The sequence below is a fragment of the Anopheles nili genome, chromosome 2 (genome assembly GCF_943737925.1).
Source record: "Anopheles nili chromosome 2, idAnoNiliSN_F5_01, whole genome shotgun sequence".
NCBI lineage: Eukaryota > Metazoa > Arthropoda > Insecta > Diptera > Culicidae > Anopheles > Anopheles nili.
Window position 1 is genome coordinate 4,331,614 of NC_071291.1, and position 144,179 is coordinate 4,475,792.

General features: G+C 47.2%; 1 protein-coding gene and 2 non-coding genes across 3 annotated transcripts; 2 read left to right on the forward strand and 1 right to left on the reverse strand.

Annotated features, from left to right (window-relative positions):
- The first annotated feature begins 16,717 nt into the window (after positions 1-16,717).
- On the forward strand, positions 16,718-16,790 carry Trnaf-gaa (transfer RNA phenylalanine (anticodon GAA)). Its single transcript has one exon. It is a non-coding gene; the product is annotated as a tRNA-Phe (tRNA).
- Positions 16,791-22,203: 5,413 nt separating this feature from the next.
- On the forward strand, positions 22,204-22,276 carry Trnaf-gaa (transfer RNA phenylalanine (anticodon GAA)). The gene has a single exon. It is a non-coding gene; the product is annotated as a tRNA-Phe (tRNA).
- An 11,339-nt stretch (positions 22,277-33,615) lies between these two features.
- LOC128721428 (hemicentin-2) lies at positions 33,616-112,779 on the reverse strand. Its single transcript, XM_053815180.1, has 19 exons — positions 112,524-112,779; positions 104,722-105,289; positions 62,654-62,795; positions 56,732-56,878; positions 52,019-52,080; positions 51,438-51,682; positions 48,085-48,157; positions 43,050-43,201; positions 42,454-42,601; positions 42,159-42,289; positions 41,456-41,609; positions 39,406-39,497; positions 38,937-39,315; positions 38,723-38,835; positions 36,300-36,401; positions 36,065-36,149; positions 34,750-34,868; positions 34,173-34,448; positions 33,616-34,092 (listed from the first exon to the last, which is right to left on the reverse strand). The coding sequence occupies exons 2-19, from the start codon at positions 104,891-104,893 to the stop codon at positions 33,616-33,618; spliced, it is 3,069 nt and encodes a 1,022-aa protein (XP_053671155.1). The 5' UTR covers positions 104,894-105,289; positions 112,524-112,779.
- Between the last annotated feature and the right edge of the window lie 31,400 nt (positions 112,780-144,179).

The following is a 144,179-nucleotide window of genomic DNA, read 5'->3' on the forward strand; positions in this document are numbered from 1 at the left end:
GACGAATGCATGTAGCCTACATTTAGGCGCTCCGATATTTATGACGCCAGGGTTGGAAAATAGTTCCTCTTTCTCGTTACCAGATTCAATTATGTAGCAGGTAATCCACCGATCAAGGCATCATATGGGGCTTATCGCCCACAAATGCCAGCCGCCCACGTGGCTTTCCCGGAGGAAGATTGATTACAGGCCTTAGCGCTGGTGGTGCGTCGAAAATTTCACCAATATCCTGACACTGTTTGTTTACGCCCCGAGAGGTGGCACCGTGGCCGTGTGCGTGTGTGCACCTACCGGGACGATTAATTCCGGGACGCTGGATGTGTCTCTATTTCCTTTCATGTAGCCGAGGGTGAAAGGTTAAGAAATTTGGAGGCCAACGCGCGTGGGCCTCAGTGTGCCGTAAACGCAACCGGGAACCGGAGTTGAGCTGTTTGTTCTGCTGCTTTTAGGAAAACCCCCGCTTGGGGCATAATCCTACCGTGTGCTGTGTGTGTGTGTGCGGTTTGCTGTGAGAGGCACCGGCGGTTAGGTGCGAAATTACACTCGACACAAACAGTGGAGCCACGAGGATCGGTAGGGGATCAGTAGGTTATTTGTAGTGGCAGTGGGGCTCAAGGAAGGAGCTCTTTGAAGGTGTAAAACAACTGATAATTTTGTCTCTCGTTTCACTGGCTCTAAACAAAAACAAAAAAAAAAGAAGTCAATCGGAGTGAGCTTAACGTTTTATTGAACGGATTTACTGTGGACTCGTCAGTCCACGGGAAGGACTAACGTCTCGCAGGCTTCCTTCGGTTCCACCGAGCAACTTCATTGTTTTGATCGGTAAAATAAACAGGACAGCTGGTGCAAATTTAATCAAACAAACCGTTCCCGAACGCCTTCTCGGTACAACGAGACTCGGGCTGTTTTGCATATGGCGCATGAGAGCTGGGACGCTGGCCCACTCGAGCTGGTTCCATGTGCATGGGCACAGCGCAGCAGGACGAAGGAAAATGTGTTCCATTATTTATTCACCAGAAAGTCCGGTGCCCCGGTTAGGTAAGTGTGGGGCGAAAAATGCAGGACAATCCTGCTTGCCCGTGGAAGCAGTTTCCCCACCGGGAGCAACACAGGGTGACAGGATGTATTTTTCTCGCCCGACGGGCTTTGGAGCGCGCGCACCAGGACACCGAAGACACGGATGCCGGTGGTGCTGCTGACCATCAAAACATCCACAGCCAAGCTCATCAGCAGGACGGACAGGCTGATGCAGCAGCATCAACATCGTCGCCATCATCATCATCATCCAGAACATCATCGTGCCCATCAGGAGCCGTCCGGATGCGGAAGCAGACACTTGCCGGTTCTGATGCAATGGGATCCAACGTGGAGCCGGCTCTGGACCGTAACCACAAACCTGACACCCTGCAACCCGGTTCCGGATGAGCACCACACTGGGGTGGCGTGCAAGAGACGAATGGACGGAAAAGGACGCCCGAGTACAGATTGGTAAGATTTATGCACTGGACATAATGCCTAACATGTGTCGTTTTGTGGCGCGAGAACCGGGTGTCGTACGAAGACTCCGAGGCTGTCGGGAGACCGCGGTAACAAACGAACTCACCCCGATCGGGAGGAAAATGTGTGTTCCCTTTAACAAGCTCGGTTGGTGCTCGGTTTTGGTTTGATCTTGGAAGAAACCACGCGGTGACGCGGTTCCTAGGAATCGAATTGATATTTGCAGGCAAAACTCTTCACTCTCCATCACGCCGATGCGGTATGAATAAATCAGTATGTAAGCTGCTTCTCTTCTGAGAGCTTGATTCTTGGCCGATGTGTGGGGCACTGGTCGGAAAAGTCGCTACTTCCGGGCCTTCGGAATCGCTTATTGGGCTATTGAATTTTTGAAACCCTCATCCCCGGTACGCTGTGTGGATTTGAGTGACAGTTTTCTCACTCCCTCTTGTTCTCTCTTTGACTCAAGGATTCTCTCTCTCTCTGTCTCTCTGCGATTTAGGTTCTTTATTTGTTATTTTTTTGCCTTCGTGAGCCCATTTCCACCCACTGGTGACCTGTGGCCTTTCGCTTGCTCTGTTGCTACGCGAGGCAAAGAAAACCGCTACTGGTCGCAGTTGGCGTTGGACGGCTGTTTGATTTATTTCATGTCGTGTCCTGTCGTAAGTTTGGAATTCAATTTCCCTTCTCGCTGCTTCCTTCGCCAGCGGGCGAATAGGGAAAGGTCGCACGGGAGGTCACCGGGAGTCGAACAAATTGCTAAATGGAATTCTGAAGGATGCAACGAATTGATTTGCAACAGCACTCTAAATCACGGCCGTACCGGACCCGGGCACTGAAGGAGCAAATGGGCGGTGCCAGATGGCAGCATGCTCTCGTCTGGCACGATGCGGTGACGGCTGTCAGGTTCAGCGTCGATCGAAGGAAATGTCATTCATCGCAATCGACACGATCGTGAAAGTTTGTTTCCTCGTGGAAGCAGGTTGTCGATGCCGGAGAGGCCGTCCCTGCAGTCGAGTAACAGCTGCAAATCGAGCCGGTGCTCGAGAAACCGTAATTAATCTTCAAACTGCGCCATACCAATGACAGTGAACGGTGGTGCTGCATGGATAAAAATGTGCAATTGCACTTTTGTTTCTATTTATGGGACTCTGCATCTTAGCAGAGAGAGAGTGTGTTGTAATCCCTACGAACGGTATGCGACCTATATAACAAGGCTGGAATTGATCAAAACTCCTGCCATTTTCGTTCTTAGAGCAGTTGAAACAAAGGTTTCATGTTATGCATGTATTGTTTCCACAAACCAGCGAACATGGAAACATTTTTCTTAGAAATAACAAAAAAAAATGCTATAATTGAAATAAATTTTTTGATTAGTGCAAGGAAGCTATCGCAGCGATGGCGCGTTACATAGCCGTCAGATCGATAAGTATCTTTCTACTAACAAATTGATGACAGCCGGCCGACACTGCCATGCCATGTCACTTTCATGCCACTTTTGACAATTGCCATGGCGCTGCAAAAAAATAGAAGGGAAAACTTTTGACACCATGAATCGCAGCAGGCTGCTAATGGCGGTTCGGTGGCGTAGAAAAGCGTATCTCGCTTTGAACGAATTCTAGCAAACGCGATACCAAAATAGAAGCCATCGCCGAAACGGTCGAAATTAAGCTCGCTGCCTTAGCGCATCCCCGGAAACGCTTATCACGGTAAGCGTTCGGTGTAGCCGTACATTAAATTTCCGCTCCAGGTTTACTCAACCGGCGGGGTTGGGTGGACTTTGATGCTAGCGAGATAGCGATCGAATCGTTGGAAAAGTTTCATTCATTGGCTCGTTAAGCTGGCCGGATCTGCGAGGGTGGCACCGAAAGATGGTAAACATTCTACAATAAATATAGAAATTCGATCACGACCACCCTAGGCAGGTGTAGGTACACGTTTTTCTGCGCCATTTCGGCTACGTTTTAAATAATTGCGCACGAAGGGCGAAGTTTCTTTTTTTCGCCCATCAGCCCACCCAATGTCACGTTCTCCCGCAACGGCATGCTCATCGGTACGAAAAATCGAAAGGTAACAAATGGTACCGGCGGATGTTCTGTTATTATTTCTGCCGTCTGCTGTTACCAACATTGTTCGAATTTTCATCCTCCCAAGTGCTGCTTCTCCATCTTCCGCTCGCATGCTTTCGCGTGTTTTTCTTTCCACACTTTCAACATCATTATCGCAGATTACTGGAAATTTGACGGCTGCCATTCACGGAGCTGGTGCGTTGGGTGCTGGCGGGACTTCCTGGCGCTACTTATGGAATTTCGCAGCCGTGTCCACCGTTGTTGATTGGTTGCGTTTCTGATCTAACGAGCCTTTGACATCCGTTCGCGAAGTTGCGTCAAAATTTACTCCCACTCGCTGCCTGGCTACGTCTGCCCGTTCCGCGTGCCTGGCTCAAAATTTCAATCACCCAGCGCAGGTCGGTGTGGTGCCGGGTTTTCTCATTAAAATGATTCATTGGGTCGGAAAGATTGTGTTGGCGCGTTGTGTTGCGTCTGGAATTGTTGAAAAGTTTCGCTCCACGACTCAGCTGGTCGTGTCCTCATTTGCCACTTTTAACTTCTCCCGCTACTGTGCCGCTGCAACAACACGTAACCGAACAAGCAGCATCCAGTCGGTAATGTTTTTCGACCGTAAAATTTCTGGCCAACACTCCTCTCGATGGGGTAGCCTCCCGTCCCGGAACCGGGTGGGTCGTGTTTTAAAAATTAAAATCAACCACATTGGTTCACTAACTGTCCGACAGGCTGAGTGGGGTTCCAATTCACATTCCTCGTTGCAAGGCAGCTCTAAAAGCAGCCCTTTTGCAGGAACGTTCGCGTTTTTTTTATCAGCATTTCGGTGAGCGCCACCCCGATGCACACTTACGCCCGGAAGTTGGACAAAAATCACTGACAATTGCGAAAACTTTTCATCGTTATCTCGTGATTCAATTTTCCTATCTTCATGCCCCCTTTCGGCCACCCTTTTGCTCCCGGTGTCCGGTTGTTGCATCGAATGGCAGGACTTTTATCGTTTTCGGTGTGGTTGAGGCGGGTGGTTGCAAAGTGCAGTGCGAATTTCATCCTCTAATTGCTGCACATTTACTATTTTCGGGTTTGCCTCCGCCGCTCTCTTGCCGGTGGTTTTTGCTCGGAATGCTGGGAGTCATAATTATTTCTCTGTGGGTTAAGTAAAAAGTAAACTAGTAACGAAACGCATTGCCCAGCAGCAGCAGCTGCTGCTGCTGCTGCTAGTGCACTGGATGGTTTATTTTCTCGCCATCTCTAATCTCACTTCCACGGGGCGATGTGATCGTGAAAATGGGCGGAAATTGAGCGTAAACTATTTTGGCGAAAATTCTTTTCACTCGGGGGAAAAAAATTAAAAGTGAATTTTGGCCAAAACTGACCAACTTTACGGGCGGAAGAAAAAAACATCATCTGTTCTCTGGTCCTGCATCCTGCTGGAAGCTGTCAATTAGGCAGGATAAACTCTTGCTGTTGAATTAAGTGATCGTTACCGTGAAACATTGAGGGAAAATTAGACGCGAGGTGCTTATTAGCTTTGGCAGCGTATTTATGGAGGGGCAAATTGCGGCAATCTCATCAAAATTAACATTTTACCATGGCCTATTGAGTGCTGCACTGTCGTTTAGTGGAGTTTTATTGGATTTCAACTTGAAATAAAACAAAATTCAAGCTGAAACCTACCAAAAATAGCACAACATTTCTACTTTGATTCAAAATTTCGCGAGGAAACCGCTTAAGTACGCAACATTTTCCACCATTGCGTACGGAGCTGCAGATAAAGCCATTTAGCAGCACGTAAACGTAAGGACAAACTACATTGTTGCAAATGACGAGCAACTCGATCCGTTGAAAACGAAAAGTAAAACAAAAAAAAAACCGTTGATTAATTATACTCGTTTGTTTTTTTTCTCTCTCTCATCAGAGCCCCACTGATGAGGGGACGCTATCGTGAAGAAAAATATCAGCTTACGTGCTTCAGCGGCGTTCAGGGAGCCTTACGTTCGAGCACACGTCCTGGCAAATGTTTGCAACTCTGTTTAACGAGCTCGTGGTTCGTTTTGTTCGAACAGTGGAAGAAAAAAAAAGTGAACCCAAGCGAACTTACGAACGAGATTGCAGTGCTTTGGCGGCGAGTTTCAAACAAACTCCTTCACTCTCCAGCGTCTGTAGCTTTCCGCGAAAGCTTTCCATTCGCAAAACTGGTTTGATTTGGTTCAAGTTTTGGGTTGACTGACGTTGCGTGTGGTTCGGTTAGATTGAAACGGAAATTCCCTGTGGCAGACATACGACGATTGGATGCTGTCAGCTGTACTCTGGACGGTGCGTGGTGACATCTTTGTAGCTTGTTTCGGAACGCCGCAAGCAAATTGAATCCAGTCGCCCATGAAGTCTCAATTCCTGGTTTATCTTTCGAAACAGATAACGGCACGGTACGGTTTATAGAAATTACTCACGCAGGGGATATGCACAGAAAGGAGAAGGACGAATCTATTTAATGGGCCACACAGTCAAATTCATTCGTCAATTCGGCAGCTTTATTGCTAGTACCGATCGCAACGTCTTTGTCCTGCGTCTCGATTCATTCAACATCGTTTACTGATGTGGACAAAAGGCGTCCCCTGAAACTTGGGTTGACTGTTGACGTCTTCACTGCACTCTGTGAACGTTCGCTCGAATAACACGGACCTGAACGTCCCTGGCACAACTCAAATGCATCCCATCGACTGGCTCTTGTGCTTGAGCTCTGTCCATCGGTCCATCAGGACGTTTTTTCCACTCGATGCACTTTCGCCAGCTTACAAGTTTCTCCATCTCACAATCGCCCTTCGACGGCATCCCTCGGGGAAAGCAGATAAACTGTCCGTTCTCGCACCGCCGAATGGGTGATAAATGTAATTTAATTTGTCCGAACCATTCAATTACGAAGGGTGGCTTGGGAAGAGCGCTCCATGCCATCGATATGACGTGCAGCCACCGAAGACGCCACTCGACCGGATCGTGAAAGAAAAACGATAACGTAAATTGGCCTCTGGACACTCGAGCGGACCCGAAGCTGGCTAGACAGCTTCCACGCTCGATTACCACGCGGGATTCCACGAGGACGAGAGTTTTTTACAAGCTTTGGCGGTGTTTTGATGGCAGGACGATTCTCCCGCAGGGTTGAAGATCGCGTTTGTGTTGATTTGTGAGTCGGACCCATTAGAGAGCCAAGTTGAATGTGGCCGCGGAGGAACAGATGCAGATGTACATCGAGACCAGGTAAGCGAAAGTGCTATAGCTCATTTAGTGCAGAAGGCACCATTATCGGTGCGCATGCACGATGGTGAGGTGGTTTACGAAGGTAATTTCAGCATATTTTCGAGCGGATTTGCAAGCAGCACGGGACAGCACCCTGGATGCGCTTTTATTTTCAATTACGGTACACTTAAGCGCACTTAAACTGTGCACTTCTATGCGCTGATTGGCTGTGTGCCTGTCTGATAGGGGAGTAATGATATTACAACACCACCCCCCCCGACGATAGGATCGTGAGGGAAAGCTCGTTAGCATTGAAACGAGCGATATCATTTTCACCACAGGGAGATCTCGCGAGAGATACTGAATGACGTCGAAATGGAAAAGCCGTGATTCTCCGAATGCGCTTAGTTTAAGGTTATTGGTGTAGAAGAATTTACGCAACAATTACATGCAATTACGCAATGCAAAGTATATTGCGGCAATATATGGCGCTGCTATCATAGAGAATGTTATCTCTCACAACCCTTCGGGTCTGTTTTTCAGAATTGGGAGTATTTCAGTATGTTTCATCGAATTATTGCGAGCTGTGGTAATGATGTGCCACTAATTAAACAGCGTTTCTGTGTATGCGCCTGACGTCAATTTGCACCTCGATCATGGAAAGCTCTTTCCGTTACACGGCACAAATAGGAAAACGACAAAACCCTAAGCCGTGGGAGGGGTTTTATGTGTGCCGCCGTCAAGTGGAGGAATAAATTAGCTCAGGACGCAATGGAAAATTAGCGGTACTGCGAAAGCACAGAAATTGGTCTAATAATAAGCATTAATTACCTCGCGTTCAAACGATGACAATGCGCACCCATCATAAAGCTGACACAAAAAGCCTGCCCACAAAGACGGGAAGACCCAATTTGCCAAAGGATGCACACTTGAAAAGCAGCACACGTGTCCTTACGTCCTTCAGCACAGCGATGGGTGGCTTCCCTTCGAGGCATCCGTCCTGACGCTCACACCGAAGTAGGTTTAATGGGCCTAAGTTGCATTGTTTGCGACACGTAGCGGCTTTGGTGACAAAGTGTCTCGGGTAGAATAAAAATAGTTGGCAAAAGTCCGTCTCTCCGTCTGTTTCAGGAGGCCAAATTACAGCCTCTCATGTACCGGCTGCAGACTGTGTGGTGTTGTGTCGGTGGCACCATTCCGTTTCGCTGCCAAACAACGGCGATAATAAATGTCTTAAAATAATACTTTTCCTTCTACACACACACCGAGGAGGTTCTCCAAACACCCGAGGCACTATGCAAATGGTGCCATGTCCCAAACATGGCCCGCTAGTTGAACTTTTCGTCGACTCCATTTTGCCGGGCCGAAAAGTTTCTCCCAACGGCCGGCGATTAACTACGCGGGCGAAACCCACGAGACGGTGCCGGCAACTTATTGTTGACATGATTTTTACTCTTAATTATGCGCCCCCAGTCATCCCCTCGGGCGAGGATTGCGAATCCTCGGCATCGGGCCCATATGCATCCGCCCAAAAGCAGGGCTGCATTAATGCTTGGCGTCCGAGCGACGGCGACGAGATCAAACCGGAGTACGAGGTTTGCGCGCTGGGGCTTTCGGACCCGTGGTTCGGTCGGGCGCATGGGCACCGAAAAACGTCGCACAATGAATAAATTTAATTAAAACTTTTCAAATTATACCACACCCGGGCGGCCTCGGGTACTCGCTCGCCCGGTAGCGGCCCGATCGGCATCGATGCGTAGCGTACCCGCGCGTCAGGATACGGCGTCTCCGAGCAGCAATGCCGATCCAGCTGGCTGAAAAACGTATATTTTTGCTCTCGAGAACCGTGGGATGGCAAAAAGGGAACCCAGTGGGGGTACGTGAGGATGGGTGGTAATTTTTCAAACAGTAATTAAAATTGATTGAAATTGTGGCCGCAAACGTGTGCCGCTAACGGGGTGATGGTTCCGGGCGATCAAAAATGACCGGTAGATTATTGTTTTGACGGAAAAAGCACGCGAAAAAGAGAGAGAGAGAAAGAGAGAGAGAGAGAGAGAGAGAGAGAGAGAGACATTTACGCACGAGAGAAAGAGAGCTCCGTGTGGGAAAGTATTTGAACCAACTATGGGCTGTGTTGGGAAAATTTGGGAAATCTCACTCCCAAACACACCCACACACGCACATAGCCATGCGGGAAAAAGCGGTGAGTTATAGCCCCATCTCGTTCCAATTGTTTATGGTGCGTTGTTTATGGCCACGTGAAGGCAGGATTCGATGTGCGCGTCCATAATGGCGCTCCGGAACGACACGGGAAGTAAATAACTCAATTACGGGGTGGCTCTTTTTTTTTTCGCTCATTTTGTTTATTCCATCCCCACGCCATTGGATGGCCGGCGTCAAAGCTCTCACCACAGCGCAATATTGCCGAAATTTCCGTACGCCGTGTGTTCGATGCAGTCGGTAATGTTGGCAAGTGCGCCAGCATAATACGACCTCGTAAAGCATCCTCGGTCGAGGAAAACTTTCCTCCTCACCGAGAGACGAAGCGTGGAGCTTCCTTGGCAGACCGATAGCAAACCAAAAAAAAAAAAAAACAAATCCTGAGAATGCCGCGTGCCACTCACTTCTGTTAAAGTTGCGCAATTAAGGAAACTTATATTCACCGGACCGGACCGAAAAGTCGGGCGCTAAACTATCTGCCGAACTGTGGCCTACCAGAAGGCGGAGAAATAAGAGGATTCGGAAAATGCCTCCCATACTCCCCGGGTTCGGTATGCTGAGGCGAAGGCTGTCGAGAGTTGTTTTGACTGTACGGAAAAGGATCTGGCTGAGACGAGCCCCGTGGCTAGCAAAATTCACTCTATCCCTTGATTAACGCTATGAAGAGGCAGAAGAGTTGCAGTCACAAACCATTAACATTCTGGGTGATTTTTTTTTTCGCAGAAGCTCTGGATAGTTGGAAAACAGATTAATTTCATGGGTGTGCAGTTTCATCGCAGCACGAAATTCCAAAGCAGCATGTTTATTCCGTCTTTTGCACTCATTCACCACCGACCGCCGCCTATGCGACGGACGTTTTCCAAAGACATAATGGGCGAGAAAAAGAGGCTATTCAAAAGTGTGCGATAGTTTTATAACTATGCCACTACAGCGGTCCTCGTAATGCTCTCAAACCCCACCAGCCAGCATTTAAATTGCCCCCAAAGCTCTCCCACCGGTACGAGCTTACGGATAGTTTGTTGTAAAATGGCGCACTTCATTTTTAGGTGTTTCTTTTCTTTTTTTTTGTTCACTGGCCTTTTGAACCTTTCCCCCCTCCCCCCACGCCCCCTTCTTCTCACTCTACGGTTTCAAGCACCCAAAGTGTTTGACCCATTAATATGGTATGAAATGGAAAATTGAATTTGCATTACATGAATATGGAAGGAGGAACGGCGCTGAATAAACTCCATTATCGGTTGTTTCAGTTCGCTTATCATTGGCACGCTTTGCTTTGTCGGAAAATAGCGCACAGCCCCGCGCACAAAGCTCATCATCGGTTGTCGGTGGGTGGGGAACTAGAAATAAAAAATGCATTAAAATGGCGCCATTATCGCGCGCGCCAGCTAACTAGATTTCGTGTTTGCATTTGTGTGGACCGCATGGTGAGCAGCAACACGGCTGCGTTCAAAAACGCTACACAGTAGGCGCGGAAAAATTTCCCCATTTGCCCAACATAAAGAGCGGCGTGTAAAATGTTGCTTTTCATGTGCAGAACTCGAATGTGAACCACTTAAATGGGTTTTTTTTGTCGTTTTTCAATCCGATGGAAAGGATCTTTGCTCTTTCCCTACACGCGGCTGCAATTATGTCTTAGTCGTGGTTTGAAATTGTACAGCACCCGAGCGTTCCAGCGACTTTCAAATTAATTGATTTGCATCGGTTGTTCGCGCATTTAGGGTGCTTTTTAAATTCTCCCCCAAATTACCACCGAATGAAATGGTCAGCCACAGACCGGTTGCATACTCCCCCCCGCAACGGGAGGTTTGGCTTTTCAAATGTCCTTCGTATCAACCTGGTTCTTGAAATGGTGCAAACCAGCGGACAATCTAATAACCGGGTCCCGGTGGCAATTTTTGGGACCAAGCCATCTCCACGGATGCGACCCGTTCGTATCGCTGTAAGTGGCGATGAATAATGCAGCAGGCCGGCGATGCAGCAAAGGTGCCGGACTTTCCCCCAAGGGAAGCCCAGTGTTAGCAAGATGACGCCCGTGCGAAAAGTGTTGAAAGTGTAAGTATTGATTGCATCGGCATCGGCACCAGCACCGGCAACGTGGCTCAAGCCTTCGGGGTCCTCTCCAGCACACCATTTATCACTCTCGACCGCTGGTGGAAACCCACCCGAGACCGACGGTGCTGACACGGAGGTTGACCAGGGCAACCGTTAACAATCGAACATCGGGCAAGGACGAACCATCTGTGGGTAGGTGGCTGGGTTGAGCGAAAATGAGCGAAAGAAAATGCGCCCCAACCGCCAGTGGCTGTGGCCGTGCGGTCTAATTTGATCGTGATGCTGGATAAACGCCATCCTGCACGACACACCGAGGGTCTACCGAGCGCCACCGGTGAGCGTGTTTTATTGTTCCCTCGGGACCACCGAGACTTTGTACGGTTCGCTTTCGGTGATGGTGGTGTGTGCTCATAGGACGACAAGATGGCGCCCGTTGCGAGGGGCACACGGTCTTTAGAGTTTATTTAAGCGCAGCACCACCAGCCAAGAAGGTCAGACCGTCATCCGGATCGGTCGGCACGGGGGCCCAGCGTTCGATGGTAACTTCCGTTTGCGAGACCCGTTTGCTCAAGCAGCCCTTGACGTTGGGGGCGCTCGAGTAAGTTTGTAGGTCAAAACATTGGCTCTAGTGGTACGTCAGGGGTTGTGCCTGTGCCCGGAATGTCCTAAAGCGCAGGATTCGCTTTCCCCCGGCCGGTGTTCCCTGCTTTATCTCGCTTCCGAGCCACCGCTTTTGGGGCCAGCACAGCTCGAGCGGTGGGGCCATTTGTGGTACTTGTCACCTGCTACGCAGTGTCTCGCGTGTCATCTCCGGGTCCTGTCCCAGGCTGCCATCAGCCATCAGCCCTCGGCATGGGTACAGCTCTCCGTTTTTTGACGTGTGTGTCGTGCGAGTTTTTCGGGGGGCGTATGTTCCGTTTCAGGACAATATTAGTACGCTCGCCTGCGAACGGTCAACATTTGTCTTTCATTTACGTTCGAGAGGCGAACCGACGCGCCCAACCGAGGGGTGACCATGTGCTTCCACCCTTTTGGAACCGATCGGTTTGTTTGCTCTATCTCTCTCTCTCTCTCCCTTTCTCTCTCGCTTCCCGTATCTGGAGGTGTTCATGGGGATACGAGATCACACGGAAAAAGGGTTCACCCCCAGGTACGGTTGGAAAATTCCATCCAGTTCCCCTTGGAGCTTTGGAGTGCCGAAAATTCATCATGCGGTTCGTAATTGTTTAAAGAGCTGTGGTCCTGGCGTGGAGTCAAACATTTTCGCCATCCACCATGTGGATCCAACGGTGCAAGTTTACACCGTGTGTGTGTGTGTGTTTTAAAGCGATGTGATGCTTTTACATCGCTTAGAGTTACTGGAGCTTTTTTTTTCTTGAAGCCCAACAAGATTGACTGGTGAATTTTGTGCACGAATCTCGCTCAAAAGTTCACTTTTTGTGATGAAGAGGCACCGAAATACAACCATCTCATAATGCTTCCCCGAACTCGAGGTGTGATGTGTGCGATTTCACCCGTTGAGCCGTGGCGAAGGATGACGCGAAATAATAACACATCCCCAAAACCCCCCCGCCCGAACGGGTGGAAATCAACGCCACCACGACGTGTACATTTCCCGTCCGATAATCCGTTCGCAAAGCGCGAACGAACAAACATTGCAGTAAACCACAAATGACGCGTTGCTTTTAGTCCTTTGCTCGGGCTTTTTTTTTTTTGGGGGGATGCTCAACCACCCCATCAGGCGTCATGATAATATCGTGACGCGAGTTTGCAGCTCACGGTATGGCCTCCCCGGAGGTTCGGTGAATCCTTCCTTCTTCAGCTTGTTTGATCGCTCACCTGCTCACCTGCGCGATCCGGGCGTTTGTTTTTCGTGGAATCTACCGGGATGAAACGCGTCGCATTTTCGTGCGATTTTCACCCTACGCTTCGCATCAGCGGAAGTAAAATTTTTCCGGGTAAACTTTCTTTTCTTTGGTGTTTTGTTTGCGAAGCGGATTTCCCAGCACCATCGCGGCTGAAACGAGCTTCATCCATTCGCTTAAGGGGGCACGAGAAAAAAAAAACGGGGCCCCATCTGGGTCAGGTGGCATCGGCTGCGAAAGGGGTTTTGAAAAGTCGATTTCTTGACGTCTTTTCGATATGCCTTCGGGCTTCGGTTTTCGGTGTTCGCTTGCAGCGATTTGGTTTTCCACACTTTCTTTTGCGGAAAGTCGTTCATTTTGCGCGGAAAGTTTTGCGCACAATTTCATACCGGCGTTTCATACTTTTCCACGTGGCTTCCGGTCGCCAAAAAGGGGAGTTGGGTTTTGAAAACTCCATCCGTGTCGTCGTTTTCTTTCACTCACCCTGGGTTTTTACTGCCTTAAGAGAGTGAATTGTTTTACGCTTTTGGCGAGGCCTCAGCTTTAGCGCGTAATGAAATGCCTAGCTACAAAAGCTTTTTTTCGCTTTTTTTGCGGCCTTTCCCCGAGCAAAGGGGCAATAGTTTGTCACGTTCAAACGGTTTAATGCAAAGCAGCCGCAATGGCCCTACGGCGCAAAGAGCGACGATCTAAAACGTGCATGAATGAACAAGGACACAAGGACAGCGAAAAAGGCAACGAACGCCTCCAGCTCGACGGATCATCGTCACGCCGTCGAAAGCGTTGATGAGCTCGCCGTCGCCGCATGAGGCGATAATGAACTTTTATTTAGTGTTTATTAGAACATCGAACGGAATTTCTGATTAGGTAGGCGACCGCGATAGAATACCTTCGGGGCTTCGTGTGTGTGTGTGTGTGTGTGTGTGTGCGTGTGTCACACGGTTGTGTATGGCAAAACAAAATTTGTAACCAACGGCGCCTCCATCGTCCTGGTAAGTGGTGGATTATTTCAATCAACATCACAGACGCGCCATCTAGCGTGTAGCGGTGGAAGCATGTCTGCTACTAAACGTCAAAAAAAAAAAAGAACAGTGACATCCGAGACTTCCCGAGCACGGGTTGGGAACGTCGGTTTGTGAGTCTGCTGTTTAGTGTCGATTTTCATCAACGGCACCAACTGGAGGGCTGGGATCAATATATTGGCCGCATCGCTCGATCGAGATGGTGCTATTTTTTCGTTGCGGCCGTCACATGAACATCACGTGGGTGAAACGCACATCGTACAAAGCTGACTTCGGTGGTTCGTCTGCCGATGTAGTAAGTAGGTAATTTTTCACGCTTTCCTCGCTTCGAAGGAAACACGTGCAGGTGGTGGCGGCAAAACAACGCACCCGATGCCGGGAACAGATCACGTAATTTATCTTGTCTCTGAGAGCGCGGCTGTGCTGTGGGTTCCGTGCGTCAAGGACGCCGGTAGTGCGCGCGAACCGAAGCCGGCGGGATATTGGAAAGATATTCCATTTTTGTTCCATCTTCTCCGCGATGTACGGCCAGGATACCGGGGCCAGATTAGAATCTATCGCTGAAAGTGCCGGCACCAAAGCGAACGCGTAGATGAGCTTTTCGTTCGCGCGATGAAGTCGCTACGTCTGATCAGAAGTTCAAGCTGAGTGGTGCGAAGAAACCAAACGTCTGGTCGCCTCTTGGCTCGGGTATTCATAAATCTGCCACACGTGCCCGTTGCCGTTGTCTTCCATTATCTTTCCCTCGCTCCTTGCCAAGTGGGTGTGTGGATGTGGAATGACTCCTGTCGCCATATTGGTTTCCCCGGGCAATGGCACACCGTTCAATGTCGGTTTTCATTGTTGTTTTTTTTTCTTTTGGGTACTGCATCGTGTCGGGAGCGTGGTATTTCGGTATTCCTCCTCCCAACGGTTGGTAATATTCACACGTCATCATCGGATACCGGCGTGTTTACGTCGAACGCACACGAGAAACACTACCGGTCTGACCTTGGGTTCGGGTTCGGGCAGAATCCGGATAGGGCTGGATGAAGGGAGCACGGTCGCGAGGCGCCTTTTGCAGGCCACGTTTTCGCCGAATCCAAGCTCTAGCTTTTCCGATGTCACAGCCAGTGGATGTGGGTACATGCATACATATTGAATTTCAAAGATAATATATGAATGTATTCACAAGCACCCACGCCAGAAGAAGGACACACTGCCTAAGTGGTGTGTGGCTAGGGTTCTCCCGGGAATGGAGCAAGGAAACTCCGGCAAACGGGGTGTAGGAAAAATCAAATCAAAGTGCCACTTTAGCGCCGCGCTTTTGTGCGATCGTGCGATTGCACGAATCGACATTCGGAATGTGAATATTATTTGCGCGCAAAAATCACTCGCTTATTTCGGGCTGGCTGGCGGGTGTGAAAGTGATCAGGATCGGTTGCGTGGGCTTCTTCATGATGGGTGCGAATGCAGTTTTTTTGGGGCAAATTTTCATCGCAATACAAACACGTCCTACTGTTCGGGAAGCATCTATTTCGTGGAAAATGTATATTATTTGTTTTTGACGGTTGAATGTTCAATTAAACGACAGTGGATTGAGAAGAGCCGTATCGCATTTCAGATGATATTTTTGTCGTGTGCAGGGTGTGTTTATTTGCTGAAGAGTATTACTTATTTGATGAAGAGCTACATAGAAGTTGAGCCGATTTTATCGACCTATGCGTATGCGGCTATTTTGTCAGCTATTCTCTTCCAAGAAATCGTTGCCTTTTCCGATAGTGATTTCCATCCATCTTCCGGCATACAACGAACTTCTCACTAAAGAATTCTGTGGGCTTTCCTTAACGCAAGCTTGTTGGGTTTGATCAAATATCGCCAATTTTAAGTGGCATGAAAAAGACATGTTTTCAGCCTACTACGACCGTGGTAACTATTGCAACCAGGAAGCCGAACACCGGCGTATCCAGGACGATGACAATTGCTAAACGAACCACGCGGTGCGTAACCACCGAAGCTCGCGCGTTTCGTAATGATTGTATCGATGCGCCCGGTCTACCATGGCCGAGTGTCCTCGTTGACAATCAACACCCCGACAACGCAACCTGTTGGCAACATTGTTGCCGATGGCACGTGCGGGATTTTGGGGTGGAAAAACGCACCCTTTCCAACCCAAACACACGTGTCTCTGAGCGCGTGCAATTGGGGGGTGTTGTTACTAAATAAGTAAAAAAAAAATCTTCTGCCTGCACGGCAATTTTCCGAAGCCAAGCAAAAGCAAAAAGGGTCGCAGATAAGAGCGAAAAATAGATGGCGAGCGCGATGTCGAAATCGATTAACGAACGATATCACCGAACGCGCCGAAATCCAATTGCAGTTGTTATCGGTTGGCATAACCATCGGGTGGTTCGTGCCAAGTACGCGCTGGCGCTTCTAATGTAGTCAAGCGAGTAAAGAGACCAACAAAACAACCACCTACCAACGCTTATTACAGTCCGTTGCACGAAATGATTGGCCCGGCAGTATACATCTCGCTCGGGAATATGCCATCGATAGCGCGAACGAAATGAAATGCCAATTATTATTTCACTGCACCACGGGTGACTGCACCGGGATGAACTTTCGATCGACGGCACTGAAACTGAAGGCTGAGGAAGGCACGTGTGGTGTGGGATTTAATTTTTGCTCCGCCACCGTATGCTCACTGATAAGACCTTATCACAGGCGCACCGGCGGGCAGAAGCATGCAACGTGAACGGCTGACTTTGAAGCACCTGTTGTATCATGTGCCGAAATAGCTCAGTTGGGAGAGCGTTAGACTGAAGATCTAAAGGTCCCCGGTTCAATCCCGGGTTTCGGCAAACGGACGTGGAAGGAAGAAACTTTCCTTCTATTTTTACACCACCACAATTCAAGCAAAGCCGTCTGCTGTGGTGAAATTCGGAAATATATTAAGAAAAAAAGTGCACAATAATAATAATGAGACGTGGTGTGTAATATTGCAATATGTATAGTCATATGCTTTCGAGAGACGGATTACGGACGGAACTATTTACCTACCCAATAAACTGCATCTTGTGTAGAGGAATTCTTTGATTTTTTTCTGTTGTCATTATCCCGAATACGAAGATAATAATTTCTCTATTCAACTGTTACAAACGCAAGTCGATGAATGATGATATGTGCGCGGTATGCAAAATGGATGCGAAACCGGAACTCAATCGCCAAGCAGGCATCCATAGAGACAAGCGGCTTAATTTGCACGTCCAGCAGCTCGTTCGGAGCATTCCATCCATAGAATTCCATTTCCAGACCACTAGCTCCTGTTCGGACGGTCGAATCGGTTCAAGCCTCTCAGAGACACGGATCGGAAATGATTTTTGGGGCGGTTTGGAACGGTGACGCGGTGCAACCCCCAATCGGTACGGGATAAGGGCAATTTTCGACATATGTCCATCTTAGCCGAACCGGAACGACCTGATCCCAGCCGGACCAGGCTATCGAACCGGGCGGGTGGGGTGAGTCCGTTAATATCCGAACAGCCGGAAGAACGAACCGGCAGGAAGCAGAAGCAATCGCACCCGGTAGGCTCGGCCCCAGGGCCACCCCGGAATTGTGCCGAATCCGGCGTATGATTGGCAGTTATCCAAAAGTGAATTCCGACGTTCTAGCTCGTCGACCAAATGACGCTCAACGGAACCGACTGGTCGGTGTGGTGTGTGTAAGAGAGAGAGAGAGAGAGAAAGGCCAGTGTATGGCCCCCGGGAGGAACGCCATTGCTATTGCTCGTTTGTCATAATGCGCCGCTCTGGAATGGAAATGGATTCCCTCAGCCAGTGCCCCGTGGGCACACATGTGTACCTGCGACTGGTTTACCCACGAAAAGCCGTCGATGGGATTCTTTTTTTCCTGGTTCTACTTGCTTCCTAAAATTGCTTCCCGAGTATTGCAAAGCTTGCGACGGATGGGAACCCGGTGCGTTTTATCGTTTACCACCGGTAGATGGCGTGCCCAGTGCCGGAAGGACACGAACGAACGGGCTTAAATCATGTGCGTATTACGGCCAATGAGCTTTTGCTGAGACTGTTGCGAATAAGCGAGCCATCGTCTTACTGTGGCTGCTCCATGTCACAAAGCGTCCGAGTACAATTTCTCCATTTTCGCATGGTGCCGAACGGAAAAAGAGCAACAGAACTGCACACAAACACACAAGCACACGGACAACGAGCGTGTCCTGATGGCAAATGGTGTGCCCGGTATGGAGATAATTCTGGCTCAAGTTTAAAATGTATATCTAAATCGCGTGCATAAAACCGTACGATGACATAATCTTCCGCCCATGGCCTGCTTGCATAGCAACCGTCTAACGGGGGTAAGAAATCAAAGAAGTTTACTTAGTTTCAAATTTCCATTTCGGTTTAAATGTATCCGTTCCCGTCTCGTCCTGGGGCACTCGCGTTTTTTTTTCGTCCTTTCCCTACGAGTTTCGTATTTTCGGACGCGCGCGTCGGCACGAAGCCCGCTGACATTGGCCCGGGTCAGGGGCTGGCGCAATATTGAGGTTGGAAAAAGTTTTCCCGACCATTTCCCGGCCTCCATTTTACCATGCACCTTTGGCGCGTCGCGTTCACGCGGTGAACAAAACGATCGCGCCGAACTTTGGCCATGGGAAGCTGTTTCTGCTCCACTTTTTTGTTGTTGTCGCTAGCGCTGTTGTTAGCGTTTGTTGCTTGCGCCTTCATAATCGACCCGGTTTGGAAAAGCGCTACCCCGACGCCGACAAAGTGCGCCGTTTGCGTTCGCACGGGACACACTCGCGAGAAGGTTCTTCACGCCGGATCTGGTTCGGTTGCAGCTTTTTTTGTTGTTGCTTTCTTCGCCAACGTTGTTCGCTTCGCCAACGCCGCCTCTCGAGCAGGGGAGCAAATAAAATGTTGCCATTTAGACGGAAATTCAAATACGGAAAACTTACATGCGGGAAGCGCAGAGGTCACGCGACCACGCGGTGCGTGGAGAATTATGAAAGGGAAAATCGTTTGGGGTGTGCCCGAAGTTGCTGCCAAGAAATAACTGCGTTGTTGTGATGATGATGGCGGTTATCTCGTTCACTCTTGGTCTCTCTCTCTCTCTCTCTTTGTTCATTGAATCGCTTACCCGGCTTCGTTCGGAATGAAAATTGAGACCAAACCGATGCGGGTGGTGGCCGGGAAAATGTGTTTGAATTAAAAGTTTTCCACCCAACAGGGCCGGGTGGCAACAAACTGGGAGGGAGTTTTCTCCTTTTTTTCTCTCTTGTGGTCTGGTTTGGAAGGAAAAATGGAAACAATCAAACATTTTACTTCCCAACGACTGGAAACGACGCACGAGATGGAGGCGAGTGAATGAAGTGGAGTGAACAATTGTAGCAATATTATCGGCGCTGCGATAAAGTACGCAATTTTGCGCTTCTCGAGCGGTTCATTTTGTGTCCCTCCATTCACCTTCACAAACTGACTACGTCTAATGGCGCGTGCTCCTTCTGGGAGTGGTAATGCACAATCGGGAAACGCGCGCTTGGAGCGGTTCCAATCATGGAAATTAGCTTTTCCAATCCTCCACGCTGTGCCAAGGCAGCGTGGATGAGCGAAAAAGTCCACACCTAGCTGTGCCACCGTTGCCCAGGCAACGGTTTGTCGTTGCTTCTGAGGTGTGCAGCGGCCTGCTTTTCGGCCTGGCACACTTCGCAAAAGACGAACTTTCGGCGCGTTTCGGCGGGAAGTGTGTAATGCGTTAAATGACAATTAATGTACCATCGAGCAAATTAATTTCACGGCGGGTGTTGAGCGTAAAATATCCTTTTACAAATTGGGAGTCCCAAATGGTACACGCCTTGCGACAACGCCGCTGGGAACGAAGAGGAAACGAAAGGGTAGGCGAACAACAAACAAAAAAATGGAACTCCCACGAAAGACACGCAAAAGTTGAAGCCCAGAGATGTGGGAGGCACTTTTAATTGAATTACTTCGCGTCGTCAAAACTTTTACCGTGCTGATGAGCAGTGGGAGCCACACACACACACACACTCACGCAAACGGTTGCAAAAAGTTGAGTTATACAGCTTCCCTGCGAAAAACAAAACACAAAAAAAAAACCTCAAAAGAAAAAGCATCGTTTAAAAGCTCGCGAGGAAGTACTTCCTGTGTTTTTTTTTCGTTGTTGTTCTGTTGGTGAGAAGCGTTGACTGGCAATTTTTAAAGCAGCTGCCGTCGTACCACCGTCCGGACGGATGGTCGGCATTGCCGAAAATTTCCCAGGAAGCATCCGCCAGGAGCAGGAAAGTGTGGCGTCCGTACACGGACAGAGAAAACCCACCGTGCAGCGGAATGTAACGCGAGCGCGAAAGCGTTCTTCGAAACCTCACCCCACACGTGGCAGTGGGTTAGGTTGAGCTGGTGGACGCAGGAAGGATTAACTGGTGGTAAAATTTATGACTTTTGCAATTCGCTTACCAAACGCGTGAAGGTGTCGTGTGAGAAGGGAACCTCGGGTGGCACGGGTGGAAAACGAGCCAAACTGGCAGCAAATTTGGTGAAAGCTGCCTTAGCTCGTTATCAGCGTTGGCGAAACGCATAGTTTACCCGTTATGGGGGATGGTTGTTTATTTTTATTTTCATTCCATTTTGCATGTGCGTTTTGCATCACGAGATTGCTGGGGCTGGGGAAGTTTCTTTGGTGGTACGGAAAGATTCGGTTCCCCGAATGAAGCCGCTTCTTGCGTGCTTGGAAGGGAGCGTTCTATTAGCCGCATCACGTTGCACTATTTATTGTGGGAGAGTATGCAGGTCTTTTCATGAAAGTAGTTAAAACTCATGATTGCATTCAATGAAACAGACGCATAGTTTTACCATTTCACGCTAAGCATATCGCTTTAACTTGTAACGAAAAAGGAACGTTTCTTGGTCTCCCTTTTCATGAGTAGAATGCCACCTACTTTCTCTCCTGTAACTCGATCCGTCGTTCGCGCCTTCAACCATTTGATGTGAAAACTGATACGGACGGAATTCGTTCGCCCTGCTACTAGCCTGGTTCTCGCGTGCCACAGAGCCACGGAACGTGCAAAATATTTACAACGCAACACTAACCCCGTAGTGATAAATTTTGATCTCCCCTGCCAAGGTCGCTTGCGAAAAGCAAAAAAAAAAAATAAGAGAAAACCCAGCGTGTGGAAGTCGCAAAACCGAGTTTCAGAGAAGGCCACAATCGTGTGCCGTTTTCCGGTCCAACTTTCGCACCGTTTTCCAACCCGTCCCGATACTGGAGTTTGTAGGAATGAGAGTTCTTCAGGGCGTGCAGAAAAAAAACGACGGATCCACATGCACCAAGCCGCAGGTCGGAAATTGAAGGCACTTCCGGCAAGGATTGGAATTTTGGGATCTCTCGCAGAATCCCGCAAATTCATGAGCGAAACTGCACCACGCACCGTCGGTTTTGGTCGTAACTGAGAGCCGGAGCCGGCTTTTAGCGAAATTGAACCGTGCACCGTGAAAATATGATGATCCGCAAAACTACTTGCCCAAGTCATAACGTCTTCTGGGCGCATGTAAACAGCGCATAAATCCCGTTCTCGTTGGCTTCATCATCCTTCCCGATCGGTCGCAGGAAATGTAAGCGAGCTGGATTGTGCGTGGAAAATTTTCACGGCTCGTAAAGTCATGGAACCATCAGCAGGATGGAGGTTTAGCCGATTTTAGAGAAGCTTATTGGTCCCCTTCCCGATTAAGCGTGGTCGCACCTGAGACACTTCGGTGTTTGTGCTGGAGATTAGGAAGACCCCGTGGGATCGTTGTTTAGTGGCTGGTTCATTAGGCATATAAGCCCTTGCTTCCCCATATGGCACCGTTTCGTAACGCATGTGTTATTTGTATAAGCACACAATCACTACGGCCGATTATTGCCATCTTGCTGAGTTCCATCGGAGACGTTCACTCTCGTGACGTTCGCTGTTATGCTTAATTACGAGCTTATACAGCCTTTCGCTTCCGTTCAACGATTGTTTGTACCCGATTAGCTCACGCAAGCTGAGCTTGGATTGATTGTTAACCGCTCGCATGCTGACGGTTTGCGGTCATTTGGTGGAGATTAATTGGGTGTATCAGCATCCACCTTCCCCGAGTAGCAGTAGTATTGATAAGGATGTTGCTTTAAACTGTTAAACAGAATCGAGGCAGTTTCGAGGGAAAATGCAAGTTTGTTCCCGCCAAATCGGACAACAAGGAACGATCAGGCGTTACAACAGCCGAAATAGCTCAGTTGGGAGAGCGTTAGACTGAAGATCTAAAGGTCCCCGGTTCAATCCCGGGTTTCGGCAGACGATAATATGCGATACAATTTCCTTGCATTGTTTTTTGATGCCAGAAAATGCCGCTTCGAACGTAGCTTTAATATGTGTGGTGCAATTCAATTAAAAGCTTTTTTGAACGGTCTTGGGTGCATTTAAATACGCATCTGCACCACAGTTGAAGTGGCGTTTTAAGTCAGCATGGAGCAATTAAATCGACGTTATCAACCAGCGTTCGACGTAATGGCAATTTAATCATATTGAACACATCAAACGCTCTCGGGGACCGATGCTGTACTGCCGTGTGCTAAACATGAGTCGTTTTAGCCAGAAGCCAGAAAATAGTGGCTTCTAAGCTTGTTTTTGCGAATCCACACTCGTCGATACACCGGCAGCTAACGTTTGACGGTGCACCGACGGTGGCGTACGATAGGAGCGTTCTCGATCGGTGAAATTTGCAGCAATAAATGTGTCCATTTGCAAGCGAAACAAGCGTGCCAGTGGCGCACGAGTTCGTAGTACGGTTGGTAGCGATTTGACAAATGAAAATTAAATTGTCATCAGACGAACGAACGTGTGTTTCGGGACGAGAGCCGTTCCAACCGGCTGAGGTTTTTGATGTTAGCTTTCGGTTTGCGGTTGTCGACGCTGTCACTTGTTGGGGTCAGCATTTCGGCCTCATCGGGTCGTGCAGTTGCGTTGATTTGTGTTTAATGCACGTCCTGTGTGGATAGCGCTTGTTTCGCAGCATAATGGCCTAGTATCAGGCGTCAATCTCTACGAGCCGGTATCGCAAGTTACAAAGTGCGCCAGACACATCCGGGATGCGTTAGGGCGCGTGATGAGCTACTGAAGCTGAAACCCTGTTGATACGGTTGTATCATGCCCACATTTTTACACGCGTTTTTCCCCCGCCACCAAAGCAATTTCACAAGGCTCGAATCGGGTGGCCGAGAAGCCAACGGAAATTGCCATTCAACCATTTTCCGGAACAAACGTGCTGGTTCTTTCTTTTTGTTCCATCTTGTCTCCCAGTTTGCGCTATTCACTGGTGTGGGTTGAGAAAAAAAAACACTTCCCCACCACGCTCGATTGGGTTTGGTTGGTTTGATTGGAAATTCCCATTCCATGCTCCAGGTTCCGGCGAACTAGCCCGTTCTATAAACATCAAGATTGAGCTGGAAATTGATGCATCCGGCCGGTACCCCGAGGCCACGCTGGTGTATGAGTGCGATTTTCCAATAATTTCCATTCCACAGGCATGCACGGTTAGGCCAAAAAAAAAGCAGAGCTCTTCAAACAGACGGTTGTTCCGCGAGACCTTCCGTAGGCCTTTGACTCGCCATATGCAAAGGGTTTCGTTCGCATTCTGTTTGTTTACCAGGAATGTGCTGAACTTTTGCTAGATATCACCCATTTTCGATGACTTTGATGTTGCGAACTCAGTCCGATCTCCGATTGGATCTACAGTTGAAAGGTGTTAAACAGATCAAACCACAGGTTTTGTGGTTTCAATCAAGAAATCATGAAAGCTTTTCAAATGAGCCTCCTGAGTGCCGGGTTTAGTTATTCGGAATATTCAGCAGAGTGTAACAGAAACAGGTTAATTAAGTGGGAAAGAGGCTTACCATCGGATAAGGCTCTGTGTTTAATATCAGTTTACTATTTTTACAAAATTTGTAGTCTCATATTCATGAAAAGGAGGATTCAAACAGCAGACTTTAAACAGAGTAAAATCATACTTCTATAAATTTCTTCATTGTGAAACTACCTCTAGTAAGGGACCTTTAAATTATTGACTTGATTGTGAAGCTTGCCAATTTGCTGGTCCACAAGTTTTTATGCGATAAATCGTGTATTAACTGTTCTGCGCAAAGCAGTGGCTAAATAAATGACGAAAAAAAAAATACAAGCCAACCCTTAGCCACTGGCATCGATAACGAGCTCGTAAGCAATCAACTTCGATACATGACCAATGATGACGGTGCTGATATTTAGGCTTAACGTGCACGCGAGGCTTGCAGAAGAGCAAATTAAATGTCTTTCCGCAAAGGCTTTCACCATCTGGGGCTGCTCGGAAGGGACGATGATGATATCTGCAGCTGACACGAGTAGTGACTTATTTGACCGACCCAAGGGGTGTGTGTGCTTTTCGTCTTTTTTGTCCTGTCACCTGGCTGTGAGCTGGCCTCCAGTGTCGTGTGACCGTACACTGCAAGGGAGCTTTTATTGCTCTTGTGGTGATAAAAAATTTAAAGCGCTAATCGAAATGTCGAGCACGTTCATTCATCAGCATGCACACCCATGAGTGTTGGTGAAGGTTGTGCTTCTTTGTTCTTTTCGCTGCTTTCACTCGGGATTGTTACCACACGTGTGATGGAGAAGCGCTTCGTTCGTGTCCATCCAGCACAGAACCGTGTTGATTGGGGGGCTTGCACAGGCAAAAGCGCTTCATCATCGGAAAGTGTGGCAATATGGTGAATTTTTTGTTTGTTTTATTTCCACATCAAACAGAAGCTATCGTGGAAATATTTGCTGATAGATAATCAGCCTCGGTTCTGTGCTGATTGGCAAAATATGATTTAGTGATGATGGTATGTTTGATTACAAAAGAGTCCGTTTCGCGTTCAAAATCAAAATGGGTTTTTATGAAAGGATAGCAACGGAGGGAACCGAGTAACATCTTGAATCTTTTTCCCATGAGCTGAAAATATTCCACATAATACATTTGTTTCTGCTTTAGAAAATAAAAAAAAAACTATTGTATAGCTCCATGTGTATTACTTTCTATCTCACACCAGAACCTGTACAACCGTGATTTAATGGCATAAGCGTGCAAATCCAACGAAAAACGGCATATGTGTAGTTACACTGAGTTTCAAACCAATACTGTAAATGACAATTTGAACGAGATGTGAACAAGAAACACAGTTCTTTCGTTAAAGGTACCCCTTCCGAAAGGTACGGTTGTTTCAATAAACGATTTTCTGAAAACAACGCACAACCAAAGAAAGTCCACATCCTTTTATTCTTGCTCTAGAGTGACGATGAATGCTTTTCGAACCGGTGATGACTTAATCTGATTGGCTCACAGGCTCACAGACTCGTCCTAGTGGTTCGTTTGACGACACGTGAAAGTACAACCGTCCGATCCGAAATCCTGCACACTTGAGGATTCGCACGAAACTGCAACGACCCATGGGTCCTATACCAAACGCACATAAGGTACTCCACGGTCACCTCTCCTCGGGGCCATAATGGTTCAATATTTGAGTGCATTCTTCTAGCGAAAATACTTCAAACTAGAACAGATTGGTTTAAAGAACGGTGCGTTTTTTCGGTGGAAATCACACTGAGGCACACCATTCTGACGCTTTTCATCAGTAGGTTGTAGGTCAAAAGCATCGATTGGAGTTGGAGTTGTTTTTTTTTAAACGGCGTGGGGTTTTCCTATTTCCAAAATTCATCGACTGTGCAAAAGCAACCAAAAAGCAATTGCCTTTGGTAGCGTGTTAGAGATCGCTCGACTTCTCGATGGCACTGTAAAAGCATATGCGTTACAGAAAAGAGGGAGCCCATCCAGCTCATGGTTTGCAACGAATCGTATGTTTGCGTAACAAATTCTCTGGTAGTACGTTGGAAAATTTCATTCCGTTCCTGCCGGTTCAGTGGAGCGTAGAACGGTTATTTTTTACTGTAACGATTGTCGTAGCCAAAGCTGATGGACAACAACTGAACAGCCGTAGCTGAAGTGATTAAAAGTCGGCCAAAGTGCGGTTAAGTGAAATCGAATAACTGTAGATTGAACATCGGCACGGAATCTGATTTTTCATCAAAACTGCTCTAACTGTGTTACAAACAATATTACATTGTTGACTATCGGGGGCTGTTATTCCAGACTGTTTGCAACGTAAGGTCATCCAAACGTCGTTTTAGAAAAAGTCACACCATCGGAAAATAACACCGTTCCACGAAGTACTGGGCGCCTCCATGTAAACTATTCGTGGGCTAACGAAACCCACCAGTCGTCTCCATTATGCTGCTGAAACCAGCGCTCCGGTGAACGTAATAGCACCCACGACCAGCACGACCATTTGCACGAATTTTAATAAAATTGTAAGTCAAAACATTTCTCTGCAGCAGGAATGCCTTCCACGCGGCGCTTCGTGCAAAATTCAACAATATCAAATGCATTCCCTCTTCTCTCCGGGTCACCCGCTTCAACACCGACGGAATGCGGACGGACGGTGAATAAAAAAGCGAATTTGTTAAAACGATCAGCATTGCAGCATTGAATTCAATACCACCGCAGCCTCGCGACTGTCGCGTGTGTCGAGAGAACACAGCCACAAGCAACCTGCGAAATAGATCATCATCGTGTATTCTTCTTCTATCGGTGGAGCCTCGAAAATGATGCCTTCCCTGGGGCGCAAGGAGCACGCGTTTTGCGCTGTACACGTGCCTCGTACAACCGCTACATTATTCTGGCCACGTCAGGTGTGCGCGAGTGGCGAGATGGAAACGGGAACATAACTCGCATCGGGTTTGCAATGAAAATGCAAAAGTTTCGCACCACTATTCGCCCCCGTCAGCGGGGGTCGAAGGACCTTTCGCTGCGGTGGCGTGAACCCACGTGGGGTCCCGGGGTCAGACAGCGGGATGTTGCGTACAAAATTGGTCATGGCATGTGAAAACGAGCGCACCAACCGACGTTGGATGCGGTACTTTCATGCATCTCTGCATACCGTTCGGTTCATTGTTTGTTGAATAAATTAAACCAAATAGCGGCCATTCGCACAGAGGTAGAAACGAGCCACCCCCAACGGGGGTTGAGCGATACCGGTACCGATTTTAAATAATATCCATTCAGTGGTGTACAATGCAGAGCGGTCTGAGAATCCAATTTTCAATGGTAAACTTTCGGTAGTTTTAATCACAAATTGCTGCCCTCCTATTATGGAACGGTTTGATCGCCATCGAAAAGTGAAACAAAGAGTAGCCACAAGGACTCCAACAAGCAAGGGTTCTCGTGAAGACGGAATCGGTTGCAGTACGGGGCGTTAGTTAGGTACGTGTCAAAGAAACTCCTCCTTTTTTTTGTTTTCTTCTTCTACCTAAAGCTACCTTTTTGCGAAATCATCGATAAATGATTAGAATCGTGAGACTGTGTGGGGAAAATGGCTGGGGATTGTTTTTACCTTCCGATCCGCAGCAGGCTGTGAAATAGAACCAGCACACCCTCTCTCGGCATCGCGGTCTGCTTTTTGGTGGGATGCGTTTTTAATACGTGCTTGAAGGGTCGAGAGTGATACTGCGAATTCTCAACTTCGAAAGAATGTTGTTTATTTTTGTGAAGGAAAAATCGAACAAACGTTTCTCGGAACGGGCTATAAAAAGCTGACTACCAGAGAAAGAATGTAGAAAGATAAATAATCCTTTGAATGGAATAAAATGTTCGTTTCTGACCACTGCCTGCCAAGGGGTCGATCCCGCATTGTGGAAACTAGTGCAAAAAATAAAGAAAAAAGAAAAGCCCTCAATCGTTAAATATTTTGAAACGCAAAAAAATAATATATATAAAGAGCACGCACTCGGAAATCCTTTCGGAAGAAACGAAACAAAAACGCTACCGGGGCATTAAAATAATATTGAAGCGAGAAAGGATTTTGCTCGTACTTACTCTTCCAACCGTGCGGGATAGACTTTGCGGCAAAGCACTTCCTGGTCCGGATGCCGGACCTGAAGAGGAGTTAAGCCCTGCGGGCAGTAAATAGTGGGGCCCTTCATCGAAACGTTTTCTTTCGTCCGACGGTGGCACCGAACGGGGGCTGCGAGCTGAGAGTAAAAAATATAGAGAACCCGGATCGGAACTTTATAACCGCCCGGACACCGACGGACAATTCTTCCTGTTCCGGCGGCAGTCGCACGAACCCTTTCCAGTTTTTTTTCTCTTTTTCTCTCTCGCTCTCTCTAACCCTGTTTGCGCAACCCCTCCCAGTGGGCCGGGAACTGTGGCCGACTTTCGAGAAAATGAGAAAACTTTCCAACGTTCCGACGTTTCCAAAACTAGTTTTCCGCAAAAATGGCGAAAAATTATGAGTGCCTCTCGCTTCGGCATCCGTGTGACGAGCCAGCCGAGACCAGCTGTGGTGTGGCTGGCGAGTAGTATTTTGGCGAGTGATTTTCGGTAATCGCTTCGAACACCCGGACGGTGCATTTGACTTATTAAACCGTCGGATGGGTGGGCGATGGTAAGTGAAAAATTCGCCGTTAAGAGCCCTGTGAGCACTTGTGTTTTGAGTGAAGCGTTCGGGCTCGCTTGAGGTTGGGTCGTTTTTTCCATTTGTGTGTTTTTCGGTGGCCGTTTTTGTGAGGGAACGTTTTAAAGTTTTCCACCGAACACACTTGTTAGCATCGTTCGACCATTCGGCAGCAAGTGGTACTGGTGTGGAAGGGCACAATTTATGTTGCATCTGATTAGATTCTTTGTCCAAGTTTAGAGGCACTTTAGCGAGCTCTCTCTCTCTCTCTCTCTGGTAAGACCGTATTCATCATGTGCGGTACATTACACGGGTGGTATTTTTATTGTGACCGCTTTTCCGTAAACATTAAGCGTTCATTTAAATGCTGTAAATTACTCATGGGCCTTACGAACGAGATCACACCGCTCAGAGTAGCTGCTCTGATTCTGTTCAAATTCACGGCAGGACGATCTTTTCGCCCAACCCTTGGAAAATTTCATTTCGTGTCATAACTTTCGCGATTAACTATTTGTCCGGAAGTTCCAGCAGAAGTGGAGTGAAAGTTGAAAGAAGGAAAAAAAAGGAAGTCAACAACCAACAGGCCAGCAATAAACTTTAGGAAGCCATTAATTCCTGCTCATAGGCCATCTCCCCACCTCAAAGCGAGTTGTCTGTTGCCAGCTGGTTCAGACGGGCGTGCGCGTGTCCTGTGACCCCCGCGGGCTGTGGCAGGATATCGTCAACACCATCGTGCGGCTGCCAGGCTGCTATTATCTTGTTGGGAACGCAATTAACGGGCGCTATACGCTTCATTTAATCGGTGAGTGTGTGCGCCGGGTTGGAAACTTCTTTTCCTGGTATTTTTGGCAGAAGGTGACGGGTCGCAGGATCTGAGTGACAGCGCGAGCGATCGAAGGAAAATGGCTCCATCGGGTGGTGGTACACTTTTTCTTTTTCAATTATAATCAAATGGCAAATTGTGCTGTAATCGATCAACCAACTCGGCTGGTTAGCGCCCGACGGGGCAAGGAACGGTGCTTAGTCGATTACTCCTCAATCGAGTTACGGTGAGGTATTTTAATAGACCGTTGCTAAGCAAGACCAGACCATAGCAACGTTTGAAGTAGAGGCGCTCTGCATCAAATTAGCACTGATTACGCTAAATGGAGTTTATTGGAAAGAAAAATGAAGCACGAGCTTAGATAGGTTATCAAATCGATTAGTAGAAATTACTCCAGCAACGCAAGTCCTGCACCGCGTTTAATGTGCCAATTGGTGTGAAATTTCAATATCAATTATACAACCCATAGCAATTGACACAATAAGTTGCTAGCTGATGATTTTTTTACACCCATGTGTCAGCCAAGCTATCATCAAGATTGATAGGCGAGAGCTTGCTTGATTACAGGCATTAGTACGCTTGCTGTAGCACTTTTAAGCTCATGACATTAGTAGACAATAAAAAAAAGGTATGTGTAGATCGGAGAACTAAACCTTAGTGCTGTTACGCCTCGCATGGTGTTGTTTTTTTTGTTCTGTCCAGTCCTGTTCAATTACGTTCACCCACGCCGCGTAGAACCATCGAATGTTTCCGTTTGTGTCCCCCCGGGACGTATCGATTTTGAAATCAAGCTAATGTGCAAGTCCGATAGAGTGCCTCGAGTGCTAATTAAATTGCAATTAGCCCGCCAACTTTCGGTCCTCGGTACCGCATCGTCCAAAACGTCTGACCGAAGTGCCACGTTGGGGCTTCCTCTTTCACTCGTATGTGTTTCGCTCGTTTTCTATTGTTCGAGCACGGAAACGCAACGCAGGTATTGCTGTAATGAATGAAGGCTGCCGTTGGAACGACTGGGCGCTTAAAGTGCTTCCGTGTGCCTTCTAAGATCCACACCCAACCCGGTTCCTTTTTTGGCCACACGCGCCCCATCTTCTTTAAGGACGCGTTCGAAAATGACAGCTCCGGAAGTTGTCGCTCGGAAAAAGCAAACCGTGGTTATCGCAACAATAACGGTGGATACTAATGAACATTTGAGCAAAATTTCACCGTCGGTTATTTGCTGTTTTGTTTCGTTTTCTGCCCAATTCCGGTCCGCGTTTGTATGCCGGCGCCTTTGTGTTTGCTGCTGTTGCTGGTGCAAATGAAAAAATAATGACACCTCCGAGGGAATGCCGACTCCCGGGTGGATTCACCAGATCCTGCGGCAAACAAGACGACATTGTGTCCTCGAGGCTTGTGCAGGGTTGCAGGCAACAAATACCCCGACCGCATTTCGGACGACCAGCAAACGATATCTCGCCACTGTGGGCAGCGTGGAACCGCAACCGGCAGGCGAAAAGGACCTTCCCAATTCCTCCCGGTGAGAGGTGAGAAAAATAAAATAAAAAATATAGCAAGAGCACACAAACTTGTTGAAAATCCAGTTCGTGCTTCCGATCTTCCGTTCGGTCGTTAGTTGTGCTCCACTAGTAGCGCATTTTCTTTGCCTGAGTGCAAGCACGATCCCATGTTTGCTGGTGGAATAGGACCAGCGTAGGGCAGCAAGGATATGTTTATCGTCCGTGGTCGGGTCAAGTGCAAACTTTAGGAACACCGAAGCCACTATCGAAGCTGCTAACCGGCTGAAGCTGGCACTGCGAAGCGTAACGAAAGCGTCCCAAAAAGCGGCACCGTCACTGGGAAATTGATTTTCGGCTCCTCGGCTCCTGTTCCTTCAACGGCATGCCAGAGCGGTTCGAACGAGCGGCACGCTAGAAATTCTGAAACAAAAAAAACCTGAAACTCCACCATCAGACAAACAAACGAGCCCAACGAGGTGGACCTTACGATTGCTGGGAAATTAACGACCGGACTATCGCTCGGAGCGCCCGGAGGTGGGTGTCTTGTTTTTTTTTTCTTCGAGAATGATTCGGACGTTTACCCGAGCAGTAAGGGGTCAGTGACTCAGCTCGTCGAAGTGGGGGCCACAAAATCGAACAGCATTCGGGGAAAGAATTTGCGTATTTTCCGTTTCGTCATTGGCGAGCTATTTTCGGAGCACGCTGGCACTAATAACAACGCGCGCGTGGAAGCTGTTTGGCAGTATTTTGGCGACCGTGGTTACGGGGTCGTTCCGGTTTTTCGATCCTAAAACAAATAAAGCCAACCGGTGAAGCATTTAGAACTAAACCCACCCCAAAGGGGCAGTGAAACGCAGGCACATTGAAGGTATTTTTTGATTTTCATTTTTACTTCATCGTTTTATTCGTTCAGTATCAAAAAATGGAAACGAACTTTTCATAACGAGTTTTTCCTCTTTCATCCCTGCACAATGGTATTTTTTTTGTTACACTTTCGTCCCAACCTGTCCTGTCTTGATCGCGCTCATACAAAAAAATAAAATAAAGTTACTCTCCATTTCTCTCCTGTCGCTGCTTGTTTACAGTTTTGTTGGCTTTTCCCATTGTTTTCGCTGCTGATCTCCACCGGAGCATTAGCTTTGCATTTATCCATTAGTTCACTCAAAATACATCGATACATTTACGAGAGAAGGAATTCGTAAATCCTTGCTGCTTCCAGTGGTCGCGTAGCCTGCTTCGTGTTGTGTCCTGTCGCCTGACAGCGCAGTGTTGTGAACTGTCATTTAACTTGCACTTCCGCTGCTTATTGTACGGCTTACTTTGACCAAATTTAAACACCCACCTTTTGATTCTTTATCGTTCCCCTGTTTCAATGCCACCACCACTCACTCACTTTCGTATGCGTTCTATCACTTTGTTCAATAATTGAAAATAATTTTCATAACCTACATCTTTCTTACAATTAGCTACATATATATATATGAGTACGCTCCTCTTTTGTTCTCTCTTCGTATCATACCTGTTGGATCCTCGGTTTTCTTTTTCAATTCTTTTTCCTACCATCCGACGCATTCATTAGTCTATCGGCAGATATGTACAATGGGGGGGAAGGAGATGTTATTTACATGTACGCATCTTCCTCAGCTGCACTCTTACGGTACTTACGCTTAACGATACACGTCGTATCTGATGGGCGCTAGGTTTTATTGTCCCTTAAATCCACCTAACGACACCTACGCTCACTCTCACCATCTTTCGGCATCGCGCCCTCAACTCATCGATACGCTAGTGTTTCAGTTTAAATAAACTCTGAACGGGTAGGGTAAAATGTAACTAAATAATATAATACTTCTTCTACTGCCGCTGCGTCTTCTTCTTCTTCTGTTCAAGTAGAAAATAATTCAACAGCACCCGGACGGGGCATGTGTGTACGCTCTAGTAGCGCATACTCGTCGGAGGCACCAAGGGTGGCATTAACAAACCGATGGAAGGAAGCGGCAGCGCGATGGCTCGGTTAAAAGCAGCCCCGGAACCAATCATGATTCCACTTCCGCTAACACATTGCAACGGATGCAACGAAGGAGTAAACACAGTTTTAGATGATCTCTTGTCTACACGTGTGCACCTCAGGGTCCTTCCAAGAACGACCCCAAGCGGTGCTTCCGTAAATTGTAATCTTCCTTCAGGCCATCGGGAACGGGTTGTGTAAAAGAAAAACACACACACACACACTCGATAAGTTGTCATCTTTCCGTTGCTGTTCCACGACCCGGACGCTATCCGGTGATGATTGAAGCAATTTTCACGCCAATCACTCAAACACATCACCGCCTAATGGGCTTTCCGTGTCGTGCGGAATATCAATAATTTCCGTCGTTTTTGTTCGCCTCCAGATTCCAGGTGCGCGTGATCGACAAACAGCTGGAATAGTATCTCGAGCGTTGGTGGGGAACAAATTGTGCTAAAGGTAGATGCGCAAGCGAATGATTTAGCGCCACCGCGACACAAACGCTCCAATCCGGCGTTATAAACTCAACTCAATCTCAAATAATGCTTGCAAGGCGCTGGAACGATCGGCACGAGCGTTCGAAATGGCACATCGTAGTTTACGGTAATAATAATCCTTCCACCGTGAAGGTTTCAATCCTCGAAACCGACGCCCAAAAACCTAAACACTCGAACACTCGAACACTTTGAAAAAAAGAAAACCGCGGTGAGTGTTTTAAGGATCCTCGCTCACTCACCGGTTGCACGAAAGGACTCCTAGCTAGCTACACCGTGACGCCATCAACACTTGTCCACCTGACCGAGCCCAAGCCCGGCAGATCCCGTGCCATCGAGAGCGGTGTAGTTCGTCGTCAGCAGTGGCATCTTGGCGGTGTAGATCTGCGCCGAACCGTAGCCCCCATTCGACGAGGACGAGCACGACGTCGTCTGCGAGGTGCTGAGCATGCTATCGTAGCTGTTCGGCGTAAAGTCTCGCAGCGGCAGTCTTGTGTAGATGTTGGGTGATGTACGCGTCGGCAGGGACGTGATCGCACCCGGACCGGACGTCAGGAGCAAGCCTGTTCCGGTTGGAACTCCGGTTCCGGTTGTGACCGGCACCGCCGTCGCCGCCGTCGTTGTCGTCGTGCCCTGGACACCTGGACCCGTCGAGAGGAGCAGCGAACCGAGTTGTTGACTTGGACTCGGTTTCCCGTAGCTACGCACCGGTGAGCTGTATATCGCGTAACCCGGATTCGTCGTCAAGGATAGCTCACCGAACTGCTGCGAAATGTGAACCAAACCCAAGGTGGGGTTAGTTGGCCATCTTGGCGATCTTGGCCAGTGGGTCTTTTTCTTACCTTCTTGAAACCGTTCCCCGTGGGTGACATCAGGTGGTGATGGGTGGGTGAATAGGCTCCCGCACCCACCACTGAGGTCGTGTGGCTACCGAACTTTAGCCCGTCCGCGGTAAGCGCTAACCGCTCGAACTGCTTCTCATCGTCGTCCTCGCTGTTCTCGTGCGGTATCACGTCCGGGTTCTTGTCGTCGATGCTCGAGTGGCTGCCGATGTTGCGACTGAGCGGTTCCGCACTGCCCTTGTCCTGCTCGGTGTTCGCCGTCTGGTGGTGCTTTTTCTGTAAAGATGACCCGAGTGAGTCGGGTGAGCAAATGGTTGTATTTTTTTTATTCTTCCTTTGCGTGAACGCTCCCATTCCCCATAAATCGAGCCTTTAAAACACACCGGAGTTCTATATTCCCATTGCCCATTGGACCAGGGAGAACGCAAGTTCCACGAACAGTTTCTCACGGCGGTGTTGGCGCAAGCCCCCATAAGTGTGTCTTCTGTCCTGTTTTTCCTTTGCCCACCCCCCTAGGGACCACTTTTATGTGCTAAAACCAAGAATTCGGATGCTGCGGCGGAGGGACGGAACTTACCTTCGTTTTGAACTTCACGAAAACGATGATGCAAAGTGCGACCAGGCAGAGTGTCACGGCCGCGCCGACGAGGGCTCCCAGCAGGGGCGTTAGCTGCACGAGCACTGCCTTCGATGGAGCTATCGTGGGTGGGAAGAAAAAAACAAAGAAGAAGAAGAAGAAGAAGACGTGAAACTGAGTGCATGAAAGCGACGTAAAAATGGGGCATAATTTACGAAACGAACGCGAAAAAAAAGAGAACACCACAAGATGAAGTAAAGTGAGTGTCCCTCGGGCTTCCCAGCGCTGTTAAAGTCGCCATCGCCAGTAATGGCCGCCTTCACCTGGGGGAGCGTGTTTTTCTCGCATTTCTTACCCTCGCGGGTACGGCTGCCGGGGCCATTTTCTTACGATGCCGCCCGCTTGTGGCGCTCCACACACACACACCCACACATACACTCGTTATCGAAAATGGGCCAGTGCTGGGGAAAGGACTCCACTTTAGGACGGCCGTGCGTTCAGCTCGCGAAAGGAACACCACGGTGCGCCGTTTCCCAAATGGTTCCGAAATTTGTTTTTCCCGCTCGCAGCAGAAACACCTGCCGGTGCTGTGGTTGCTCGGCACGGCAAGCGAAAATACGAAGGAAACCCGCTTGATAGCGCAGAATTTGATTCCCTTACGCACCTTGGCTATCGCGATCGTGGGTGGTTTTTTTCTTTTGGTTGATGATAGACACAAGCCAGGTTACAAGCAGCTCACGGATTACTGTCCTAAGCGGTCTTTATGGGCGCGAATAAGTGTTGTTCATCGAGCCGATTGGGAGCAAGTACAATTAGGGACACTTTAGCCGAGAGCTGGATGGTGAGCACGCTTCTCGTTCCACACCCCAAAAGGTACTCAAGCTGTACAGAGTTTAAGTGCCCCTTTAAAGAGGGATATCAAGATGGTCAACCAATGTCAGGTGTAAAATGATGCACTTATCGGTGGCAAGTGCACAGAATCAATACAAGAGCTGTGGCAAAATAAAAAAGAGGCTCAATAAACGATGCTCAAAATCTAATAACGACCCAATAAGCGGCCGGATAATTGCTCGCTTGGCCAACCAATTCTCCGTTGTCGGAAGCTTCTCCATCTTTCACCATCAAAGCGAATTCATTAATCCGCATCCAGATCGCCCCAATTAGTTGCATATTTTTAGCGTTCGTCTGTTTTTTTTTCGCCTCTCCCACAGCTCGTTCGACTTTGGCGACTCGTTCAAGGTTTTTCGCCTCATAATTTTCCCCGACACACCACGAGACGGTCCTACGTTATTTTTTTTTGCTCTTTTCTTCTCACCTGTCCTCAGCAGTGGCGCCGGAAGCGTTTGTGCCTTCACCCGGTAGCTCGTTGGGGCCGTTCCCTGCAGGTTGTACGGTGTGATCTGAAGCGAAAGCGTGAGCATATATATTTTTTTCTTATAATGAGAATGCACCAGAAATGAAGGAATAATTGACAGGACACGATTCATCCCTTGGTTGGGGCAGCAAAGCAGGCGAAAAAAAAAACCGACAACGACGGTGGCATTCCTTACCTTGATGATGAACTTGGTGTCACTTGGCAGCTTCTTCAGCAGCATCTCGGGACTCGTGTAGCTGATGCTCTGCAGCAGCTTCCGTTTCGATTCCTCAAACACCTGATACAGGGAGAGAAAGATAGAGAGAGGCACAGAAAAAAAAAAGCATTAAACTAAATGTACAACGTTCTCGAGCGTGCGAGCACAAAAAAAAAGTGTAGAGGGTTGAGAATTCGTCCGTGCCGTGCATTGCCAGTCCCACTAACGAACGAGAATCCAAAACGGGAAGTGCCCGACGGAAGGAAAAACCAAATGTACAACAATGTATTGTCTGCCTGCGTTCTTGATGCGGATGCGGATCTCCAACTCAGGTTTGCATATCGATGGCGACGTAAAAAGGGGGAAATGGAAAAGGGATACCGCATCAAAAGCACCAGGAAGCCATAACACCGATTAATCCCTTTGGAGCGTTCCTTCGAGACGAAGCAGAAGCTCACCGGCACAGAAGTGCATCATTTGCAACGGGATTGTTATTTCCCGCTTAGCTTTCAGGGGTGTTTTTTTTCAATCAACGCTTCTCGAGTGGTAACAGTATGCATTCTCTGCTTTCTTTTATCTCTCTCTCTCTTGCATTGGTTCATGGTCCTTCTCGGGCAGACGTTTGATGGACGCCGTTTCGTTTGTTGTATCCAAAAATTTAATTTCCACAGTTTTCCTTGCAGCACGAGTCTGTGTGGAAAAGTAAGTAGAAAAAAAAGCGCACATCCACACCTACACACCGAATCGTAAAGAGCTTCGAAACCGTTTCGCCTTCGCTAACAGATGCGATCCTATTTTTTCTTTCGCCCGTTCCGTTTCCCATTTCGGATCGTTCGGAGCGAGTTGAAGTGGAACGTAGCGTTTTGGGTAACGATGCAACTTTTTAATAAGCGCAAATACACGGGATCCGCCCTACGGACGCACCTGTGCGCGGCACAAATCGCCAAGGGATTAGGGTACGGTTGCATTCGTCCGGCACTGGTGGACAGCTTTCACCGAAGGAATGAGCAGCCGGATAATGGCTCGAGCGAAGTGATTATGCATCCCCGTCGGTTCAGAGAGCTTCGTTTGAGCTTCGTTTTCTCGGCAGGACGAGAAGTGATGATGCTAGAGCAAAGTGGCACACGAGCGCGCGAGTCATACCTGCGCCGTTTAGCTTAGTTTTTTCAGCGTCTTTTTTGTTTCGTTCTCGCAAACTCATTTGCACGGTTTGAAGGCTTGTAATTGCACTGACTATTTGCTAAGCTCGTTCGTGCGCGACGATGATCATGATGATGCAATGTTTCGCATCATCCATTGCTTTTTGCAATCCTCGGAGGATTTCTGATTCCTGGAAGCGTCTTAAGTCTCTGGCGTGTTGCGCAAGGGTTGATCGGAGTTGGCCATGAGAGGAGCTGGTCACTAAGCAATCATTGTGTTGGTGAATGCTGATAGAGCAACTCTATATATATATTCGTTGTTCAAATGTTAAAAAAACCAGCATCGATTTGGGAGGACATCGGCTGTGGGGAAAAAAACTGTAGGCAATCTAGTTTTTTTTAAATAAAACATTCCCGTGCATACGGCATAAAATGATAGCGATTAATGAACCATCAAAACATTGAAAATTTGACCGATATTTTCATTTCATTGAAAAGGTATATATCGAAGGACTAGCTTTATGCTATTTTTGACTCCAAACCGCCGTCTCACTGCTTCGTCAATCACCCGTTAGCTCGCTATTCATTATCTAACTGACGGTAACGTTTTTCAGTGACATTTTCAGTGCTAAAAATATTTTCCTTCCCCCAACGGTCGCTTTCTAAACGCACTTGTGCGAAAAAATGTCCCCCAATCCGATGGCTTGACCTTCGTTCGTCGTTTTTCTTCCGCTACACCGGTGGCAAATTGAGAGACAAAACGGACAGCTTCAGGCCGAACGATCTGTCACGTTTTGACTTCTTGTCAGGTGGCTTCGGGTTTCCACCGAAGGACGACATCGCACCGTGGCAAATAAAGAACATCAATCATTTACGGGCTCGGGGAAGACCGCGACCGGTTCGCCGACGGGCTTAGGGAAGGATTGTAAAATGACACTGCAGTCAACAACGGAGAGTTGCAAAGGTTAACAGGAATTTGATAAAACTTTCCCATTCGCTGGTGGGCACCAGCCCTATTCTCAGAGGAACAACATTCGCCCTCGCTCAGCTTAATGAAGATGAACGAAGTTGATTAACGTACAAGCCGCTACGTTCGCCGAATAAATTGAATTGTAATGTTTTGCTGCACAATGCCTTGTTGTCTCACCATTCAAGCGTTTCCCTTGTTCGTGTGTATGTGTGTGTATGCGGACGACGGGATCACCCAATTTCCCCCACGCCCTCAATGTGAACAAGCAAATTCACCCGCCCCGTACTACTCACGTCGATGTGGAACTGCTGCGGAATCCCACCGTCCTTGCCGGCGATGCAGGATATATGCACCGTGTACGCCGTCACATTCGAGACGGTACAGCTCTTGATGGGATCGGGAACGTCTGCACGCGGAATGGAACGAAACGGAAACAGGTCAGGCACGGTGACAGAAGTTAATCCCACCGAACACGTGGCACGATGTGGGCAGCAAGCAAGTACTCACCAGCAACGAGGATGTGATAGGCGCATTGGCCACTCTGCCCGTACGAGTTTGTCGCGGTGCAGATGATCGTACCGAAGCTGTTGAACGTGTCCACCCGGTACATGTACAGCTGGCCGTCGACCAGCGCTGCGAGTTCCTCCTTGTACGAGCCAGCGTGCAGCAGGTGATGATGGAGCTTCTGTTGCTGGCGCACGGAGTGTTCGAGCCGTTCCAAATTCTTGCGCACCTTCTCCTCCAGGCTTGGGCCCATGTGGTTCGTCTCGAGGTCGATCTCTTCCAGCGCGAGGTTGGCGGCTTCCGACTCGACGTTCGTGTACGGTGGCAACTCGAGCATGCTCTCGAGCGAGTTGTTGAACTGCCACCGGAACAGCAGATTTGGCTGTTTGGTGGGTGCATGCGGGCGAAAGGGTGATTCAATTGGATTAATAAAACAACGCCAACGCGCGAGAATGGGCGAAAGGTAAATTACCATCGGGTTCGCGTCGATATCGCAGGTGATGTTCACGGTTTGCTTGACGGCGGCGCGGATTATTTGTGCTTCCGATTTGCACGCCGGTGGATCTGCGTGTGAGTGAGAGAAACAGGAGAAAATTAGGACATGGTTGCATGGGTGATAGCGTGTTCAACACTTTGTGCGCTAGATAAACGCGCATATAGCAACCAGCGGCGGTAATTTTATGTCAGGAACTAGCACATCCTTGAATTTTATGTCCCTAATCCTTTGACTGATGTCGATGACAGGTGCGAGCGGATTGCATACATTCGGGCGCATTTTGCCATCAGTCTGAAAATTACGAATTCCAGAATCCTCTTATGCAGAAAACGTCGTTCTACATCCCGAACGTACGCGGCATTAATAATTGTATTAATTCACAAGCTACTAAAGCCTGAGCGTTGAATGAATGGATTTCGCTTCCATTTCGTGCACCAATCCAACGATTAAACTCTTCTTTCTGAAAATGTATGCACCTAGATAACAGAGCCGCCGTGGCTAGAGTAAACAAAAAAGAAACAGGTCCTACTTATTCGATGCAGGTATTCGATGAATGCATTTAATTCCTGTCATCAGATTAGAACTTCAAATGGACACCTCTCGGTGGTGCCGTTCAGTTCAGCGGGCACACGCGAATCGTTGAGGTAAATAGCATTTCCGCTGACTTCTCCAATCCACCTGTGGTTTCGATCGATCACAGCAAAATGTGGCAAGTGCCGGTGACATGCTGATAATGAGCCTCGACGGTAATGTCTAGTGGTTTATTGCGTATGCATGCGATTGCACGCGGTGCGGGTTGCACAGGCACCGGGAAATGGAGTAGTTTCGATGGTTTAAATCGTCGTTAAATATTTAAGCCATTCGGCCCGGCAACGTTCGAATATTCGGTATGCATTCTGCATCCCGCTGGAAGCTCACACTACCCTTCAATAATCGGAACTGTGCCACCTAAAACTGTGGGACGAAAACCCGGGGTTGTTACAACAAAACCCACATACGTGGTTTTACGATGAGGCGGGTGCACTTTGGCTTAACGCCGTGTTTTAGAAGCTGAAACAATTATTGCCGTCGGTCGTTTGGTTGATATTTTATTTGCGCTGGTTGATTGGTAGGAACATTAGTGGGATAAAACGGCCCAGCAAATGCGTACGATTTTAGCGTGCTTTAGATGCAATTTTCATCGATTGCATCGATTTTCGAATCAGCAATGATTTCCGATATTCGGTTAGCAAAACTAACCTCGTACGGAGCACGTGTGAACATAAAATAATAAATATCAAAAACGTCTGTAATAAGCTTTGCAGGCTCATGCATTTTTTTCTGGTAGCATACAATACGTAGTAGCGCTTCACCGGCAAGAATTTGAAACATTTTAAGCTTCTTAAGTCGCATTGAGTTTGAGCAGAATTCAACACCCATTGTTCTCTTTGCCTAGCCAATAAATTTACAGACGCAAATTTATGTATCGATGCGTGGATTATTTATACTTCAATAAGACTCCCCGCTTCAAACAACCACCGACGTGGTGTGTCCAAAAAAGTAATAAAAATACCATCGAACATTAATTTCCGCTGTTCATTAATGCTTTTTGGTGACAAAAAACACACACACACCAGCACACAAAGCCCGAACCGATAGCATGTATCTTTCTTTCACTGTCCATGAATCAGTGGGTGGGTGGTTTCATTGCAATAGGATGACAGCGGATAAAAAAAAGCATCTCGCTGTATGCAAATGCGTGCGATACGCGTAAGAGAAGCAGCGTGTAAATCCAATCATGAAATACGAGTTTGATGAGTATGGTTGAAGAGAAACAAAGAGAAACAGGTGACGATCGGATTGACCTCGAGAACTGCAATCTCAATCAGCATAAAATGATTGCACACACGATCGTAAAACAACAACAAAAAAAGCACCTCAAATTACGCATCGAATCGAGTGCGCCGAGCTTGCGCTTGGCAGAGGAAACCAATCGAAATGCTGGTTGCTGGTATTATCGTGGTTTGGTGAAAACGATATTAATTACATTTGATGTCCAGATAGAGCTGGTTGCTGTTGACGGTGCCCTCGCTGTTCGCCGCCCGGCACATGTACTCGCCGTGGGTGGACTTTGTGATGCTCTGCAGAACGAGCGTCTGGTTGGAGACGATGATGCCGCGGGCCGATTGAAGCAGTTTGTTCTGTTCGAAAAAAAAAGAGACCGTTGAAGAGAAACGGATAAATCAATAGCAGGGGCGTTGGGTAATGGAGTGTTATTGTTTTGTGACCGAGAAACATGTGAAAATGGGGGACGTGTTCGATGCAAGCTTATGGAACTAAGTTACAAGGGATCTAATTACATCGAACGATACAATAGAGCGTGTAAATCGATGAATAACAGCATCTAGGGGACAGTAATCACGTGTCGGCTGATTATTTAGCAACACGTGATAAATGTTGTAATGCTCGTAACAATTCAAACTAATTTTTAAACTGATTTAGTCTATGCTAGTAAGGTGATTCAACTGAGTAATTCCGTAATGATTTATGAGTAAGTAATGTTAAAAATGCTCCATCAAAAGGATCACATTGTCTAGAGGGATATCAGAAACAATTGAGAGAAACGTATGAATATTAAAAATAGAGAAAATAGAATTCTCCATTCCGTGTCGCAATCGGAAGAAGTCAGGCACAATGTAATTTGGTTTTTGGTCCTTTCGGCACTCATTTACCGATGCAGCACTACTTACGTTGTGAAACCATTCGATTTTCTTCACCGGCGGGTTCGCCTTGATGTCACACTCCAGGTACACGTCCGAGCCCTCCATCAGGTTCTGCGAGTTGAGTGGTGCTCCGAGCGCGAGTGATATCACCGGCACGTCTGAAATCGAGTGAAACACGTGCGAACGAGTGAAGCCTTCGTCTTCGAAAGGTGGACCGGGTGAATTGGCGCAGGTAACTTTGACTAATTTACGCTTTAGAACGCCGCACGCCCCCCTTAACAGACGTCCTGGCAGGCAACCCCCAAGGACGAAGGATACTCACGTTTCACGTTCAGCACGCGGACATCCTTCAGCGACACCGTCGGACCGTCGCCTTCGCTGTTAATTGAGCATGTAATTGATTTTTCATTATCCTCCGGTCCGGGCACGAACACCAACTCCGAGACGGTGACATTCCCATCGTTGGACGTCTGCGAAGGGGGAACAAAAAAGGAAGCACAGTGTAATGTAGCCGACTTTACGACATCGCATCAGGATAATTCGAAAACCCGCTCAACCCCAAACTGGGATGAACATAAGAGAAAGAGAGAGAGAGTGAGCGACAGTGCGAAAATCGACAGGACAAACTTTTGGCTAGTATGTGTGTGTGTTTGTGACCGATTCCTTCGCATTCGGCAGTAGGAAACCACCACGGTGATCTCTGGGTGATGGAGCGAAACTAGCTGGATTAATTAATTTCGGATTTTTCCAAACAGCTCGACGTGCCAGAGCCAGAGCCACGAAACGCGTAGAATTCGTTCACGACAGGAGATCTTGACGTGCGGGTGGTGGGTGGAATCCTGCTGATGAAAACCAGCCCGAGATCGATACACCGGCAAGTTGAGCAAGGATCTCCCAGCGAGTCTCCCGAGAACGTACCGTTTGTGATGAGCCACGGATGACGGATGATCCTTTCTCCCAGACAACGCTCGGTGCCGGTCGACTTCCAGCCGTGGTGCAGGATACTTGCGTCTTGACGCCCGCCGTCAGCGATTCCCGTAGGCCCTGCATCCGCACGAACAGGGCTGGCACTGTGAAGTGGGCGAGAGAGAGAGAGAGAAAGACAAAATAAAAAGAAAACGATCGTAAGGTCAGTCGGGCAAACATCAACTTCGAGCCGCTAGCAGCAGAAGGGGCTTGGGACGTTTTTGCTTCGATAAAGTGGGAGGCTCCCTCTCTCCTCCTCCCCCACCCGCCCACCCTCTTTTCCCACTACCGATGGGGTTGCGATGGGGAAATGAATGTTGTTTTGTAACTAATTGGATCGAAACTGACAGTGATTGAAGCGATGTTTTTGTGCGTAGCGCGTTTTCGGGGGGAAGAGAGTGCGCCCCGGGTGGAAGGTTGAACGGAAAAGCCGACCCACTTGAGCCTTTTTCCCGTGCCATTGGTGCTTTCCCTTGAAGATGGTGCCCAAATGATCGACAGAACAGCGGGCTCCTTTGGAAGGAGGCAGGCCAACGTTTGACGGAACCCGGTCGATAATGTTTTGCGATGGAGGGAAATGAGGCTGTGAACTGCGGGAGAGGGAGGAGTGCCAAAATCTAATTTTTCAAGCCGTTCGATCTTCGATGCCGTACCGAAAGATTCAGGATTCAGTGGGGTTTTGTTATGATGCTCCGATGTTCGAACAAGTCGGGCGATGAAAAATGAAGCCATAGTTAATTATGCCGCGCTCTGGTTGCGACCTCTCGTTTCGTTTCAAATTATCCTAATAAACACCGACCAGGCGGTGGGTTTTTAAGGAGGGACGTTTAATCAGTGCCGCCCCCGGGGAAGGATGTTTAAACAGAGCTCAATCAACGAATGTAACGAATGACGCACGTTTGGTACGTCAACGCGCACCAGCAGTCGGGCGATGTTTGAAAGCTGCAACATCAAATACCACCAACGTCAACGTGTCCCTGGGGGTGTTTTTGACGATAAACCGGCCGGAATTATTAGCACACAGCACACTCTCTCACCTTAAGCAGCTTTTTTACCTTTTTTCGCTGCCTCTTTCGTCACATTCCTTCACAGAAGCAAGGCTTGGTGCGAGTTGTAACGTTCACTCAGCAATTAACCGCAAGCGAAACCAATTAGGCTGATGTCGTTTGTGTTTCAACCGGCCCCACATATCCCAGCAAAGGGCATCGTTAAGTGCTGATATCGTCCTGAAAGGTTTACGCCGCGCGTTCAACATAGATAAACGAACTCGAGTTCGCTCGTAGCGAGTGCACCGCCGGTTGCCGCCATTCAGGCGCAACGTCTTCTCGAGTGCTAATAAATATTTCATTAGCCTTGCCGAATGTTTACCATTGCCTCCGACCACGATTAGCGTTAACACGTCGTTCGGGTTGGGGGTCTCGTTCGGGAAAGGGTAAATAAAATTGTGAAATCCTTACGCACCCGCCCTATCGAAGGGTGGCTCGGGAAACGCGATGTCAGCAGCAGTAAACGGGTTCGCTCGCAGGGCGGATATCTAAATAGATCCACATTGAAACCGCACCCGTGATGCACGGTGTCACGGTGTCGAACAGCAGCGTGTGCGGTGGTTTGTTTGCATTTTCGGGAATGTCGAAGCCGTTTATGCTGCAACCGGACACCGTGTTCCGGACGTTGTCGATCCCGCGGTCGATCGGTCGGTCGTTCGGTCGGTCTGTCGTCAAACAAATATAGATTAGGGTCCGGGCGTGAGTTATGACACCGGGTCCCGGTTCGGTTGGATCGCCCCCCCAAAAGGGACCATCCGCGAAGGGCACGTTCACTGGGAAGGGGCGTAAAGACGGCAATCATAAATTCTTCTATCGCCATCCCATAAAAACCCAACCTCGGGGCGATCACAACCGATGGGGTGAGGTCTGCACGATTCAATTATGATGCGCTTCTCAGTTCGAGTCCACCCCACCGGGTTTTGAGAGGGCGTTTTATCGTCACGTTCACGAAGGGCTTCCAAAGCGTTCCCATTAGCGTTCGTTTCGAGCGGGATGCTCGTGGCGTCGTAAACACGAAACCCTCGGGGGTAAGCCGCGGGTGCATCGAGATGCCCTACTACCGGTTCTTCCGCGGGGGTGATGTTGAGATGGTTGCCCTTTTTTTTTTGTTAAAGCCACCCACCCACCACCTCACGACGCCAAGTGCAACGGGTTGTGTGATCGTAAAATGACATCATTATCCGGGGAACGACGGGATGGCGTCTTCGATCCGCTATGCGCACGGTACGTCGGAATTTCTCTCGTTCCGTCCGTCCGCTGGCAACCCGGGCTTCAAAGATATTTCGAGCATTCGGGGTTGTTTGTTGTTTTACTTCTTGTTTCGTTTTTTTCTTTTTGCTGCTGCTGCAACTCACGCCAACCGCAACCGCGGCTCGCGCTGGGAGGAGATTTGGGTTTATTTATGGTGCAACGGCGGTATGTTGACGGCGGCTTTTAAAACTGGGCTACAGTAGCCACTTTCATCGGTTGCTTTGATTGGTTTGGGGTTGGGTGAAAGATGTTGCGTCCCTTCACGACCGCTTGGTTTAACGCAGCATCATAGCACACTTTGATTGCGGATCCACGACCGTGGTGCTGTGCAATCGATCTACACACACATACGTACAATGAAAAGTGAGCTATCGTTTCACAGCGCTATGTTTAATGCGTAACGTTGCCACAGAACCTCAGCTTTAAATTGCTTTAAATCACATACCGGGGTCTCAAAGCACACAATTAATGGAAGTTTCAGAGCAATTACTTACAGGTGTTTTCTTACGAATCGTTTCCGCCCTGTCGACAAGAAGCCAGCACGGAGATGCTTTACAAATCAAACTCCACCCTCGGAGCCTCGTAAGCCGATACATTTCATTACGCGATGGTGATAACCTCGTTACGAAGTGAAAACTAAAACCTACTCCACACGGGAGCGTTTTGGGTCCTCTTTGCCGATTTCAATATCCCGCGTGGGACGTGCACTTGACGAGGCTTAACAGCTCATAAAACATCGTGACCGGTCGGTCCTCGTCGAACTGCTCGAACGCAAAAGCACTCGAAAAAGAATAGAAAAATCACATTTTCCTCGTTTTCCCGCAGCCACGCGAACGACGAAAAACCTATCCTCGGAGCCATATTCCGCTATGCTTGTGTGTGTGTGTTTGTGTGCGCGTGTTTTTTATCTTTCTTGTTGCTTCGATTCACGGCAGGACGGAATAGACCATACACGATCCTGACATGACCTCTGGTGTGGCACTCGTGACTGCTCATGCACTGTACGGTGAATCTTTTGCTATCTTCCGGCGATGCGCTTCGGATGCAATCGTCGAATGTGGCACCGGCGATGTGTTCCAATTTGTTCTGCCACTCCTTGTGGAGATGCTTGGTTTCCGTTATCGCTCGGATGGTTGTCCTTTTTTTTTTTGCTTTGTTTGGTACTCTCTTCCTCAGAACGTCAACCAGCGAGCCGCGCATTTAAACCTGCACGGAATCCTGTACTCAACCGACGAAAGAGGATCCCGTCGTGGCGTATTTGTGAACCGTGATATGTTTGCAGAACCGAAGCGAACGAGTGCGAACTGTGAGTGAGCTGCCTTGTTTTTCTGTTTGTTTCTCCCTCTTGCTTCTTACGCATTGAACGGGGAAGCATTGAACGGCACAACAACAACGGCAAGCGAAACGACAATCGCTCGCGACAGGCGCCCAAACGATCGGCTTTTGATCGCGAGAAAAGCCCACGCGGCTTGTGCCTGGTTTCGTTTACGCCGGTGTTGATTTCACGTTTTCCACGGCCGGTTTGGACGCGGTTCAACAGGGGCCTGATGTTGTTTGCCTGCGCTTCTGTTGCGTCCGCTGTCCGGGGCAGCTCTTTCGAGGAACAGAAGGTTCCTCACAAAAACCCCGTCAAACCGGGCTCATGGAAATCCATTTAACGTCGCATCGTCTGTCCACCAAACCCACACGATGCCGTTGTGCCAGGACCACAGAGACCTTGCGAGTTCGACGAAAAAGTGAGACATCGCGCGTACGTAAAACGATGGCAATTGGAGAAGCACATGATGCTGACCGGGATGCGTGACTGGGTTGTGATTAAATCGTGGCTCTCTGACCCGGACACCATCTGTCGGCTTCGTTAGCACTATTTAGGGATGCCAAGGAAGGAAGTTGCCAAGTGGTGACGGTGCGTTAAACCGTTCGCCGTTCGTTTGTGGGGCACGCGTGATAATTACGAGGCACGTTTCTATTCCTTATTTGGTTTTTCACTGCACAAACAATTCAACGCTGGTGTGCCTTAAAATTGAGTCCTAGCTTTGGTGAGCCAGTGCACGATTTCATTGCAAATTCCTATTCCTATGAAAGGCTGAAATTTGAAGTATTGCAACGAGCAGAACACACCGATTGCGCCAACCAAATTAACAACTCCACAAAACACCGATAACCGGTACGGTCTTGTTTCAACCGAAATATTGGTTCCATTCAGCATGGAACTTTATTGAAACAAGCGATGTTTGGAATGTTTTTCAATCGTATAATACCCACCAAAATTGAACACCACTCTACGAATTGATCGTCGCAACATTCTAACTTTTCCATCCACTCCGTCCCGATCAGTCGGTCCCATCGTTGGTTACCGTGCCTGAGGCCACGATGGGAAAGATTCAGTTTTTAATCACCACAGTTTTCCGTTCACCTCACCCCAACCGACCCAAAATCCACCGAAAATGAAAAACTCGCGTTTCGGGCGAGTACAAAATGTAGTTTAATATTTCCCGACATCCGAAGCGGTGAGATGAAAATTCCCCCCCGTTCCTGTTTGTAAGCGATCTAATGCGAACGCTAATGATTGGAAAAGTTTTCCATCTCCCTCCCAAAAAAAGGGCATAACCGGGCAGTGGGGGTAAAAGTCGGTAAGGTGTGACTGAGCGACCGACTCGACTGCCTGTCGTTGCAAACACTATACTTACGCTTCATGTCCAACTTCACGGCGCTGGAAAGCGGTGGCACGACGTGTCCGTTGCTCGCTTGGCACGTATAAACCTGCGAAAGAGAGAGAGAGAGAGAGAGAGAGGAAAGCGAAAGGTGAGCGAGACGGCAAGGAAACGATAAACATTTGTTCATAATTAAAACTTTGCCTTCGACCGGCACCGGCAGTCTGCGTAACTCGAGCACTCGCATCACGAGCTGAGGCGCGCGCGAAAATGAGATGTTTCGCTGGTGGATGGCAAATTTCCGGGACGCAGCCCCACCGGATGCCGGATGTTTATCGGATGCCGATCAAACAGTTCACGACCTTCGATTCGTGTCGGTTTCCCGGGCCGTAGGGCATCGGTTTCCCGACACGCGCTCTCGTTCGATGGAGGCGCCTGGTAGCTCTGAGCGCCGTGAATTATGCGGGCTCGGTTCGGAACCGAAGGCATTTGTCTTTCGATTTCGTCATTGATTTTTCGACGAGACAAACAAACGGTAAGACGGAAACTGTACCCAGCCACCCGCTCAATGCAATCGTGCGCAATCGAAAGGGATTTTTCTGCTTTGTAGGTGTGCGCTCATTGTTTGCGAAGTAAAACTTTCTCAATTGCACCGCTCCGCGATGAAGCAATCCTTTTGTCTTGGGCTACTCGTTTCAATTTGACCGTGGTAGCATAGATAGACGCTTCATCCGGAACATAATCCTACGTCCTGTGGGCTTTCTTAATGTAGCAGCAGAAGCACCAACGTCAATTTATGGACTAACGCGTGATTAATGGATTGGATTGTATTATTTTTTACGCTTCTCTTCTGCTCGATCCAATGCAACAGCAGCAGCAGCAGCAGATGCACTTTCCCCATTCCGATGCGATTCGATCGCGAGGATTAAGGCAAATCTTTCGATTCGAATCACCCGGAACAATGGTGGCACGTGGTGGAGTGATTTATCATCACTTCCGGGCGGATCGCGTTGCATTACCGGAAGTGAGAGCTCCACCGTCAAGCGGAATGTGATCGATCAGCGATTCCGTTTTGGAGCGGCTTTGTTTGTTTTCTCTCGTTTTTCCCCCCACCACGTGCACCGGTGCGATTCGGTGCGATGATAATAAATACAATAGCATTCACGGTGCTGCTGTGTCAGCATTTACTGCCCACACTTCCCAGCGGTGGCGGTGGTTGTTGAATGATTCTGTTCCATCTCGTGCCATGCTGGTCGTTTGGTTTTTCCTTTTTTTAGGCTCCCCACAGACGGTTGATTGAGATTTGATGATGGGGGCTTTCGGCAATGACCGTGGCTCCCTCGTCCACCCTCATCCTCGGAGCAGGACATCGGCCCATAATCATAAAGCTTTCCAACATCAACATCATTATGCCCGTCATCATCATCGTCGTCGTGGGCCTCCTTTTTTTCACTCTTACTTTTATTAGTGTAACAGAGCTTCATAAATCGATTTTCTGTCGATCCGTCGCCGTGTTGCTAAGAAACGACCGGATGTTTGAGTGAATGAGAGATAGAAGAAGAAGAAAAAAAAAGACACTACACACACATCCAAGTAAGCGTTAAATAAATACTATTCAAAGCTCGGGTTGCTGGCAGGTTTTCGGACGATTTCGGGCACCATTCTAACCATCATCTTATGGGAACAAGAATGAGGAGTTTCTGTAACGCGAACGAACCACTTCCTGGCGGTTGTTTGGAATTCGATTTCCGGGAAACACGCCACCGTCACATAGCACAGATGTCGGAAGCAAGTCGCTGTCGGGCAGGACGATAAAGGTTACCCCGATGTTCCGTGCTGATGTCAGGATGGGGCTTTTTTTTTCTTCTTCTTCTGTTGGTTAATCCATCACCCGCACTTAACCGACGCGCGTGTGGTGGGTCGAGTAGATGCGAGTGGTTTACACCGTCGAGGTGAAGTGTTCACTTGGAAGGTCATCCGGTTCCCGCGTGGACTGTCGCACGGTGTGTCCGGTAACGTGACCGTCTTCGATTCTTGCGTCATCGTTGAACTTTGAACCGGTGAGCTGAAGTGGATTAAGCAAAAAAAAACCGAACCGAGGGGGGTGCTTTTGCGTGCCGTTGACTTTCCGATGGTCGAATGTGTAACATTCTGGCGGTGCCATATTAACGGAAATTTGATAGCTTCAAAGACCGGCCTCCTGGGTGGCAATGTCCAGGCGGTGGATAATTACCACGCAGCCATGGGTAGGCCATCGCAGAGCTTAACGGTAACGGGCGTTAGGCAATGGCGCTCACAAAAAAGGTCGTCATTAAGTCCGCAATGTTGATGGTACATTCCGAAATGGCACGCCCGGGAAAGCGCGTACTGCCCGGGCAAGGTGTTGTCACTTAAACTGCCTAAGAAAACGCTACAGCACACCCGGGAGTGGCCACGGAGAGAGACCGAAGAGGGTAATCCAATTGTAAAGGTCACTGGGCAAAGCCGGGTCATCGTCTTCGTCGTCGGTGTCGCCGGTTCAGGTCACGCCAGTGTCAGACCTCACGCGTTGTACGAGCTTATCGACGGGCGTCTTTAAGGTGCCTGAACTGTGGTTCCTGCCCGAGGGATTAAGCATGCCCGACCAGCACGTGCCCGGTACCAGCGGCATATTTTTAACTTCGATCGCACAAGGCTCAGTCGTATTCGTGCACCATCTGGCAGCAGCTTAAAAATGTCCCTCGAAAATGATGATATCACTGTGTTTTTTTTCCTTCTTCTTTTGCTTATCGAGAACGAGACACGCCGGAGACGTCCAATTGAAGCCGATGTAAGCCGTCATGCTGGGAGCTTTTTTTTACGTTCGGCGCTTTGGTTAGGAAAATTCTTTGAATGGGTTTTCCATCACTACCAGCATGGCGAATGTGTTCTCTTCTCGCCAGCTTCAGGAGCCAGCATTTTGCATCGTTCCAGACCTCTCTCTCTCTCTCTCTCTCTCTCTCTCTCTCTCTCTCTCTGTGTGTGGTGGTGCTAAACTGATCAAAACTTCACCGAGCGCCGGAATAACAGTCGCAAATTGATATAATCCACTTAGTGACATTGCTCGCTCGTTCGTCACTTGCTTGCTTGCTTGCTCGACAGGGTGTTCGGACCTAGCACTGGAGCAGTATCAATCACCACCACCACAACCCGGGACAAACTCCGAGATCTGTCAATGTCTTCACCGGTGACACTGTCAGTGACAGTGGCCGTCCGTTGTCGGCGTATGGCTGCGGCACGGGATCGTATTAGCATAATGCGGGAATAAAACTCACATCAAGCCACGCAGACGGATAACCCAACCTTCGCCGACCTCGGCTCGTTCGCAGTGGGTGGTGAATGTCCTTATCACTCCTTCGGCTGCTACTTACCGAGTGCAGATCCTGGCGCCCGAGTTTCTCCAGATACAGGACGTTCTTGACGGTGCCGTCCGGCAGCACGAGATACGAATCGTCCAGCAGGGCGTGCTCTCGCCACCAGGTCACCTTGGGCGTCGGTTGGCCACCGCTCGAGATGCAGGTCAGATTGCTGTCCACATTTTCCCGGTACGGTCCGACCACGTTGTTCTGCACGGCCGCTCCGTTCTCGTCCAGGATCGTAATCTTCGACGGTGGCACTGCGAACGCGAAATAGGAGAGGTGTGTGAGAAAAATCAGAATGGAAATTGCCACCCGATGGGTGGACGGATAAGCCGGATGACGCTCTGGCGCATGCCAAGGCATCAGATCAGAGGAGACCCCACGGGAAAGGGAGAAATGTAAAAGGATACAAAATTTCCTTCGGAGATGTGAGTCCTTCGCTTGCGTCCTCATTCCGAGGAACCGGTATGGGTGGGAAAACACAATTTCCGGCGATCGTCACTGTTGGTGATGGGACAACGAGCCACCCACACGCACACACGCACACACATACATATACCCGTATCGCGCGGTTCAGGACCTCGCTTACTTACCCAGGACATCCAGCTCGATTCGACAGTTTTTCGTGGGCGATTTGTGGAAATCCACGCGGCATCTGTGCGGTGTGTTCGGTGTGGGTTGTATTTCGTACATTTTCATCCGATTTTCCGTTCGTCGCAGACGTTGTCAAAGACGTGAAAAAAAGAGAAAGAAAGAGAGAGGAAAAACAACGTCAATTTAGGTGGCATGAAGACAGGTTTGTAATGTCTGTGAAGGAGACATTTTTGGTGCGATCCCGATCAAGAGTACACGAATGCGTGCGGAAGAAGTGGAACAGATAATGCGAGATGTTCATCGAGTCCTGATGATCGTTGGTGATCAGGCCAGGATCTACACCCTCCTGCAGGGTCCGTGTTTCCAAATTCCCCTTAGCTAGCAACCGGTCGGACTGAGATTGCATTTTTAGCACTCCCGAGTGCTTAAAACCATCGCATGATGCACGCGATAAGAGCCCAGGAAATGTGAAGCTTTTTGCCGGAAAGAATGGAAAACACAACCCAAACTCTAATCCTTGCCAGAAGCGCTCGAATCTGTGCTTCGACCCTTCCGCGCCGACACACCAACGACATCCCTTTTTTTTTGAGCCTCGGGTTTCCAGGCAAGAGCGGATATAATTCATGTTCGGATTATGCGCAAAATATGCCACCCGGGATCGGGATCGTAAAATAAAACCCATCCGCTTTCCAAAATCCCGGCCCCCATTGCGTTTCCCGTGTTTTGCGGATTCAATCTGAACCGGATGATCTCTCGCTGCGCTATCTGTCGTCGTCTCTTTGTGCATCCCTTCGTGCTTTTCGTCCTTTCGGCCAACGAGCGGGAATATTTGTAATTGATTTAAAATTTATAACTCTTTTCTACCGCCAATCGGCCTTTTTCGGTCTCGTCTTTATCATCGGTTTGGGTTTGTTTTTCCAACGGATCCCCTTCCTGAGGGAAGCCTTGGCAGAAGAGCAATCACTCGGCCACCCACAAACGGCCGGAACACGCAGGTTCGTATGTGTCTTTCTTTGGGAAGACCTGAAGGAGAAACGAAACATCGAGAAAAACCCACCGGCATAACATCTCCGCAGTGTGTGGGATGATTTTTTTTTACGATTACCTTCGCCATCTAGAGCTTCCCTATCTGTGCGTTTCGTCCTGTGCCGTGGGACAGCTACTCTCCCGAAAAGTCGACCCAATAACCACCGGGATCTACGCCGGGTTCGCTAGCTTGTTAGGATCAATTTTGGGGCGCCCTCAACGCCGAATGCCGGAATCGATTGGTTTTGTTTTGTGCGGGGTTTTGTGAGCAATAAGATAACAAAAAAAATGAGGAAACAGTCCATCCATTTGTTGTGCCGATCCCAAGGCCGACACGAGGTCCTTTCGAACCGGGAACCCCGTTTGGATGCGGATTCGGGCTTTTCACCGTTATTTCTGTACATTGTGAAAGTTTTTCAGGTTTTTTTGTTGTGTCTTTTTTTCGTTCGCCCACTCACTTCCATCAAATTCTTCGATGCGTCCGCATCCTTTATGTGTTTGTTTTTGCTTCTCCATTTTGAGTTTGCGTTTTTTTTTCTTCGCTCGCTTTTCCACGCCACCTCAAGGACGACGGAGAAGCTTACCCGTTCTCGGGTTTTCGTTGGTGCTGCCGCCATCGCGGGCCGAGGCAAACTTTCGACGATTCGAGCCTTTTTTGGGGAGGAAATTGGATTTGAATATTTGCATCCGGGAACGGGGAAACGAGCCCGAAAGCTGATCGAACTCGAAGAACGGGTAAAGGAAATGTCGCACAAGGACACCCGTGCGATCAAAGTGGGCTGTTCGATGAACGAAGTCGTACTGAAGGGAGTTTTGAATCCCCTCAGCCGACCGGATGTCTCCGCGCACACTTGACAACAACAAGTGTGTTTGTGTGGGGGAGATTTGTTGATGGTTTTTTGCTGGAAGTACGGGGAAGAACTCCAGAAGTCTGGTGACCTGAAACACAAAACTACCCAGCTAAGTGATCCGGCCAGTTTATTGAAAAGGAAATCCCCAAAAAGGGAGGAAACTTCGGCACCGGGAATGGAGCTAATAATTCGGCAAATCTTATTGCAATATGGTGGCCGATATGAATGTGAAGTCAGCAGGCGAGCTCAATCCCGAAAAGCTACGACGCATGAAGGAAGTAAATTTAAATGTTATGAAACTATCACAATTTCATGCGAAACATCCCACAAATCGGGTGGAAATCTCCCTCGCATGTCACCTCCCCAAGGCGATTCAATTTCAAAGGAGGCTCCAGACACCAGGTCCTGCTCTAGAGACCAAAAAAAGGCGTTACCGAACCGTCATGTAATGTTACGAGACAGCAAATTTGCACACCATCAAGTGAATGCGATTGCGAGTGCTTTAACTCTTCCACCTTTCACATTCACCGCCCACGGCGATGATGCCGGGGATGTCGAAATCGATAAAAAAAACCCCGAACCACCGATGAACATAATCGTTGAGGAAGTTTTCTGTTTCCTCTAAGCGCCCCAGGACAGCATCCTCGAGTGCACACACTACTCACCATATCTAATGGCCGGCCCACTAAAACTCCCACGCGTGGGAAATGATAGTAAGCCAGCGAAAGAGTGAGAGAGAGAACGCACTCACGCACTTTCACCTGGCAAAGGAGCAACCGGATACGGCTGCGGGAGATTTAAAAAATAAACACACAAACACACACACACCATACGCCTTAAGTTCTGTTGACTGCGGCCCGTTAACATAAACCTTCAAACACGTCCCCATCCTGCAGCGAAGGTGAGTGTTCCTTTCGGTACGTACTTTGCCCAGGTTCATGCAGTACTGGCTCCTGTTAATTCCAATAATTCTTTTCGCAAAATCATCACCCCACCAGCGGCGGGTGGCTGGGCGCGTGAATGCGTAAACTCGTAAAATCTTATGAAACGCCACCATATTTGTACTCCTCCACACGTCTCTCGATTCCCCTTTAAGCGAAAGTAATGGTTCCGGGGGCATTTTGTGTATCGTGCGTTTTTCTACGACGGTTTTGGGCAATCCCGTTTTCTCGGTGGAAAAGTGCTTGGAAAACGTGCGTAAGCCCCACCCAAGCGCTTAACAACGAAGGGCGAAGTCGTCCTTTCGACGCCCACGCCCACCATCAACAACATGCTTGCAATTGGACGGAGTAAGAAACCCGCTGGCCGAGGTTCGCTCGATCCAAGCGATCCTAGTAGGCCGGGGGGGTCAGCGGGTAGCGGGCGTTGGGTGTGGGTGAGTCCTTCCGGTCCTGGAAGTGGTTTCGAGCATCGAAGAACCGGCATGCGGTTGGGTGGATTCGAAATCAGCTCGAAACCGAGTGGGCGAACTTTTTGATTTCGCTTCGGTAGTCAAATTTTTCTACCCCTACCAAAAAGGGGTTTTAGCGAGAAAAAGAGATGGAACCGTTCATTGCGTATCGATGGTTGGAGGGGATGGAGGGCGATTTTTACCCATTTTCTCTCCTTCCAAGGTCTCGCCCGCTCACCGGTTTGTGGTGGCGGTTGATTTGGTGGCAAACATTTGCGAAGATGCTGCATAATTTAGCAAACCGGAATCGGTAAGTGGATCCGGTTTGTTCTCGAAGAAAACCCGGGTGCCGTTTGCGATTGGCCGACGGTAACGGTTACGATTGTGCGTAGCAGCTTTTGCAGGCCAGTACCGATCGACCGGGTTCCAGTTTGACCACTGCCACTGAAAATATCGAAATAAACGCACCACCATTTCGGGCGCAATTCGAAGTTAATACCGGGCGCAAATAAACTCCGTCCCACGCAAAATGGTAACGGCGCCCGGAAGCTCGTTTCGAAGGTGCGTTTGGGAAAGCAACCGACCACCGACGGTCGTTGAGAATAAAATAAAACTGTTTACCATCCGAGCGAATCGAAAGAGGCCACCCAACCCACCGGAAGGGCCATCGTTTCGCTGCCAATAATCATGCGGCCAGGTTGGGCACTGCTGCACATTGTTCACATTTCTTCCGTAGCCTACTTTCAGGCTGATTGGCTTTCTTCCTTCGAGGCCTACTCGAACTGTTCGGCCTCCCCCGGTTTGCGCAAACAAAAAACGCTCGAGTTGGGAAAGCAAAACATTGCTTTGTTTCGAACATTCCAGCAGCACAGCCACCCAAAGGCATCCAGTTTCCGGTCTCGAAACCGCACCGGATTGCGGTGCGTGAAAGTTTGTCCGTGCTCGAATGTCCGGAATGGGCGCAAGGATCCTGCCCACCGGCCCACCGGCAGGGCTGATCGACATTCCGTGCACTTCCCGGGGGCAGGTGAGACGCATCTGATTGATATTATGGCTTATTTTATTGCTTTGATAAATTTCGTTCCGATTGCATGGAATGCCCGCGTGGATTGCGATCCGCCAATAATGCGCCATCCACCCCTTATCCGTCGGCAGGATCCTTCGGTCGGAATGATGATGAAGCTGAGTACACGTGGACCCGTGTGTCCGTGTATGTGTGTGAAATTTCTATTTCCAGTGGCACGAAACACGTACGAGGGCCTCACTAAGGGCGTGGCAGAATCGTGCTCAATTTGCAACGTTCTCACGTGCGCGGCGTGTGCACTTTGTCAGGATTATGGACGTTGCGATCCGTCGGCAGCTGCTTCCGGTCGGTTGCGTCCGGCCAGCAGCCGGCAAGCAGGTCCGCACGAAGATTCGAACGAGAATGCCCCAACCACACGTACCTGTACAAACCGGCGTCCTCCTGCTTGACGCCCTTGATCCGAAGGGCCGGTGGGCTGGTGTCGTAGTAGAAGTACGCCTTCGTCTTGAGCACCGCTTCGTCCGACCAGTGGATGGCTTGCTGGAGGCTTTTACCTCGCGCGTCGAAGCTGGAAAGAAAAAGAGAGCGAAAAGTGAAGAACGTACGTAAAGAAAAACGGACACCGTGAGGCGAAAGCAGTAATGAAAGTTGCCGGCAGTGGAGTGCTGCCGGTAGAGATTCGCGCCCGGGGATAGGCCACCACAAAACGGACCGCGCACCGGTCACCGATTCTGGCACGAGACCGGGGAAAATAAGCTGTCGAAACGTGTCGAATTGCGAACGAGCGAACTCGAGCGAGCGCTTACCGGTTGCGACAGGGCACCCTGGGTACCGGGTAAGTCGGCCGTGTTCCAATAAAATCCTAGTGTTGATCACTTACGTAAACACCGGGAATTGATAGCGAAGGGTAATTTTCCGAGACGCTGCCGGCTAATGAAACTGACACACATACACACACGCGCACACGATTGGCATTCGCGCCAACGGTGGATTTGAACCAGTCGGCATTACGCGTGGGACCAATCCGGGATACGCTCCATTAGAAGCCGGGGGATGAATTTCCCGAACGTCCTGCAACGTCACCGGGACGGGACCTTGTGGGGTTGTAGCGGGTCGTAAAAGTTTGTTCCGTTCCTTTTCGTCTTCTTGGACTCGTAATCCCAGTTCGGTCCCGTCAGTCCTGCCAGCGCGATAAGATAAGCGATGGTAGATGAGGGTAACGAACTTGGGGAAAAACTTCTCGCGTGGATGGCAGCAAACTTACGCTTACGCGGCCGGTGAGGATCAACCGACTACGCGTGCGATAGTTCTGATCGGTGGTCGGAACTACGAACCAAGAAGATAGGCCGTCGTCGTAGTCGGCCTCCCGGGGGGTCTTGCGCTTGAACTTTTCTACGCAACCGACGTTTGACTTCCACCCAGCGTGGGGCATTATGGCAATAAAAATTATCTCCTTCACCTTTACGCGACAGGGCACGTAGGGCGGCCTTCGCCACAAGCACGCAAGGACCGCTGTGAATGTGGCCGATAGATTATCGGCAAGTAGTGTGCTTCGTTGGCTAGTTAGCAGCTGAATATGGCGTACCCAATTAACTCGAGGGTGAAATAAATAGGCCATGGGGAAACTCATTATGCTGCAGCAAAACGCCTCAAATCGATACGGTATGAGAGCGGTGGTGCGTAAAAAGAAGAAAAAAAGGATATGCTAATACCCCGGTCGGCTGAAGAAGGTGACATAATTTGCAGCAGAGGCATACGATCTGATCACGTCCATTAGCCCCGGAACCGCGTTGCATTAGGACGTTCTCGGTAGCTTCTTGTGGTTAGGTGGGAAAACGCGATATAGGTTCATTTTCAGAGCGCGCGCAAGCAGCAACAAACGTTTCCGTGCCATCAGTCATCGCAATCATCGAATGGTCGCCGGCTCTGGTGTGTCTCGAACCTTGCTCGTATTGATGCTCCTCGGTAGTGGTTCTCATTGCGCCCCCAGAGTCCGTGTTTATGCTCGCGCCTTCAAGCCCGCCCTATCCGGTTCCGGCGAGTTGTTTGTCTTTCGCGTTTCGTTCACTGTGCACCGAGAACTGGCTGGCCGGCCGGTGTGATCGATTGGGTGCAGGAAACTTTACAAATATCATTCACCTGACAGCGTAAACATTGGCCCTTGCGAGGGCCCTTTGGTCGTGCTTGGCAGTGGCCGATATGATAAGCCGGGTGCACACGTGTGACCACGTTCCGATGAAGCGCGTGGAACGGTTTTCCACTGCCATTGCAATCTGCCTTCAAAATGATACGATTTAATGTCGATCGAATCAATGGCACGGAGAGCAATTTACTAATGGAGTTCTGTCGAAAATGTGCCCGTAAGAGGAATCTATTTAGTGGCTGTTCAAAGTGGCCCACCTTCAAAGAGGCGGTATTTTATAAGCGGCTTAGCCACCGCAGACAATCCAACTCGGGGGAAACGAAACTGTTTGCTTACGTGGCAAAGCTTTATTTAGTCTACGGGAGCGGAAATTGTCCGGAATCCTTTCCATTATTATTGAAAGGCGTTTTTTTTGTGTAACCCTTTTTTTCGTCCCTCGAGAGTGATGCGAACGCGAGACAACAGAATGGAGAAAGCATAATTCCGATCCACCATAATCCAACGCAGGAAGGGAACGCGATGATAAAAAATTGTGATTGACGGATAAACAAATCCATCAATATCTCGGTAAAAAAATGTCCCCAACACGTTGGACAGGATGTGTTGCAAAAACGAACGATCGAACGCCAGGGGAATTTCGTTTCGAATACGTTCCCAACGTACACTTCAAACCGGGCATACGTTAACCAAAAGCGAGAGAGACCATCGAATTTTCGGATGACATCACACCTGGCTGGCCCAAGGAAAAACAAAATGCTGCAAATGGTTTGAAGCTGTCTTTATAACAAAAAAAAAGAGGTTCGATCGTCAAAAAGCCAATAATCCGATTAAAACAGATGTCATAGGGATGCCATCGGTGCAGTCTGGCTTCCGTCATCAGCCCCCGAAGGGGCTTGGCTTCCGTGTGATTAAGCTGATGCTTATATTTGGTTATATGCACACCGTTTTAGGGCGTCATATTTCAAGGGGCTTTTTTTTTCTTGCGCCATTCCATTCAATCAAAATCGATCTTGTGCCACATTTATGAGTTTGTGGCAGACGCTTTGGGAACCATTTTTTTTTCTTGTGGATCAGTAGGTTAATACCCTCTGGAATTGCAGGAATGGAATTAATCCTGGCGGAAGTGTCACGTAGGAGGCACAGGCATACGGGTAGCTTGTAAATCGAAAGCCCGAATCATGGCACGTTGCATTTGATGGCCGATCAGTTGATGCAGCTGGGATTAGTTTTGCTGAATGTCGGATTCATTCGTTTTGTTTCAAACGTAACGTAAATGTTTTGGTCGCAAACCGAACTCTTTTCTTCTTCCTCTTTTGGCCTAGATGCACTTTTTCTCGTCTTGTCCCATGCATGAGTCGTCCTTCTCTGGAATGCAATCGAAGACATTTAATTGGGAGTTGTTCATTTGAGCAGAATCGCGTAGCTGGTGGAAGCCAAACAGCGCAATGTTCAAGCTCCCTGTGTGATGTTGCCTTCAAGCTGTTTATGGAGCATGGTGTAATTAAGTTTACATTCAAATCCCCGACAAACTTGGTGGATCCTTGAGCCATAAATAGACCTTTGATATTCGCAACGCCGGTCGGATACCCGGTGGCATATTAACATTAGGAGGAAATGAGATTTTACCAAAGTGTATGCGCGTTCAATATTCTCTTAACAGTTTTTTATTCACGTTTTACATGAATGCGACTACGAACCAGCCGATGTTTATTGACAAACATTGTGGGAGTACGATAAGAAGCTTTCGGTAAATTCATATTCCCAAATATATATATCACCTCTACCAGTTGGTAATCTGAGCATGCTTCAACTAGCTTCAGTAGAGTACCCGAACGAATCTTCACCAGAGCCCGGTATTTGTTTCGCAAACAGAAAACTGTCCTTAAATTTCTAGCGTTATCGAGCGTACCGTACTGATGACGTTCGATTTTCGCTTGTTTGAATAGGGATTTTTATCTCTTCTAGCTCGAATGTGCCTACGCCAAGGGAACTGTCCTTGCCGGGTCAAATCGACTTCGAACGAGCAAATAAATTTAAATATGACTTTCCACCTTTCGCATCTGTCTTCTAGAGGGTGTGCCCTCTCTCTCTCTCTCTCTCTCTCTCTCTCTCTCTCTCTCTCTCTCTCTTTCTCTTTCTAAATATGTATATTTCTTTTACTATTCACCCTCTCTATTGATAAGACACCGGTTGAGGATCTTTGCTCAGGTGGGCTAAAGCAGGAACATGTCTGTAGGTTTGTTCAGTCACATCGTCTAAATTCAAACAGCTGCGGGAAGAAAAAAGCCGTTGAAAAAGAGATTCCATAAAGTCCAAAGCCGTAAAATTGTAACGTTCCGCGCCACGTTTGTCGATTCCGGGGTAGATTGATTTCGGTACCGGTGGCAAACGCGATCGTCATTAGCATTTAATGTTCGTGCCGCCTTTTTTTACAACCGAATCGAGAGCCGTCGCGCTGCCTGCCCGAATGTCAAGCATTTCGATCGCAGATTTATGGTCAGTTAAGAAGCTTAACTGCTCAGCCACCGGTGTGCGTGGAATGGCGCAATGTCCGCGCTGTTTTACAAGATGCCATGCCATTAATGGGCGTTTTCGTCGGGCTGTCGCATCAGCCGAGTCAGGATGCATCGGCATATCAAGATCTCGTGCCACTCAATTGCAGCACCACCGGGAATGGTTGGATGGACAATGCGCCAAAAATGGGCCAGTCCCAGAGGCAGTCCATGTGCGTTTTCCACATGGCAATGAAGAACGTCCAGCGCGGCCAGTAACATCGGCAGATCACTTTCAAAGAGGAAAGTTGACAGTAAACATGTGCGTACTTCAAGATTGGACGTCGGAAGTCGAACGCTGTGTAAGTGAATTATTTTAAATCAACATTAATCTACATATTGACTGTGCGTCAATAGTGGCTGATACGCATGCCAGCTTCAATTACTGGGTGCGTCCTGGAGAGTGCACGGCCCAGTCGGGATGAATTTATTTGATTACGATAACGACTGAACGATGACCGCGGTCGGTGGTGATGGTCTGTTCGCAGGTCATGCGTCTTGAGCTGCGACGGTTGGTCTGTGCGCTCCGCGCTGGTCCGTCACGCAAGGGGGACAAGAAATCCGTGTTTGCGCTCTCATTCGGTTGTTTGACTGTCGTCTTAAGCTTCGCAAACTGCACCAGGCATTCCGATGTTTATCGTTTTCGATTGCTCTTTAGCGTTGCCAGGAACCGGGCTCTCTGCGCAAAGGATCTGCATCAAGCACGCGACAAGAGTGAGGGAATATAAACGAAACAGGCAACTTTAGCATATCGAAGCGCACGTCCGGATAGAAGAAATGCAAACAAACGCAGAACCAAAGTGCAAACCAGCTAAGATCGAATCATTCGCTTTTCTTGTAATTTTGCCATGCCTTCCGTACGCGTACGCCAGGGATGGCTCGCAACGTTCAGTTTAATTTATTTGCATTGCTTTCGAAAACTGTCACCGGGTACGTCAGGCTGCGGTGCGTTTGTTTGACATCGGCTCAATGGATCAGATCACAGTGACGTATTGCGTAGCGTGTTTGTGCGTGTTATATCCAAAAATGGCTGCTTTGTTGGTGCTTTGGGGTCGTGTATTGTGTGAAATGTGCAATAGACATTCCCTTTTAAAGTAGTGAAAAGTCGAATGTTGGCGGCGATCGGCGAGAAAATCTGTTTACATCAGAAGTGTTTGTAAAACATTGCGGTTAAGTGTTGTTTACGCGGTGGATAAGTAGCTACTAGCTATCAAAGCCGGCTATGAAGATGAAACACGAAACATCCGGGATGCGGAATCGCGCACGTCGTGTCTGAAAGTAAGTGGCTGGATAAACAGCAACCGGACGGTTTCGTCAACGAAAGTGCAAAATAAAAACAGGTCACTAGTGGCCGTTTGGAAACGCGATCCACTATGTGGATAAGCGTGTTTGCCAACTGAAATGGAAAGCAGCGACGATGGGTAAGATAATATATGACTGGTCTACCAGTTGGAACAGCCTTGAAACGTTTCACCAGGTTCACAATGCTTTCGTTACAGGTTAATTGAGCAAAATGCAGACCCATTTCCAATCCATTTGACATGGTAAAATGACCAGTGGCCCGATGAAGGAGTGTACCGGTCGACGGTAATGCACTTTCTACCGTGGCTCGTGTAATGGCGTTGAGTGGTGTGGTGAAGCTACTTACGAGTAAATTGGCTTCGTGTTGCCCTCCTTATACCAGATGACCAAGTAGACCTTGTCCGCCATCATGGTCATGGTCGTTGGCAGCAGATCGCACGGCAAGGACACATCCAGCCCGACCGCCGTTTGGACTTCTATCAGTGGACCTGCGAAGATGGATAAAGAACGCGAGAACGATGGTAAGAACAATGGAAAATATCACAATTTGTGTTCAATTTAGCATGTCGAATGCGCTGAATGTGGGAGAACTAGATAGTATACGTTTATGCATCGTTAGAGCCATTGTTTTGGATGAATTTATAATGGTTCATTATGGAAAGAGAGTTGCAAAATTCAGCTCAGTTCCTCCCGTTTAGCCCGCGGTTGTTGCGATTGAAATACAATGCTTTCGAGTGGAAAAGGATGTTTAATACAATGCCACAGAGCAACCGCCCAAAGAAGGGTTCGAAAATCCTTTTCAGGTTTGGCTTGTTAATCGAGTTTGATAATAGTTTTGCTACCGTTGGAAAGATGCCACATGTCCCGCTAGTCGGGTTGTTGGGCAACTTTGCGATAATGCGACTTGCGGTTGAACATTTGACATCGTCGTTCATCGTCGGCTATCGGCCCGGCATTAGTGGTGTTCCTAAAAGTCAGTAGTTCTGGTTCGCAGCAATCGAGCAAATGTCAACCATTTTCGACACCTTCGTTGACGGGGGCTTTAGTTGAGGTTTACCAACCGGCAGCATTCTCCAAGGCAGCTTAACGACGACGAATTCAAGTCGCGGTGTCGAGACAAGAAGTAGAATCGTCAATTCCTGCGGTCGGTGGCGTCTTCATCAGCACAGTCCTTCATAAGTCAGCTCGTCAGATGTGTAATCCCTTACTAATCCACACGAATCGTCGTTCGCTTCAGCACGTTGACCCTCGTGTAGGGCGCAATGGCTGCGTGTGTGCATTTGCCATTGGCAGTCCCTGCAGAAGCATAGAGCCAAGGAGCATGTGCCGTATCGCTTTTCATTTCCGAGCATCAATCTTTCACTCGGGTGCCATAATTCTTTTCAAGCGTGCTCTCAGTTTCCTCGTGCGCCGTTCCGCTGACACAGTTTTGCCCCTAGGAGATTTTTTTTTTTCATCTTAAGAAGGCCTGATTTTGAGAGCTGGCACTGATCACACCGGAAGGTGCTAAAGCATAAAGCACGGAGGGTGTGTTAGAAAAGTCGTGCAGCAAAGCCCCCATGTAAATTCATTCCTACCAACCGGAAGAATGGGAACATACAGTGTGGTTCGCGCTATAATGCTCGAATACCGGTGTCAGCTACCGGAGGCATGAGCATCGCAAATGGCGAACAATTTGTCTTGTATCATTAGACTAGCGATTCAAGACGGCTGGTTGGGTGAGTACCATCTTCGGAATTACTTTGCCACAGCTAGCTTTACGACCGGGCCCCGTTGTAGGCCTTTCGTTAGCTTCTGAAACTTTGTTCCTGGTTGTGCTCTGCTATTCCCCTGATGGAAGGTAATACACTTTTAATCCTCTTAAGATGCTTTCATGTACTCGCTTGCGTGCTGAAGTGGATTTTGCTTGCCCTAATTGTCTATTGTTTGAACGTTTGCACGGAAATCTTCCTAGCGAAAGAACACCAGTCAAAAGGTCCTGTTTTTTGGGGGTTTTAAAGGTGTTATTTTTTGCGCTTAAGCAATTAATTTTCATCTCATACTTGACTCGGCATAGTGTTAAATGAATTAGTTAGAAGTTTCAATTGATATGAAATTGTTTCAGTTCATGGCGTAATACCTTCTAATCTGCAAATATTTTTCATTTTATTCTTTTAGATACGCAACAGTATCTGGACAGGTAAGTCAAAAAGTAGAAGTGTAGAAATATGTATTCTTATTAATAAAAATAGAAATGAATGTTTGTATATATATACAACCGATTTGCACCAAACGTGGTACATAGGTCTGTGAGAGTCTCGGATTTGGGAATTTGATTTTTGTTGAGCCATTTAAGAAAAAGAAGAAAGTCTTAATTGCATTTCTTATAATTCTGTTTATATGGGGAAAAATTAACTATATCTTTGACATTTTCCAACTATCTCAAATAGGTGCAAACATAGGTTTATGGATCTTCTTTTATTTTTCCTCCGCTTATACTTTCTTTACGTGAAATACCCTATTCTCGCAAACGTTCTTGTTCTGGAATCGCAGTACTGGTTTATGCTTTATGGGCTAGGTAAAACGCGAATGCCTTCGCTACAACATAATCTCCGATGGGAGTATTGAACAAACATATCGTTCCATTCTTCACCAAGTGCTTATGTAATTTTTTTTGCCGATGGGTGATACTGCATCGTGTCAGAAATTTGTCGACGATGAAACTTCAAACTTTTGTGAAGCTCGATAGCGAGATGCATTTTGCTTCGTAAATTGCTAATATTGATACTAGCGCGTTTATTCCGGACGAGATTTTGCCGATGTCGCTTCTGTTATTCTCTGTTTTGTTTGCTTCCGTGCTGCGAACGGTGATAGTCGCGAATGATTTTGTTAAACGAAGCCTTCGTCTCGTTTCCTCTCGACAGGTACGTACGGTGTGTTATAGAAACTATGTTTGCTCCTGTCGTCACTTGGCAGGCTCTGTGTGGCCCCTCAGATGAGGCAGAATCAGGATCAGCAAGCATACCTGTCTGGGGCGACATCCTTGCGTACGGGATGGTGTGAGGCAAGAAAAGTTGATAATATAAAAATGATTTTTGTTCTTTTTAAAGAGACAGTCAATTTCCTTGACATCCCTGCGAATCTTGTTCGGGATATCGTCCACGATGGTCCCATAACTGTCGTAGTGTAGATTGAGGCGAGTGTTAGACTCTTGTCAAGAAACGATACCCCAGTTTCGTTACAGTGCACCGTTCGCTAGATAGTTTGTTCTACCGGCAGCAAATAAACTTGCTGGCACGAGCCAGGGCGGCTTGAGTGGTTCCAACTGGGGGTCTATTCGCCTGTACGTTTCCCGCTGCCACCCTGAATGGTGTGGTGGGGAACCGGCACGAGAACAAACACTGAATAGCCATATAACAGCGCTTCTATTTCGTCCAAGTGTTTTACGTCTCGACAGCTTCTTTTAGCTCTTATTCCCGTAACCATGCTGTGTCAGCTCTCGGGCGCGTTCGATGTTTGGCATAAGTTTTGTGGCGGCTGGCAGGTTGTTAGTTTTTCGAGCTGCAGCACATCCCTGGTCCCGGCCCAGCAGTGGCACTCTGCATCGACAAGGCACCACGGACACTTGGCAAGCAAAGTGCTACTGACTACTTTCTCTAAGGGGGAGAAATGCCTTCGGAAAGAGGGCAAGATCGGAAACGATCGGATACATTCTTCGCCTAGCAATGGCCAGGTGGATGGGGAAGAACAGAGAAAATAAAATGGATGAAGCGTATCGCAATGCTCGTCGAAAAGTAACGAAACGAGAGACAATAAAAAAAACTTGCTGTGAATAACTGTGGCTCGTGCCAAACGTAATTCTTAACGTATCGCGTGCGTCACTTTTGCCTTTGCGCATTCATGTAACGCAACGCAGTTCGGAGGAAGGATGGCGCCAAAGGAAAAACAAAAATACACTGGGGATGAAATTTTCCGTCGCGCTGCGGTGACCACTCTTATAAAGGCGCGTTTCACGTGTCACGGTTCCGGGTGCTGATAGCCCGAGTGCTGAGTGTGTGGAGAGGTATTCGCACCGGGGGAGATAAATTACGTCATATTTCAACGCCTTTCGCCGGCTATTGACCGGGGGAATGAGTGAGCATATGGACACCCCGGGGTCAGAATTCTGATATTGAAGATTTCCCTCGGGAACTGCGGGTGAGGGAAGAAAGCAAACAAATGAACTACCGGCTACCGGTGGCTGGCACGTGGCATGTTAAAAGGTAACGGCAGGGAAGGAGATGGCGTTCGATGAAGAAATTTTCCGAGTGTGCTCCCCGTGGCGGAAATGGATCACCGGAGACGTGCTCCGCAACCGTGCGTCTAGCAGTGGGTAGGTGTGTTTGATTGTTACTGTGTTTTTACTTTCGATTCCCGGAAGTACGTGATGAAAAGTGAAAGGAACGAGGACGCTCCGGAAACGCGCTCGTTCAAGTGGAACCTCAGTGTGCCCGCAGCATGCTCTTTATTTGAAGTGGTAATGCTTTGCATCGCATGGCAGTTGGACGTGAAAATTTTCACGGTTAATTGAAAATGCTTGCGCTCCGTTCGTCTCTGCGTTCTTACGCGGAGACGGGCTTTTTTTCAATCACTCCTTGAGGTGGTGCTGATCGTTACGTTTCACTTATCATAGAATCAAATGGGACATAAGGTTCAAACGTTGTTTGGCTCATTTTGAAAGGTGTGCGTGTTGGAGACGAATTATTGATGCAAGGTGGCAATTCCAGAAAAAAACGATGATTTCCTGCTGCTGCCGTCAAGAAATGCCGTTTACCCAGGGAAGAGCATGACGCAAGCTTACGTTTATTTTCCTCTCTTGATACATAGCAATTTTTTTTCTATGTGTAACAGAGATTGGAACGATTTTAGGCGTGATGAGGAGATTTTGTTTGAAGCGGAGATTTTACTTCCGTGCGAGTCAGCTGGAGCAATTTCATCGATGAATAGTAAATTCAATCAAAATTCATCAATTAATCATCGCCAGATGCGAAGAACTTTTTGGTTGGAGAGGATGTTGTAATGGAATTTTTCGTTACAGGTCGTTCTTCCGTATCGTAGGTTCCCTTTGTGGTCATAACCTGAGGTCGTTAATTATTCAAGGAGAAAGTTTAAACTGTCGTACAGAGCAGTTGGGTCAATTTATCAACATGATCAATTTGACTAACGACCAGAAACTCAATGGACGATAAGTTTGCAAGAAAAATGTCATCGAACGGTTGTAATTAACGATTTTGTATGTTTTATGATCGATATTTTAACATTCGAAATATTGGATAGGGTTTTTACATAATCCATAGAAACGGTGAACTACCGACCAACATGAAGCCGGTTGTACATGAAACAGCATGATACATTAAATGGGAGAGATTTAAAATGACTGGTCAATAATCAAATGAATAAATAATTAAATAAACAAACTGACATGGTTTGTAGTAAAATTAGTTTGTTCAAAATGTCCTACTGGTTTGAAATTAAATTGTATTATTGGTTTGGGGTAGCACCATGTTCGAAACAGGTTTGGTATCAATTAATGATGATGTCAACTGGTTTCACTGTAAGACCGAGCAAAGCATATACCTGGAGATTTTTCTCGAAGAAATCAGTTGCTGTTCTGCTCAGTCAGAATGAAGACGCAAGCGTCTATAATCATTGGTTTACAGAAGCTAATAGTAATTGCATTCAGTATAGCGTCGCTTGGGTTTACCCACCATTGTGGAGTGCGCAAAGTGCAGAATGTGAATTTAATTTTAAGTGGCCAGAATGTAACAGCAGGAAAGTGGCCATGGCACGTAATGATTATGCACCGAATGGGAGAATCTTTCCAAATGTCCTGCGGTGGGTCAATAATTGATAGATATTTTGTATTGACCGGTATGTATTTTCTATTTCGTATGCAAATGCAAATTGTATTGCGATTGCTATAAGTAAATATGCTTGTTTCTAGCGGCTCATTGCCTGTACGATCATCGTGGAGTGATTGCATTAGATAATGTGTTAGTGCAGGTTGGTCGTTCACAACTCTATGTTGACGATCCTCGTAGCCGATCTTATAAGCCTGATCGGTTTATTATACATCCTGGATACCAACAATACCACGTGAAGGATGATATTGCACTGGTTAGATTAGCCAGTGAAATTGAAATAAGCGACTTCGTCCAACCGGTGTGCCTTTGGTCGTCAAGTGATAGTCAAGCAGAAGTGATAGGAAGAAAAGGATCAGTCGTTGGATATGGATTAACTGACCGTGATACAAATTCGAATTTTTTGCTGGATGCGGAAGTGCCAGTTGTTGATCGTTGGAATTGCTTGGAAAGTAATCGCGATACGCTTAGTTCTCATCTATTTTCAACAATGCTTTGTGCCGGTGCTCGCAATGGAATCGGTCCTTGCAATGGAGACAGTGGTGGGGGTTTGTTCTTTAGAGCCGGAAATATGTGGTTTATTCGTGGCATTATTTCGTTCACGCCCAGCTTAGAAGGAAGCATAGGAAAGTGTGATCCCAACCAGTATACCGTCTATACCGATGTCGCAAAGTATACGGATTGGATTTGGATCAATCGCGGCAACAGCACGCATGGCAAACCTGCCGAAGCGATTGTAAACGAAACAGTATTCATGTTTGAAGAGCAGCGGATGACGATTAATGCTGATAGTTGTGGATTGGAGGCTCCGGTTTACCAGGCATTGAGATTTAGTTCAAGAAACTTTGCCGCACCCTGGGTTACCACGATCGAGTATGTAGGAGAACGAAACAGTCGTCAAAACGAGTGTCAAGCCTATTTGATTACCGAATGGCATTTGTTAACCTTGGCCTCTTGTGTAGAAAACGTGGAAGAAAGCGAACAGGAGTAAGCAGCTACAGATGGCCATTTAGATCTTTTCAGAGTTACTTTATTCGTTTCTGTTTTGTTGACATTGCAGAATTTACGTGAGACTGGGAAAGTTTAACATTCCAGGGCTACCCAAACCCCAAATTCGACATATCGAGAAGGTGATCATTCATGAGCAGTACGATAAGCGGAAGTATGCTAACGATATAGCTGTGCTGAAGCTTCGGAAGAAGGCAAACATGGACAAAGGGATCGTGAATTCGATATGCTTAGCACCTATAATGTTAGTCGAAGGCGAATGGCATACTTTCGAGTTAGGTGGAAAAGTAAGATATACAACTCGTGTTGATGGTGTAACTCCAATACCATTTGATTTGAAAACGTGCATTCGGGAATACGCACAACAAAACATTTCACTGCCGGTAGACGATAGTTACACGTGCTTTGCATATATTTCTCGCTTATCCATTCCGATAAGTGACTACACCACGCCTGTTACAGTTACTACGTATTGGACGGGAAAGATGTTTTTAATGGGCTTGTTACCAAACACTGTGCCTATCCCAAGGGCACAAGAAAAGAATGACTCGTTGCAGTATCTTGCTTTCGTGAACATAGGTTTTTACAAGGATTGGATTAATGACAACTTGTCCCTTTAGTGAAATAGATTATTTAGTATTTGATGTAATTTTGAAAGAATATGAATCGAAGAATATTTAAACAACAACACAAATCTGTGCCAAGAAGAGCAAACGGTTATACTTATACGCGTTGGCTGAAGTAAAAGAACGAGATGGTTAGTTCGTTCTCTTTGATTTTAATCCAAGAAGTCATAAACTGGTTTCAGGTGGTCCCACTTTACAACAAACCAATACTTATATTGGCCGTGAGCAAGCTTCGAAAACTGGTTTTTACTGAATCATAATTATAAACTTGCAGATGCGAAGATATACTGTCCTAAAGATTCAGTTCTCTGTGTGATAAGTTATAATGCAGACAGCATGTTTCAGTTGCTTTCTGGGGTTGGTTTACGTTTTCTTAGGTGCCGTTACCGTGCTTGGCTCGCGGTATAGTTGTGGAGAACGCAAAGTGAGCTATAACAATTTAATTCTTGGTGGTCAGAAGGCGACGGCCGGGAAGTGGCCATGGCATGCCGCAATAACACATAGAACAGGAGCCAGCTTTCAGGTGGTTTGCGGAGGATCTGTCATCGATAAATACACAATTCTGACTGGTATTGCCTCGGTAGTTGTTTAAAGAAATTGAGATGAAACACCGTACCATTTTTCTTTTCAAGCGGCTCATTGTTTGTACACACGTCACGGAGTGATCGCGTTAAATCGTGTGTTGGTGCACGTTGGTCGGACTCAGCTATCTGTTAGTGACAGCCGAAGCAGAATGTACACTCCCGATCAGTTCATCATTCATCCAGGATACGATCAATATCACGTTAAAGATGACATTGCACTTGTAAGACTGTCGAGTGCAATCGAAATGAGCGCCTTCGTTCTTCCAGTGTGCCTGTGGGCGGCAGAAAAATTCCCAACAGCTTTAACCGGTAGAAAAGGATTTGTCGTCGGGTTTGGTTTGAACGACGCCGATGAAGCGTCTGACAATATGTTAGATGCGGAGGTTCCCGTTGTGGATTTGTGGCATTGTTTAGAGAGTAACCGAGAAGCTTTCGGTACCTATCTTGCCTCCACGATGCTCTGTGCCGGGGCCCGTAACAGTGTCGGTCCTTGCAATGGCGATAGTGGTGGGGGATTGTTCTTTAGCGCCGGTAACATGTGGTACATTCGGGGCATTGTTTCATTCGCACCGAACCGGGACGGTGTGACTAAGTGCGATCCGTCACAGTACACCGTCTACACAGATGTGGCAAAATATATGGATTGGATTTCGAACATTTATGAAAATGACACGTTGAACAATCCCGTTCGTACGAGTGTGGAGCTACGTTTGGCACAGTCCTTGATAGATTCAGAAGGATGTGGCGAAGAGTCACCGCAGTTCGCGCAAACAAGAACGGAGAACGGTACGTTTGGTTTTCCTTGGGTCACCACGATTGAGTATGTTGGTGTTGACTACAGGCGGCAAAATGAGTGTCTTGCCTATTTGATTACGGAATGGCACTTGTTAACGGCGTCCTCTTGCGTCCATGATGTTGAGGAAAACGAGCAGGAGTAAGTAGGAGAAAGAACAAACCCATACCAAAACCGAGGCTTCAGTTTCAAATGCTTTACTTTTAGGATATTCGTTCGGTTAGGAAACTTCAACATAGTCGGTCTTTCCAAACCGCAGATTCGTTTTGTTGAGAAGATCATATTGCATCGGCAGTATAACAAACCTCCGTATGCCAACGACGTAGCCCTCTTGAAGCTGCGCAAAAAGGTAAATATCGAGAATGGACTTGTTAATCCGATATGTTTGCCTACCGCACCGAATATAGCTGAACCAGCAAAGTTAGTTCTGCATGGAAGTAAGAAATACTTTTCACAAATCGAATCCTGGCCTGTTGTTCGAGTTGATAACAATAATTATTGTAAAATTCATTATGCAGAGAAAGGGGTAATGTTGCCTGATGATGAGCAAGGATTTATTTGCACCAGTTTGCCATTGACCGGGAAGAAACCTAGCATGCTTACAACGTTGCCTGCACTATTAACAAACAATCATCCTAACAATAAGACTACTTTGGTCGGGTTTTTACCACAGGTGTTATCAAGCTCTGAAACATCCCCATATATAGTATTCGTCAATATTCGTTTTTACAAGAACTGGATAATCAATAATTTATGAGCCTAATGTGTATGTTAATTACTTATCTGTTTTGGTCATAATTATCGTTCAGTTGGAACAAAATATTTATAGAATGGAAATAAAAGTTATTGACAATAATTTTTACTAACTTTGGTTTATTAATATATTTTTGAAATATGGTGTGTTTTCTGCAACAATTTTCGTAGTAAATGGATTGCTCGGAATGAGATTGAATACCTAAATACGATCATAAATGTATGTATGAGTGATCGGAGGGAACTCTGTTTTTATATGCAGCACTACCATCACAGTCAACTCGAGTGGTATTCGGTTGTTATCATGATTAATTGCTCTAATTTCAATTCCATCGACGTGTGCCGGAGCGAGGCCGCTTTATTGCATAATTAATTACGCCCCAGCACCAATAAAACACACCTGATCCGAATGGGACCGCCGCACAATTGAGTAGTCCGCCGCCAGGTGAGGGAACGATTTTAACGTTTTGCCCCACTCTCGGACCAGTGACGGTGCGATGGGACGCCATTACCACGATGGGTCACTTAATTAAGGAACATATGATTGTGGACCCTCTCCAATTACCGGGAGTGGATCGACACACATAGACAATGGGGCACAACCCTAAGGCGAGTGCACCAGGCTCGCATGGATGAGGTGGATTGGTGAGAAAGTAATCCATAACGCACCGCGTCACTGCACTGTAACGCCACCCGTTTGCTTTCCGGCGATTGTTGAACGCTTGTGTGAAGAGGCGTTTTGGCTTTATGAGTCATTTTTTCCATACTGGAAACATTCCTCATAAGGGCCCTCGAGGCAGATGGATCGTGCTGCCATCGAGTGGACCCTTGAAATATGCTTATAGGTGCGTAAATGAAGCGAAAATCATACCCTCATGTTTCCATTTTTATTGATTGGAGTTTCATTTTTTATGGCTCATTTTTGGTTGGGTTAACAGTCAAGCAACACCAACAGGCGTGATTAAAAAAATGGTTTATCAAGCCATTATTTTTCCCAATTGTCGTCCACTTATTCGCACCGCGGGGAAAGCTGCTTTATATAAATTGTATCCTTGTCTATCTGGGAAATATGTTACCCTCGTCTTACATACGCTGCTGCAAGCAGCTTTGTATCTGTGGGTAGACTGTAAAATATGTTTTCGATCGATATTGCCCCAAATGCCTCGAAAGTCACGTCACGTCAAAAAAAAAACGATTGAAACGCGCTGATTTGAACGGGCTGGGTCATATTTCGAGTTGAGGGGCGTTGAGAAATTGTGTAGCAAATAAATGCGCTGCCGCTCACCTTACGCGAATGGCCGCACCTGTCTGGAAACGGGCGCGCATCGACCGAGTGCATCCAAATGTGCAACAGTTGAGCACCATTTGGGGGATTGCTTTTATTTATTCTATTGATTTGTTATTCGTTCCGGTAGCGCCCTACATACATTCCGTCACTGGACGCAAGCATATGTGCGATAGAACACGACAGTCATTCCACCTTTCGTCGCCCTATCTGACCGATTTTGCCGCAGACCCGCATACAGTGTGAGGGGAGTGCGTCAAACTGTTCCACCTGCCCTATGGGTTATTGTTAAGCATGAGAGGGTGGACGATGCTGGTCGCGAATCGGAGGGTGTATTGAGTTGGCTCGGATGCAGCTGGAACGCCTATTGTGCAACGTGTGCTTTATGCGGCTGCCATGGGGCGTTTTGTTTGTAAAATTGAATTTTTTGACATAATGCGCTGCAAGTGGTGTCCGAAAATCAACAAACGTGAGATTAATCGACTAGGAGCATAATGGACGTTTGTTAGCTAGAACATACGCGTATATGATATGACCTAAAGAACGGGACGAATTTGTTTTCATCAAACGGAGTTTAGTTGTACGGTCTCAGGCCGTTCCTCGTGAAGACTTTCTATGATTTAACATTTTTCTCTCAGCCAATTGTTTCTACATTTTCCAACAGCTTATTGTTTCCTTATCATATGTTGTCCCTTTAATTCATTTTAAATGATTAGCCGTTTCAAGCCTGTAGTTTACGCATCTTGAGAAACAATACTGAACATAAATAACTGCATGTTTCCTTTTTTGTTGTCTAAAGAATGTGTTCATTGATACAGAAAAATGTTAGTCTTTGTTTCTAGTCGTTAGTCTTATCATCCTTAAGCTGAAATGACTTTTTTTAGTCGATTTTCGCAAAGCTTTTGTGTTGTTATTGCAACTCTCGCTTGCCGGCTATTTATTCATGCCGGTTGGCTGTTAATTTCTCTGGTTCTTTCAACGCTACCGACCTTAAATCGCTTGGGACTAGCTTATGGTTATCAGATGATGTTTTGTTTGATTTTGGTTGTGTAATTTGTGCTGCGCTTTGTTGTGGGCTTCTACATGGGCTTCGTTGCTTAAGCAAAACAGTGTGGTTTAATTTTGACTGCTTTGCAGACACTTTTTTCCTGCTCTCAGAGGAAAAGTGTAAATGAACGCCGGTCGGTTTTAATCACACAAACGGGTGAATCTGGGTCAGGGAAAGACTTAGATGTAGATTTGACAGGATTTTTTCCGCCATTTGAAAACGTACGCCGGTTCTTCTTCATTCAGGTCTTTTGGCAAAGGTCTCATGATGTTTGTCAGCAGTGGAGGAATACTATTCCGATAGGTATGAGAAAGGGAGTCAAATTGTTGAGCACTCTTAGATAAATAGAGGCGTGTGCTTTAATCTTTTTATATGTCCGTTGGAAACATTTCCATAGTGAATATTCATCGCATTGGATTGTGTTTATTCAAGCGGGGGTTTCATCAATCATATGGCTGGAAAAATCTCGTTCCTTCTTTATCGCTGACCGGCACGAACGAAGCGTACAAGAAAAATAATCGATGAATATGTTTGCCAAATTTATTCAAAAGCCAAATAGCACAAAGCTATTATTAGCATATTACTGGCGCACTTTTCTACAACTGTATTTTTGTTTTTACCATGCCGCACGTGGCGAAGGGCGTAAGGAAAACGAAATTTCATGGTGCGATGATTGTTCCTTGTGACCGTGAAGAGCTTGGCGATACTTCGTTCGTTTGGGGTATTTTTTTTTCGCTTCCAAGACAAGTTCCCAATCGGACGTGCCCCGTGCCACGTCGAACGCTTAGATCGTATCGATTCGGCTTTGGAGAATCGGTACAGCTTAAAATACATCTATACGGAAAAGGATAAAAAGCCTCCGGACGTTCAGTCGAAGCGCTTGTCGTGGTTTTGTGGTGAGGATTGAGTTTTATTTTTGTTTTTCGTAAGTTTCTTTTTTCTTTCCTTTCGTTCATTCGTACGCTCGTTCGATTGCCAACACTGACATTCGAGGGCTTGGGCAGGATAGGAAGGCTTTTGTCCTACATCGGTGGCCATCTCGTACGGGTTCGCGTACGTACGTGCGTCAGAAGGTGCTGTCGGTGCCCAAGGACACCTAACGGCGCCTGGCGTTGGAAAACGCCCCCCCGGAGAAACCGGGTTGGGTCAGGTATTTGAATTGGAAACGAGGTATTAATGTTTTTCTATGCTAATGCAGGGAAAACATGTGGAAAGTTATCACAATATGGTTCGCTACGTATGGCTGGAACCGGTTGGGTTTGCTTGTAGAAGGATTCAATGACTCGGCGGGAGTTTGGGTATATGGTTTATTTTTTACTTGAATTTTTGTTCTGCCTTCCGGTTGCAATTGGAGAGAGTTAGGAAACGTGAGTTAAAGATCACCTGGAGGAACCAAAACAAAAAAAAATTTCCATATGCTTTGACATAAATGTAACTCTCATAAATATTTTTTAAGAACTTTCGTTTCATTCTGTGGTAAGTTGTTATCGTATTTGACTGTATCATTCTTTTCTCGATACTATTTTATTCACGAATGTATTTGTTATTTTTCTAACGAATTGCGATCATATTTACAGTTTTATAACATGTTCCATCCATTAGACGGTGTTCGAAATGTTCTGCAAATGTAAGCCTTGGTAGGATGGTATCATTTTCCCTGGATGTCAATCCCACAGTACGCCGGGCGCTTTAATAAACAAGGAACGTGTATTTTAGCTGCCCGAAATAACATATCAGCGGAACCAGGCGATAAGGCTCCCACGGGCGGGGTTTGGGGTCGTTTGCGGAGAGCCGTACGAGGGACTCCCGAATCACCTTTTCGTGGAAACGTTTGCAGCTACCGTTTCCTTCCGGGGAAGATTAATAACGCTCCATTTCGTTGCTATATATTCGGGGTTTCGAGGTTGTTCTCTCTTTTCTGCGCTTCCAGCAACGGCTTATTCGTGCTCAAGCGTACCCACGCACATGACGTTCCAGGACGAATGTCAAATATTGACGCCACCCACCACCGACTGGGCGAAATATGCTCCATCGGGCTAATATGACAAATTGTTGCCGTCCCGGTGGAGGCTCATTTGTGCGTATGTGGGTGGCGCTTGTTGTAAAATATTGCTCCCCCATCTGTGAATCTCCTGGGCGAGCTGCAACCTTTTGCCAAGGCGTTCTTCTTTGTTGTTCGCGTCGGATAATGTACCTACTTCTGAATGAAACGACTGTAGCAAAGCGTCATCCCCTCCAAAGGCATCTGCCTATTGATGAACGGAGGAACGAAAACCGAATCGCAAGGGTTACAGAACGTCAGGATCCGAACCGGAAGAGACTCTCCTGAGCGCCTACCCAGTTTTGGTGGCTTCAGTTTGCCCGAAAAGTGCGGGAGTAAAAATTGGAAGCGGAAAAGCGAATTCCTTATTGGCGTTACGAACACACACGTTACGCATGAACTACTTTGCGCCGCTAAAAAAGGAAAGAAAAGAGAAGCCTCTTCCTTCCGGGCCGTGTTGTGTGCCGCAGTGTGATGGAGTTTGTTCCTTTTCCTCTTTTTGGAGTTGCTTTTTTTCACATCCATCATTGTGAGAGCACAATGCGGTAGGGATTGATTTCATCTGCTTCAAAGGTCTCACATTTTTCGCGTCTTACCATCGTGTGTGTGGGCGAATTTATATGTGCCGTTCATAGTCTCTAAAGTAGACAGCGCACAGGCTTTTCGTGGTGAAATAGGATTTTGTTCCAGCGAACGCTTGTCCAACATGACCGTGCAAGTGTAGGCGCGCAACAGAAAGAACTTAGGTCTAATCAAGCCCGGCAATGAACGGAAGAAAACAATTGAAAACGCTCCATTCGTGTGGAAAGCCGAACGACCTAACGAATGGCAAGCACCACCCGGGGGTTTTCTGGCCTTCCGTAAATCAGCACCAGAACGAAGGTAAACAGATGAAGAAATTGGGATCAGGCTCGTGCAGGCGTGTCGCGTTTTGCCTTCCGCGTCATGGAACGTAGTTTGCCTCGAAGCGAATGGGTTGAATGTGCGGAAAAAGCAATAAATTTTCTCCAAAACCACACTCGTCACCGGGGCTTGGGTGGTGTGGAGCAATTGAACGGTGGGTTGAGGGTTACCCAAAATGGTGGGGACCACTGTTGAGTGCTCCGTGTTCCTTCTTTCGTGGTTCGAAGCGCTTCACATGCTGGCATGGGGCTCCATTTTTGACGTAAGAAGCTCTTTGTGTGCACGTGAATAGAATGTTACTTTCATTCTCGTTACGAAAGTGAAAAACGAGCGAATGAATTGAACATTTTTCCGTAGGTGATCTGAACCCACTCATAACTTTCTTTTTGTCTCCCTTTCACATAAACCGATGTTTAACAGCAACTGCTTAAGTTTCATCCAAAAGTTATGAGCCAAAATGATTGTTTTAACTTATCAGATGTATATTTGCTTATCAGATGTATAATATTTTTTCTAAACAAAAAACAAAGGAAAATGAAACAACAAATTGTTTTGTGCTGTGTGGTCTTTAGAATCGCGTCGGTCGCGTTTTTTTTACGATATCAAAGTTGTGTCTATCATAACCTACATGTCAAAGTGCTACAGCATCCTGCAGGAGGGATGCTGATACTATTGTTTGTGTCTACAAAATGTAGAACAGTGTTTTACGTAACATTAAACATCAAATACGGGACATGTTTTTCAGGTAACGTCAGGTGAAAAATCCTTTTCAATCTCCTTACTGTGTTTTACCTCCGACTGGCATTTTAGGCTATATAACTCCCAGTGGGCCACGTGTATGAAAATATGGTGAAGGATTTAAAACTCACTCTAATGCTGGTGTTGCGTGATGATTTGTTAGCAAAAACGTGATGTTCCACGGACAGCATTTCTTGCGGGAGAACAAGCAGAAATTGTTTGGAAGGGATGCAATAGTACTTGAGATTGAAATTCATATGTGTATGTTTCAATTTAGTGGCAAATCCCTTTCAAAGGGCTTGCTTGATTCCAAATGCAGGTGTATGGAACAGCTAGCTGTTCATTTAAAACATGTTTTGAGTATATAGAAGCCAGATTTTTTCTGTTGTTATAGGTTTAATTTTTTATAATCTATTATTGTTTAATACTGTTTTTACTATTTCTTTAATAAATAACTAATAAGGCTTCATGTTAACGAAAACAAATCTTTCCTCACACGTACTCTATTATAACTTTCAAACAAATCTGGCGTGTGATAATAGATAAATAAGGTTGTTCAAACTCGTTAAATTTGCATGACCGAATTATCTGCTGATACGATAGGTATATTGATCGACGAGGCGTAGGTAAAACTGAAAATTTGTCAGTAGAAGTGTCTGGTATGTTTATCTTCGATGGCAGGGTCTGGAGGAAGTAAAATAATTTCTTCAAACAATTTCCTTCAACCGTTTCATTCTGTACGGAATCCTTGTTATTCGTGGCGCTTTGTAGAGGATCCTCCAAATGAAAATTGCTTTAATTATGCAATGAATCCCAATAATTTGGCGGTGGGCTTGGCACACATTACATTTGACTTTTCCGAAGGGGAAACCGAAAAAGACGAATGAACGTAACGAGCAATGAACAGAAAAACGACATGAAAAAAAGTCTCTACCAAGAAGCTGAGAAGGTTTGTGCTAAAATTTTAATTAATATCCTTTACCGGCTGCTGTGGAGTGCTGGTGAAAAAATCCAACCTTTGCTTGCTCGCCGTGCGAGTACCAGGGGCAACGATGGTTCGGTCACGGTATTATGTGTTTTAATTAGAAACATTATATTCGCCACTGCTATTTTCGGTTGAGCGAGTCCCTTTTCTTTTCCTTCATGGTGCTTTCTTTCTACCGGTTGCAAAGGATAGCTTATTAATATGTAATAAAGCATCGGTCAGAAGCATACCATGCATGCTTTATTAAGATTGTGTTTTAGTATTTTTTTGTCGGATTGTCTGTTTTTCTGTGTCCGCATACTATTTCTTAGTATCTTAAGAGGGTCTCGAAAGATTCCTAAAGTAAGAAGTCTTGTCGAATGTTGCTTGAAAATTTTGCGTAGAAAATTATATTTAGGATTTTACTCAATAATACAAAGAAACATGGGATGTTTGAGTGAATGGTTAATTACTGCGATTGTTCACGTTCAAGCCTGCTTTAGTATTGTGATCAAAAAAGGCTCCTAATTTAGCATGTATAATTTGCACCGAGAACAAATGAGATTGTTTTAAGGTTTTCTTCTTTTCAAAGTAAATGTGCCGCGCTAAACCAATTAGCTTAGTCAGAGAAACATTCAACATGATTGCGCTAACCAACGTTCAAATGTGTTTGCAATCTAAATAGTACCCTTTCCCTGAGCCTAATAAACTGAATGAAATTATGGAATCACCGCGTTTCGTTCATTTCACGATTAAGCCGGTACGCAATTTTACCGTAAACAGACTAAAAGAGCTCACATCCGTTTGTGACCTGGCGGTCGGTATTAATTGACCATTTATGTGTCGGGCCACAGCCAAAGCGAGATGGTGCCACGACCGCATTGCAGCCTCAACGCCTGCGATAATCGGGTAGAGTTTTATGCGGTGTGTGGGAGTGCTAAAATGAACAGCAAAAATATTAAAAAAAATAAACGCTACATTGGCGAGCGTTTTCCGAGTTCCCGGTGCTGAGTGGTAAAATGTTTAAACATGTTTCATAACGCATTGACAATTTTTTCAAGAAGCCGTCATCGTTATGTATAAAGTTTTCTGCGATACTTCATCGGTATTCCTGTTTAACCCTTCAACCAAAGCGTACGATGGTCCTAATCAAACGAACGATCCTGTGGATAATGGGTCGTAGTAGAGCGTTTTGTTGGCCGAAGGTGTTGCTCAATGTACAAAGTCAAATAGCGTGCTGGGATTGCTACTCATTTTGTGAACAATCGACAGAAGAAAAGGTCTGCACGTGGGCATGGAGTTGAATGAAGATTGCCGGATGGACTATTAAAAGGCCACTACCAGTAGGCGGGAGAAAACTGCACAAAGGAAATTCGAAGCGCGTTGTTCGGGGAAGGCTAACGTGTTTTGATCAAACTTCCCTTGGTCCAGTTGGTGAACTAACAAACCATCGTGCAGGAAGGTTTTCGCGGAATCGTTCGGCGCCTATAATACGGCAAAAAGCACAATGCATCCAAAGCGAGCCAGCCATAGAGAAAGCTCATTTATTAAAAAGAAAACAACATCTCGCAAACAGCAGCAGGGTCCTTCCATCAGGATGGTATTACGATTTCCCGGGATCACTGGCCGGGTCGATGTGCACAAGTGTGCACGCGCTTGAGCACAGTCGCCAGCAATTAGCATTGCTTTTGTTGCATAATTTACGTGCCATTTAAATGGTATTTTATAATTCGGAGTCCCATCTCCCGAAAGCAACCCGCTGAAACGGAGATATGGGAAAAGGTTACACGGTTTGACGCTTGGGGCGTTTGGGTACAAGCGTAATGTGGATGTAAGACGAATAAAAGGTGGCAGCTGTGGCGTTGCTTTTTCAATGCGGCAAGATAGCAAAACCCCTTTTTGCTGTGGCGTTTTTTTTTCTTAGGAAACACGCTTCGAGGAAAGAAAGCAACGACATGGCGCTGCAAAGTGCCGTAATGAGGAATTTTCCAGTGGAATTGTTTCTCCGGGTATTTTGTTGTTGGTTTGGTTTGAATGCGATATTTCACTGGTTGCTGGGTGGATGTACACCACACATACTTTTACAACACGCAACTGGTTGGTGGGTGGATAGATATGGGAGCAAAAAAAGTAGCACAACCACAAGCCCGGAAGCAATACTGGCATTCGGACGGATCCCAAACGTATAATGAAACAAATTCCAGCGAACTCGTTCGCTCATTTTTGATGCGAAAGCCCTCACGGCATGCATACGTTCCCGGCAGGACCTTGGATCCGATTCACCCTTTATTCCAGTTGAACTTGGAGAAGAATTTACGTCCCAAAGATTGTGAATTCATATTCTGTTTGCATTTCCCCTTTTTAATGTACCCCATTAAAACACGCGCTATCATTTTTTTCTTCGTCTGTCCTTCGGGATAGGGTTGGTGATTTTTTCTTACCATGTCACATCACTCCACTCACTCCCCTGAGAAATAATTCACTCAACCGTCGTCCAGCAGCAACACAAAGGCACGAAGTCAAGATACGCTAGCCCAGTTCCGGGGGGGCAAGTGTCCTTCTTTTTGCTGCGTGCGTTTCATGCTTTGTTTTCTGATCACCGAAAATCCCTCCGGGAAAGGTATTCCAGTGCAATAAAATCTAAAATTAATTTAACCCTTTTTTCCACTCTTCCTTCACGCTGCGAAACGTCCTTTTTTGTGTCTTGCGGGTCGTGGTTCAACGACTTAAATTATTCCATAAGATCGTGCTTAAGACTAGCGATAAAGCGGATTCGTCGGGAAAAGGGCTCGATTTTGGGTGTTGTGGGCGGTCGAAAAAAATGGACAAAAATTATTCCTCCATCGTGAATTCATCCAATTTGATTGTACCGCCCGCGTGCGGGTGGACACGAAGGACCGGCAGTTGTGAGATAATTGTAATGTTAGCCGCTGCTACGGTGGTACCATCCGGCCAAGCACCATCGCGGTACATCGAAGGAAAGACGCATTTATTAACTCGATCTACTAACTCAAGCTCCTTGACTCGCGCCGCCGCGCTGGCTAATGTTTCATTCATCTCCTTCATTTAATCGCTCGTTCCGCCCCGTGATGCTGTGTGCGGGAATACGAAGAAGCAACCGCCTGAGTGGAAGGACATAAAGGAAGGTCGTCGGGGAAACTTTCTCGGTCAAAGCGGGATGGTCGCCTCACACCATCTGTGGCAGGCCTGTGCGATAAATGCGTGAAGTGAGCGTTATTTTCTTTTCCTTCGGGTGCTTGCCGGCTCTTCTTGAGTGCGGAAAATTCGATCTTTTCTGGATGGTAGCGGGTGTTTCCCCCCCCCCCCCCATAACAGAGCGGAAAAAAGAAAGGGGAGTTATGCGAAGACGTGACGGACAAAACGATGGCTGATGGTGGTGGTCTGTGAAGACGAAGAAGAAAATGGTTCGCGCTTGGATGCCAGCGGCCGTTTCGTAACGCACTTCTTCTCCATCGTCCTTACCATGCTTGCGCTCTCTTGCTCGCTTTTCACAGGACCTAACCTCTCCTGGGCTGGTGTAGGTATCGCGTAACACGAGAAAATGGAAATGTGGACCGGGAAATGACGCCACTTCGTTCGAAATCGAGGCAAAACGGAACGAAGAAGGCCGCATGGAGTCACTTTTCCGGCTTTCCTTTTTGCGTGTTGCTCATGGGCATCGGGGTGCCACCGGGACGTGTTTTCCCACGGCGGGGTACCTATTTTATTTTATTAAGCTTTCGTTGCGTCTCATCATCCATCCCCTCGTGACTTGATCCGGGGCGGTTGGGTAAATGAAGAAATCGGATCAGTTTGCTTCCATTGGCTTTTCCTTGTCCTGTGCCACCCGTCGAAGGACGATCGTTTCAGATGTGGTGGTGGAAAATATATATGAGAGAGTACATCTAATACCCAAATCGTTCCCTTTCGTTCTTTCCGTATAACACCCATTCCATCGGTGGGGAGCTGAGGAATTTTGCTTTTAGGGTTACTGATGAGTTACTATCAGGTAAGTGTTTTTTTTTTCGTTTTTATACCTCCTTTGCCATTGGAGATGTGATTCAGCAGAAAGGCGGTTGAGCCTGATTGGGAGCGTTTTTATGAACCCATTATCGTTATGCGTGCTTGTAATGGAACAAACAAAAAATCAAATGGTAGAAAATTGAATTTCCCAATGACGATGAGTTTACGGGAGTGATAAACCAATATGTTCGCGTTTAGTCTTACACCAGAAATCTTGAAAGCATGGTTTCCAGGTCATCCTCGTATTTAAAGACAGGTAGAGATTCGTTTTTATCAATTTTGTTGGATTATCTTAAGTTGATACTCATTGCTTATACGCAATCGGTATGATGGTTTGAGCTCTTGAATATAGACAGTCTTGAAAATCGAAGGAGTAATCCGTATCCGAATCAAATCAATAAAGGATACTCCTCCGCATTGCGTTTGATTTGACCGACTTAGTAAGCCAGCCAGCGGAATCGCACTCACAGCGAGACGGCATTTGTTTCTGCGATTCATTTCATGTGGAGATTTACCTTTTTCCGGATGGTTTGCTTCGGGACTCATTTTCTGGCAGAAAATTCGAGGCCGAGTTTCCTCTCATTCTTCAGCCCTCATCCCTTTTCCATACTCCCAGCGTCATTCGTCTAACAATTGGGGAAGAGAATGTCCTCGGCTAGTGAGACAGAGTGAATGAAATGATCGGTTTCACCAATTGCACCGTTCGTAGGCTCTGTATATGGCACAAGCCACCACAAGCGGATCGATTGATTCGCTTTTCGAGCGTGCTGGGAAATGGGACCGCATCGGAAAGAGACAGAGAGAAAGAGGACGAGAGAAAGTTTTCCATTTGTCGCGTATGAATGACAGGGAAGCTCGCCTGCAGGCTATTGTTGTTTAATTTTTGCACCAAAGGGGCTCTAATGCGGTATGGGACCATCGTTCAGGGGCGGCATTAGGACAAATTCAATCGAATTTCATTTCTATTGTCGCATTGTCTCGTTGTTATCTGGCTCTCGTTCTCTGTTTTCACGCACTTCTTTCTTCTAGCTTTTGCTTGTGTATTTCCGATCCGTTCTGTTTTGTGGGTGACGGGTGAGATGATCGCAAAAGGCCGGCTTTAATATGCAACGCTTCGGTAAACTTTGCAGACCTGCCTTTGGAGACTTCCTTCGTCCGGTGGGTGGAGATATCCCGGCAACAAAGCGAAAGCTCGCAAGCAAGGCGCGGCGGCAACGGGAACCTTTTGGGAGCGATAATATTCGCACGTCGAAGAAAAGCACCGCGGGGTGGTGCCAGTTGGTGGTAGAAAGAAAGATTTTAATGGTTCACTTGGGGGCTTGTGGGTGGAAAATCATTTTCCAGTTTCCGCCTGATTGGTCCATCTGGGGCAACAAGAACCAAGGAGGGTCGGAAGTCGTGCCGTTGACGTTTGTTTAATGGGCGTGATTTGTGTGCTCTTACGTGTTGTGTTCGCAAGGACATAGAGGAGTTTTTTTTGTTGTTGCTGCTTTTCCCCCATCGATTCATGTTCGCACGAGGATGGATTTAGCATGGAAATGTATTTTAATTTTCCCGGTCCTCGACGGCCGGATCGGGCGAGTGAAGTATCCTAATGTTTTCCGCCTTTCTTATCCATTCCCTTTTCACGCTCGGTTTTGGGGTCACAATTCGCTCGCGCTTGGCTTTAGCGACGTTGTACTTGAGCGAAGATTAATCCGAAGCACGGATCAGCGGAGAGCGGTTTTGATGGATTTTCCCTTTCATTCCAGTTTACGCAAATTGAATCTCGTCTCGTCGTTGAAGTCAAGCCGTTCAACGTAACGAGCCGATTATTCCAGGTCAGCTGGCATCGGGTAGATGGAAACACGGTTGGGCACGTGGATGATTGAATCCTGTCTCGGATTGGATTAGATTTTCTGAGAGTGTCCCAATCGCGTCTCCTGATCGCCGATCAGCGATGACGTGACACGTGTCACGCGCGTCCCGGATCCGGCCGGAGTCAACGAAGCAGTGGGTGACAAAAAACAAACAAAAAACAGTCAAAGATTCTCCGATTACGCCACCCTAAGCACAACGTCAACGACAGGATCGTGTAACCTGACACTCCTGTGCGCCATACCAGGTCGAAAAAGTAAAGATGCATTACACGCTCTCGAGAAGCGGTGAGCTTGTGACGCTCCTTTCTCATGTCCTATTTTACCCGATTTTTTTTTCGTTTGTTTGTAATCCCGAGCTGAGACAAACGTTACCCAGCTCGCGACTGATTTGGGTAGCGATCTGGTGTTTGGTGCTTTTCGTCGTGATCTCATTTTCACCGACACACATCGGCGCCGACACTTTCGACACCTCTATCGGTGGTTGCCGTGTTCTTGACTCCGTCCCAACTGGCTTCCCACGGCAGTAGATACCCCGTAGGTTCGAGAGTCTCTTTCCGGTGTCAGTGACGAGGATTGGCTGAAGTGCGTCTGGGATTTTGTGGAGGTCTCGCTGATCTAAACTGTAAGCTAAACATCGCACACACGCAGGGTGGTCTCCGATGAGTTGGCTTCCTTTTTCTTTTTTGTTGACAAAAAAAAGCTCCAGAAATTTCCATGAATACTCTTACAATCTCATCCGATATGAAACCCTGATTTGTTCTTTCTTATCGATAAGTTGAGACTCCCTGCTAGAAGAGACAGATTCTTTGTTCCATGTCAACTAAAGCCTCAAGGGGACCTGCATGGTTATTTTAGTACATTTTAGGGAAAACCATTCGCTGTGGAATGTTTCGAGTGGTGCCGGTGTTAAAGAAACTATTTTAATGAGCCCATCGCTTGGGAGCCGCCAAACCGAGAGGCATTGGGTCGCTTGTGTCGCTTCACAAAGGTAAATGAACGCTCGTTGAAAGATCATCCAAAAATAACACACACACACACACACACGCGCGCGCGTATCCTCAGGATCCCTAGTGCTAGCTGAGTTTCTTCATTTGCAAGCAAGGCCCCCGGGGGTGGTTAAATAAACCAAATTCCAGAACTTGCATCCTCTGGAGTTTTTGAGGTCTCGTTTTTCGGGTCCCTCGAACACATTTAAAGCCGGAACTAACACCGGGGTGATGTTTCACCGGGAACCCTGGGACCTTTGTTCTTCCGATTGTCCTCCAAGGCCACTGGTGGTGCTATCTCTTTGTGAGCTCAGCTTCACGAAATATTTTCATCACTTCGCCACGGTCGGGAAGAGAATGTGTGTCCCTTTGCCGGTGGGGGACAATGTTTTGGGTTGATTTTTGTTGTTTTAGTTGTAGTCTAAAGTTTCTCTGGTCCCGTCCCGTGTTATCGTCACCTTTTGGGCTATCCCGGCGGGCGGTGGTGCTACAGGGCAGGCGCACGGTACGGGCCCTCCACGTGACATACGGTTGGCATGTTTATTTACCGGAAACGAATTAAGCATCATTTTCCTTTCTGTTTTCCTCGACCCGCCCGTTGGTCAAATACACGTGCTCGTACATATTTGACATGTGTGTTTATTACGACCTCGGGTGGTGGGAGGATGGGGAAAAAGGTTGTCCGCTCGACCGAAACGCGCGCGACTCCCCAGGATCCCGGTTCCCAGGAGGAAACAGGCTGTCCGCGCGCTCCGAGGTAGTCGCTGGTGGCCATTAATACCCCACCAGTGACCGTGGCTCCTCCCCTCGCACACCACATCGCACTCTCTCGCACTATACCTTGTGGATTTTCCCGGCGAATTCCGGCTATGGTTGATTTATTGACTCGTTATGACTCGTCCAACGCGCGCGCGTGTCGAGCAACGGTGAACGTTTTGCTGGGGGTGTCCGACGATGTTGATGATGATGATGTTGATGATGACGAACCGCGGCGGCAGGTCCCATGGCCAAGAGCCGTCCCGGGTCCAAGGTTGCACTCCCTCCCTCCGGAAGAGCGTCCTGGGTAGGTAGGTGAGTGGCGCAGAAGCAAGGTGGGAAAACAAAACCCACCATTCTCTCTGCCGTCCGTTTTGGGAACACGAATTTTCGTATGCCCTTCTCTGCATTAGCCACCTCCCGGAGAGGCCATTCCCCTGCCGGAGAACCCTCGTTTCCGAGGCCTCCGTTGAACGAGGCTGGAAAGAGTTGCGAGGACGATAGCGGGTCCTGGCGAGCCCGGTACATCCCTCGAGTATTTCATTTCGTTGGAGCAATTTGTTTTTATTATCAATTTTAATGTTGCCCATTTTCCCCGACATTGCTGGAACCGGGTGCGTCCGCGGGGTGGTGTAATGTCGGGTGGGAGTTAGAAGGGGGAACAAGGGTTAGCACCACCGCCCACGGCCCACACTTTGCGGGGCTCCCCTTTTTTCGTCGTCTGCCTGGGGAACGATAATAAATAGCGGCAACGGGACCGGTCGATGGTTAGGTCGGAATTGTTCCAAAAATAAGCCGCAATCGATGTTGAACCAGATGGCAGGAAGGGACGACGGACCACCCTCGTTCACCCCATTCGGAAGTAGGTGGGTGGGTGGGTGGAAGAGAGGGAAAAGTCCATTCCCGCGCCCCGTGAGCGCGTGTGGTCGGGACTCCAAAAGTGTCCCTAGTTCGATCCGCCAAACTCTTGAGATCTCCTGAACCAATGCCGCACTTGGAGGCTTCTGTTTAAGAAGCTGATCTCTACAGCGCGAGGAGACTGTTGTGGTTGTGGTTGATGGACAGATATTTTGATGACTTTTGGCCATCAGCCGGTGCGCTTCCGTGAGCGATCGGTACATGGGCACACGTCGAGCATTTTCTGTTCGAGTATCCCCTCCCAAAGAAGGAATCTGGCCCCTGTGCTACGCAGGGAACAGCGTATCGCCAAAGAGAGAACACTCCCAAATGAAACAGAACACTCCTAAATGAAAGTTACGATACAGTCAATATCAATAATTCTTCCGCCGGATCGGGCGCGCGTACGCACGATTCCCCGTCCGGTCAACGGGGGTGTTCGAATAAATTCCTGTCCTTCCAAACGGGGGCCCGTTCAACGGGAGAAGACGAAGCATCTTTTTGGGGCCAGTTTTTGTCTCTCTCATGTTTCTGGGGTCCTTTTGGCCCCTCGATCTCAAGTGGCAGCTTCACGGAGGTAATACACAGCGCGAGAAATCCTCCGTGACGGTAGCTAAAATTAACGGTCATCATTAAAAATGATTATAAATAGCTCGAATGCGCTCATAAATTGCACACGCGACGTTACGGTGTCACGGTGCCCCACGTGGATCGATAAGGATTTAAGGTTCGTTGTGCCTTTTTTTTCTCGCTCTGTTGTGCTCGTTGCTGTGCTACTGTTTACGTAGACGGTGTAATGTTTTACAGTTGCATAAATAAAATGCAACTTTTATCGTTTGCTTTAACGAAATAATGGTAAAGCGCCCCCGTGTCGTTTCGAATCTTAATGGAATGCTGCTTTTCCGTGCCTTTTTTGAGCTTCCCGCTGTTCCCCGTCGCCATTTCGTTCGGTTTATGTGCATTTTTATGTTTACTTTGTCATTCTGCGAGCTTTGGCAGAATTGGGTTGTTGGTGTTGTTGGTTAGTTTTGCTTTTCTACGTGGAAGGCCGGGTATTTTTTAGCGGTTTGTAATTTATGTAAGCTTTACGGGTTTTGGAAAATATGATTAATTTGACTTTTTTTTGCAATGGTGGTGTTGCTGCACTCGTGGTTCAGCATGTAATGTCTTTAGACGCTGACGTTTGAGGAGTGTTTTAAATATTCACATTTTTTTTCTCCATTTAAACTGAATAACTCGGAAGGAAAAGTGCTGCTGAGCTACACTGATGACGTCAGTGATTGTTTTCTCTCTCCATCAGCCCACCCTCAATTGTGGGTCCAATTTCATGCGCACTTTGGTCACACCAACGGAAATAGTTCACCAACAACTCTATCGAAGGCCAGAAGAGGAAATTGACCGTCCAGTGGTGGTGGTGGTGGTGTGTTCGTTAAGCTGGAAAAGCGCAATAGCGCGAATGGGCGACTAATTTCCCCGTTCGAGCCACTTACCACCCACCCACCAACCCACTTTTGGAAAAGTCACTCACTTTCCTCTGCTGGCTGTGTTCCTCCTTTTGTTGCCTTTTCGCTCTACAAACCGATAAAGCATGACCGAAGGTCGAACGTTAACGAACGGGCGAACATAAATGACGTGGCGTGGTTTTCGTGAGCATAAAATCCCATCCATCCGGACGAAATCCAACGGGGGGAGAGTTTACTCGTACGCGCGTAGGGTCGTATGTATCGATATAAATTGTAATTATGGGCGACATAAATTGTGCAACAACGTGGGGCTTCCTCGGCTCCAATCTCGTCGAGGCGAGATGGAGGAAACGTGACGGACGCGACAACCCATGCGCCAAGCTGCACGTTTCCGAACCGGCAACTATTCGGAGCAATTTGTTTCGTTTGTTTCGAATTCAGTTTTCTCTCGTCCCGTTCCGGTCCAGTGCCAACGCCAGGGTCCGTCCGGGCTCGAGGGTGAGATGCACCGAGAGTTTGTTATTATGCTGCTGCTGCTGCTGCACCGTGTGCTGCTGCAAGCGTGCTTGCTGTGGCTTCTCCGTCCGATGACGGTGGGTTTTCAGTGTTGCATTCCACGCGGCACGAGTCGCTCCCTGTGTTTGTATGGAGAGAAGATAATCCGAACTGCCGGTGTCGCGAACGGATGGACACGTAGAGCCTCGCATGAGCGTGAGAAAATGCCGGATCTCGGTAAAGGAGGGTTAACGATTTTTGCGATAATTGAAAAACGAATGATTAATCGCTCCTGCACGCCAAAGTCGGTCGGGTGTGGTTCGTATGGAACTACCCATGTAGCCGTCGTTTGGACTCGACAAAGGATGTTTAGGTTTGTCGTTGGAATGACACGATCCTTCCTGGTTAGTGCGAGGGTGATGCTGTACTCTAAAATTAGCTCACTTACTTGTGAGCCTGGTTGATGCGAGGGAAACTAGAGCGCCATTGCTGAGAGGGCTCGGACTCGAAATCAGTCCCCAAAAATGCTGCATCCCAAATTGCTCCTTTTTGCTTCTGTGAAATGAATCCCACCCCATCCAAAAGGACCTGCCCTCGAGATATCGTGGTGAATACGGGCTGGTATTCGGCCAAAATCCATCGATTATTTGCGATTCTCGTTGGTCCGTACATTGTACGTTTTCTCGGTTCGCGCTATGCTCAATCCGTTTGGGCTGGCTGGCGTTACAAAATAATTCATTAAAATGTCACTCGCGGAATTAATCACCATTACGGGGCACTGCGGGACCGAGAAAAGGACTATCGGGGTGAAACACTGCACCGTGTGCCGTTCTTCGCGGAGTGTGAGCAATAAATTGTATGCCAACTTCATGCCCTCGGGAGCAAAAATACCTTCTTTTGGGTGTTTGATTTAATGGAACGGAAATGGGCGAAGAAAGGCGCTCGGATCGATTCTCGCTGTTCCGTGGTGGAATTTAATTGGCACCCGGTTTTCAGGGTGCTGCAAGAAAAACCGGAAAGTGAACCCTACCTCCGCCGTCGGCGGTGGTGTAATTTCTGCTCGTACCCGAAGGAAGCGAACGAGCTGGAACGTGTTTATTATTTTTAGTTTTGCGTCGCTCTGTTATTGCTTCGTTTTTTTCGGTGTTGTTCCTGTTTTACGGTGAAGTTCCCGGTTGCTGCCGGGAGCTTTTTAATTAAATTGAGCAGGCAAAACAGGATCAAGTATCCGGGGCAACCTCCGGTCGTGTGAGGCCCGTGGAGAGATGGGTTCTGTAGCGAAGCCGCGCACACAGTGGTCGCTAATTATGAGCGGACGCACAAATGAGGCGCTTAAGCGCTGGTTAGAGCTCTTTTTGGAAGAAGGACCAGCGAGCGGGGTGACATTGAATCAATTTTAATTTGCAACGATTGCGGGAGTGTCGTACCGCGAAACGCGCCTCTCAAAAGCGGCTTTTCGGTGATTAGTGCAAAAAGAAGGGATAATTGAAACAGGTTGGTCGGGTTTCGTCGGGTGATTTTGTATTTGTGTTGCATAATTTCAACATTTAGCGGTGGTAAAGTTTACTGTGAACGAAACGTTGGTGTTGATTTGAGTGAATTACTTCTATTAAAGAAGCGTATCAACTATGAACTTTCGTTTGTGATAACTTGTAGTTAATAAACTCAGCTCAAAGTTTGTTGTAATATTGCTAATCTCCAAACATTGTTTGCACGTTTTGGGTTTACGATTTTTTAAAAGAATTTTAATATTATTCTACCGTTTGTTTGGAATGCTCTATAGTGGAAGAATAACAGTAGTTTTGTGAAATAAAAACCTTCATACGATTTGCTCAATATCCAACGCCGAAGAAGAGCTGTAGAAAGGCATCGAGGTGGACATTTACATCAGAACTACAACAAAAAATAAGGTATCCTTGCGTGCTTCACAAAGCAATGCATAAATAATTGAGATAAAAACCTGTTGGATGCGAACTTTCGCGTTGGTAATTCAATCGTCATTTAAAATTCAACGCGTTCATTTGCTAGGCAAACGGTTGACCGGCATTAAGCTCGCTTTTTTATCTGCTGTAAATTATTTTCTTTTCGGTGATAGTAAAAAATCGCATCCAGCATGGGAAATAAAATGCATAAAGTAAACCTGAATGTGTCCCGCGTACAAAGGCCTGCCAGGAACAAAGGAAAACAAACTGCATTGAAAACCGTGCAAAATCTCCCCCAATCTGAAATCAGTGCCGATGGGGAAACGGAAAAAATTGTCGTCTGAGAGGAGGACGAAACGGGGTAGGTGTGCTATGAAAATAGTGGGTCTCGGTAAAAGCGAAAAGGGCTAGGGAAAATAATTAATTTCAATATGGAATAATTTTATCACTCAAGTGTCGGTGACACTTGATGGAGGTTTATGCTTTACAAATGCACCCCTGAAATGGGTGGAATGGAGAGAAAGAGAGAAAACATAGAGTGCACTTGTGTGTATGTGGTAGCGGGAAATCCTCGAACGACAAAATAAAAGGAATTCATCCACAGGCCGTGGCTATAGGAAGAAAAAACAACACGCTTATTCACGAGCCTGGACGTAATTCCCTTCGCTTGGCTGATCATTTTGAGCGCTGTAATCGCGCACCGCATTTTTATGGCATGCTTTTTACGCCTTTTTCTTTTCAATCGAGCGTCTGCTTCTTTCCTTCGTGCTCTTCCATTACACCCTCCGTGTTGTTGCTTCATCATTGTCGCGCATCTGGTTTCACAATATTTCCGAAGCCGCCGGGACGTTCCAGTCTTTATCTTTTTGTCTCTGTTTCTCATTCGAGGAAAGTAAGCGGACACCCGAATTGTGAATATGATCGCCACCGATTCGGAATGGTGATGGAAAGTGCAGACTCCTGCGTCGGCTTGGGTAGAAGCCCAGGAAACGGTCGATCGATAAATGCATTCGTCGACTGCATGGTGGAGGGGTCCGTCTGGTTGGGTTAATTGAGACGTCTGGTTTAAAATTATGCGGCCCAGTTTAATTGATTTCCCTCAGCTCGGGCAGCATCATGTGCGGCGCAATTGGATATTGCCGAGTCGATAATCTCAAGTCAAATCCAGTCCATTTGCTTCACAGCTGCTCGTGGGAGGAGATAGGGAGCGATAGGGTCGTTAAAATATCCCTTTTCTAAATGTGCAGTGGGAAAGCTGGATGAGCGGGAAACGTTTTTCGCCCTCCTTGGGAAGGGTTATTATATTTAACCTCTTGAGAAGCGACCAAGGAGATCAGGCAGGGCCCAAGGTTCAAGAATGGGTGGGTTGAGGCATCGAAACCATTAAACTCCGGTATATTCCATTGGCGTCCCGACGTAGGACGGGCCTGATGGTTTCTCAAAAATAAAAATCAATCTGCCTTTTCGGTGTTTGTGGAAAATTTCTCCTTGTTCTCTTGACAGTCCTTACAAGCAGGACTTACCTCAAGGTTTTAACTTCGCCTCGGGGCGTGGGAACACATTTATATCCTGCTGCAAACACCATCAAGTCGATCAAATAGACGAACGACCCAAATCATCACCGAATGAGTGGTGGAACATGGAAGCTCGTGGAGATTGATGACCACAATTAGCCTGAGTTCGTTTGGTTTGATTGTAGACGTCTATATGAAACGTTAACGCGCACCGTAGAAGCAATCACAGCAGGCACAGGAGGATTCAAGCGGTCTGTTCTAAATACGATGAAGTCAGAATGTCGTCTGATGTGTATTGTGGACATCCGCCAAGACCCAGCAAGGGTAAGACGAGGCATTAAATATGAATTCTAATAAGGCGGTAGCACGCGATGTGCTGCTCGGTCAAATAGGTAGGTTTTTATTCGTCTACTTTTCCGTTTTTTTGCAGTTGTTGCCTTTTTTTGCGTTTTACCTCACTACTTCGCACACAGCTGGGCTCAGGACGAAACCCGTCCCAAGCGAAAGATCGATCCGGAACACAAGCGGGCGAGTTGGTGGAAAGGATTAACTTTGTCCTTCTACCGGTGATGGTGTGGTGGTAGTGTGGCTGGCGAAATGTGTATCGATTATTTTTCGTAATTACCAAGCAAGCACGGGAAACTGTGAGTGTGCGGGTCCTTTGCCATGGCCATGGCGCAGCTTACGGATGGCCCGGCGATGAATTAATTCCTGCGAGGGAAAATATTTACCGAGTAAAACTAACACGAACACGCTGCCGAGGAGTGTAGAACGCGTAACCGAGCTGATGGAAGGCTCTCTTTTTAGCTCATTGTGATCGTTTCTTCGCTAGGGCCACTTGCCGGCAACCGCAACACTTTCCACCACTTGCAAAAGTTGTGGAAAAGCAGAAAACTTGCAGCAAAGTTAGCGATGTCAGCCGCGACAGTGTTGCCTAGGCTCAACCGTTTATGTTTCGCTCGGTTCGCAGTTTACATTGCCCATCGTTGCGGCGGAAATACACTGGTGGCATACGGCAGGGCTCGGATGAGTTTCGCGTGCGAATGATTGATGATGAATCCGGTCCGTCAGTACGGCTAGGAGGCGAATTAATTAACACCGGCGCAACCGGTGGAATGAGGGTTGAATTTTCTTTCTCCCTCCGAGAGCTTCAGATAAACAGGAACAACCCGGAAACGATCAAACAATTGTACGGACGGAGAGGCGTTTGTGTTCTCATTCTGGAAGCCTAGAACGCGATGTGTATTGATTTCCGTGAGCATTGGTCGATGTTAGCTGTGAGCTTTAATACGCACACCACGTTGAAACTTTTCCAACAGTCCAACAAAGGAAGCTCATCAACGTTTACTCTATTAAAAGGTTTAAGAATGTCTTACATCCCTATGGCGAGCATCTGAGCGTTTCAATTAAATCCCTTCTCATTAGGAGCGAATAAAACCAATTCCAAAACAGACGGTACTACGCGAAGATGAAATCTCACAACCATCTTAGTTAGGCATATAGCTAATGCATAAAGGAAATATAGCTCACTTTAGTCTTTATGTTTTCAATCATTTTCAACTCGCGCTCACACACGCACTTCGGGGTCGTCTGTACTTCACGACATTGTCCATAAACCGGCGCTACATTTCACGACTTCTGCCCGCCCGCCGGAACTGTTTCTATGAATATGAATTTCAATGACTTCACCATCCCCTCTTTACTAGCGCTCGGGAACGTGGGCCTCTTATCTCCCGTCAGGCGCAGGATCCGCAGTCGACAAGTGGCCGACCGGTCTGGGCAAGGACGATGGGAAAACAATGGCAATTGCGTTCGTTCGTTCGCTCGTGTTGCGTTCGAGACCGACCGGTTCCAGTCAGCGCCTGGTGTTGGAGTGTGAAAAACCGCCGGTTGCGCCCGCACTACCACTACCGTTTTGCGTTCTTGTCGGCACCTGCGTTGGGTTTGCTCGAAACCTAGCGATACGGTCGCGCTCGGGTCGGATGTCCTTCGGCCGGTTGAGTACGTGCCTGCTAACGCCGCAGCAAGCGGTAAGGGCTCACCCAACAGGACATGGTAGAAGGAGACAATTTTCGAAAGAGAGAGAGAAAGAGAGAGAGAGAGAGAAAGACGAGCAACGTCAAGCCTTTCCGCGAGCATCTGGAAGGCTAGCTGAGCCTCCGGGAACGTTATCACTGTACGAAGAGTGTTTGCGAGTTCTTTTGAAATAGCCCTTACGTTTTTCATCATCCTCTCTCTCGCGTTGACTTTTCGATACCGGCCACGACTGAAACACTCGGGTCGCGGGGTCGCTTCGATGGGGTGTAAGTACGCGCGTGTTGTGATGTGTATATCACCCATCTTTCTTTTGTGCGCATCCTAGCGCACTTGAGAGTACAAAATAATGATGTATCTATCCACTTTCTCATCACTCAAGGAACGCGCTCGAAACAAAGCGGCGGAGGGCGAAGGTGAACGCTGGTGCCTATGTGTCCTAAGGCTGCCGATTTCCCTTCCGTTCCCGGTTCCGCAAGTAGTGTTATGCAGTTTTTCATTCAACATGACGCCACTTTTCCCTTCGCATAACGGCTGGAGCAGCTCATCGTGGTGGAAGTATGGGTGGAAAAGTAGTAAAAGTTGCAGCTGCAAAATGTTAAATGCGACGGTTACAATATCGAGAGCGTGCTTAGAAACAGGCTGCGAGGGTGGTGTATGGCTTCAATTAACTACGCCGAGGAATGCCACAGCGTCATGTTCTTGCAGAGGAGGGTCTCAAATCGCCTCTTGCATAATGTATGCCTTTTTGTCTTTACGAACTTGTACGTACATGCGTTCGAATGCGGGTATATTTTAGAGGAGAGCGAACGGAGGGATGCTACGAATCATTATGCACGCTTGTGTGATAAATTGAAAATTCTACTTTGCGGGGGGGTGTAAAGTTCGTTACATCGCACGGCTCGTCGGTTTCTTGACGAAATCCGCGAACCTAATGGGGTAAGCTAAGCTACAACAACTCTCGCGCAATGCTCTTGGTGGAGGCATTTGACATTCGTTGACATTGCTTCTTGGTATTTGCTAAGGCTTTGCCGATCATTGTACGCTTTAATTTAAAGCCAAATCAAGTCCCGACACCATGCAACGGGCCGGTTTTATGGCCTCATCTTTTATTTTTCCGCCACATCGTCCATTTGCACTTTGGCACTGGGAAAACGATCCCTCTCGGTCGGTGGTTAGCCGATCCGCGTGGGTGCATTAATCAATTGCACGACGTTTTTACTGCGTGAAGTATCCACCATATGTCGGTCAAGTGGCGGCGCTAGAACGGTGCAAGCCGTGGATGGGTGGTTGGACTTTCAATCTGGATAATGGTCAATGGTGGCCCTTTTCTTCCACGCCCAAAGAGCACACTTGTGGTGTGCTATCAATTAACGCTGCTAATGGGAATGAATCAGCATGGATGTTAATTAAACGCTTTTTGAAAAGAGAGAATGAGAGAGAGAGCGAGAGAGAGAGAGAGAGAGAGAGAGAACATATTGTGCTTGTTGCTGTGGGTTCCATGATTGAGTGTTTCTGTGGTGGTTATTAAGAACGAAACGTTTGATCGGTAGTACTATTTGCAACCATCGTCGGTTTTTGTGGCTGGCTTGTATTGCTGGTGGTTGCGGGTTGCTCATGGTGCAGGGAAATTGAAAGAACTTTATGAAATAATGTTGAATGCTTCTAGTACCTGCAGTGCAATGGAAGCCGGTCATATTGCGGAGCAATATTGCAAGAGCTGCAGCATTAAATCATCTCCATGGTTAGTGGCATCACTCGTAGAGCAAAAACAATAGCGAGCAGCAATCTAAATAATTCACCTCCGTTTGTGGAGGTGCTTTTTTGAGAGGAAACACCTCCAGGCAGGCACACAATGGGCCTTCTTATCTTACCATCCCGGTCGAAGCCCATGCTGTTGCCCACACCGGCACCGTAATTACGGCCCTATTGCTAACACATCCGCTAGATCGACCCGTCGGCGGGGGTACGTTTACACCCCAGCGGTATGGCCATTAGTAAACCAAAGTCAGTCCTGCCGAAGGTTGGCTGGAGTGTAGAATTGCACGCGCAAGAGGGATGCATATTTTGAAGTGCCCGTTTCCTTCCACTGTCTCAGGGGGAAGAGACTGTTCCTTGTCGGGGGCTCTTATCACACCCGGTTTTACAGCTCCTTGGCTGTAAAACAATGGGCGGTCGTTGTGCGAGCTGCGCGTTCATCTGATACGGCCTTTTGCCTTTTTCGGCCAATGGTGTTTGGAAACTGGATCCTGGAAAGCGAACACCGTCGCCGGTTCCGGGAACGGACGTGATTTAACATCCCTTGTTGCGCGCTCGCCATGATGTTGAGCGAAGTCCTAGACACGACCCCGGGGTTTGGGATTGTAATTTCAAACTCTCCCGCCAGCCGAACGAATCACCTCCCTTGGTTCTTGTAAGTAAAGCCGCTGCCGACATCACCCGCAACCACTTGTGAGCGTGAGGGCGTTTTGTGTGAAGAGGGCAAACCAGAGAGCAGAAATAAAGCGAGACCCCTTGGGAGAAGAAGCCCGGAACTGCTAGTAAACTTTGCTTTTACGTGACCGAGAATTGAGTTTACTTCACCGTCCGTCGGGCGAAGGTCAACGAAAACCAGCACGTAACCGGGCACTACGCTTGGCCCTTACGGAAGCAAGGAGTCATTTGCCCGAAGTAACCGCCCTTTGCTTGCGACAAGATTACCGTCCACTGCGCCAGATTGGGCGGTTGGCTGAAAATTGTTTTATTCCGTGTAGGTCATGCAGCGCACATGATTTATGCCGCTCGTTGCGGCGGTACATTTGCTCGGAAGGATTCCGCGCACTTTTGATATCGAGAACCGGCTCTAGGGAGTCCACGTGCGATCTTTAAAAATCGCAAAAAAAAAGAATAAATGTCCGAAGAAATGTCGGCTGGTTACCTACCCCACTGCCATTTATGTCGAACGGTAGAACAGCCATCGTTCGCTTATGACCGGAGGTCCTTGAAGCACAATCCAGAAGGGTCTGCTTGCAAGGGTCAAAGAAGTGTGTAATTAAGGCAAACCGTGGCTCCGTTCGTTCGACGTTTCGTCGAAAATTGAGACACACACACCACGGTATCGCGAGTCCACAAGCGATCGTCATCGTCGTACAAGCGCACAGGCATTTCCGGCGAAACCAACCCGGAAATGGGGTTTCTGCTGCTGCCAATGCCACGTATCACGTGCGGACGCTTACGATGCCGACTATCGCCGAAAGCATGCAACGAACGGATTGAAGGCAACCTCAACGGGAAGAGCGCGATGGTGTAGGTAGGTTAAGCTTAGGACTCCTTTCGGAAGATGAACAGGGAGGGTCCCGGTGCCGTGTACCGAACACGGTGAAGGCGTTTCTAGTGTAATGATACGGGAAGCCATTCTCTCGCATCCCAACCACCGCCGTCGGGTTCACGTTCATTGGAGACCGTGTTTTTTTGTGTTGTTCCTGCGCTACGAACACCCGTTTTACTCCAATCCTTCCAGAGAGAAGTTGTGCTGAGGAAGAATAGCACCGGGACGTGAAGTAAGCTTCTTACGAGCGCATTTGGCTTTGCGCTAATACGCAAACGTTCCTCCACGACCGAACAGGAGAGGTTGGTTTTGTGTGGATAAAAGTGCGAAACTGTGGGTGGCCAAAGTGTGTGAGAAAGAGAGAAAAGGCTTCTTTAAAGATTCCAACTAAAAGACCCGACATTTCTGTGCCACTTTAGCTTGCTTTTTTTGCGATTCCTCCCAGGTTCCAGGGGCGGGCACACGAGTCCTTACGGTCCTTGCAGGAGCCAAAACAGTCGAGCGCGCGTGCTCGCTAAAACAGCGTAAGCGTAAGCAGCAGGATGCAATTCAAATTAGTTGCGCTCAGTCAAACTGCGAAGCCGACACGGGCCCGACCAGGAGGACATTCGAGCGTCTTTCTCGGGGTGTTTTTGGGTTGGTGTTCCTAGCAAGATAGTAGTACGCAGTACCATCGAGAGGGACATTGTCGGAAGCCGAGAAGCCGGGGAAAAACAACGTTCGGGCGGGGTGAGATTTATGTTCTGCATTAAATTACTACGCGTTGAAATGTTGCCGCTTGTAGTGACTGCGAGAATCGCTGCGAGATCGTTTCAATTACCCTGCAAAAGTTGTACCATTATGTGATTAGCGGATAGAGCAGTTGGGCGGTTTTTTGCTGTTTTTATTGTTTTCTTTTTCTTTTGTTGTTGTTTACTTTGTACTCACGGGTTCTGCTGGTAGTTGGGTAAGGAACGGTAAAGAATAAGGAAAAAATAAGGAAAGAATTTTATTTTTTGTGAAACATCACTCACCGTAGGCCCAAAACTTCTCTGTTTGAGGAGGGGAAACCAAGCAAATCAATTAACAACTTTCAAGGACGTAGCAGCAAAGTTTTCACCCACCGTGACACCGTGCCGATCAAGCGGGAGGGATTTAAACTCGGCACCCAGCCCAAAAAGCTCCCAACGGATCCGGTCGCAAAGCGGGATTAGAAGTTTGGCGGAAAGTTTTCCACCGCAGTCCCATTTCCGATCGAGGGCTTCCATTTGCATGCGGGTTGTGTTGTGTCCCCTTTCGGTAGCATTTTTGCACCACGATCGAGCTAGAATTCGGCAACGAGAACCGCACCGAAAGGTTGAAACCGTTGGCTTCCCTGCAGCGCCGGAATAATCATCGATTCATTCGTCATGAATGATTGATGAGTGGTGAAATTGTTTTTTCTCTGTCGCTTTTAGTCCCGAGATTGTTTACCACTTCGTTCGTTCGGGGACTCAAGAAATCCGTCCCGGATTTTGCAAACGAGCCTCTGCAGGACGTGCGTGTCCCCGTGCGGAGGTATGTAGGTCATCCGCTATGCCGGTGATGAACATAAGCGCACGGAAGGACGAGCCGGACGGACCCCCCCGAGATCGGTAGTCATTTGCAGGAGCGTTTCGGAAATTGTGCCATCCATTATGCACGCTGGGTACGATGGTTCGGCTTTTGGGACCTGTCTTCGACCTCGAGCGTATGTGCGCGGTTTCGGAAAGGGTTAGGGATCTCGCTTGGATAATTAACGCTCGCCGAACATGCAGCTGCGAACCACGCGAAACGTACTACTTGCGGATGCCTAGCGTACGTATCTACACGTTCAGGGCATCGTTCCGAAATGTTACGGGGGCTTCATTACCAGTAGTGGGGATTTTATACACACACAATTCAAAAATAATCATAAATATCCACTACATCACATGGGGGATTTTGCCACGGAAAAGAAACTTACGCGAGGGAAGTTATCTAAAAATGTACATTGCAATGCCCAACCTAACCTACTAATATGCACCAGATAGTTCTGACATAAGGTTCACAAATTATGAAGTGAAATTATCCTCTAACCTAAGTTTGATGAAGGTGTTGTTCAGCGAAATGAAACAACCACCCATGCTGTTTTTGGAATCTTGAATGGTGAGTGATTTTTTATTTTCTCAGGGTGTTCCTTCGCAAGGTTTGGAGGCAAAATTTATGAGTTATGTTTTTCCGAACCGTCACGTACTGATTGCTGGCTGCTGAATGTTGAGCCTTAGATTTATGTCCGTCTTACAGTGATATAAAAATCAAAAGCTCGAAAAGCTTCGCGCTCTTTCTCCCACTCTAGCGGCGTGGCGTCTTTCCCATTAATGTATTGTTTTCTTTCTTTTCGTACAACCGAAGATGGATTGCCAAATCCGAAGATCGATCTGCAGACCACCGAGGGTTTCAAAATGGAGCACGATAAAAACAATATTGCAAAAAAAAAATAGGCTCAACCTCTTTCGGGTCGCTGTGTGTCTGCCACCGCCGTGCCTTTGGTCGAATATAAATTACCGGCAGCCGGCGGCACGGTCACATAATTTATGGTACGACACGGTCGGTGAGGCTTAGCTTTCGTTGATCGCGCCATGGACCTTTTTCCATATCGATCGTTAACGAGTGACGATACTTGTCCCATCGACGAGGCACGGAGAATCGATACATCTTGGGAAAGGATTTCGGCATTAGATGGATGCCACCGGCTACGGCGGATCTCACATGATCCCATTTTTTTATCGACCGGTTTGGGCTGGTCCATGGCAAGGGGCACATTAAAATACACCACGATCGAGCGTGGCAGGCAGTCGTAATCCCTCGTAAAATCCGACGAAGTTGCTTTAGACCTCGTGCAGAAACAAAGTCCAACACAGACGACCTCCAAGTAGCGCTCCGTGCAAAAGAAGCACTGCTTGGCGAGGCCAATAAACATTCAGGGATACCAAAAACTGGCATCGTGTTTAATGAACTCTTTTCCATCACTTTTTGCTCTTCGGGTGTTTGGTTGTCTTTTTTTTGTTCGTATTTTACGTCTTCTTGTCTCAAAAATATGCGTTGTGTCCCAGGCACTTGGAGCAAGATCGAAACCCCCTTCCTGGAACTAGAAACTGGAAGTTTCTCGCTAGCGCATCGTCAACCGTGCCCTGCCCTGCCCAATGTTCGTTCGTTGCCCAATAAAATATGTCCCATCATACTTTTCAGCAGCTGGACCTAGCTGTGATGAAGGGCGCCTCAAACCCACCCTTTGTGGTGACTATCCTTCTCGTTCATTTCAACGCCGCCGCTACCGCTGCTCCTTTAACGAGATCGGTCACGGGGAAATCAATAAAATCACGATAGGCTGTTGATTAAATTTTCCTTTGCCAAGTTTCCCGGACCCTTTCGAGCACAGGTCCGCCACTCGAAGGTGGGAACTGATTTCAAATGATAATAATAGTAAAAAAAATCCAACCGACTCCCCCTTTTCATTCGTTCTTTGAAAGACCGAACTTTCAGACGGCCAGCCGAGCCCAAGAAGCTGATGGAAATGTTCGAAACGATGATGATTTGTTGACACGTTCCGACCGGCAGAGGAGTTTCCTCCCTTTCTTACTCCCTTCATGATTCTTGCCCCATTCGTTTTCCATTCTTCTTTCCCGATGGCCAATTCGTCGATATTGCCAGACGGTTACTCTGTGCCCTTTTTTATTAGGCGGGAAGAATATCTCCAACTGACCCTAGGTCGGTCGGCGAAAGGATGCTGCGTTTTTTCGGTTGGTTCATTCGTATCAAATGGTTATAAACGGTTCGGCATTGCTCTCTTGTTCCCCTGGACCGTGGAACCGTTTGATCTTGCCTGTCTGCCTGGAACTGTGACGGCGGCGGTGGATCGTTTTCAGGCGTGTGTTGAGGGAAAAAAGCGCGTTTCAAACTTACTGGCTTCGTCCCTTTCCCAGAGCATCTTGTATCCTACCTGCAAAAAAAAAGAACCGGCTCTTCCAGCCACCTAATCGAACCCTTTCACCGAAACTTTCTTCTCATCTTGAGCGGCTCTCCGCGAGTTGGGAATGTTTACGAGCGGCTTCTTTTGATTCGCCCGACTCGATGCCGTTGAAATGAATGCTACTTTAAGCCGTCACCTTAAAGCGACCGGCAGCACAGGTGCATCAAGCGAAGCCGAAGAAGATGAGAAACAGAGCCAAGAAGTCGCGTCGCGGCGCACTCCAAAAGGGTCCACCCGGATCGAGAGTTTTGTTCTAATCAATTAATCCGACTCGATCCTTCGGAGCCAGCTTATCGGGGTCTTATTATAGGGGTTACAATATTTTAATTGGCCGCTTGATCCCACCGGCCGTGGCGCTGGATTGATTCGTCTGGGTAATGATTTATCGTTATATTTAGCGTAACAAATGACGATTGCATCGCTCGAACGAGAAGGAAGTATGTTTGTGATAGGCAAATGACGTCCCATAAATGAATTGATAGGCCGTGATCGGCTTGCGGTTTCCAATTAGTCAAATGCAAACGGGTTAAGGGCTTATCTTTCAATCCAATTTAATGAGCACAGATTTAATAAACGAAACGGAACGAAATAAATGAAAACAACTATCACGAAGAATGTTTTTTAATCAAAATTCTTTCTTGGAAACGTAATGCAATAATCGGGAGCTTCGAAAGATAAAAGAAAAATCAAATGTTGATAAAATTGATGCTCATCTCCACGAAAAAACACGCACCGCCTAATGGGAAATGCATAACCGTAATATACAAGTTGGTTAAGCCCGCGAAGAAAGCAACACTCGTAACCAACGATCGGAAAACTGACGCAGCCCGGATTTTGGCCGCTGAGTGGCAGTTTCTTCGAAGATTTCCACGAAAATCCACACCACGGTCTTGCCAGCTGCCGATCTTGTTGATGTGTGGCGTTTTCCCACACCGGACGGACGAGCGAACGGTGGAAGCGTGCCGGAGCTTTCCGTTCGCTTGCAATTTCATCCATGATAAACCACATCGAAGTGGAAGGAAGGGAGAGCCTTCTCTTTCAATTGCTCCGAAGCCACGCCGGGTATCGATGCTGATCGATTTTCCGTTTTCGAGGAAAGTGAGCAATTCGGTTTGCCTCGGCGTTCCTGCTGGCACTTACTGCCGTTTGCCTTGCGCCTCGAACGAGCGACGCAGTGGGCAGGCAGTGGGATTAATTTTCCTTGCAAACCACGTTCCGGGCCGGCGGGCCGGAAAGTAGCGCGCACTCAGGAAAACACACAGACACACACACCCATGTGCACAACGGAATGTTCAGGAAGGGATAAATCCAGTAAGGGGAATTATCTTTCGATTACGTTGCCATCTATCTTAATGTTGGTCCCATGGTACGCGATGAGGCGGGTGGGCTCGATCGGAAAAATCGAACCATCATTCGGCGGTGTTAGGGTAAACACGACGCTGGCTATGGTTCCGTCAGTAAGAACCCAAACCCAATGAAATCGGAAGAATACACACTCGCTGGCGTGCCGTTGCTGTCGGCGGAAAAACAAAACACAAAGCGAGGGAATAAGTACAACAGCGACCGACGGGAGAAAGACAAAAGGCTCACAGGGCCGTCCGAGAGGGCCACGATTTTCCTGCCATCCGAAGTAGGAAGCATCCTGCCAGGATGGGAAAGGTGTATGTGTCCAGTGGGGAGTCGACCCTGGATTCGACGTACGTCAATCGGGCAACGGTTATGTTTGTGCCGTTCTGCCGTTAAAATGTGTTTTCTGTCGTTGCTTGAGGCGAACGATGGCTTTCTTTCGTGTGTCGCCTTCCAGCAGCGATGGCGTAGTGCACGTTGACAGAAAAACCATTATCCTTGCAGGGCCTTTTGGGGCCTTTTTCATATCGACTAGCCTTTGGGTGGGTTTGTTTTTCGTTTTTTCGATAATACCATCACAGAATGATAAGAATCTCTACTTCACGATGTTATTTTGCCTTCGGGAAAGTTTTCCAATTCAATTTTCCGATGGAAAACAACCCCCATTCGGTATGAGTTGTTCAGTAGCGAATGTTAGTAAACGTCACATTCCGGGCCTTTGAAGACGGTTGCTATGGTACATTTTGCCTCTGTCTCGAAACCATGACCTACTGCGATTATTGATTGCTTCTTCTCCGGCGCACGCCGGAGTCCGGTGGTTCGCGTTGACGTATGATTTTCTGCTGTAATTGCATATTGGCATGCCCGGCACTAATAATCGGTCCACCCGTCTGCCGTCTGTTAATCGGATTGGGTGGCAGTGGCTCCCAAGAAATAAGCCGTGGCCCTGCGGGGACAGGATGATGGATTGGTGCTTTGATGTTGTGATAGATCCCGGTTTCGACGAATGTTGCGTGAGAGCTTGTAATTAAACCTCCGCGCTATCCCTCTCTGCTCTCTATGAGGTCCTTTTTGAATCGTATGCAAAGGAAAGGAAGGCATCGCCGGAAGCCAATTGCCCGAGCGTGTGGTGGACGTGACGAAACTGACCGTCTCGTTGGCAGAACATGAAATCACTTACCATTTTCGTCGCCAATGATGGAACTGGCCACGGTCGGTGGTATCCTTCCGCACAAAGCGACTACGACAAGTAGCGGCAGCATCAGCGTCGTTAGAGTGCGAAACTTTTTCGTCGATTTTCCACCACCCTCCAACGCCCGGGGGCGCACTTCTGTCACGTACGTTGGCACCATGTTTGCCAGGCTTTCGGCTTTTTTTTATTTTCCTTTTCTCAATCACCCAACCACCACTTCACAACACCAGTCGAACACCACACGCTAGCTGCCCGCGCCCCCACGTTCACCCGAGGGGGCTGGGAAAAAAGCAAACGAAAGAAAATCAAAAGTAAACACTCGCGAGCTCTCGATTCGATTGACACTGGGGTTGAATTTTCTTTTGCATCGCGCGCACGCACAACTTTTACTCACAATTTTTTTTCGTATTTACGCTTTGCCTTTTCTATTTCTTTTTTTTTTGTCACGGTTTCACTGGAGCGATGCAACGGATTTCCCGGAACTCTCAATTAGCTGCTCACTCACTCGTTTTCACTTGAATGCTGGTCGCGTTTGTTTTTTTTTATCCACGATACGCTGCGGAGAGATACAAAAAGAGATGTTAGACAAGAACACCGATTGGGAGTAGCAACGTCGAGCGCTCAAACAATTTTCGATTCGATCCGTTACGATTGACCACACAAAACTACCCAGTGGCAATACCCGTAGTGCCACATTGAGGAACAGAAAATCACAACCGTCCCATCAACTCTCTTTCGAAGCACGCAATGGAAAATACAATCCATGGCGGCAACAGGCACCACTGTACGTGAGGTCTTTCTTCAAGGAATCGCTCCTGCCAGGATGAACTGCTTCACAATCGCATACTATGACTCTCCACAAATCCGCCGCTGAACAGGGATCAGGGGTTTTTCTTCCTTGTTTTTTTTTTTTCATTTACCACAGCTTTGATTAACTTCTCCCCACGCGGAATGGTTGAACTGTATAAAGATATTAAAACCGGTCGACACTCGATCTCCGCTACTTTGTTTGCTTCACCTAGGGCGGAATCTCGCTGAAAAGCACACGAAAAATGTTCGCCCACTTTTTCTGTCACTGATATCCTGGAGTTTTTTTTCTCGCGCTAAGGTTTACGCGTCCTTGCCTTTACGGGCGCTCCCTCGCGAACGAGGTCGGAGGGCGATGGAATTCATATTCATCCTCTCTCGAGGAAAACCGAAGCATTTTCCCTGTTCTGCTAGGGAGGCGTTCGTGCGGGAATGAAAAGGCTTTGTTTGGTCAAAACTTTTCCCGCAAGCAGCATTGTCCTTGCGTTTTCAGAGTCAACTTTTTGGGGACCTGTGTGTGTGTGTTGTTTTTACGCTTTTATTTAGTTGTTCTCTCCTTTTTCGCAGAAACTCCCAATGGCTGTGGCATTCCGAACGCGCTATAATCCCCGGGTTGGAATTTGGTCCCCATTTTCTTCGCCCTTTACACTAGGCGGGCGAAATTTATTAATTCACTTCGGTAGATTATGAGAATAATCCGTCGTTCGCGCACCGTTCGTTGGGTAAAGCTTCCTTTGGGATAAGATACGGGATTCTTACACTGCGGAGTTAAAAAGAAGAGAGAAAACGGGCGGCAGGAGGGAAAAAGTTTAGTAAATCTGATGAAAATTCGGAAAAACCATTTTTGTATTCATCGTAGGCTTCGGGAAAAGTTGCGAATTCGGACATTCGTATGGGAATGTAATGAGTCCAATCCACAAGGGACACTGACGATCCGCTTTGGTTCGGGTTTGGTTCGATGAAAATATATATCTACGCGAAAGTTTTCCGCGTTAAATAATCGAAGAATGGTGTGCATTTTCCTCCCTATGGGTAAGATAATTGATTAGTTAATTATAATTGATCGGTGTGATGTGGGTGAACGACAACAAAATGAGCGTATTGCCGTTCCCTCCATAGGCTCGTTTCCGGTTAATGAGCCATCGATCGTGGAAACAAAAGTTTTTCCACACCCACCTGCGCCATGTCAGATTTGGCATTTTTTTTTCTCTCGTTCCGAAACTTTAGCTCGGATTAGTCAGCAAGGAAACGTTTCTCCTGCCTTCGCTTTTTTTGCTCCTTCAACAATCAGTTTCGGAAATGATATGATTGCAAAAAGAAAGACACACCCGGTCTGGTCAGCGGTAATCTGACGAAAGTAATAGTAGTAAAAGCGCGGAAAATAGCCTGAAAGGGAATTATTAAAGATGCTTTAGAAATCGGACCAATTCTCTTTATTTGTATCGTACGCTTTTCTTTCCACCGAAGCGAGCACGCAGCGCAGTAGGCGCCGATTGCTATGGAAACCCAGAAGAACCATCGGTGGTTTCGTAAGGATGGTTGGTGGTGTTTTTTGTTGTTGTCACAGTATACAGCATCTTCCACCTTCGAGCCGAGTGGGATTTTCGTTCAAACAAGTGACCATAGTGGGCACTCGCGCCCGCGATACGTCGCCACGGTTCACCGAGTTGTGCTTTACCGGATTAAACCGGCTTACTCGCGAATCCTGCACGCTTTATCCCCTTACCGCGGTGCCACGCGAAGATTTGCGGTAGCTTTGGGGTTATGGGTTTTATTTATTTTCCGAGCTAGTGCCAACTTGACCGGGGACATTCTCAACCACGGCGATGGCATTTTTTTAGTATGGTGCGCGGTTGCAGCTGTTGCCTGCCTCGCTTCATTTTGCAGTGAGTGGATCGGATTAAGGGAACTCTTGTAGCCTCTTGGGGCTCGGGTTTGAAATTATTCAGTGCAAGCTGCAGCGGCTCGGTAAGTGCAAAAAGGGGCAGAAAATATTCCCGCTGCTCGCTATACCCGAAACGGAATTTGAATGAATGTTTAGATTTATCATTTCGAGCTGAATTCCACTCCCGGTCACTTAAATATGACATTGTAAGCCAGCTGCGCGAAGGCAAAATTCGTTGATATGATTTTAATTTGCCTAAGTGAATTTGTAATTCGTACAATGCCGTTATTTTCATGGTTGCTTTTGCAAATATTAAAATCCCAAACAACCCGGGCTGCTGGGCCGCACGGAGCCCTAGGTTAGGATGAAAAGAAAAGTTTTTTAATTTATAATCCCGCCGCCTCGGGAGCGCCCAGTCGCTCACCTTTGAGCTTTTCCTCTGAGCTTTGGGAGAAAAATTGTGCGGAAAATATCCACATCCGCGCCATCACCCGTGTCTGGCGCCGTTAGCTCGCGAGTTTGTGTGGGTTTGGCTCTATAAAACTAAAACACGATTCGTGAGGTGTGTAGCGAAGAAAGAGAGCATCGGAAAGTTTATGTCGCTTGAGGATTGTGTGGAGGGCAGACGATCGTTTTATGCTGTCTTTTTTGTTGTTTGGTTGCCCCATCCACGGGCCAAGCTTTCATAAAGTCTACTGGTACATAAAGAGAGATAAATGTGAATTATTCTGTCGGTTATGCCTTTTTGTATTTTGCTCCAGTGTTTTGTTGTGGGGTTTTACGTTCCGTTCCGTGTCGCTTTCGTTTCGGTTTCGAGAAGTTTCTTCCGTTTTTGGTCTCTGTTCCTTTTTGTGGTTCATTTTGAGCTTCAACGGTTCTCGCCAGATTTCAAGCGCACGCTTCATATTGCACGTGCGCGACCGTTTAGGGCGTTTTTGGACGGCCCCACGGTCGCGGTCGCTTTTCATATGTAATAATACCGGCGGGTGGGTGGAAACAATTACAAAAAAGAACACATTGCTGGGACGGTAGAAATAAAGAACGAGACGGCGATGCGGGCGACTAAATCATGGAATAAATGTGTCCACGAACAGAGCCGTGAGAATGCCAAAAAAAAGGATATGTTTTTTTTTTCTTCGTTTTCAGTATGCCGGTGTGCTTTACCTTAGCGGCAAAAGATCCTTTGAAGCCGTCAAAGCCCGGTCATCAGTACACTGTAGTTAAAATGTCTACAATTCTAACCTGTTACCGGTGTGCTGTTGGTATAATTTTTTTAATGCTTCTCTACGATCCCACGTAAAAGAAATGAAGGATGTTTACCCAAACGGAAAAGGATCTTTAAAGATGCTTCCATGAGCAAATATAAAGAGCATCTTTTTTTCATCTTTCCAAAAAAGTGCTGCTTTTCAAGCATCCTGCTAGTGAATGTTTGTGGCTCTGTAATTTTCGCTAGCGCCGGTTATATTGGAAGGGATGTTCGCTCCATTCGTTCGAGGTGCGTAGGTTTTCGTTTTTACACCTCAGCAATCAACCTGCCGAAAGATTTTCGTGACCTTGCACGAAATGACGTGGGTTACGAGCGGAAAAGGACTACCATTCAGTGTGGTAATCACCTCGTGCGTTCGCTCACCAACATCCATAGGGTTCGGCATTTAGCGCTTTTCTCTTTGCTTAAAACGGAAAGTTCGTAAAAAAAGGGACAAGCGCTTTTCGCTAGTTTTGTTCGTCTAGCTCCTCCCGCAAGCGACGGAAACAGTGGAAAACTTGTAAAATGCGTCCCTTACTTTGTCCGCTAGGCGTGTTCTAGTGGGTGGTCTACGGTTGCGGTAGAGGAAGTTGTTACCGCAAATTTTACAACTTCCTCCGCCCGCGCAGCAAGGTGCCGAAGGCAGCTTCCTGTGTACCGTTCGGCGTTTGGGTGAATTATTGGCAATGCTTAGAGGTTTGGCCGCGAACGAAGGGAAAAAGGGTCAATTGGGCCGAAGCAATCCCACCATCTAACGGTTGCGAGCCAAACTTCGCTAAAGTCCTTCCCATTCGGACGTGGAAACGCCGACTTAAAGTTACCGGCAAAGTTGAACTGTCCACGGTTGAAAGGAAAAGGCAAACTTAACTAAGTACCAGACTTGCACGCTCGATCACACCGATTTGTCGTTGTTGTGTCGTTTGTGCTTCTTTTTACAGAGACCATGGAAAACAGCAAATTTAATTTAAAATGGAAATGGTTGTACCAGCTTTTTTTAAAAACTGCTTCAAAGCATGAAACGCTTTTCCCTTTTCTCGTAATGTTACGATCAAGTGGCTGCTTTTACGAAAGGTTTTCCTTGTCCCATGTGGAGCAAACAACAGCTCCTTTTCGTGACGAATTACACAGCCCTGCATAATTAAATTTAATAATCCTTCTCTTACCGCTCGTGGTTTCCTTGTTCTTCTATTGCATCGTTTTGCAGAAGCTGTTGTGACTGTCGATGGCAAAAGCGATAATCTTCAGCGGGGATTCCCTTCAACCAACCAAGGCCAAACGTCGGCTACCAGTTCGAAAAACGCGCGCGATAACCCTGCTAACCAGTGCGTAAAATCGCCCTGCAGGCGCACAAAATGTTCATAAATCTTATCATAATCTCGTTAAAAGCTTTTCCACGCTTCAGGCAACGGCACGCCACGGTGGCCACGCGGGTGCAAGTCGTGGTTCCACTTTAATGTTGCACTTCGCGAACGCGCCTCACATGTTAGCGGGAAAACCGTTAGCGACGCGTTTCACGTTATCGCGGGTTGAAGCTTTTCGCTTTTGTTTTGCGTTCTTGCGTCTTGGGTTTGCTATCGCACCTTAAGCTTGACGGTGGCCGGCCGGTGGCACACGCCATGTCTGGGTATAGAGAACTATACGTGGAAATGGGGCGGAAAAGCCACACTCAAAGCCAACCCAAGGGAACCCAGGGTTTGGTGTGGCGTACACGGCCAAGACGCAAAAACCATGCAAACAAAACGTCAAACGTGTAATCAAGGGGCGCAGGAAGTGGGCTCGGTTAATCTCGAGCCGGCCCTTCCCTGTGGAGGGCGCTCCCTATTTTCCCATTCCCCTGGGAGACCTGGTTTGGTCCGGCGCGACGTTGGGCAGACATTCCAGCCAGCTACACAGGAAGCACACAATTTATGTATTCCGCGCGCGCACTCGTATGAGCTTCGCCGGAAAAACTTCGACCAAGCCGAGGTCGTCGGGCATGTTAAGGTTCTCCCCTTAGCTGGCTGGAGAAATTTGCATGCAATTCGACGTTGCAGGGTTTCACCAACCAAAGCAGCAGCAGGAGTAAAAGGAAGACCATTGCCCCACCACGCACCGTGCAAGAACTTGGGAAGCTCTCCAAAGGTGCCCCCATTCGAGGGTACGAACTTTGTTCTTTTCCACTTCGAGCCCGTGAAAAACCAATCCATTTGGCGTGCGAGCGGTTGTGGTTTCCCTTGGAGAGGAACCTGATTAAGACATTCTTCCCGAGCTACCTAAGGGCCAGCATGAATGGTGATTTACGGCTTCGCGCACAAATCCAGTTGGCTTCCAGTCGGTCGATAGTTCGGATCCCGCGATTACAAACGCGAATTGTGGTTGGTTCCGTTGTAGACATTGTGAAGGCACAAAATCCTTGTGACTGGAATAATTATATGGGTCTTTTTTGGTAGTGAAACTGAATAGTTATCCACCAAGCAAATCGAAAAGATCGCTAACCAATAAGATACAATCGCGGTGTGATGTTCAGTGGTGTGGGGGTTTTAAACGATCGGAAATTGTTTTAACAACTTTTCATATTCAGGATGTTGTTACTGGTTGTATTTTGCACTTGGAGCTCATTTATGCTGTTTAGCGGATAAAATATTCCGAAGGGATCGACGTGTTTTTGCAGAAATTGTGTCATAGATGGACTATTCGATAGCCAGGAAAAACAATGCATCACTCGATTCCGGTCACTGTTTAGCCGAGCATTATACTGTGATTTTTTATGCTCAGCATCGCGACTAATCCATCGGGTCGCGGTTGATACCTCCATATTTCGTCGCTTGCACCTGACGCAGGCTGATGCGTTTTTGCTCGATGAGCGGGGCTCATTTTTCATTTCATTCCTCCCACCGGGAGGCATTAATTCTTCCGGTTCATCATTTTATCAGTTTGAGCCCCAGGCACTAGCATCCTGGCGTATCGGGGTGGCACATTTATAAAACACAATTTCATCACGATGCATCACAGTTGTTTCCGACAAGCCACGAACTGGGAACTGCACCAGATGTTTCACGATGATAATGCATAACTAATTTATCATTTTGCGACTGAACGCATTAATTCCACGGGGTCTTTCGGGATGGTGGGAAGCAAAAGAGAAGGAAAAATGTATAAACACAAACACACACCTGGCACAATTGACAATGAACTTCCGGATTTGGGTAACCACAGCATAGCATAGACATAGCAAAGCTTAGCAACAACTACCGACTGTATTGACTAGCGTCACACTTTAGATCATTTAACGACGATGAATAAAAGTAGAACGTTTAATCCTTTGTAGGTGCACGATCGCCAATGCCGTAAAGATTTATGCATAAGTAAGCAAACATCACCAGAACACACATGTAATAACTCTTCCATTCCGTTGTTACCATTGTCTCCAATCCGTCCACGAAATACCAGTGGTGCATCATTTCCTCATGCATGTACAGGTGTCGTTCAAGTGTACACATATTTCCGAGCGAACGAAATTTTTGTCAAATACATTTCCACTCGGCGATGGAAAAACATTGCTATTGAGAAAATTTATTCTATCGATTCCTTAATTCCACATGAACGTGCTACCTTAAGCCGCCTTAGTACCAAAACCCGAGCGAATGGGTGCGATGGAATTCACTAGCAATCAATCGATAGAATATGTTTCGGGTTGATTGCATATTTTTGATGCATACTTTTACACTGGTCACCGCTGCAGATTTCACTGTTTGCTGTTTGAGTTTCGTTTTTCACCATCACTAGAACGTACCGGGGTTTCGATCCTTACCATAAGCTCGACGCGATTCACCCGGGAAACCACGGAAGCGATAACTTTGGCTGCTCGCTTACCCAAGGGTGCCGCGGGAAAATATTCCAAGCGTACTCGTATGCAAACCGCCCCGGTTACCCAGGGTGGCATTCACCAATGCAGGTCGAACGCCGTAAAACCTGTGGTGGTTCGTCCTTAGGAGGCGCACTCGCGAACACGCACCCGCGTAAAAAGGGCACCGCGCGTGTGGTGTTCCCTTCTGTTCCACGCCACCCGAAACGCGTCGATAGCAACGACTCGCGTACCGCAGAAGCGCACGCAACCGAGGCCCGATCCGAAGCGCGTCAACATTTAAACTAAACAGTCTAAACCGTGTCGCAGTCCAACCGACCCATCCAATGTTCCATAGGACGGCATGGACCGCGTTCTCTCTCTCGCGGTTCTGCGGTTGCTTTTGAGTCTGGCTCTCGGAGATTAATGCGGTCGTTCGGGTTTGGGACTCCCGGCACCGTTCGCTTCCATCCCAACTGTGTCCGGAAGGGGAACAGATTCCGGTGTTGCTGGTATGCTCGCCTGTTTTTAGTACAACTCGCGGGTATATTCGCTCTTTGCGTTCGATGGGGTTGCTATAAAATATGTTTCGTTCTAATCGGAGAGACAGCGGCTTTTCATGTTAGCTCCGAAGAGAGGGTGGATGAGCATAAAAATGAGAAAAAGTGGCTGTACAAGAAGGAGCACGTACGTGACAAGTACAAACGATAAATTTATGGTACAATAGCATTGGAGGGGAGTCACTGTGAACTTGGCATTGGAGCGATGGTTCATTGATGGTTTGGTAAAATTTCTTCCTACGTGCACCATTTTTAGGAGTATATTATGGTGTAAGAACCAATAAAGGCTACAAGGACACATAGCTCAATCCTTGCGTACCCAGAGAATACTATCAAACGAGGCGATTATTGTCTTTTCTTTTAAGAATAACTCAATACAAATTGAAATTAAGTAAAATGTAGCTTTGTGCGTGTATCGCTTTATAAGCACCAAATTTATTCATTTTCAAACTAAATTAAGACATAATTCTACCACCTGGTGATCCAGGAAGCAAAACATAATGCCATATCTGTATGGATAGTTAAATTAGTGAAGCACTTAAAAGCTTTATTTGTACAAGCAATTTATGAGATATTTTAGCAATTTGAGCTTGTTTTTTCCCCCTTATTGCGCCCCATAAACTAGGATTAAATATTATGTTTTGATTATGGCTCTACATTGGACGATGGTTTTAACTAGAACTAAGAATGCTTCCTTATAGCTTTATTAGCTACATACAGTATTTCTGGAAGCACTAGTAAAAGTCAGAATCGACAACATTCGGTCATCGATTTAGTTTATCTTTTTGCTTTTAGTCTCTATATTCGAAGGAAAAACGAAACCAATGAGCACACTTGGCGCCTGCCTGAATCCCTTGTTTAACTCCCACACTAAATACTTGTTATCTGTTGACAAGTAATTTGGATGCGATGTTTCACCAGGCTCCTCGGGTATCGACCGGGTCATTTAGAGCAACCCACAACGTTGGCCCATTAAATCTGACTCGATGACAGCGACGTAAAAAACCCCTAACCCGCGTGTAGCTGGAGACACGGCAGTTATCCCCCGCAAATGGAGTTGCTCCCAATCGCACGGGCGACTGAGGAAGCAACTGCTAATTAATTAAATCAAAACAAATCGTCGATCGACGCGAAGGAAATGGACACCGCCACCACACCATCGAAGGGGACAGATGTGTGTCGGATAGTGGCTAACTGGTTGTTTCGGATTAGACGTTTTAACCTATTAAAACGGCGGCGCCACCAACAGATCCTACCCTAATGGCGGAATGTTGCAAAGCAAATGACAAACCACGTGGATGTGGTGTTTGGAATTTTTAAATGGTGTCCTTTCTGTTTCGAAGAAATTCGTCTATAGTGGGGCTCAATGTTGTATGCTACCTTTTTCTAATTTTCTTGCACGTTGAAAAATGCCCCAAACGCCCGGTAAATGGAGCGTCTGGCAGAGTATCGCGGGTCGACGAAAGACCCCAAAAGCTACTGGCGTGTGTGGCTTGTGTATCCCGGTTGTGATAAATCGTAAATCCATTGCATAAATGAGAGCGTCGCTCTCTCAAGATAGGTTCCGCGCTTTTGGGCGTTAATTTATGGGAAGGTATCGATCGGAGGGTTCAAACTACTATAATGAGGAATTTTGGGACGGTTGTAAAGTAGCGATCAAATATAAGACCGAAATTCATATCTGATTTCCGTTGGTATTGTCGCAGAAAGGCCACCATCAAGGGTAAAGCGCTTAGGTATAATATGCATCTTTTCTTTTGCGAGTTTCTCTTTTGTTCAGTTTTTAAAAACTTTACATACGTGGCGAATATTTCTTTATCGGTTTCTGAATCGCCTCTGGAGGTTATCTGTTTTCAGATATACAGCCGTTTTGTATATTCATCAATGCATCTGTGACAAATTCTTCTTTTCAACAACAGTTCACTTAATTTTTAAAATAATTATTTAGTTTTAAATAATTATTTTAATACTCATTGCATAAATATATATACGCTATCCGTTATTATACTTATATCCTTATCCAAACCATATTCAATATCCAATACGCTCAAAATTGTAGACCATTTTCGTAATTTCGGTTAGACCGATATTCTGGTGGCATCTCTCTGGTAAGCAAGTTCAATAGAATGAAAACAGAGAGGAATCTTTATTGAGATGTCAAAAAAGGACACCTTGCCAGCCAGGGAATAACGACATGGTGTGAACGAATCGGATACGTGTTATACCATGCGCCGGCCGGCAGCATTATGCTTTTGTTCATATGTCACTTGGTTCGGTTATGGAACGGCTAAGACGAAACGGAACGGCGGCTTGTTGCAAAATTTATGAGCTCATTGTTGTCCAGACGCCAGGAGCAACAAGGGTCGACGAAGGTAACACAACGAACCCTGGCTTGCACAGGTTATTTACCGTGATCTCGTGATCATCGATTTGGTTCGGTGGATTAAAATGTTTTACGGTATGATAACCGCAAAATTTGGTCGAAAACACGCGATATAATCGCGTCCTTGCTCTTTTTCAAGCAGAAGATCTCGCTTTATATCTTATTTTTTTGTTGCTGAAAAACTCATAACGTAACCGCGCGTGGAGACCCGTTGCACAACACCATTAAGCAAATATTTGCTAATCTAAATCACAGTTGGCGCTTTCGAAGCTCATTAATTTAATAAGATCCTTTTAGAACGCTTTTTTTTGTATTCTTCGTTGTTCCCAAAACCCTTCTCGGTCCAGCTTGGTTTCATTTTTTCATCGGCCTGCTGGGTCGGTTATAGTACGAAAGCGTTTTCTTATCTTCGGCCGTAGCATTATTGATTTTCTGATCGGGTTTTCCCAGTTTATCTCCATTCTACCAGTTCGTTCAGTCGTTCTCTTTTCTCGTCCCTATTTGCCCTTTTTTTTTGTTGAACGATCTCGATCCTCATTATGAAATTCCTTGTAAACAAATCACCAGCTATTTGTGGTGGTTCCGTGTGAGAGGCTTTTAAAGTGGCTTGACCATGTTTTTTCACACCTTTCCCATCTTCCCTGGAACGGCCAACCATTTTTGGAGTCCATATGAATGTTGGTTTCTTATGCGTTCTTCTGGTTGGTCGTGTTGGAGGAGCATGCTTTATTTCCCTTTTTTTCTGTGGCCTTTGCTGTGCATCTTCCAGACTTCTCGAAGCAGTTACCGGCGCTTCAGTTGAAAATGCATGGAAACCGTAACAAGAATGGTACGCGTACGATTCGATAAAAAAACGTGAACTGTGATAAATATGCACGAGAGAGCATAATACGAGCGCGCATAAGAATATGAAACATGGTTGGTTTAGTTCCTACACACACCATCGATTCGCGTGGTCGTGTTCTATCATTCTGACGATCTTTCCTTCATATTCGCTTTCGTTAGTTTTGCCTTACAGCATATCGCATACGTCAAACATCGTTATCCGGAGTCCGTCCGACTAACTATCCTTTCCATTTACAGCCCGTATTTCTTGGTCCCTTTTTGTGCTGGACTTTGAGAAAGGTTCGGTAATTTTTTCATCGAAAAAAAAATAACGCTCAGTTGAAGTATGAAGGGAATGAGGGAATAAAATAAATGGCGGGCTTCAAATGAGGTACCGGTGCAAGGTAGTTATCAACACGTAATTTTTGATTGCCGTAATTTATGAAAACTCTCCAACGATCGCCTGATCATGACTGCCACCGTGTCCGGGTGTGTGTGAAACGAGCAGACGGGTCGACAATCATTGCAGAGAAGTAAGGAATCCTTCATGTGGTCTGAGGATGATCAAGAATGCTTCTGGAAAAAGAACGACCAACTGTGGCAGAAGGAAGCACGAAAACCGATTGGGGTTAGAATTAATTCTGCTTCCTGAAAGCAGCACAATATCATTCGACCCGTGTTGAGTATCGTTTTGTTTATTTGTGTTGTCGATCTTCGGGCCTCACTTTGACAGCTATGACAGTTCTTGATCGATCCGAAGGAACATACTCCCTTCGTTAGGGATGATGATATGCTACGGAGATCAGCCAGCCCTTTATCGTGTTTTCTTTTGATGTGAGATGCAACGCATCAGACGGAACACGCTACGCGTACCGTGCGGGATGTTTCGGGGGTTAAACAACCCGAGTGTAATTTGAGTCGGACGAATTGAGATTTTTCTCTCCGGGTTTGCTTTGAGTTTTCACGGCCAAGCGTTTGCCGTGCGGCATAATGAAGCTCTCAAACCAGCGGGTGGAATGAGATGCCGCGTATCTTTCCTCTGACTGCTGCTGCCGCGGACGCGAAGGATCATTATTGGTGTATTTATGACGCGCCGCATGGATTTTGATCGTCACCAAGCGGGCGGGAAAGGCTTCATCCCTTCGGTGATCGCTCCCATTGCCCTCTTTATTGATGGCCCCTAAACCCGTAACGATATAATTTGAGAAAGGCCCTGGATCCCGCATTGCCAACTGCGTGTCGCATCATAAAAATTCCCGCCGCAGCGCCACGCATGCACACTCGCCGAAACCACACGGCAATACAGCTTTTAAAGGACCGGGTCACAGCAGGAGTCGTTGCTGTACAACCCGGGCATTGCATATAAATGATGGTCGCGCATTATCGCGGGGAACCTGCTTCGGGTAATAACAATAATAATCGCTCATGATAATCGTCTGCTTCTCTTGTTCAATGAGAAGGCCCGGTTTCATGTGATATTCGAGCTGAGCCTCAAGTTTCAAAATATTACCGATCACACTGCTGGAAGCGTGAAGCGTGTGGTGCATGAACGAAAACAACCAAACTGAAATCGATCGGTTCCCGTCACGCTTCGGGGTAACGTTTGCCAAGCGACAGCAGTTGAGCTTTTGTCGGTTCGATCGCTACTGATCGCGAACGATCACGCGATAAGCGTCTTATTTTCCACTCTAACTGTGCAGCTTCCGGATGGACGATGGTCGACCGCACCCGGGAGCCACGATTAAGTCACATAAATCAGGTGGTAGTGATTTTCTCAATCAGCAAGCGGCAGCCAATAAAAATGCTTGATTTTTTACCCATCATCACCAGCAAGTGACCCTCGGGCGGGACGCTAGTATGGTATGGGCTGTTATTAGCGAAAAGATGCTGCCTGTTGCACTCGTTCGGACGAACGGTGTTACTGAGCAGATCGTTTATCACTTATGTTTTATGCGTCCGATAGGACGAATGCGCCTAAAGCACGCAGGTGACATTGGCGAGTTTCATTAATCATCTCCTCATTACACGCTCTGTTCCGAAAGAGCGATCAACTATGTTTTTTATTCATTTTGATTCTTTTTTGGTGTTTGTCGCTAGGGGCTTCCAGTGGAAACTTTCGAGCGAAACTCGGATTATTTCAAGGCATAAATGATTTGTTGTCACCACTCACTTTTAGTACCAGTCTCATCGAATTTTTTTTGGATGGATTTTTTCTCCATTAACAATACCCATGTCGAATGTTAATTTGTTTCTCGTTGTCGCTGCAAAACATGAGTAAATATGTGCACCCTGTGCTGAGATTTGTAGCAAGTGCTCTTTGTTTTATGTGACGTTACCGCGCTGCACGACAGGGCTTTCAACGTTGAACGTGTTATTGTCGATAACATCGCCAACAAGGCCCAGCCGGCGTAGAAATAATACACTGCGAGATATTCCATCTAGACAGTGTTCGGGCCCATCCGGGTGGCATATCGTGAGGCAAAGTATGCAACAACATTTTTCATTCACACGCAACAAATGGTGGCTGGCGTGTCCGGAAGCTTTTTTCCTTCATTTAAAACATCTGTACGATATTGGTTCCGTGGCGCGTGTCGCATAAATAGAATCCGGGACGGGACTCGTGCTGCTGCTTGCTCGTCTCTGCGTTTCTGGTCCGATTTTCTGGCGTGTGCCTTCCCTTTGCCATTGTGCGGCAAAGCATGTTGTCGCGGCCACATTCGATAAGCAATATCAATAAACTCATCGTTTTTCGCGCTACATGCCGTGGGCTGGCACCAATCCTTCCGAGCTGAATCGTAAATACACTTAGGGTGCAATATTTGCCACCAACGCTTCAGCCATGCGCAAGCAATATGCTACAGTGTATCCGACCGTGTATCGGTTTTCATGTTTCGCCTACTCTACTTACACCGTCTGGCTGAGATGAGTTATACACGCCACTAGCTTGAGCTGGCTAGCTTACATCAGAAATAGCATCTTGTGGGAGAATTTTGTGTTCTGTCAAAAGCGAATAAGTATGATGATTCCCTAACGAACGGATAGTTGAGAGCAAATTCTAAAAGTTATAACGCCATGAACCTTAAATATAAATACATAAATTGTTAGAACCATATGTAAAATTCATCTCGCAATGAACAACTTACGATAAAACCGTTTGACTGATGGAAAACAATAATTTGTTACGTTCAGGTCATCGATTGTGCGAGAATGATTTTCCAGCTCTCCGCCTCGTCCGGAACCACTTCGGAAGGATTATTTGCGGAGACCACCGCATAGCGCGGGTACAAAACGGAGGTAAACCAGCACCAATACCTGATATCTTGAAGCGAAATAACACGGAAAACGAGTGGGGAAAATAATAAAACACTCACGTGTAGGAAATGAACATGTTTTCTTTCCACTGCTACTCGTCTGAATCGCCATATCATCGGTTCTTCCGTATGGCATACGGATCCCAGCTCACGGATTTCCCATTTCACCCAGAGCTTATCTCCGGCATGATGACGTATGTACGCTGCGTATTCACCTCACCGAATCTTTGCCGTTGATCCTTTCGATAGGTGGTGGCAGCTACAAGAGAGACGAAGCTGATACGCGCGATGTAGGGTTTCGGAAAATTGACAATCGCGCGGAAAATAAATTCCTTGCGTCTCATCCCGACGATGGAACCAATGGTGTACGTACGCGCCTGTCGGTCGCCCATCGGCTTGCTCCTGGGGCCACATCGTCAGCGAATTTTGTGAACGTGCTTCGTCGCATTTCTACCATCGGGGCTCCAAAACGACGCACCATGTGCATGTCATGCACACGGGTTCGGAGGGATTTTCTCTAGGGTGAAATTTTCCACACATTCACGATGCGCTCCTGTCACAACTTCCGGCTATGTGTGCATTGGCAAAGCTGTAGTGTGCAATTGCAGCGGCGTGGCTCCAGTGCACGTTTGCGTCGAATGTTAAGTCAAGTGCTGAGGAAATAGAATCCGTCGCTGGAAGTGCTTGTTTACAGTAGCTCCGTCGGTCCGTGCCAAAAGCGGTAAGGTTTAAACGAATGTATTTTTACGCTCAAAAACGTCTGTAAGGTCGATTCTTTGCTTTCATCAAAACTGGGTTATAGGAGTTGTATAATGTATCGCATCATTTGTAAACGTGCTTCCAACAGACTTCAGGAACGAAAAGGGGTGTTTTGGGAGCGTCTAATTCTACCCAGTTACACTCCAATCAATCAACGATGGAATCATTCGCTTCAAGAAAACATCATTCTTCACCGAACCACAACCACCGTTCGCGTGGAGAGAACGTTGGTTTGAACAGCAATTCCCAGCACCCGCTAGCACTCGATATTAATCTCCTGCTGGCGTACCTGGCTCATCAGCCTTGCGTCCCGTCGCAATGGGCCTACAAACCTTTCGGACCTTCGGTGTGATGGCGTTGTTTCCTGAAAATATTTCGATATTGGTTAGGCGACTCGCGGGCTCGCGTGAAATATACGTGCACCATTTGTTATTGCGCTTTACGCGTGCTCCGTGCGCAAGGGATCGATCGTGCTCGACGTGGATGCGGTTGGCCCGATTTTCTCTCCTGATCGAACGGGGAAGAAAAGGACTATTTTTTACCACCTCACTATGGCGGCACGTACTGATTAATGATTTCCAGCCGGGTTTCGAACGCGCGCGGGAAAATGAAGGTGAGAAATGTCAACACATCAACACGCCTCTCACGGTGGTGGTGAGGCTTATTACCGAAAACCTGCCGAGAACGTTCTAAACGGCGGCATGCCTTTCTCGTACCGTATAATAAGCCCTATCGGTCTTGTGAAGCTTGAATGGCGCAGCTTACTGTGTCAGAGGGGATATACCAACTGGGAAACTAGAATACTGAGAAGCGAACGAGTTTCCATTGCTCTTAGCGGGCTTGGGCGGGTTCTGTGCCGCTAAATAAGGCATTTAATTTTGTGACGAGCTTGTTAAAAATTAGTCGATTAGCGGCATTCCTCCGGTTGGTCGGCGGGAAGCTGGGAAATGATCGATCTTTGTGCTCTACGGAATCCCAACTGCGTGATCCTCCACTCGCTACGTTCGATCGTAGACCGGCGTAATGTAATGGATAGCGCCTGTTGGCAGCGGTGATAGCGCGTTTTTACACGCTTTCGGATCAGCCGCTTACATTGCCGTTCCCGGCTGCGGGATTCCGCCAAGCTGCAGCGCGGAAAAGATGGAGTGAATATCAACAGCCGTACTAATAGGCGATAAATAAAATCGAAGCCAACTCGCCGCGCACAACAGCGACCTCCACGCGACGCCGAGAGGACCGGAACAAAATTTACGACCGACCCGAGGGAAACTACCTCATCCGCGGTGCGCCACATTTTGCGCCTCGCTGGAAGCCAGGGACCTAAATGCCTTCCACAGGCGTTGCAGGCGAACATTGCGCTCCAAACCGATGGCAAACGTCGTGGACGGACGAACGCGTACCACCCACGCCTAACGGAGGCGGCCATCATGGCGGGCCTCAACATCGTAAAACCCGGCGTCGTGTCTAAATGACTAATAACCTGGAAATTATTAAAAGCGACGCCGCGTGAGGTGTGTGCATGCGTTGCCTTCACACAGGCGCGTTTCACATCTGGCCGGCCCAGCTGTGGCGCTGAGACTGGGCGTAATCATTATTATGCCAGCGAACAATATCGCGCGCCCGGTTCCGTCCAGTCACCACCGGAATGTGTCCCTTGTTTGGCGACGGAGCTTGTACCGTCGGTCGGAAACTGTTTCAGACTCCCGTGGAGATTCGGCCCACAAGACGGAAGCATTATTCTCGTGCAGTTATTAATCCACACACCGAGCGAAATGGGATCCTCGCCCCCAAGGGGGCGGTGGTTCGATAGATGCGTTGACCTATATGCGCCGATGAATGAGATTGGTTTTCGGGGGCGCTTTAATTCTGGGCATCGTGTATTAATCACCCCAGGAAACCAACCACATTGGGAGTTGGATTCACACGAATGACTCAGAAATGTGTTTGTTTTGCTCATTGTTTCAAAGCATTTTATATCCGCGTGCAGTTCAGATCGATGTTGTAATTCACGCGCTCGGCAGCAGCCCACGGATGGAAGTTGATAGTTTTCCGTATCAAGACATTTTAATGGCACACTCAACTTAGCTTTCTTGATGGCTAAACGGTGCCGTATGTGACAGCTGTCAACTGCGCGCCGATTGACGCGTACTTAAATTCATGGCCTTCTTAGCTGTTGACTGCGTCTGGTTTAAATTAAAATGGAAATTTAATCCTCGCGCCGTTTCGATTTTACGAGACCTTCGGGTGCTTCATGTAATTGAGTTATCACTAGTGGGCACCGCAGCGAAACTTGATCGTCGTACCAATACAACAACTGATATTATTGCGGGACTATCGATTCCCTTCTCGTGTACATACTGGTATACTTACCACAGATAAGAACCTGCGGTAGCAGCAAGCAAAAATCTAAGCGCTCGTGTGTTAAACCGCAGCGCAAATGAGCTTATAATTACATTAACTATCTCGGGGATCTCACCGGACTCCCTGTAGGTGTAGTTTACCTTACACGGACCCAGTTAATCCAGACACGATAATTTATCCCCATACCTTTATCTTGACCTGATCCTGATAAGCTGCAAACCATAGGATTTGCCTAATTGCCATTGCGATGCTTCTTTTCGGATCCAGTTACGCGCTCTACTAGCTGTTTTGTATCTTACACATGGGAGCACTGATTACACCGTTGATCCACCCCAAATCGGGCAGGGTTAATTTAATCGATTCCTGGTAGTTGTACATTTTTATCGGATTAAAATACAAACCAACCATGCGTTAGCCGAGGGTGCGTGAGACACCGGCACCGGCCACCGTGCGTGGATTAAGCGTGACATTTTGTTGATTTAATTTGTTCAAACAATTTGTCAAAGAGGATGAGCTGCTAACCCAACAGGAGGGTGATGATAGGGACCTAGTTCCAGCATTTCACGACCGTTAAGGGCTCCGTCGTAGTTGACTGGTTTCCATTATTATCAGGTTTGTTTGCATATGTTGTTATCACGTCATTTTTTTTCATTTCCACTGTTCCATTGGAACGTCCGTTTAGCCGTCGAAAAAAAATCACATGCGCCCGTTGTTTGCCTTCAAAAATTATCCAAACCACAGCTAAAATGACACGTTCCTGTGCAGAGACCGCATGATGGAACGCGCACAAATGGCGGTGCGTCCTGAACGCGTCCAAACCTCGTCCCTCCCACAGGAAAGTGCATGTTAAATCACGCGTATCATCAACAGGTTGGCAGAAGCTGTAAAACATGCCCACGAAAGCCCATCCTGGGCTGCTTTCTCTCTTTCTCCGGTGCCGTTCTGGTTCGGTTGGATCCGTTGGTGGCTAGTGGCTTGTGGCGTTAGTCCTCCTGCTGGTCCTCGGGTTGCTCCTTCCCTGTTTCAACGGGATAATGGCATAAATGGTGGAATAATCGTAAACAAACAAACGTCACCCTGCACTCTCGGGGCCACATGATAGTGGCCGGTTTCGTTGGTGTTTTTTTTTCCTTTTTTTTCCTTTTTCCGCAGGAGATTTGGTTTTTGGGGGAATTTTGCGGTCACCCACCCTTTGGGGTGACTCTCCCTTAACGCAGCCCTGGCTAGTTTCTGTTTCGTGTAACCTTGCTGACGCCCAAACTGGGAAATGGACCGCAAATCGTACGCGTGGTAACAATGGCAGCGATGGCGAACAGGCGATGTTCTGCGTGCGTGTGTGGTCTTGTGTGCGAGATAACGCTCGTTTCGTGGTTCGTTTCGGTTATGGTTTGCTTTGGCGAACGTTTAAGCTACCGGGTCGTGCGATTTTCAAGGGCACACAACCCACGGGTGTCCTATCGACTGTCAATATTTCGCACGATTAACGTCAGCCTAGTCCGGACGTGCAAATATTACTGCGCGCTATCGTGTACTCGGCGTAGCGTCTGCTGGGAAATAAAATTTTTCCGAAACAATCACCGGCTGGCTGGCAGACATTATATTTTCGCCATTTCGAAAGGTTTTTAGTCGGAAACGAGTGAAAGTAATAATTCTTGGCATGGCACACGGTAAACAAAGTAGGCGGGCTACAGTAAGCGCCCGTGGTGGCTATGGCGCCCTTCAATATCAGTTTATTTACACAAGCGCAATTATTTTCGTGAGCCACGCGCTATCTTGGCGAATTCTAACTTACAAAAGTGGCTCCGTTTAAGCTCCGGGTGGCAAGATAAACTAAAATACTCCACGGTAGGAGCTTTTAATTGGAGTACATAAATCTTTAAGATATGAACGCAGGCAAGCGAGTTGAGCATTTCCGTTTGACAAATGGGCTAAAGTCGCGGCTTTTTCTCGTCTATCTTAAACTGGCCGGGTCGTGATCTCTCCTCCCTGCCGAACCATTTACATAAACGGTGTGTACTCGCCTAGGGTGGCCCTGGTGTTCGTAAATGTTGCAATCGATGAAACCAAATTTGGTCCTTCTTGCACAAATAGGCCTCCTCTGGTGGGTCCTTCGCATTCGAAGCGAGCCTTTTTCTACTTCTCGTGCTAGAGGGATGCTTGTTGCAGTGCTGCTGTCCCGTTGCAACCGTATCATTGCTATTTTTCGCCGCTTTATCTCTCCAGGCCCGGTTGGCGAAACAAAGGACATAGTTTTACGCGAGGCTTGTAGTCCGAAATCGATTAACCGGCGCCGGCATACAAGGGGGGCAGTTTTTGGTTCGTTTTTTGTTTGATGCTGTTTTTCTTTTTTTTTTCATCTCACTCGCTACCATTTGTCGCACTCAATTGCCTTGCGGTGTACGTATGTGTGTAGGTGGGAGGGACAAACTTTTTAATTAGCGACATATTGAGATCGGGCGACATTTGGGCCGCACAAAGGGCCAGTGCCGAAAGAATACTCGCGAGCGTACTGTCGGATGTGGGCCGATGGGTTTTCGGTGGGAGTGGCCGGTAATTGAACGCACGTGTCCACAAGATCGTTTGTGCGCTGGCTCCTCCAGCCGGACGGTGGATCGACACTTTCCTTTTTCTCTGGGTCGAGTTCATTTGTTGGCTTTTGGAGGCACGTCCAAGAACGAGTTGTCGTGTAAACTTGGGTACGGCGATACATGCAGGAACTAATGCTCGACGACGGTGAGGGAGACGACGACGACTAGGAACCGTGAAGAGCGCCCACGTTGGCTTGGACAACAAGGAACGTGACTAGAATGTTGCATCCTTTTTCGGCATCGTACGGTTAAGATTGTGTCTGTCGATTCACATCGAGTCCTACATTCTGGCCTTTCTAACTCTAGAGCCTTGCGGAATAAAATTTGCAAAAACCTTTCCTTTTTTGTATTTTTGCAACGTTGCCCTGCAGACACTAGTTCGAAGAAGGGCAGTAAATAAGAGTAAGTTGCACGCTCGAAAAGGCTGCAAATTAGACAAAATTGTAATAAAAAAACGATTCAAGAAAGAACAAAGGAAAAGGTGCGAATATTCTGCACTGAATTGGTTTTCATGGAGTGGAAGACGATACAGAATTCAAAAAACCAGCTGGAGCTGTTTCATGACATTCTACCAAATTTAAGAACAAAACAACCGAAAAGAACAGATACAGCAAAAAAGCGAAACTACGGCAAAGTGCAATACAAACCCCTGGCATTTTGCTGTGGGGATGATATGAGTTTTTGATTTCATCATTTAATTCATCGCCTGCAAGGTTGCATTTAATTGGATTCGATGGTCTCAATGGAGATAAATGGACGGAAGAGTCTTTTGCTGTTAAATTGTTCCCGCCAAAGAAAACTGTCCAATGTCGAGGCTCTTCAACTTCTTTTTTTCATTCCACATTGACAGCCCGGTAAAAGTTCTCGAATTTTAGGCCTCATTGCTGGTGAAAGGCAGCGCGTCATCGACAGGATGTTATTAATGAAAGGCCACGGAAAGAGTCGGCGAGAGCTCTCTTACGTTCTTGTCCTGAACATCAGAATTGCATTCGCTCGTTGCTGCCTGACGAGAAACGTTTTTCGCACATGAAGCATCGGATCCCATCAAACGGAATGCTGCGGAACACTGGCCTATAGCAATTAGTGATGCTTCCAAGCTAACGTGCCCGGCCTTGCACTAATGGAACTAAGATGTCTTCATCTCGTCATTGACGCAAGAGGTAGATATAAAATACCCCGTTTCACAAGACATTCTTCAGAAGCTGTCTGCTGTGCAAATCTGTCGTTTCTTGGCTGGTGTCATGTGAATTTTATTTTGGGATGATTTTTCTTATTCTTTCTTTGCTAATTGTTACAGGATAAGTATTTGGGATTTTATTTGTTATATAAAGAATGTGTGATAAATTGTATTCGATTTACAAGCTCTCGCGTACAAAAATGCATGAAGCTCATGTTTACATGCCTGTTTTTATTTGTAATGCATTTTTGAATGAAATTTATCTCTTTCCCAATTTTTAAAATTGATATTCACATGGACACAATTTCTCAACCTCGTGACACAGGTTTAATGATAAAGGAACAATATTTTGAATAGCAAGCAAGCGTGTTGCTTTCGAAACTCCCGCGTTTGCGTTGTTGACTTGTGAAGATTTCGGCTCATTTCAGACACATGGGCTGATGTGAGTACTTCCGGTGCGTGTTGTAATCGAAAGACAAACAACTCCGTGCAAACGATTCTCTACCGGCGATCGCAATCATTACGACACCAACGCATCTCCGGGGTGCTTATGTTTTCATTAACAACTCATGCTGTCCGGTTTTCTGGTTGAAGTGCCAGCATATCCATTTGATGTACGTATGCTGCCCAACGGGCAAAACGATAAACAATGCCGAATCGGAGCAAAAGGCGCTAAAGTAGAACAGGATGGCATAAACATTTGTGCCGATCAGACGATATTGCGTTGTTTTCTCACACGATGTCTTGAGTGTTTCAAATTCACCGGAAGGAAATCGTTCAACCGCACGCATTCGAAACCAGCGAATCTTTGAGTATTCTTCTCTCAAACGACCTCTAGTTATGCTATAGTCGGTTTGGAAGTTAACCAACTTAAATAATACCATCATGATGTATTTTGCTCACGTAAGTGGTGCAAGCCAGCTATGGAAAATTCATAATCCATTAAATTGATCGTTTTACGCGCTCCTCAGTGTTAAGAAGAGCACCTAAATGCTACATTTCATACCCCGGACGTTTCCTATCTAGACGTTGCGGCATGTTGGCTTTTCCTTTGCGGAAGGATCTAAGTTTCGTGGAACATCTTAATCGTCACCCTTTAAATCGACCGGGCTGGACTTGCATTTTTCCCGGCAAGCTGGCGAGCAGTCGATACGAGTGATCATAAATTTTCTCTGCATATCCGCATATTACACGCGCTTCGGTTGGTAATTTATTGCCGCGCCATTAAACTGGCGCAGGCTTGGCGTACGGATGTCCGAGAGCGACGGAATAAATCGATTATCCTTATGCTCCTAAAAGTGCTCTCCGAAACTCGACGTTAACTGGCGAAGAATTGATCCCCAAGCGATCGGTTGTTTGAACTTATTTTACGTAAAAATTTATGTATATGTTTCATTCTCGTACTCCGCTACAATACACTCGTTAGTCGCTGCATCGCAAAAAAGGATCTCTATTGTTGGTTGTCTTCCAGAGGGTGTTTATGTATCCCCTTGAGCGTTCACCGGGCAAAGTGCAAATTTCATATTCCGTCCATGTGTCAGCATAAGCCGTCGGGACAGACAAGTTGGCAGACATGAATGCGTGCTCTTACTCGACAGACGCCGGCGCGAGACAAAGTAAAACAGACTGCCGTGGATAAAGTAGAACCGAAAACTAAACGCAAACCCGTCACAACACAACGAACAAAACGTTTTTAAAGGGCGTGAATGTTATGCTCCAACACGGCCTACTGAAATCGTTGATCGTTCGTCTGATTTCGCACGTTGTCCATTCGTCGGACGTGTATGCTGTTGTATGTTAAAAATTTGATATTGATCGCGATCCCCGCGAGAAGTAAAATCGCACAGAATTAGCGAGAGTGTATGAGGTTGTCTTTAGGGAAAATTTATTATAAGCTCGTGTAAAGAAATACAATTTTTGGTATAATTGATGAAATTGATACCGATACCCTCACAAAGGCATTCTCTTACCTCAAACGCTTCGAATTTATTAAAAGCTCTCCCGAACAAATCTCCACGACCTGCTAGACCATCGAAGGTGAATAACGTTCTACTAGGTTATGTCGCCATAGCAAAGCATGGCGTTTTCTGCGCGTAAAACAATTGGCTTTTCGGTTGCCCGGAAGCCGTCGTAACAAGTGTTCTCGGGCGGTGTTGATGCCGGGTTGTAAATCATAATAACCACCGCGAGCACCGGCGAAACCTTCCCAGTCGTTAGAAATACAACTTTATCGCCCCGTATTAACCGCCCGGTGGTACAATATTTTTAATCCCACTCCAGGGAGGTCCCCCAGGACGCGAATCATACATCTGTTACCGGTGTCCGGTGGATTTATTGGTGTGGCCCGTCTGGTACCGCACCTGGAACCCGCGATGGACGCACGGCAATTCCCGCTGGGAGCGCTAAAGTTCGCACTGGTCACCGCACACCAGCGCTCGACACCGTCGGTTGGGATGGAAATTTGGAGCACAGGAATTTCGGCACGAATGAATTCCTGGTGTGTGTGCGTGTGTGTGTGTGTGTGTGTGTGTGTATTTGACTGTTGTGGTTTGCTTTTCCCCAAGCTTTCCCCGATCGGACTAATGAATTAGCGATGATTTATGTACAATTCCACCGTGCTCAGTGAGACTTCGGGTCGGTCGTTCGCGGTATTTACGGGCTTTCGTCGAATTCATCAACACCAACTGCACTGCTACTGCTGCTGCTGTGTCAGGAAAAACCCATACCCTACGATCGATACTGGGGCAGCTCGTTGACCGAAACCCGGGTCGGGTACCATTCGCGTGGCGATGGTATGTTGTGTTCCGCTCCTGGTGGCCTACTGCCCAATGTTGGATAATTAATGTATTTGCGTGCGCTGGAATCCAGGTTTGACCTCCAGCGTGATCTTGGAAGGTGTTGGTCGAAGGATAAATGATTGTTCCAACCGTTCCACACGCGGACGATATACTGGCAGGTGCTTTCTTTAACGACGACTCCACCGGAATGTCCCGCGAACCGACGGAATGTCAAGATTGCCATCGATTGGTGTGTTGACAAGGTGTCAGGTCGCGGGCCTCACATGGAAGAGCTCCATGATGGTGTTTATTATTTCCTTCGTGTCATTTCTAATCGGATTTACGTCGACCCAATAGGCCGACGTCGTCGTCCTGTTAAACATTCTTGCATCGTTCCTTCGTTTGCATCCCCATCCAATTCCTGGTGAGTTCCCATTGAACGTCCGTAAGATGTCAACGCCTCCGTGTCAATGAGTTCTATTTGTAGGGGTTATGACACCAGCTGTATGACATATTTGGCTTCTCTGCACTTGGCAGTGGATTCCTGGCGACACCTGAAGGCACTAAATCGACAAATTACTACGCGTACAACGAACGTACGTATTGCCTCAGATTCGTGGCAATCATCTAATAATAGATCCTGCGTTCCTGTCGTTCAAGTGGCTTCTTACCTAAACGCCTGGTCGTTCTGAAAGGCCTACAAGTAAACAATTACAATTCGTTTATTTGACAACAAATCGATGGTGTGTCTGAAGATCAATAGAATACTTAGATTGACTGGTGGTTTTTCGTAATCGAACGCTTTGAAGTCCTAACTCGACGCGGCAAGTTTGCTCCCGAAATCGTTAGGAGGTTACGAGCCGTTAGCTAACGGACGCCAAATGCTGCTATTGGTGATCACTACTGCTCGAACCATGCTTCCGAAACCTTGACGGTGGTGCTACCGCCGCCTGGGAATGGTGTAATCGTTGTGGGTGATTAATTGCCTACGAAGGCGAACGTCGATAACATCACTGTATACGGCGATGGCTTCCATGCGGGCGACTATTGCGAGCGTTTCAAAGAGTTAAGCCTCGTTAATGCAGAAGACGTGTGAACTTTTTCTTTTTCCTTGTTTCCCAGGCCTATCGCCATGGCCGGTGGTCCTGCCGGCATACATCCAGGACGTAATCGGCACATGCAAACGAGGAGAAATGTATTAAAACTCTAAACCTCTCGCGTGCTTTAAATTCCGCTCACTCGCGGTGTCGCTCGCTTGCGTGTATTCTGCAAGGGGATACCATAAATACGCGTGAAGGAAGCGTACGTGGGGTCGAACCTTTTGAGATGAGATAAGAACCTTACGCTACACGTTTAGGGAAGGATGAGGAGGCTCGTTATTGCAAATATGGCTCTCCGTGCATAACAAACATCCGTTTTCACTCGGCGATTTTTTTTTCCATCCTGCAGCGAGGGCCATCATGCGGGAGGAGATTTTGTTCATTCACAGTTTGATCGCAAAACGCTGCGAGACTGCTTAGCGCGCGTTATGGATGGATTCCGGCTAGGAATTACCAAAAGAGCGAAACGTTTTTACATTCCACGCCAACATTCTTCTTCTAGCAAGCGATTGGTATCGCTTGCGGAGACTGATTGCGATATAAATTACGTGCAGCAATTTGCACTCTCCTCCCTCTTTACGTTCACTTATCAGTATTTCTTTTGCTCGACGGGACAGTGTTGAATAATTTTCATTTCAAAATCAATTAGTTTCACGAGGCTACTCTTGACGCCGTTCTGTAATCCTCTTAAAGGCAGTCAATATACCGTGGCCGTGGCTTAATCAGCGAGTACCACGCGATCTTATGCAGCTTCTCTGATTTCTTTACACTTATAGTCCAAGAACCAAATCATTGTAATATTTGAATATCAATTCACCGCCAATATCCCATTCATTTTCATTCTCTTATCGGGAACCATTCAGGAGTTTTTCTCTGCACACCTCGGGCTCCCGAATTCCTTTTCAAACAAAAGGTGGATCAGTTCGTCGATTTTTCTCGTTAGTCCTTTTTTGCATGGTTAAACCTGACGATTGGATTCTTGGATTGACTCGCCTCGCTAATCCGTTTTCACAATGAATGCAGTTTTTCTTCCGCGTGACCAATTTTTTTCATCATTTCGAGGCGTAGGATTGTTTCCATCGATCGTTTTTTTTGTTTGTCTCTGCTCAAGCGATCATGAAATCGTCAGTCAATTTTTCCAATTATCGCGCGCGAGCTTCTATTCCTGCTGCCCTTCTGGTGACGGTGGGCGCCACTGGTTCAAGAAATCAAACCGATCAACCCAACCGAAGGGTGCCCTTTTCGCCGTTCAATAACTTCATTTTCCTTCGCACGTTTGTCCCCGGTACGTCATTAATCGGCGAGGGCAAGTCAATTAAAACTTTTCCCCCAATCTACCATCACCAAGCAATGGAGAGCGAGAGCCAGAGCATGGTAGGAGATGGATGATCGTTTTTCATTTTCTCCTCACTCGTTTGTGAAATGTCAAATCGTTCGGTGGCCAACGGTTCGAATGAGGTTCCTGGACCGTTTATCGTGCTGCGTGGTGTCACCAGAGGTCTCTATTGCATGGCTCGATCAATCGTTCACATTTTTCTCGTTCTCTAGTGCTTTGTTTTCTCTCTCTGCTGGGATGAAAATTCAGTGACCAAACCGACAGAGTTTGGCTTGGCGTGGTCACAAATTCATGGGGGGTGGCCCGATTAGCTAATTAGGTACGGTTCATTTATCTTCCAATTATGCCGGGCAGGCAGAGATTAAACGCGGTTCTGAAGCTTTGGTGACGTTTTTGAAAGTGCAATGCATGACAAATTTCGATAGGTGTGCTGAAAAACATGCTGCTCGTTGTAACCTACTGCCTATTTTGGCCAATTCCGCAGGCCAAAGTAGCTCTCATTCATTGTTATTGCGAAATTGATCAACAAATTGTGTCTATCATCGCGTCCGGACGCATCCCAGCGTCTTCTCGAGCGGTGTCAAATTGAATTCTAGTCGAATGGCACGATCCTAACAGCTGTCATCGGAATGACATCGAAAGTCCTTAAAAAGAATTCAGCTAACCATGTTATTGACAAGCTGAACACGTTCACGACCATTTTCTGTAGAACTCGATAAAACTGAGCCTTATTTCCGCCACAAACTTAGCCATTCCAGATGCTGAAACATTCATAGTGCAGCCCGTGGACGAAGCGGCGCGAATGTCCCGCAAAGCTGCCGGTCCGTTCCATGCTCCTGCGTTCCAGGATTTCCCGACTGCGCTGTGTCAAATTTTCCTAAAAACCTAATCGAATCGCAAAACGACCAACCGACGTCCGGCCACCGTCACCACCAACCACCCATCCCAGTGGGGTCCTATCGTGTGGCAACTAATGGTCCTTTATTGCGCGGCGACCACCCAGTCCGGGTTGCCACTCTTGCTACTTCTTCCGTGACCCCTCGGGAGCACCCCCCGGGAAGCAGGGATAAGGTTCAGTGTGGAAAATTACAAAAAAGCAGCACTAAAACTGACCCCTTCTCACGCGGGGCCATCGGCCATCGTGGTTAGTGGTATCGTAAAAATTAATTTAATTATCTTCCCGGTTGGCAGCGATGGCGGTCGGCGGCAGCCCTCCTAAACCGTCGTTCGGTTTCGCGCTGGAAAGCGTTTCAATCGGAAACTTCTAATGCCCGAACGGATCGAACCGGATCTCGAACCGGCACGCACACACCGGCGTTGCTGCTCCGCATCGGGTGACATTAAACCGAATTACCGCGTCTAACGGCGGTGTCGCGCCCTATCCCTGGCGGATGGCACATTTCCCTCCTAGTTTGGTCACGCGGACGCTTTTGGGGCCTCGAGGGAAAACGGCTCATTTTTTAATGGCGCGCCACCCCGCTGAATGTTTATTGCTTTCCAATAAATGAGTTTAAAAGCCACCGTAGAGCCGGACGGGCTGCGGCATGGAGCTTGAGCCTTGTTGCCGTTCGATACATTTCTTTTTTTATTTTTCGGCCACGTCCGCATAATTGAGGGTTGGCCCAGCGTGACGAGATGTGTAGCAAGGGAAAAATGACGACCATGCCGTGCATCGAAGAAGGCCGGTTTTAACGGGCAATGCTTTTCCCCGTACCGTTCCAAGGCGTCGGTTGCTGTGGTAAGGCTTCGGTTGCTAACGAATCCGGTCGGTTGCTAAAGAATCTGCATAAGAACTCGGTGGTCGGCTCTGGGAGAAGTGTTCGCTCACTCACTGTCGGTGAGCTAAAGAAACCATTACGATGATTGCAGGCACGCATTGTATGGCGATAAGCGGTATGCTAAGAAATTGCTCTTTTCTTTCCTGCGATACCGACCTGGAAAACGGTTGTTCGCCGGTTTCGACGAAAGTGGCGTCTGAAGGAGCATCCTTCAACGTGCTAACTGCTTCGAGCTTTTTAATTTTTTTACATCGTTAAATAACCTTAAACGAGAACCACTTTCCTCGTGGCGCAAAGTTTTGCGGCTCGCCGCAATTATGGTAATAAATAAGGCGACATAATGAGTGACGGTGTTTTAAGAGTAGCTTATTTTTTAAGACCTTTCCAATGGACGGCTACCGACTCGAGATACGCGCTACAGAAGAACATAATCTTCTCACCTTCACACGTTCAAATTCCGTTCGCTGATGATAATTGTTTTAAATGAGGCCAGCGAAAGCCGTAATGACGCTTGTTTATTTTTACTTCATTTGGCTTGCAGAGAGGTGTTGCTATTGACTTCTTTCACCAAATGGAAAACAATCGTTTCATTGATTTAATTTATCAACTCAACTCAGGATGGATCTGATAATCATCAATCATTCTAGCTGGTTTGCTCGCACATCGACGACAAGCTTTTAATTTATTCGTTTTGCAATCGTAGGTGATAATGTGCATTTGTTACAAATTCGACAAATAGATTCACGTTATCTCTTAGTCCAATGATGCATTAATGTATCGTTTGCAACACGAATGCCTAAACGAAAGCTAGCATTGATTTTTGTGCGCCAAGTGGAAGATGATTTTTATGGGAAATGGCCCCTCATACGATCCTAATTTGCGGTGCACATTAATCTCGCCGGTACGAGAGAAAGCTAATTATCATCCGTATCGATTCCGGACGTTATCGAACGAGCAAACCGGCCGGACTGATGGCCACGCGAGCATGTACAAACATACATGCGGTCAAATAGGAACAGCAAACATCATTCGACGTGTGCACACATCGTCCACCTGGGATGCCGCAGGGCAAATAAACACCAGCAAAGGAAATTGATTAGTCACGGCCGGTGTAATTAATTAACTGTTCATTTGTCCTAGTTGCAGGTCCTTTGCTGAGCTTCCGACCACTGCACGGTGTTGTTTAGTTTACTGACCTTCCGTGATGATATAACATCGAACCGTTCCGTTTCCTTCCTGTAGAATGTGATACGTTCGGCGTTCGTATAATTACGTTTTGTTATGATGAAAGGGTTGTTGAAATGTGGTTTCTCAGTTTAGTAAGTGTACCTTCGTGGAGATGTCCTTCGCCATACTTTGAAGTTGATAATTCGTCGTTTGTTTTCTTCTTAAAGAGTTAAGGTGCTGCGTCTCACCACGTCTAACTTCAAGTTCAAGTTTTAGCTTTTTGCCCTAATTTCGATTGACTCTCAAACCAGCCACGCCACTCTTTTGTTTGTCGCATATGGTTTTGCAGAAAGGCGGACGAAAAAAAAGAGCGAACCCATGCTGCTCGCTAAGGATATCGGGGTCGGTGTGTAACATATTTTCCCTGCCCGGAAGGCAAGAAAGAAGCAGCAGGGCCGCATGTGGAGCATGGTCGGAAAAATACGATCATTTCGTGCTGGTGGAAAACATTCTCGGCTAGTTGCTGAAGCGGGTTTCATCGTTCCCTCTCCTCGTAGAAAGCGAAGTCGAGACATTGGGGAAACCATTCCGGCCAACCGTGGGTCTCTAATCACGTCCCTGTGGTTGATATTTTTCCTTCCTCCAATTCGTTGTTGCTTTTCCCACTCTGCTTGTGGTCCGTTGGGGCCTTTTTCGGTCACGGCTACAAACGATAGTGAAAGGAGCTTGCTTCCGCCAATGGTTCATATTTACGGTGCTTTCGATCGCGCATCGGTCCTTTGCCCGTGTGGACTCGGCTCAGGCTGTGGCAGGCGGTTGTATTAATATTTTACATACGGATCGATACAAAAATACCTTGCAATTGATTGCGGCAATGTGTGTGGGAAAAAAGGATAATAGGATATCGCGCTGTACCACCGGTTCGACCCTGTGGCGAATTAGGAAGCACGACAGACTGCAGGAACAGTAAACGATTTGTTCGCATTAGTTATTGAGCCTTTCGCTTTCAGACGTCAGTAACAAGAAGTTGAATAGCATAAAAATTCCTTTGTATTGGGTGAAAGTGAAACAGGCAGTAACATTCGAAATGTTACTGTTAAAAACATACTTTTTCTTGTAAATTGTTACAATGCTATTTTACATTCATAATACCTCTATCACTTAGCAATAAAACTTTATTCCAGCATCAAGCTATTTGTTAAGCTAGTTTAGCCTATACCTTTGGTTTCTTTGCTTGATGTATGTAACACATCTTTATCATCACTGGTTTTGAAACACATATTTATCAGCATAAAAACAACAAAACCTTAGCAAAAATGTATATGACTAATATATGTTGTTATAGCAAATATTTTCTTCTTAGAAGATGACTGTTTGAGTTCTGAATTAGAAAAGTGAAAGTTTAACTCGAGAATATTATTATTATTTTGGAAACGCCCATCTCGCGTGTAACTTTTGATAGATTGACATGAAATCCACGCTCTCATTTGCCCTTGTGGCGAAGGGAATCCTAGAATGAAATAAAAATACCCCCAAGACTTCCCGGATCGTGGGTTCTTTCCCGTGGATTTCGGCAGCAAATGACCACCGTTGGTTCTACGGGGGAGTAGCCTTTATATCGAACGAACAGATAGCCGTGTGGCGCATGATGCAGCAGTTATTAATAATGCGGTCGACCGCCAATGCGCTGCGGCAAAGATAGACCATATCGAAGCTTGCTATCCACCCGGGATCTGGCAGCGCTGATATCCTTCAAGATGTTATCTTTACCGTCTTACGATTGGAAAAAAACGAGGCAGAGGGATAGCAAAGCAGCTCACACGGTGACTTGATGAAACCCTTTTTGCTTCTGCCCTCGGTTGGGTCAACTAGCACGGCGGGCACTCAAGTACCAGCACTTCAGCAGAGGATCGTTCCGGAGTTCTTCTCCTCTCACGCAAAGAGAATAATCACTGAGCTCGGGCATTCGAATCCCAATGGGCCCAATCTCGAGACCCGGCTTGATTTGGGGCAATTGTACTGACGTCTTCGCGCGAGTGACTTCTACTTCTAGGACACCCGTGGTTTCATTCCATCTGGGAAACCCGAGAAAAAGGGACCGGCTCTGCCGCTGCCGGAGTGATTATGTTTTGATTAATGCATTTGTAATGCGGCGGCATCAGCGTTCGCACTCAAGTCCTCGGGTTGGTCATACAGGTCCAGCACCAGACTTGGGTCTATCCTATAGATTTGATAGTTTTTTTCTCCCGCTTTTGTGAGAGAAAGTCTTCCCGACTGAACTGACCCCGTGTGGTGGACCTTGCGCACACTTGCAGTCCATGTGCTGCGGTCTCTCAAAGTGACGCGTGGCCCCGCACACACATTGACCAAGTCGGGTTAAGAAACGGTCGACGTCCGTCCCACGGACTAAGAAGTCATTCTGTCATTCTGCGCAAAATGAAAGCCTTTTACCGACCGCTCCATCGCAAATGAAGAATGATGCATTCCGACTGCGGGCGTGTGCTCGCGTTCGGAATGATATTTCCTCACTCTTCTTTTTTTTTTATTATTGTGTATCATTTATAAACGATTTTCGACACCTTCGGGAGTGTTCCACGGGGACGAGAAAATACCGCACCAGCACATCTCGGCGGGGTTTTCGGCGGACTTTTATAGCAAACCACGGATTGCTTAGGATGAATTTGCGGTGAAATTTGACCGTCTATTAATCATCGTTCTCTCTGTGCGTTGGTTTACCGCCCGCGCAAACCAAACTCCTTAAAGGTGCTGCCGGGTTCGTTTAGTGGGTCGCTGATGGTGTAACGTATTCTGGATCGATGGTCGGCGATAGATTGCGTTCTTATCTCACAGCGAGCGGCAGCGATGTCTAGCGTAAAGGAGAGCAGAGTAGCACTTTCTTTCGAGAAGCAGCCTTTTGGAGCATCCACACCGCCGCCGTAAGGGTGCACGGGGTTGTGCATTTGCTTTTCGCCGGGTCGTAGCGGGGTCTTGTTTTTCGTTGGTCGGTAATTTATTATGAAACTCCCTCCAGGAAAGAACTCTGGCCACGCGGGAGTCTCGGTAACACAATGTGCCACCGGAGAAGGTGCCCTGCCGAGTGCGTTCTGGCTTCGGCTGTTGGGGTCCCTGTTGTCGCCTTCTCTCTCTCGCTTTCTTTCTCTCTCTTGGGGTTTTCAACTGTCTCTCTCTCTGTCGGGTGGACACATTTTCGCACCGGGTGGTCCGGCCATCGATCGGTTTGTGCCAGTGAACGGACGAATGTCCCACTCCCTTGCACCGGTCCTGATCGTCAGCGGGGCTTCAAAAGTGACTAATAACACAGAATTAATGATTAATTTTGACACCGCACGAAACATTCGTTTGACATTGAATTAAAGGCTTCTCGTAGGAGAAGAGAAGTCATGGCGCATGTTTCACCCGGGTCCTTTTGGTCTTCCATGAAAATTGTGGTTTTGAAAACGAGAACCGTAGGACTTTGAGTTGAAGTGTTCTGGAACAGGCTGGTTGCGAAACTTTAGACCAAATGTATTGCAATGACATCTGCTGTGGGGTGTGAATGTACTTCAATACCACTCTTACTATACTCTCTAAAGGTGTGATAGTTCCAACGCTTTACCACTCCCAGAATGGAATTAATCGCACCCTGGGAAAAATACGTAGTGCGAATAACTTTAACTAAGGAAAAGCTACTGCTTATGTTTATAGTGATGTTTTGATGTCTACTATAGAAACACAGAACATGTTTCAAAATTTTTAATCAATACTATATGGAATGAGAAACAGTGGGATCAAATTCAAGGCGATATTGCATAGTATTTCATGAGAAATTTTCTAAATTTGCGGATATTTATTCTTCCCTCTTGAGTTTTGGTCTTTTTAGGCAATTTTAGGTACTCGACAAGAGAGCAGCTTACAATCAAGAAAGACTTCAAACATCGGACAGATGCTAACTTGGGTGTAATTATCCAGTCCTTCCGGCTCGCAAACCAGCAGGATAATATTCATTTTACCACCAAACCAGAAACAATCACAACCAGAATGTGGGTGGGACGGTCATTTCATTGTTTTATATCGTAACCTCGGCCTGTCCGTCGCAAAGCACTAAACCCACCCGCACTATACTCATTCTCGCTTTCCCCTGGGAGAAAGAAGGTTTGCTTGTTTAGTAATAAAGCATACCGTGCCTTGACATCAGTGATTTATTGAATACAATCTACAATCATCGCAATCCAGCGCGCCTAGTGGAGGCCTGGTGGTTCGTTCGTATAATGAAGGCCCCATAGGGCTCATACCTGCCATTGTCCCATGGGCAGGAGCGAGCAAATCAATACAAAGCCACCGCTCTGACCACGAAACATACATACACCGCACCAGGAGAGAAAATTACTGCCAACCGACAGGATGTCAAACGAAGGTGTGATTTCATCTGCATAAAATGACTCCTTTACTCGCCATCTCGCTTCTGGGTGGCTGATCGGGAAGCGTAGAATGCAAGAGGACAAAAGGAAAGTTATGCGTCATTTAATGCCGATCCTGGGGAAGTAATTTTACATGTTTTTATCCCTAGACCGAACAATGCACGTGTAGTCCCGTGGGTAGTGGGTTGTGGAAGTGCGAATTGGCGCTCGAGTTCACGTCAAACACTCCTTAGCTCCATCGTCCGGGGGTTTCGGCCCCTGCCCGTGGTCATTTGTGCACTGTTTTGAGTACCTGTAATTTGCACTAATTGAAATTTGAACAGCAATCGAGCGTTACGGCTCTCGAGATTTACGCGAGCACTTGCGACCACCCGTGGTTCAACGTCAACGATGGCGATTTAGGGCGTGACCGAGGGTCCGATACCTGCATCAATTAAATCACCACGTCAAGAGGTGGGCACCCTTTGGCATAATAGATGTGCATTTCGACATTGCAAACCGCTGAGAAATTGGCCACATTTCGGTGGCCTTGTCAGCAGCACATGCGACCGCAGCAGTAGCACACGAAACACACCCCCTTCGAAGACGATGACGACGGTGGTGTGCGTTTCTTCCGGGCTAGGACAACAATCCTAAATAGGGGGTGGGTTTGGTGGACAAAACACCCACCCAGGTCATAGGCCGCAAAACCAACTGTCGATAATCGAAGCTGTTCGAAGGCAGCTTCTCCGCGTCGGTTGAGGTTATTGCAGGCGGCCGTAGAAATTCGACGGCCACCAGCGACATACTCTTGGCCGGCTTCTCGGTGGCGCTAACCGCAAAGGTGCCCTCTCACATGCACACAACCCCGACGTGGCGTAAGGAGACAGTCCCTTACTCTCGCCATAAGTGTTCATGCTTCGGTTGACCCTCACTACACCGGCAGTCAGAGGTCGGGCCCATTGAACGCGTTGAAAAGGCGCTAACAATATGTTCGGCGATCGATGAAACTGACATAATGAGTCGAACGTGAGCCGGTCGAGAAACGCGCCGTTGTCGCAACAACCGATGCGGCTGCGGATGAATCCAATGGCCGAGGGAAATCGCTAGCATTAGACAGAGGAAATTTCCCGCGAGTGTTTACTGTTTGCTTGTGTGGTTTTTCGTCGCACCGTGCGGTAATTGATGGTTACGGAAACGGGAAATAACCAGCATCTCTCGCGCTTAATGATACGATATTGTGCACCGGCTTTAACCGCTGTTGGATGATACAACAACCTATGGTTGGTATAATGAGTTAGTGTGAATTAATTGAAACATGCTGAAATAGAGTTTTTGGAGCAGATAATTTAAGAGCTTTAGCTATTTTGCTTTATACTTTGAAGCAGTAAGTGAATTGCTGTGAGAACTCATTTAATATGTTTGATGGTGATGGTGTTTTATTTACACTAATAATTGGATTTTATTTACAAAGGTGTATCTATATGATAAAGCAGAAATCATGTCTCAATGTTATAGTCTGCACCATTCTGCATCCAACATACGATTGTTTTGGATTACGACTGGATTTCTTACGTCAAACGCCACACGTGCAGGTATTCATTCGCAACCAACGTCCTCAGGGCCGGCTCTCTGTCGTAATGGCGTACGCCATAAATTACATTATCCGCCGAGGAGTGTTTCCGTCATAAAACCATCCCATTTCTTTCGCCCTTCGAAGGGCGATAAAGCTTTTGGTCGCAGGCGAACAGCCGTTCCAAGATGCGTCCAAGAAGAAAATGACCTCGTGATGGGTCATGATGGGCGATAAAAAGCTCCCCCATAAACCCCTCGTCCCGAGCAAACGGCATACCGAAACTGGACGGCACAATCAAATCATCACGCAACTCATTCTCGTTAATGAGCAATTGACGTTCGGAGTGCAAGTTCTGGATAGACGGGGACCCCCTTCCGATCGGTGCGATCCGTGCAACTCATCGTATCTTCGAGATCATGGACCCGATTGCGATTTGTGTGCCGCCAACGGTTGCGGTGGCTCACTTTCTACTGACAGTCATCAGAGGGAGTCACCGCCGTATCATCCACAGAAGTTTTAGTACCTTCTGGGTAGTCTATGCAAATTTAGGTGACACACCAATCATTCCGCTCTGCGTTATGGGGGCATGAAACTGCGAAGATAGTTTTATCGTCGATCGAGAAAATGGGAATTTGTGGTTTGTATGTTTTCCTGCATGGCTATGACTACCTCTTCAGCAAGGTACTCTTGGTGAAGGGTCAACGATTGTGTACCGGTCACAAGTATCAGTTATGAGTTTACGACGTGAACACCACCTCGAGAACAGCGTAGTTCTCACGTTCTATTTAAAACGTTTCGTCAATCTGTAGCTCCTTCAAGTGTTGAAAGCAGATCCTTAGCATGTCAAATTTTCTACGGTGACGATCCACAGGTCATTGAACTGTGTTTGCTTTAAGCCCAACTGCAACGGTGTTGAAAAAAAAACACAACCGTTCGGCTACAGAGGAAAGAGGCACAATTCCATGATTCGAAGGACTAAAATGGATGCTATTCTTTCTGGCAACCTACAACCAGTTCACTATTGTTCAAACTATGCCCTCACCCCTACCACCTTTTTTTCCCTTCTCTGCTTTTTTCGTTCCAACTTACATTTTTGCGGCGACGAAAAAGCTAAGAACAAAAGCTGTCGGGAAAGGTGAATGAACATATTTTCAAACACACACACCGTGTCGAGAACAATGCGTATTGTGTCCTGTCGGCCGCAGGAGGCACACACGTAACAGCGTGTCGTGTTGCCTTTGTCCCGACAGCCGATTGCTCGCACACGCTTTCTCCCCATTACTCCTTCTTTCGGGACAAATAATATTCACTGGGCTGTGGATGCTGCTGCGAAACGGAACAGGACTCGTTAGCAATTTTTAGAAAGTTTCTCTAACAGTAGTTACCCTACTTGTCCAAACTGATGGTCCACTATTTGTCATTACATCTTGCTAACCATGCGGGAGAGGCTTTTCACAGCTGCTGTCCGGTGGCCGCTGCGCTTTTCGGCTCATCTAACATCATGCCTGCTTGAAGGGATTGGTTAAAAAATAAAGTACTTAAAGCTCTTCTGATCTTTGGCTTCTCGCGAAAAGCTAGCAAATTGATTCTTACGGGAACAGGAGGTTAGACCATTGTAGCCAATTGATCATCCAAATAGGCCATGATGATTGGGTTAAAGATCGAGCTTCCTTTGTGTGAGTGCCAAACAAAGTAGCAATGCATCACTTGAAAGGACATTGCCTTCAACGCGCCAGAACATTGGCAGGGCTAACAAAAGCTGATGAAAGGTGTGCTATTTGTATGGCGAGTTCATTCGCCTTCCTTGTGATATCAACCACCACTCGTGCGACTTCGACAGTTGTAACAGCAGCAACCGAAAGAAAAACAACGCTCACTGTAAGGATGAAACGGAAACAATAATATTCCCGGCGGCAATATCTCTCATGCACCTGCACTTCGCGCCGCCGGTGCACAAAGATACAAAGGAGGCCATTCGCGTTTACAGTCGCGAGAATCTTTGACGCTTACATGCATGGTGGGTGCAGCTTCCCCAGGCAATAGATGAGTGGAACCTCAGCTGCGTGCTTTTCCGTCGATTGTGATCCATCACGACAGGACGAAAACTTTCTTCTTTCTTCTCCGTGTGGGTAAGCTAAGTCCTTCGCAAAAGCACTAATTAGAGCAAGCGTTGTTGATCCATTCTGTGAATGTGTTGACATTACTCCTTTGGTTGCAGCCCGCCTAACACACTCTGGACGTGATCACACCTCCGAGAATTTGACCCCAAGTTACCTTTTGCCACAGCTGTGGTCTTCGCCGATGGCAATTTTTGAGTTTGCTCCACAAACAAACACTCATGCGTTTGAAATTGCCAAAGGGTTGTGATGGTAGATCACAAGTCTTAAGCTAACCTAAGATACTTGTATTTGACTTGTGACATAGTTTTACTTACAACGTTACATGTTAGATTTATTCGCACATTTCGTGTCAGTTTATTTACTTTTTCATCCTGTTTCACGAATCAAGGCAACCTGTGTTGTTTCTGAATGAAGATAAGCAAATCAAAATTGTGCTCTTGCCCTCCGAATGGTTGCTGATGGTTTTACAAACGTTCACTCCTACGGGAACCTAAAAATGGTTTGTGAACCAAAAGCGCTGCCGCTTATCCAAACAGCGCTGTGTAAATATCACCGTGCGGTTATTCTGGGCGGATATCATCACGTTAATCATAGCATGACTCGGTCGTTGTTCTCCTAGAAGTATATTTACTTTTCGTTGTGTGTTGTATCCGTTTCGATCGATTTCCGTGCCAGTTAGCTTTCATCCGGAATGGTCCCCATCCGGTGTCGCCTTCTCTCGCAAGCAAGTGAGGAAGTAATGATAAACCTCCCGCCTTCGACCAAATGATGGTACGGTGAACGAGCGGTACGTAAATAATTTACAATTTTATACGCGTTTAGCATGCTTATGGACAATCGTCCTGCGAAAACGTGTTCACCATCGCGACAGTTCTTCGAAAAAACCCGGATGCATAATGTATACGACACGCCGGCCTGTGGGAGTGTCGGAGTATGTTTGTGCTGCGCCATCAGCGCAATTGACATAATTTCAACACGCTTCGGAATGCGATGGTAGGCGTTTGTTTGTTGAAGCTCCTCCAGATGTAATGGGGGGCTCTCGTGGATAACTCGTCGTACGGTGGGAGATAAATATGAACAGAATTAGCACAAAAAGAGGACATTCGCGAGCAACCGACGTAGGTGTAATCTCATCGTACCGATCGCATGAACTCGTACTCGAACAATCCCACGGCCGACGCGGTTAAATAATTGAAGTTAATTATTGTGCCACAGGGTGCACAAGTGGTGCTTGGAAGCTCTTCTTTAGCCCCACAGAAGGTCCTGTTTTTTGTGTCCCGTTTTTGCCGGCCGGCTAATACATACACCAAGCAATCTTCGACAGCAGCGCGCACACACACATGGGCAAGTTCGCCGGTATCATCGCCCCAAGGTCCATTAGAAATCCTTGAGGAAGCGGACCTAATTATCAGTAATCCAAAATAGCACTTCTCGTTAGCAGCACCATTATCGTCGGCACTGGCACATTCC

What these genes read in the sequence shown, in the direction of transcription:
- LOC128721428 (XM_053815180.1), bottom strand. Translation starts at nt 104,893, where the DNA reads ATGGTGCCAACGTACGTGACAGAAGTGCGCCCCCGGGCGTTGGAGGGT. An exon ending in AACACGAAGCCAATTTACTC is followed by an intron (nt 56,879 to 62,653) that starts GTAAGTAGCTTC and finishes TTTTCTTTCCAG; the next exon opens with CTTCGACGCGCGAGGTAAAA. An exon ending in AAATCGAATGGTTTCACAAC is followed by an intron (nt 41,610 to 42,158) that starts GTAAGTAGTGCT and finishes TTTTTCGAACAG; the next exon opens with AACAAACTGCTTCAATCGGC.